The sequence below is a fragment of the Condylura cristata genome, unplaced genomic scaffold, assembly GCF_000260355.1.
Source record: "Condylura cristata isolate star-nosed mole 26May11 unplaced genomic scaffold, ConCri1.0 scaffold00008, whole genome shotgun sequence".
Classification (NCBI taxonomy): domain Eukaryota; kingdom Metazoa; phylum Chordata; class Mammalia; order Eulipotyphla; family Talpidae; genus Condylura; species Condylura cristata.
This window is the reverse complement of record NW_004567109.1, coordinates 35,887,979-36,032,157: the sequence shown is the minus strand read 5'-3', so window position 1 is coordinate 36,032,157 and position 144,179 is coordinate 35,887,979. Positions and strand designations below refer to the sequence as shown.

The following is a 144,179-nucleotide window of genomic DNA, read 5'->3' as shown; positions in this document are numbered from 1 at the left end:
AAATCCAATTTTGCAAATGTTAAATCTACCTATCAAATGTCAGAGAATAAATTATACTGACCTTTGTTTATAGGTTTAACTTCATTAACATTAACGGGCTTATTAACATTGCCTGGAGATTCAGGTCCACAACCATTAGTTGTGTTATCATTTTCACTGTTAACATTTTCATACTTCCCCAAGTCCTCCTCATCAAGATCATATTCATTTTCTTTAGATTGTCCTTTGATTCCTTGGTTTGTTGTTATTTTCCCCAGACTACAGAACTTAGAAAGAATGCTAGGTTGCTTAGTTGCAGGCTTTAACCAGTTGATTTTAACTCTTGATTTTTTTTGTGAAGATCTTGTGCACTCATTTTCAGAAATGTACTTGGGATTTATCTTAGGAGGAATCTCTAACGTATCACCTGTAGCTTTTCTTTTTGATCTCGTTTGCCTCTGGTTCTCTTCCAATGACTGGAATTCCTTGGCTACTTTAACTTTTTTCTTTGTGTTACCAAATTCAGTGTCACTTTTTCTTTTCCCATTTCCTTTTGGTAGTTTTTTAGAGTCTTCACAATGTCTCAGACTGTCCATCTCTATACCGTTCACACCACCCATTTCCTCTTTCTGATGATGCTTTTCTTCTACCTTGGTAGATATTTCTGCCACATTTTTTACTTCTTCTTTTTTTAGGAGTTGGCATGTTTCTTGAATGTTTCCCAAAATACACTGTAATACTTCCTGTGCATCATGCTGTAGATATCCTTCATACATAGGGTTGAGTTCCCTATAAATAAAAATTTCCCTTTCATCAATTCTAGTTTTAAATATTAAAAAAGACTTTCTATATAGAAATCATTTATGGGGTAGTATATGAATAACTATTTTAAATTTCTAAAAACATTTACTCAGCTAATGTGAACTCATCTAGACTTATAGCTAAAAATAAAATTTTACCTCATTTTCATTATCACAATACTTTGATCCTCTTCTAAATATATTATTAATAGTAACTAAGACATATAGTGTTTCACATGTTCCATGTTTTATTCAAAATGCTTTTTATATTAAATGCATATAGTAATTCTCATAATAACTGTGAGGTGGGTACTGTTATCACCATGATTTATAGACAGGCTAAGAGGCAAAACCTAACATTTCAAAAACCTGCTCATGACCACATGCTTATATATACTGTCTCTTAGTAAATATACAGCAATGTATTTATTACACCTAATTCTCTATAAAGAGTAAATTTTTTTAAAGACAACTGTTTTTGGATAAAGCCATTTTACACAAGATAGCTTCATTTTAAAAATACTTCAAAGAAATTGAATCCAGTTGAACCTAATGGTTCTAAGCATATACAAAACAGACAATTTGGTTTTTATAGTTCTTATGCGTAAGGTATACAGACCTACAAATCCTAATATTAAATACAATAGATAATCTATATTTTTTATATTTCTTGTCCTTTACTCCCCCCATTTGTTCAAGTATCACTGTTCTCCAAAGAAAGAAGTAGCTAAACTGAAAGTAGCAGCTATACCTGAGTGTGTTAAGCAGTCGTCTTGGCTGAGTAGCAAGTTCATCAGTATATTTCTCTGGATTTAAAAGAAAACTAGCCTGAAGCTGTTCAACTGAAATGATCAAGGACTGTAAACTGCAAATTAGCTCATAATTTGCCAAAGAATCTTCTTTGCAATTTCCCTGTCAAGAAAGAAACACACAACCACTAATTTTATATATGTATATATTAAAGTGTCTTGCCCCTTCCCTATTTGTGTCTTACTGAACAATACAAGCTTTTCTAAATTTCATTATACAATTCTTATGAAGGCATATAAATAAACTTCAAAAATATGGTTTTTTTTTGTTTTCTATTATGCCGATGTTTTTCTCATATAAAATTTAATTCTTCATCTTCAAATTTTAATAGTCGATTTGAAAACAGGTGGCACAAGAATATGACAAACTGTGATATAATATAAAAATATCTGAAACAATAGAGAGCTGGAGAAGACACTGGACACTGTAATCTACTTAGCTACTCTATAGTAATTAAATTCAATTTTCAGTTTACTATAGAGATAATTATATTCCCCAAATTTTCTATGTATTAGCTTATCATTTCTAAATGAGTTTTCATTAATTTAATTTTTAAAATTATATTCTGTTCACTTCTTACCTTATCTTTTTGACTGGCTTCATCTTTTAAAGCTTCTTTCTTTCTTGAAATAATATTAAATAAGTGCTTCACTCCAGACTTAAAACCAGGACAAAAATATAATACCTATAAAAAATAAGATTTTTATTTGCTGACCAATGATATACCTAACTTTTTAAAAACACTATCATACTTTTTTGTAGAAGACCTTTTAATATGCCTTACTTAAAATTCTAAAATGTGTGCCAAAAATTGTTCTCTGCTTCATCATGGTAGCCTGCTATCTTCCCTTGCTGGTGGCAAAGCAGAGCTTGAGCAAGTAAATATCACTAACACTCAGGACTGTAAGAATAAAACATTTAAAAAACAAGTTACCATAGCAGTAGGACTCTAGCAAAAAAAAAAAAAAAAAACCCACAAACTAAAGGCTGTGTACCTTCCACTTAAATAACATCTACTCAATTTGCTATCCTTTATATTCATTTTTTCTTAGATCTGAAGGAAATTTGTTATATGCAACTTGAGTCAAAATAATTTAGCACAAAGACAGTGTGGACAACTAAAACCTTCCAATAATCTCACAAACATTAATGTTACATCATTCTTTGCCTACTAAAGTTTTATTAAATAGCAAAATTACGAATTTACCTGAAGTATACTATTAAGATAGCAAGTATTGCCGAGATTATTCAGCCCAACAAATGGTAACAAGTTTTCTCTCTTCTCACAGTTCATAGGTGAAGACTGTGCTGCAGGAACAACTTGATCACTATTAAGTATAGAGGAAAGAAAGGTATAATGAATGTGTCTTATAAAAAAATGTAAATTTTTAAAAGATTCATTTATTTATGTATGTAACAACTGGGGTACAGACTAGAGATGTGGAGAGTGAAAGGATTCTCCAGAGACAGTGGGGAGCAGAAGAGGCAGATCTACTGAAATACACTATTAAGGGGAGCAACAGGTGAGACAGGAGAGGTCTGCTGTGCCATGTGGGTCAGCTCCTTGGCCAGGCAGCAAACTTGTACTGTGGTGGCTCTGGAGAGCTTCATAGTGCTGTGCCTTAACCTGTTGCCAGGGAGGGCAACATAAAATGTAAATATTACTTCCCTAGTTGCTTTTCGCTAAAGCTGTATGATCTTTGACTTTGATTTGGATTTCATTCAGATTATTTTAAGATTATCTGTACAGGCTCAAAAACTGCTTACAGAGGATTCCCTGGTAGTGCAAGGGCTTAAGTCTCAGCATTATGAAGGTGTGGAGGGTGTGGGGGAGGGGAGAGAGTCACATGGTGTGGCAGACCTCTCCTGAACCACCAGCTGCTCCTCTCAGCAGTGTATTTCAGTAGATCCACCTCTTCTGCTCCCCACTCTGTCTCTGGTGAATCCTCTCACCCCCCTACACCTCTGGCTTACACTCCAGCTCTTGTATGCATAATAAATCTTTTTTTTTAAAAAAACTACTTACAGATGCAGAATAATTTTAGACACTTTATAAACATTAACTCAGTTAAGTCTCAACGATTCCTTCAAGAGGATGTTAATTCCATTTAAATATAAAGCACAAAATTAGGAACTAGTAGGCCAATGTGGCATCAAGTAATCTAACTGCAGAGAAACCTAGGAATACCTGTTGTACTTGGGAAAGGCAATACTAAGAACCCAGATTCTGTTAGCAAATGATTAAGAATATATTAAGAGAATTACACAACTGTATGTTCATTTAAATAATAATTGTTCAATTTTATAATTCTCTTATTGCACTTAACAAATGGTATGTCCTCAAAGCATTCTCATTTTTACAGCTGCCAGTTATACATTACTCTAGCACTCGCAATGTTTATAAGACTGAATACTGATAAAAGGTTCACACACAATCTCTTAAACTGAGTGTTAGTACTAGGAAATTAACATGGGACCAAAGTCATACAGCATAGCACTTATTTGTTGAATAGATTACAGATTCCAAATGGAGCAATTATTGGTGAAACAAAGTATTCCATTTTATTCTGATTTCTTTTTGGTTACTGAATGACTTATTACATTAAAAGCACTTATTTTTAAGTTCAAATTGAATTTGTAGTTGTAAATCCCTGACAAGCCTGATAATTCATATTATTAAGTATGATTACAAAGTTTAAATATTTCAGGTAACTAAGTCTTTTCAACTCCCCCCTCCCACACACCAAATCCCTCTACCTTTCCACACAAGGTACTGCCCTACAAATAGTTTAAATTGAAAAATCATTTTCGCCACTGAATATTTCTCTAAGTCAAATTAGTACAGCAAAATGTAATGAGCTGATTATAGATGTGAGCCCTGTAGGGAGCCACAAATTTTGTGCTGTACTTACTGGACAATGCAAAGTCTTAGTAATTTCTTTCCCCTCTATGAACCAAGCATGTCAAAGGTGTGGAGATATGTCAACCCAAGTTAACTGCTCCCTCACTGATGCAGAATTTTAAAAGAACACAAATATTTGTAAGATACATACATTTCAGATCCACTATATTCAGAAGCTTTTTCTTCATTTTCATGAGAATCTGTGAAATCCAAGGCTCTCTTAGTTTCCTTTTTCTGAAAAAACTTCAAGGAAAGTCTATTTTTCTTTGAGGGACTACCTCTTGAAAGCCCATTATTTTCACTAGGTATGACACCAGGCATTTTCTCTTCCAATCCCGAAGAGTTGACAAGAATTAATTTATACAGGGATGTTTTAATCAACAATCATATCTGTTAATCAAATAGAAAAAGGTTTATTTTAGTTTTCAGTTACCAGCTGTAGATGACAAAATCAATTTTGAAAGGAATGTACTATTACAAAGGAACAGCACTAATCAGAACTTCTAATTTTAGAATATAATGCCTAGAATAAGCACTTCTTGTTTTTTGTTTAAATGAAGAAGCTTGTCAACTGTCCTTAATGTTCTTGAACAATGAAAAATATGATACCTAATACTCAGGTATTAGCCTGAGAGTCCTATCACAAAACACCCCACTATAAGAAACCTATGGAATAATGAATAAAATGTATTTTATAATTTTTGAACCCATTGAGAAAGTATTGACTGAGCAAACATGAAGTGGCAAACTGGAATCAATGAGAAATCAAAGAGTACTGGAAGTGAGAGTCCTTCCAAGGTCTTTTCTAGTTACTTGTAAGTACATGAAGTGGTTTTTAAGACATTTATTTGAAATATAATTTGCATATAAGACAAAGCACAGACCAAATGTCATATCCCAAAATTTGGTGATTAGCAAATCATATGCAAAAAGTGGTATGAAAAATTGCTACACTTTGTGTGTGTCAAGAAACCATAACATACTGAATTCCCAATAATTTTTCAAAGCGCAAGTTTTAAAAAAATATTGCTTAAAAATTATTTAGGCTTGCCCTTGGCAACCTTCATCTTTATTAAAACTTGTGGATGAAAAGGGGTAATATTTGTGGTAGTCATTTCATACATCAGTGTTATTTTTCATTATATCTGGAGAAAAATGACCAGAACATTACTGAGTCCTCATTAATGTCTTTCAAATATACACGATGATCAACGAATAAAATTCATCAAATCCCATCCTTACTAAGCATTTCACTGACTGACTCTGATCTAAGAATTCACAACACTGAATTCAGCAATGAAAACACAATTCTGAAAGTCAACTCAAAGTGAAAAGCTCAATTTACACATTGCTTCTTCAACGCAAAGTTAACTCTCCGGGCCACTTAAACCCTACAGATGAAATGTCATGAATGTGAAACGAGCCTGCGTCAAATTTTCAGATGTCCAAGCATTACTCTCCTAAAAGGTCTTTTTGGGAAAAGTCAATTCTAATAAATGGTGCAAAGTGGCTTCTCTAAGAGTAACTGCACTTAAGCAAATAAAAGGGGAGAAACGATCAAGCCGCTGAAATAACGGGTTATCAATTCTAATCAATTAACCTCCCAGGCTCCCGCGCAAAGGAATGATTAAACATTTACTATGATCAGATGCCGTATCTTAAGCTACGCCACTTCTTGCTCCTGGCTTTCCTTACAGCCGGGGGTTGTGTGTACAGTAAAACGTTTTTCTTGTTAAGTCTGAAGTTTCGCAGAAAACACAATGACAAGAACCTGTATTCCTGAGCAAACTGACAGTGTTAACACTCCCGTCAGTCTTAAGTGCTTTCCTTCATGACATTCAATTTCCATTCCGACAAAGGTTTAAGACACGTGGCGTCCTAAAATAATTCCAGGAAAATTAAAAGTTAAGTGCGCGGTAAATCTTAACATTTACCGACCGCGATCGATGAGTGAAAACATTTCTTCTCCCAGCCTCGCACCTCCCTAGGAACTGAAAAAGCGGCTGCAAAGATGACGAGACCGAGGATGCCCCAGGTCGTCAGACTCCGCGCTGGCGCGGCGGGAGGCGGCCCCGCGGGGTCTCCGGCCCACAGCAACTCCAGGGGCCCCCCGGCCCGCGGAGTGGCCTATTTACAGCCAGCCCGCACCTGCCTCGTCGGCTCCCCGGCGGCGGCGAGGGAGCGCCTCGCCCGTGCACAGAAGGTTCCGCAAGCAGCCCCGCAGGGCGCAGCACCAAAATAGTCCGGGGGTCCTCCCCGCGGCGCCGAAGCCAGGGTTCCAGAGCCGCCCCCACCGGGCGCAGCCGAACTTGCCTCGGCGCCCAGGCAGCGGCCCCTCCTCTCAGGCCCTCCTTACCTGGTCATGGCCCAAAGCGAGTCCGCGGCGCTGACGCCAGCGAGTCCAACCGGGAAGAGTATGGGTGCGACAGGTGAGTCCCAGTCCCGCGCCCCCAGGGGCCCCGACCCGAGGAAAAGCTGGTCGGAGAGCCCTCCCCACGGGGGAGTGACCATTCGCCTCGAGAGCGGGAATCCGGGCCGCCGCTCGGTCCTGCCTTGCACCGGCAAGAGCTACATCCCCGGAGCGGCGGCCGCCCGCGCCCGCACCGGGATGGCGAGAAGCTTAGAAGTAGTCCCGTCCGCAAAGCGCTTGAACCGCTAGGGTCTCCCCTACTCCACCACCGAGGGGAACTTGGCGCGTTTTCCTCAGTCTCAGGACCCCCGTGTTTTAGCCTCCGCCCGCGCCAGCGCTGCGATTGGAAGTGGCGTCCTTCGAAAATGCCGGTTCTAGTCTCCACGCTGCAGAGACGCGAAAGCTAAGAGCCGCCTCGTGACAGCCACTGGCCCGCCTGACAGGAACCGGCTCCGAAACCAGCTGGAACGGTAGTTTTCCCAAGATCCTAACGGGTTCTGCAGTTTCAAACAGCGCAGGCACCGCCGGGGACAGCTCGCGCGGGTCCTCGCTGAGGGCGCGCGCTAGGTGCTAGAGGCCTGGCTGGCGGGCTCGAGCCTCACACCCTTTTTTTTTTTTTTTTTTAACCATTCGTGCGCGCGAGTTCAGGGACCAGCGTACGGGTCGGGAGACGGGACAGAGGAGAGATGGGACGGACCCTTTCCTAGAGAAGGAGCCGCCAGGTACTCAAATCCACCAATCCGTGAGGAACTATCCCCGAAATCTTGCCCCCACCACTTCCCAGGAAGAGCCAATCAGAAGTACCTAGATAGAAGTCCATTGGGTGGGCGGGGGAATGAAGTCCAGCCAATACCAAGAAGAAGAGAGGAGGACTCTGACCAATCATTGTTGTGCATACAACTGTCCTTTGAAGCGGTTCTTCTCCTTCCGCTCTTATTGGTGGCCGAGTGCGCGCTTTCGCGGCCGACTGTTAAATCTTGCCCAGCGTTTTGTTAATCCTCGACGGTGGGACACCACCCACCGAGGGTGCGGTTTCCGGAATGAGGCCCCCACTATAAGCTCCGCCCCCCTTTCTTGCGTACACGCTCGGGCGGGGTTACCACAGAGACTGGTTTCGGAAAATGGCTCCCGCGTTCTGGTCGTGCTTCGCTCGGTGCTTACTCGGGCTCGGAGCACCAGCTTCAGGGCCAGTCAACAAGCGCTGCCATGAACTACTGTGAATTTACAACCGAATACTGTACAGCTGAAGCTCCTTCCGTAGCAACTCCATGCTCATTTTCTCCTGTTTACCTCATTTCCCTTCGTACCCGGCCAAGGACAAGAAACAGCGTTTAAGCTCTAGTTAGGGGAGCAGCTAAGAGTTCTGTGCGAGCGCACACGAAAGGGCGAGGCATGGCGCTCCTGATTTTTGCTCTGTGTTTATATTGCTGTGTCTTAAGGAGACTTAAACATGTGCTGCAGTAAATCTTGAGATGGATAAGTTCGGTTCAAATTCATTTCATCAAGTTTGGTTTTAGGCGTCCACATATATCAGGCATTTTCCAAGGCGCTAGGAGTCAGGCGTACATTAATTACCCCCTGCTCCAGAGGAGCTGCTCATGCTATAGAGAAACAGTAGTTAAACTAGATTAATAAGAAATGATACGAATAATAGGGAAAGGAGGTTGGGAGTGTGTTCTCTGAGCTGGCTTTTGAGCAAATAGCTGAAAAAGCTGAGGGAGCCTTGGAACCCTACAGCATCTTTCAAAAGCCCTAAAGCCCTAAAGCTTAATGTGCTTGACCTTTCGAAAGAAGAAAGAAGAAGAAAAGAAGAAAGAAGAAGAAAGGTGATGACCCGTGAGCCTAGGTGAGAAGATTCTGGGGAAAGAGATTAATTTGTCAGGGTACTGATGAAGCTGGGTAAGGATGTGGGGAGTGGCATGATTTGTAAAGTGACTGTTGTTGACCTTCAAACGTGCAAGTGGGAAATTCAACTAGGAGGCCTTTTCAGTTTTCCAGGGAATAGAGTATGGTGGCTTGGGATAAGGTGGCAGCAGTGGCAATGCTGAGAACTGGTGGGATTCAGCATTTATTTTGATGTTGAGCAAACAGACAAAAAGAATTTTTTCTTAAACCAAAACAGGTGGAATAGTGACTAATTTTACTAAATTGGGATACTGGTGAGTTTAGTGGAAGGGACCGTTATTCTTAGATTTTTAAGGTTGACGTGTCTATTTTCACCTACAAAAAGAGATGTTAGGCCAACAGATACTAAGTTTGGGAAGGGTGGAGAATTAGATCAGGAGATATATATTTGGAGTCACCAAAGGGTATTTAGAACCTCCAGACTGGAAGATATCAACTGGGATGATAATATAGATGGTAAAATTCTGCAGGGCATTGATGACCTCTTTCGCTGCTAACCCAGGAATGCTAAATCTAGCTAACTTACCCTTAATTTACCCACCCTGGAATCAGTATTCATCCTAAATAATAATTTTATTTATAATTATTTTACATTCTTCATTTTGTGCATTTTTTTCATATCGGTTATAATCCCCAGGGACTTCCCACCTCCAGTTCACCATAGTCCCCTGTACTCTTCCCACCTCATCCCAGTTTTGATCCTATCCCCTTCTCTACCCCCATACAATGTCTCTGGTTTATAGTTGTTCATTGTTTTTCATTTTTTCTTTATTGCTTTTTTTTTTTCCTGGTCTGTTAGGTGAAACCATCTGGTATTTTTCTTTTTCTTTCTAGCTTATTTCATTAAGCAGATCCCTTCCAACTCCATCCATGTTGCTGCAAAAGGTATGAGTTTATTTTTTTGATTGCTGAGTAATATTCCATTGGGTATATGTACCACATCTTTTTTTTTTTAAATAATATAATAGTTTATTTTTACATCGTTTTGTGCATTTTTCCATCTCAGTTGTAATCCCTGTGGGCTTCTCATCACCAAATCACCCATGGGCCATAACCATAATCCAGTGCATTTCCCTCCCCCCACTGTTTTTGATCCCATCCCCCACTCCACCCCCCCATAAAATGTCTCTGGTAGATAGCTGTTCATTATTATTATTATTATTTTCTCAACTGGTCTGTTATACTCCTGCTATGAGTAAAACCGAGTAAAACCATCTGATATTTTCCTTTTTTTTCTGGCTTATTTCACTAAGCATGATCCCTTCCAGTTCCAGCCATGTTGCTGCAAAAGTCATGTGCTTATTTTTTTGGGTTGCTGAGTAATATTCCATTGTATATATGTACCACATCTTTTTAATCCAATCATTTATTTTTGGGTATTTGGGTTGATTCCACATCTTCCCTGTCTACTCATTTTAAATGTGAGACTTATAAAACTTTTAATCATTGTGTGTATAAATAGAATGCTATAACATGCACAGTGATTAAACTATGGTGCTATTACATAGTAAAATAGGCTCAAAGCTAGTTTAAAAAAAAAAAAGCAGGGCCCTCCCTTGTGGCACAGCAGGTTAAAGCACAGCACTACAAAGATAAAGCCACTTCAGCATGAGTTTGATCCCCGCCCCAGAGGTGACCCACATGGCGTGGCAGACCTCTCCTCTCACTGCTCCACTCAGCAGTGTATTTCAGTTAATCTGCCTGTTTTGCTCCTAACTCTGTCTCTGGTGAATCATCTCAACCATCCCTGCACCTCTGCTCTGTAACCCTGTTCTGTATGTATAAATAAGTATATCTTACCAAAACCAAAAACCCATAATGAAGGGATTGACAGTTCCTATATAAGAGCAGAAAACTGTTCTTAGTTCTAAGGCCATTAAAATGTTGGTACCCAAAATGGACAAGGTAGGAAATAGGAAATGTAATTATAGGTCAATCAACTATACACCATTGTATATCATGAGTTCAAGTGTTTCATTCTGTAATACTAGCAAAATCATTGCTACTTTCAAGCACTATCAGGGTAGATAAACAATTCAAGTGTCCTATTTTAATTTCCCAAGTTCTAGTTTTCCTATCTAAACTGAGAGCCTGTTGTCTGCAGCAATTCTTTCAGTACAATTAATCCTGTCAAGGTTCAGTTGCACAGATTAGAATCCATCCTGCCTGGTATAAGCAGAAAAAATAGTGAGTATTTGGAAGTATTGATAGGCTTTTAAGATAATTTTTTCATGAATGAGGCCTGAAGTCTTAACAGAACCAGAACACATGGGAGTAAATGACTCTACTATGATTAGGAAATTAATTACATTGCTACCACAATTCCTGGAAACCACCACAGTGAAAAAGCTGCTTCTATTGCCACTTTCAGCACTACCCTGTATCCACTACAACAGCATAATACATGTCCTAAATCCTGCTGTCAAGGCCATAGAACTAGGGGCTGGACATTGACACTTCCAGTAATGCTTTTTAAGAAATACCAATACCTCCGTAATTGTGCTTGTCAATAGCAACAGCAGAAACCCATGCATACATACTAAACTTAGTGTATTTCAGCAATATAATTAATGCAAAAATGTGTTTCTTACCCATTTACTTTCAATCAGTTAGTTCCATGTGGGAGAAATTACAGCCACAGATTTTCCTAGATACAGTTTTTAAGCTCGGGCTCTTTATCTTCTATTTCCTGGTTTCTCTTAATGACAGCTAACTTGGCGACTTCTTAAACAATGGGATTTAACAGTTGACAGCATTCTTAATACCCTGTTAGCCTTACATGGTTGAGTGGCAGGCCTATTTCCTTGCAAGGTTTGTATTCATAGGTACTTTTTCAATGTACTTTGAATTGAAGGTAAAGAAGTAGTTGTGTTGTTTTTTTTTTTCCCCCCAGCCTTTCAGATCTCTAAATTAAGGGATTTAGCCCATTTAGATTATAGTCAGCATTCCTCTTTTAGCAAAACTGTGTTCCTTTCCCATCTTTACTTGCAGATTGAGTGCAGGTCTGGCTTTCGTCTCTTATGGAACTTTGCTAAAAGGGGCAAGAGAGAGTCAACAAATACCATGTTTATAAATTTGTCCAATTATTTCTCTTCTTGGAACTGGATGTGGGTCACCAGTTTTCCATCTTTCAATATCTGAGTCTTTGCCACCTACTGCCCAGATGTTTTCACTAAACAAATAGTGGAAAAATCTATCCTTATTACAATCCATAAAAACTTAAAATTAAGCAACAGAAGAACATGTCACTAGTGCTAGAGGGGGGAAAAAAACAACCCCTGAAAGAAGTCTCAGTTCAGCAGAGCTGCAAAATATATCTGAAAGGTGGAGTTCAAGATAACAGTGATAACAATACCATAGAACTCAACATAAAAACATGATATAAAACAACAACGGAATAAACATTAAGAAAATAGTAGAACTAATGGATTTTAAACATACAATAGAGGGCTTCAACAGCAGACAAACAGGTGGTGAAGAGAATTAATGAGCTTGAAAAACACAATGTTAGATAATGCACAAATAGAATAAAAAGAAAAAGGAATAGAAAAAAGAAAAATAGTGAAGAGCCTTTAGGGATAATCTGAACAGAAATAACATACATATTGTGGGGATCCCAGAAGAAAAAGAGAAAGAGGAAAGTGTAGAAAGTTTATTTAAATAAATATTTCCAAGAGCCATCATTATCTGAGAAACAAACCAGACATCATGGTCCAAAGAGTTCCACACAAAGCAAGGCCAGACTGACACACAGCAAGGCACATTATACTAAAACTGTTGAAAATCAGTGCTGGGACAGAATGCTAAAGACATTAAAATGTAAAAGAGAGTGACCTCTAAGTAGCACCAATTAGACTGTCAGCTGACTTTTCAGTAAAAACACTAAAGCAAGATGGGGATGATAGGAAATACGTAAACTATTTAAAGAAAAAGATTCCCAGTCTAGATTTCTTTACCCTGCAATGGAAAGGTAAGGAGATTTATAAAAAGCACAAAACTAAAAGACTTGATCAACACCAAGATGCACATGAGAAACGTGTGAAAGGGGTTATTATAAAGCAATAGAACAGCAAATATAGTGGTAACAGATACCTGAGTTATGGAACATGTTGAAGAGAGTAATAATGTGGTCCATCAGAATGGGTTTTGACAGGAAACTTTGCGAGCAGTCCATCATATACTAACCTAGGTAGATGCTTCAAATAAAAAATCAGTAGAGGGCCCTCCCTGGTGGCGCAGCGGGTTAAAGCACAGCACTGAGAATCTAAAGCCACTTCCGCATGAGTTCGATTCCCGCCTGCCCCGGAGGTGACCACATAGTGTGGCAGACCTCTCCTGACCCGCCCGCTGCTCCCCTCAGCATTGTACTTTGTAGATCTGCCTGTTCTGCTCCCCGCTCTGTCTCTGGTGAAGCCTCTCGCCGCCCCTGAGCCTCTGGCCTGTACCCCAGTTCTGTATGCACAAATAAATAAATCTTTAAAAAAAAAAAAAATCAGTAGAAATAACAGAGAAGACAACAGAAATGGAACCTACATAAAATATAAAAGAAGGACCACAAAAAAATAAGGCAAACTAAAACAAAATGAATGGCAATGAGCACTTATGTCTATAATCTCCTTAAATATGAATTGCCTGAACACCAATCAAAAAGTGTAGAGTTTCTGAACAGATTTAAAAACAAAGTCCAACTTCCTGTTGTTTACAGGAAATCCATCTAGCCAACAATGACAAGCACAAACCTAGAATTAAAAACTAAGACAATCTACAACCAAATGTGAAAATAAGTGAGGAGCAGTGATACTTATATCAGATAAAATAAGACTTCTAACTTAAAAAGTTAATTAGCAATAGAGATGGACATTATATTATGATAAAGGGTAAATTCAATGAGGATAAAACTTTAAATATATTTGTAGTGAATGATGGCACACTAAGATACGTAAGACAATTACTAACAAAAGAAAGAGAGATTTACAACAGCATAATCTAGGGAATTTTGATACTTGATTTACAACTGTGGACATATCAACAAGACAGAGAATAAGTAGGGAAAATAGCCTTACATGAGGAATTAGAACAAATAAATTTAATACATAGTTACATAACACTCCACCCCAAAACTGTTACATACAAACTTTTCTCAAGTGTACCTGGAACATTTTCAAGAATAGACCATATATTGGAACAAAAGTCAACTGTAAACAAAACTACAAAAATCAAAATTATTCCAACTACTCTTTCTGACTGTAAAGCCAGGAAGCTAGAAACCAACACCAAAGGGGGAAAAGGATATTATAAAAATATGGAGACTAAATAATGTATTGCTTAATAACGAATGGATAAAATAGTAAATTTAAAAAAAAAACAAAACCTTGAGATTAACAGAGATGAGGATATAAGCTACCAGAATCTACAGAATATTGCAAAAAGGGAAGATAATAGCAATACAGATACATATTAAGAAGCAAGAAAACCCCCCAAAATAGTCTAATACTACACCTAAAACAACTTTAAAAACAGGACCCAAGAGTCCTGTTTATAGAATACGATAGTAAAAATAAGGAATATGATAGTAAAAATAAGAGCAGAAATAAATGGAAATCAAAGACTACAAAAAAATCAATGCACCTAAGAGTTCTTTGAGATGACACAGAAACCTTTCACTAAGCTAACAAAGAATATAACAAAACCATTAAGTAATCAGAAACGAAGGAGGAAAATTTGTCACAGCACAAAAATACAAAGGATCAAAAGAGATTACAGTGACAACTATATGCCAACTATATGCCAGTATATTTGAGAAGTTTAAAGAAATGTACTACTTTCTACAAGAACAATTTACCAATCCTAAACCAGGAAGAAACAGGAGAATTGAACAACCCAATCACAGCAGGGAAATTGATGCAATAAAAATTCTTCCCCTGGGCCCTCCCTGGTGGCGCAGCAGGTTAAAGCACAGCACTAAGAAGCTAAAGCCACTTCAGCATGAATTCGATCCCTCCCCAACCCAGAGGTGATCCACATGGAGGCTGTCCACATGGCACCACAGAGCTCTCCTGGCCCAACCACTGCTCCCCTCTGCAGTGTACATTATCAGTCTTTCTGTCCTGCTCACAGCTCTGTCTTTGGTGAATCCACTCACCACTCCTGCACCTCTGGTCTGTATCCCAGTTCTGTATGCATAAATAAATCAATCTTTAAAAAAAAAATTCTTCCCCACAGCAAAAGTCCCTGGGCTACATGATTGTATAAAAGAATTTTATCAAACCCCCAAAGAAGAACCAATACCTGTCTTGCTCAAATTATTTTTACAAAATACAAGAATATTCCCCAGTGCATTTTATGATGCCAGCATTACATTTATGCTGAAACCAGATAAAGACTTCAACAAAATACTAGCAAATCTAATCCCACTATATATCATGAACAAGTGAGCTTTATCTCAAGATGCAAGTCAACAAAATACATCATATTAACAAAAGTAAAGATAAAAATTATAGACTGTCAATGCAGAAAAAGCACCTGTTTATGATAAAAAGCTTAAAGAGATGGGCACTATAAGGAATCTATGTCGATATAACAAAAACCATGTGATATGAACCTATAGCCAATATAATACTAAATGGTGAAAAACTCCAAGATTTCTCCTTAAGATCAGGAACAAGACAAGGATTCCTCTATCACCCCTTTTGTTTAACTTACTACCAGACATCTGGTCAGATATCAGCCAAATATTGGAAACAAATATAAATTCAAGTTGGGAACAAAGTGAAGCTGTCATTATTCATAGAGGATGTAACACTCCCATGGTCATACTGTTCCAGACTGGGAAGCCAATGGCTAACTGAAATAATGAGTAGAAGCTGAACATGTTATGTAGAAATGTGGAGATAAATATCAAAGAAAAAACTTGGAGCAAATGGACTTAACTTAAATCTAGATATGTACATCTGTAATGTTTTTACAAAAAGCACTGTAAATGAACAAATAGGCCTAACAGGAGTAGGATGATTTGGGACTGGTCGATAATTCCCATGCTTGCCTTCTGGGTACAAGTTAAAGGAAGTCTCTGTAAGCCCAGCATCTTTAATAACCACAAATGGCAACCAATCTCAAAACAGCTGGTAAACCCTCTACCTCATAATTAAATTTAAATTGAAAAGATTATTTCCACAAAAAAAGTCCTCTTTTAAAAAGTAAAATCTACTTGCCTTCAGGATTTTCAATTCTTTTTCACAGTCTCAAGTGCCAGGTCAGGTGGGAGGGCCTCCCTTGCCTATGAATGGAATGCCTTGCTCATTTCTTTAATACTTGGTAATAATTTAGTAGATGAATGTCCGGCAGGTGGGTGGGTACTGAGAGGGTGGCAGGAAATCTCAGGAGCCTATTTATATTTCAGAGGAAGAGAGTCTTGTCTTTCTCATACCATTAAGATTATTTTATTTGTATATTTAACCCATCCTGAAAAGCAACCTACAATTACAATATTTTGTCTTCATGAATGAAATTCACTTTAGTAAAGTACTTAGTTATTTGAAGGGAAAGTAAATTAATTTATTTTGAGTATGTTATAAACTCATGGCTTTTTACGATCTTGTTTTAAGTTTTATTTCCTCTTTGAAGCCAAAAACTGTCACAGTTTAACCTGTAGAAACTCCTTTTAAATTGGTTTCCAGGTCCTCTCAACATTTAAGAGGTATCCTTGTCTGTGGCAAATTCCAGGTCCAACTTTAAAAATATTTTCTTACTAACTTGAACACACCCATATAATATGTTGTTGTACCTATATATATATTAAACATTAAGTCTTAGTTAAAAAGTATCTTATGGCCCTCCCTGGTGGCACAGCAGGTTAAAACACAGCACTGAAAAGCTAAAGCCACTTCAGCATGAGTTTGATCCCCGCCCCGGAGGTGACCCACATGGCACGGCAGGCCTCTCCTGACCCCTTGCTGCTCCCCGCAGCAGTATATTTTGTTGATCTGCCTGCTCTGCTCCCCACTCTGTCTCTGGTGAATCTTCTCACTTCCTCTGCACCTCTGGCCTATGCCCTAGTTCTGTATGAATAAATAAATCAATCTTAAAACAAAATTTTATTAAGTATGCCATACAATAGTATTCACTGCATATATCACTTTACCACTTCATTTTGGGTTTTCAAAAGAGCCCATGTATTTTTTCATTCAGGCAATAATACAGTTGGCTCTAGCATGGGAATTGTGTGATGATCATTGATGATTCTTTTTTCCTTTCAGTCCAAATATCTTGGAATGAGATCTTGTTCAGACTTTGGTACTGAACCTCTTCCTCTCCCTCAAAAAGACAAAAACAAAAATAAAATAAAATTTGGTGGCCTAAAATGTCTGTTCGTTAGTTTTTTTTTTTTTAAGGTTTATTTATTTATACATACAGAACTGGGGTACAGGCCAGAGGTACACGGAGGACCCTCGTTTTCATTGTTGTTTGGTTTTTTAAGATTTACTTTATTTATGCGTACAAGAATTGGGGTACAGGCCAGAAGGGCAGGGGGTGAGAGGATTCACCAGAGACAATGTGGAAAGCAGAACAGACAGGTTGACTGAAATACATCGCTCAAGGGAACAGCGGGCAAGACAAGGGAGGTCTGCTGTGCCATATGGGTCACCTTCCAGGCTGGGGATCAAACTCCTGCCACAGTGGCTGTGGACAGCTTCATAGTGCAGCGCTCTAACTGGTTGCTTTTTATTCCTAAAACTCCGTGGTCTGGCTGCATGGTGAGACCTGGTCTCACTCAGGTCCCCTACGTGGTGAGTAGGTCTCCACAGGACTAGGCTGCACGCTCACCTTCCAGGTGGTGGCATTCTCCGCTGGGTCATGAAAGCGACATTCCTAGCGGGCAAGAACACTGCGGAAGCGCAACCTGTGTTCAGATAGTCACGTTCTCTTGGTCAATGCAAATTGTACGGCCAGGGCCTAAGTCACCTTCATAATGGCAAAAGGATGTAGATGCGGGGACCTGAGTCTGTGAGGGTCATTAATGTCCAATATAATCTAGCTTTGTCCACATAATATCTTAAACAAGTATCAGCCCTACCAGTTAGGGATATATCAGATGGATAACTTAATATTAATATACAATTTTACATAAAATTTGATCTAAATAACCTCTTAATTGTAGTTAGTCTTTGTACAAATATGTATTTCCTAATGTTATTTTTAACCTTTTATCTAAGGCATTTTGATGTCGAATTATAATTTTTTACCTTTAAAATGTTTTCCAATAAATACAGATACTTATTTCATCTATAGACTTCAGTAAATAATTTTAAAGCCACTTATTATTAAAATACAATAAAAGTAATTCTCTAGGAATTAATAAAAATAGCACAGCTTAAAAATAAAACATGTTTGTATTCCCAATTCTGTATTTTGTAGTATTTACACTTTCCTTTCATCTGGGAACCATGAAAACTATATTAAAAAAATTAAAATTCATCTAAGAAAAGTAAGTTTACCATTTGATTTTCATTTAAATTTTTATTAATATTAAATCCAGAAGAACACATGTGTTTCTTTCTGCCCTACCAGAAAGGAAAAGTGTCATAGGTACTCCTTTATAGGTCCAGAAACCATGGTCTTTGGCATCAGAATTCAGTGACACCTTTTCTTCTTACTTTAGACTTAACTATTTTATTATATTATTACAGCATAGTATAATTTTTTTTATCTGTATGATTTTTTTTTTTTGGAGTTTGGAAGTTAATGATTTTCTCCTGTAAGTTTATCTAACAAAGTTATTAGTTAATTTAATTCATAATACCTTAGTTTTACTGACTTATCACAAGTTACACAATACCAATAAAAATTATGTATTTAGGTTTGCACACCAAACATGCTTATGCAAATTCATTCTTGCAGACAGACACTTTAAAATAATTTGATTTTACACCTTTTACCAGTACAAGATTTATGTTTTCAATTAAGGATTTTATTTGGCTGCTGTAAGGACTGCATAAGACAGCCACTCCTGCCAAGTTGAGATATTCAGATATCTTTAAAACTCAGTTGCAAAACATTTGCACAAATTACGTGACTTTAGGTCATACTCTTTCAATTATTTGCCTTTTAAACAGTTTATTAATTTATGTTAAAAGTTTATCATAAGATAATTTCCCCCTGATTTGCAGATTAGAAGATCTATATTAATTTCTACCATCCCTTGGTCACTCTTAATGGAATGTAAGAAGCCAATTGCACTGACCTTGACTTACCTACTTTTGCTGAAAAACTTTGACCTTGTCTCTAACTTCTTGGCCTCTTCACAACTCATATTTCTGCCAGCACTTTGTTGTTTCCTCATACATTCAAAATTTCAGTCCACTGGGTTTTCTGAGAGTGTCAAGTGTATCTTTAAGAGAGTAACAGCTTGTCCCAAGGTATCCATGATACACCAATTTCCAACATTGTTAAATTAACAACATTTATAAATACATTTAATCCATTAATAGACATGTCCTTTGAACTACCCTCTAAATTTCAGATTTCGTGAGAAAAATCACATCCGGGGACTTCTCAGCCTTGGTTTACCCAAGGTATTTCTGCAATTTATGTTAGGTCAAAATACTCAATTTTAAATAAGGCAAAACATTCAGTCTATTTTTTGCTCAAGATTTTTTCAATGTAAAAGCTAAAACTAGGGCCCTCCCTGGTGGCGCAGCAGGTTAAAGCACTGCACTAAGAAGCTAAAGCCACTTCCACATGAGTTCGATTCCCGCATGCCCCGGAGGTGACCACACGGCGTGGCAGACCTCTCCTGACCCGTCCGCTGCTCCCCTCAGCAGTGTACTTCGTAGATCTGCCTGTTCTTCTCCCCACTCTCTCTGGTGAAACCTCTCGCCGCCCCTGAGCCTCTGGCCTGTACCCCAGTTCTGTATGTACAAATAAATAAATCTTTAAAAAAAAAAAAAGCTAAAACTAGATTCTCATCCCTACAATCCCTTGGAGAAGGGGAGCCAGGAGGACCTGGCAGTACCTCTAAGAGCGTACAGGAACACTGCCTTGTGGAGTTTTCAGTTTTGAACCTATTGCTTCAATATCTTCACATACTCAAAGTGGTTATATCCAATTCACACAGATACAGTCACTCACTGATACTGCATTTTTCCTTCAGTGTAAACAGTATTTTAATACTTTTCTTAACCTACGAGTTAGGCTGTCAAACTACTTCCATGAAGGATCCCAAGAGCAATTTCAAAGGGCCTGTAGGGTTGTATGCCAGCATTGTATATTCCATCCAGCTATCCATCTATTAAACTAAACAACTCCAAATTAGGGAGCCACAAATTGTTGAAATAAACCAGGTTTCATGCTGTTTGTTAAGATCTGCTGGAAAGTATTTTAATTTGACCAACATTTCAACAATTGCTAGAAGGGAATGGAAAAAATAAGAACTGAAAACATCTGCAGGATCAAAATTGTCTCATTCCTAGAAGCAAGGCAGACACATTTTTATGTGAAAAGACACACTAAAGGGATAGTTTTAGCATTTTTCCAATCAGTCTTTTAAAGCCAGCTTGAGATAATCTGATACAAGAATCATAAGTATTATCATCAAGCAGCTGTATTAGAAATCCCCTCCTCATACAGTACTCTAAAAAAAAAAAGGCTTATTTATTTATGCATACAGAACATACCTCTGGTACAGGCCAGAGGTGTAGGGCAGTGAGAGGATTCACCAGAGACACAGTGGAGAGCAGAACAGGGAGATGGACAAAAGTACATTGCTAAGGGGAGCAGGCAGTGAGACAGGAGAGTTCTGCAGCACTATGTGGATCACCTCAGACCTGGGACTGGACTTGTACTGAAGTGCTCTTAAACAGATCTAGCACAAACTCAGCTAACAGAAATTTAGCTAGTGTGCCTGAAAAATCAGGATTCCACATTGTGGGGGTGGGGGGTGAGGTTGGTAGAGAAAGAGAAAGTTGCAAGAATTTTTGAAAACTTAAATATAGTAGATTTCTACCCACCATAGTAACTTATATGACATCTTAGGCTACTTTCCTCATCCTGTAGTCAATTTTTCAAATATTTTTATTCATTGTGAACTATTTGAATGATATGGAAAAGTATACAGGGCATAGTAGTAAGATGTGAACCATTAACGACTTAAACTTAATATCAACCAACTTAAACCAACTTAATTGAGTATTAAGTACCTCAGGTGGCCCTGGAGGTAGCCGGTTGAGTTTGAAGCGCAGCACTGCAAAGCTGTTGAAGCTATAGGCAGCCATTTCAGTGTCCGTTCTATACTGTCCTGCTCCCCAGGTGACCCACATGTCACAGCAGACCTCTCCTGACCCACCCACTGCTCCCCTCAGCAGTGTACTTCCTCAATCTGCTTGTTCTGCTCCCCTCAATGTCTCTGAAGAATTCTCTCACACCTCTGCACCCCACCCAGTTCTATATGCATAAATAAATAAGTAAAAAAACAAAACAAAACCAAAGCTGAGCATCAATAACATTGAAGTCTCTAGTTGGGTCCCTTCCCTCTCTCATCCTCCTGACTTTCTCCTTTCAGTAACTGCTATTTTGAGTGGGTTGTTTTCATTCTGTTATCTTTATAATGCTATCTGATACATAAATAGGTTGGGATAAGCTGTTACACCATCTTGTTTGTTTATATTGTTCATGTAAATAGTAACGTTTTGTAATGAATTTTATATTCAGGTTTGTGTTTGAGAAACATAACAATATTATTGTATGTGACTGTACTTGATTTATTTTTCATTAGTGTAGATAATTCTATTTTGTGACTCTGCCAAGGACCTGTCAATTGGCATTTTTTTATTTTAATTTTTAAGTTTAAGTTTAATTTAAATTTCTTTATTTTAATTTTTCCTAAAATAGAAAGTCTAAAAAAGTGTAAAAACAGTAATTTACTGTGGTTTTCTTATTTCTCTAATGACTAATAATCTTTCCCAAATGATTTATGATGCTGAACTTTCATGTGTTAATTTGACATTTGTTCAAGTCTTATGCTTACTTTTTGAAAACTTTTTTCCCTTCCTACTGATGATTAGAGTTCTTATATTCTGTACACAAAACATTCATCAGATATATTTTTTCAGATATTTGCTCATTTTGTGACTTCTCGTTTTATTTTCTTAACAATGTCTTTTGGAAAACAATTTTTTTTAAAAGATTTATTTATTTATTCATACAGAGCAGAGATGCGGAGGGTGAGAGGATTCACCAGGGCCAAGAGTGGGGAGCAGAACAGGCAGATCAATGAAGTACACTGCTGAGGGGAGCAGCGGGTCAGGAGAGGTCTGCCACGCCATGTGGTCACCTCCAGGGCAGGCAGGGATTGAACTCATGCTGAAGTGGCTTAAACTTCTTAGTGCAGTGCTTTAACTGGCTGTGTCACCAGGGAGGGCCCCAATTTTTTTTTTAAAGATTTATTTATTCATACAGAATTGGGGTACAGGCCAGAGATGCGCAGGGTGAGAGGATTCACCAGAGACAGAGCAGGGTGCACAATAGGCAGACAGACAAAGCACACTGCTGAGGGGAGCAGCGGGAGGGTCAGGAGAGGTCTGCCATGCCATGTGGTCACCTCCGGGGCAGGCAGGGATCGAACTCATGTGGAAGTGGTCTAAGCTTCTTTGTGCTGTGGTTTAACCCACTGCGCCACCAGGGAGGGCCTGGAAAACAAATTTTTAAAAATTTCATGAGTACCATATTAAAACATCATATGGTAAAACCATTTATTAAAACATAATTAGTATTGTATATAAGATCTTTGCTGGGAAGATTATTCTGGATTGTCAAGTGGAGCCAATATAATCACATGAGTCCCTTGGTGCCTATATTCAGCTGGTGGATCAGTAGGGGTTAGCCTAGTGGGGTTATCCTCAAGGGGTTCATATTCTAGCAGAAGAACTTGTCATCAAGGAATGGGGTAATCATGCTGTCTGCATCTCACCATTACACATGTTCTATCCCCAGCCAGGGAGGTGACTCACATGGCGCATCACACCTCTCCTATCTCCCCCACTGCTCCCCTCAGCAGTATATTTTAGTCAACCCTCCTGTTCTGCTTCCCACTTTGTTTCTGGTGAAGCCTCTCATCCTCTGCCCCCCGCACCTCTGGCTTATACCCCAATTCTTGTATGCATAAGTAAATAAAGACTTAAAAAAATTCCAGCTACTTAAATTACTAAAAGTGAAAGATAAAGTAACTTAAAATGTACACTTAAAACTGAAAATTTAGGCCCTCCCTGGTGGCACAGCGGGTTGAAGCACAGCACTGAGAATCTGAAGCCGCTTCCGCATGAGTTCGATTCCCGCCTGCCCCGGAGGTAACCACATGGCGTGGCAGACCTCTCCTGACCTGCCCGCTGCTCCCCTCAGCAGTGTACTTCGTTGATCTGCCTGTTCTGCTCCCCACTCTGTCCCTGGTGAATCCTCTCACCCTTCACATCTCTGGCCTGTATCCCAGTTCTGTATGAATAAATAAATAAATCTTTAAAAAAAAAAAAAGTTAAGGGACTCAAACTTCAAGCTTTATGACAAAGCAATAATAATCAAAACTGCATGGTAATGGAACAATAATAGACATACAGACCAGTGGATTTGAATAGAACACCCAGATATAAACCCACAGGTTTATGGACAGCTAATTTTTGACAATGAACAAAGAAGATACAATGGAACAAAGAAAGTTTGTTCAGCAAATGGTGCTGGGAAAACTGGGAGCTACATGCAAAAAAATGAAACTAGATCACTACCTCACCACACAATACACAAAAATCAACTCAAGGTAAATTAAAGGCCTAGACATAAGAACGGAAACCATAAAATACCTGGAAGCAAAGATGGGCCAAACACTACATGACATACACTTTAGCTGCATCTTTAAAGATATAGCACCCAGTGCAACATAGTGAAGGCAAAGATAAATAGATGGGACTACATCAAGTTAAAGAGCTTCTGTACAGCAAAAGAGACGGTACAAAAGACAGACATCCCACTGATTGGGAAAAAATTTTCTCACACAAAACTAGTGATAAAGGATTGATCACAAAGATATACGAAGAACTGATGAAACTTAGCAGAAATAAAGTAAACAACCCCATCAAAAAATGGGCAGAAGAACTAAAAAGACACTTCTCCAAAGAGGAAATGCAGATGGCCAACAAGCATATGAAAAAATGTTCAACATCACTCGTAATAAGGGAGATGAAAATTAAAACCACAATGAGATACCTCCTCACCCCAGTGAGAATGGCAGGCACATCTTCAAACAACTAGCAACAACAAATGTTGGCGAGGATGTGGAGAAAAAGGAACTCTCCTGCACTGCTGGTGGGAATACAAAATACTACAATTACTATGGAAAACTGGAGGTTCCTCAAACTGCTAAACATGGAGCTTCCCTACGACCCAGCAATCTTACTCCTAGGTATCTACCCAAAAGACACAAAAACACTGATTCAGAAAGATACCTGCACCCCCCATGGTTATTGCTGCTGCTCTATTTACAATTGGAAAGACATGCCCAAAAGTAGATGACTGGAGTAAAAAGATGTGGTACATATACACAATGGAATATTACTCAGAAAAAAAAAAAAAAAGCAACATGGAGGGAGCTAGAAAAGAATACCAGATGGTTTCGCTCATAGCAGGAGTATAATTGACCAGGCAAGAACATAATAATAATGAACAGTCATATACCACAGACATTTTATGGGGGTGGAGTGGGGAATGGGGGAGGGTTGGACTATGGTGATGGCACATGGGTGACTTGGTGATGGGAAACCCACGGGGATTACAATTAAGATGAAAAAGTGTACAAAATTATGTAAAAATAGGCTATTATAATAAATTAAAAAAAATTAACAGACTTTTCAACACTTAAGTTTTTATTTATTTCCTATTTAAGATTTATTTTATTTATTTTTGCATATAAGAGCTGTGGTGCAGGCCAGAGTAGTGGGTAAGAGTATTCACCAGTATAGAGTGGGGAGCAAAACAGGCAGATCTACTGAGATACACTGCTGAGGGGAGCAGCAGGGGAGGCAGGAGAGGTTTGCTGGGCCATGTGTGTCAGCTCCCTTGCCAGGGATGAAACTCTTGCTGCAGTGGCTGTCCATAGTTTCATAGTGCTGAAACTTAACCCCTGCCGCCACTAGGGAGACCCTCTTAAGTATTTAAATATTTAACTGTTACAAGTATCATCTAAGTTTCATGTACCATCTATGTAACAACCTATGAGTAATCTGAAACCAAGTCTATATGTTAGGACTGTGTGAAATGAATGTGCTTTTACATTTCTCAGCAGCAGGTGGCGCTCATATCATAGCGTTGTCTGGTTTTTAAACCAACAGAGGAAAAAGGGTGGATACCTTTGACTATGTAGGCTGAGGCCATAATATATAAGTATTATTTAAAAATAATTATTATGAAGATAAAAAATAAATTTTGTGTCAAAAATCAGTATCGTTACATCTTTATCCATCTTCTGTTGGTTAATATGCTAAACACTGCAAATTTCTTTGAATGGTTTCAATAACCTGGTAGGAAATGTGAGAATTAGAAAGATGTGAAGTTGATTAATGGAAAGTTTGAAATTAGGTTGCCCTGCAGTTATGAAAAAATGGGGTACTACTTGACCCTATTCTTTAAGGCTAATGTTTTTGAATGCTTATTATGTCCCAGGCACAAGGCTTAACCCTTTGTGTGGATTACATGACATAATCATCTCAGCAATTCTATGAGGTAGAACTTGCCAGTTTAAAAGCAAATCCTTCCTCAAAATCCTATCCTCCTCTCCATGGTGGTTTTCCCTTTCAAAACCCAACCCCTTGTTAATATTTACTGTCCCTACTTCTTTACCTCCTACTTATAATCCTGTTCTCTTTAATGCGCTTCCACCCCCACTATTCCATTAAAATAGTTTTCTGTAGGGTAACTAGTAATCTCCATGTTTGTTTTTTTCTTACTGTGAACCTCCTCAAAATCCGAGACTTCCTGGTTTCCTTCTGTTGCTGGGTATCATCTCTTCAGTTCTTGTGATTGTTTGCTTGTTTTTCTGTTTGGCTAACAAATGTTCTTCAAGGCTTAGTCTGAGACCTTCTGTTCATCTTCCATTCTTTTTTTTTTTTTTTAAGATTTATTTATTTATTCATATGGATCCGGGGTACAGGCCAGAAATGTGGAGGGTGAGAGGATTCACCAGAGACAGAGAGGGGAGCAGAACAGGCAGATCAATGAAGTAAACTGCTGAGGGGAGCAGTGGGCGGGTCAGGAGAGGTCTGCCACACCGTGTGGTCACCTCCGGGGCATGCGGGAATCGAACTCATGCGAAAGTGGCTTTAGCTTCTCAGTGCTGTGCTTTAACCCACTGCGCCACCAGGGAGGGCCCCCATCTTCCATTCTTTACAGAGCTCATCCACCCCCGACAGTGTCAATTACCACCTCTACGCTTATGACACACATGTTCACACCAGAATTCCTATCATTCCTGTGGGTTCCAGGGCCATCTAAACAAACACGTACTTGGCCCTCCCTGGTGGTGCAGCCGGTTAAAGCACTGCACTGAGAAGCTAAAGCCACTTCCACATGAGTTCGATTCCCGCATGCCCCGTAGGTGACCACATGGCATGGCAGACCTCTCCTGACCCTCCCGCTGTTCCCCCCAGCAGTGTACTTGGTAGATCTGCCTGTTCTGCTCCCCACTCTGTCTCTGGTGAAGGCTCTCACCGACCCTGAGCCTCTGGCCTGTACCCCAGTTCTGTATGTACAAATAAATAAATCTTTTAAAAAAAAAACAAAACATGTACCTACTAAGACATCCACCTGACATCTATTGGAATTTGTCAAATTCAAAGTCACCTCCAGTTGCCTAGAACTAAGCTCTGAATCCTCAATACCTCCATCACTGCTAATTTCTTCCTAACTTCTTTCATCAGTGAATGGCACCACCATCCAACCAGTTATAGAAGCTAGAAATTTAGATTGGTTAATCTCCATATTCCTCTTTTTCACAATTCTCACATCTAATCTGTTGCCCTCATTGGTCAATTTTACCTCCTAAATATCTTTTCAATCCATTTACCTATCTGTAGCTGTCCTGTCATCACTCATGTCCAAATTGTCATCATTTCTTGCTTTTTAACTAGCACAAAAACCTCTTGCATGTCATAAAATACCCCACAGGAAGTACTCCAGGTGTCTGTCAGACAGACATCAAGGTCAGTGGGGCAATACAGAAGGAATACTCAGTGTCAGCAATACTAAGTTATATTATGACAGCAGAGTCAGAGCTGAGTGAGAGTCACAGACAGCATCTAACTGGACAACTGATGAGTTCCTTAGCCCTCAAAAGTTTGAGAGCATTCTTTTCTCTCTTTGGACCTCAAGTCTCCTCATCTGCACAATAAGAGGTTCTTTGAGTTCTGACATACTGTAATTCTGTTGTTCTAATAAGAGCAGTACAAGCTCATCAGATGGATGAGTCTTTAGGGCAGGAGCTACCTTTCTGTGATGATTCTTAGACCCTAGATAACCTTACAAAAGGAACATTTCCAAAAAGGAAAATTCCATCCTTGTGCCAAACCCCTTTGTTTAGGAAATTTACTGCCCCTGTTAAGACGCAACCCGTCTATCCATGTGTGGAGGTGTGAGTTTCACAACCAGCCTGTGTGACTTTATGGTGTGTGACTTTTATTGCCCCGGGCTACCTTGTACTCATACTTTGTTTATTGTTCAGTTGTCACTATCTTGAGTGTCTTAAAGTTCTTCATAATTTTATCTTCAACCTGTGTTTTAAAGTGAAACCCAGTAATATCATCTATAGCACCGTAAAACAAGTGTGTGCAGAGGAGATATTTACACGTTTTTTTCCCTTCCCTGACCACCTCATCTGCATGGATCATTTGTACCCATACCCCCCTCACCATGAACACAGTTCTGATAGGCCCAAGACTCATGGATCTTTAGCCAGCCTCCAGGTGAGTACATGGTGTAGTCTATGGTTGTAGAGGAAAAGGCAAAATCAGGCAATCCATAGTAACTTTTCCTCCAGTCCTTCCATACCCATTAAAAAGGCAAAGGCAGGCCCTCCCTGGTGGCGCAGCGGGTTAAAGCACAGCACTGAGAATCTAAAGCCGCTTCCACATGAGTTCGATTCCCGCCTGCCCCGGAGGTGACCACATGGTGTGGCAGACCTCTCCTGACCCGCCCGCTGCTCCCCTCAGCAGTGTACTAAGTCGATCTGCCGTGTACTTCGTCGATCTGCCTGTTCTGCTCCCCACTCTGTCTCTGGTGAACTCTCTCACCCTCCGCATCTCTGGCCTGTACCCCAGTTCTGTATGAATAAATAAATCTTTAAAAAAAAAAAAAAAGGCAAAGGCAGAGTGTTGCTAAAATGAGTATGTCATGAACCTGAGTTAATTTTGGATAGTTTTTCCTCTGTTCTAGTAATAAAAGTGTTCATATTGATATATGAACTATGAAATATGAATTGGGTAATATCAGTGACTCCACAGATGAATTAGCTTTTGTTAAATTTGCTTTAAAAACTGCCAGTGTACTATGTAAAGATGAATTGTAAAATCGTGCTCATAACTTCAACTTTTAATTTTTCTTTACTTAAAATGACATTAAGTAGCAAATTAAAAGAGACCTTGAAAGAAAGGAAAATACATTATATTTTAGTACCTTTAATAGCACAGTATTGCTGATTTTTAAACAAGGGGTTTGTATTTTCATTTTGCACTAGACCCTGAAAATTATGTAGCTGACCTTATTCACAGACCTGACTCAGGTGTGCTAAATGCAACTATATTCTAAACTCAATTTGATTTCAGTGTTTGACTCTAACCCAACTTATACAAATGCTTGACTGTTCCCAATTTAGGGAAATTCAGTGTGATTTGGTGATTTCTTAGTCCCCTTAGATTAAAAAACCAGTTAATTCTAGGTTCTCCCCATCCCAGAGTGGCACCCTTTCTTTGTCCACAGGTTGGCATCCAGACACCGACAGAAGATTTCTGGTGTGTTGTGTTCCTTGGCCATCAACTGCTGCTAATGTCACACTTGTGCCTTGTTCTTTGTTGATCCTGTATTCACTGTATTTGATAAGACAGTGACAGGTAATTGAACCTCTTTTCTAAGTTCATTTTCATTTCCCTCATTTAATCTTCACAATAATCCTGGAAGGTAGGAACTATCGTTTATTTTATAGGTAAGAAAACCAAGTCACAATGGCCAGCAGATGGTCCAAGATCACATAGTGCGGAAGTAGCAGACACTGGCTCCAGACCTGCTTTCTAAACTATATTCTAAACAAACCTGGCTCCCGCATTCTCTAGTATCTTACTAGTTCTTTTCTGGTCAAACAAGCTGGAGCAGATTCTGTTGTCTGCAACTAAGAATAAACTTTTAGGACATAGTACATGTGTTAATACATAGGAGGGTATTAACACACAACATACACAATAGTGACAGAGAACAAAGCTGGAGAACTGACACTTCTGGGCTTCAAGTCTTTGAAGTTGTAGTAAGTAACGTCAGTGTGGTGCTGGCAGGAAAAAAAGAAAAGAACCATATGACCCAGCAATCCCTTTGGGCAACTAACCAAGTAAGATGAAACTATCAACTCAAGAAAATTATTATATGCTTACACTATTTATTACAGAGCTGTTTACAGTAGCAAGGACATGGAAATGAATGAAGTGCCCATTGATAGAGACTGAATCAAGAAGATGTGGTATAGCCACACCATGGAAGATCATTCACCATTTGGAAGGATGAAATGTTGCCATTTATGACAAAATGGAAGGAACTCAAAGGGGATTATTTGTAGCGAAAATAAATCACATAACAAAAACATACTGAAACTTTACATAGTAGATGATTCCACCAAGCAAAATACTTCTAAAAACTAGCAGGCACTAAAATAAATGAAGTGAAGTTTGAAGGTTAAGAGAGACTGGAGGTTAGAAAGGGTAGGTCTGGGATTCATGTATCGAATCTCCACATTTACAAAATAATTTTTGTAAATAATTTTTACAAAATAATTTTTTTCTTAACTATAGTCAATAGCTTACATATGAACCATTCTAGCTCCGTGCTGTCATAGTTCATGGCTGCACAATTATATCTAATTACTCTTTGACCCCACACTGTGTTTCTCAGGACTCTATGAAGCATGTGGCATGGAGTGAGGTGGTCTTTTCCTTTGTTCATTCAGGAGCCAACACCCTCCAGAAGGCAGTGAGTTCCAGTCAGTACAGAGTCTTGTCTTTTTTTTTTTTTTTTTTGCATACAAGAACTGGGGTATAGGCCAGAGGTATAGGGGTGTAAGATGATCCACCAGAGACAAGAGTGGGAAGCAGAACAGGCAGATTCACTGGAATATGCTGCAGAGGGGAGCAGCGGGTAAGACAGGAGCAATCTGCTGTGCCATGTGGATCAGCTCCCTGGCCAGGGGATCGAACTCCCACTCGTGCCTCAGTGGCTGGCAATAGCTTGATAGTGCAAACTTTAACCCCTGCACCACCAGGGAGGCCTCACATCACAGATTCTTTTCCTGCACTTTAGACCCTGCTGCCAAGTAGGGTTACTAGGTGCAAGGTGGACCTCTGTTACCACTGTCACATTTTCTCTGACTCTGACGTGCCGCCCTCCTTCTTACAAGGACCCATGGGTAACATTACGTCCACCCGCTGGGTAATTCGGGATAGTCTCCCTACCTCATCATCAGGCACCACTGATGAGTCATTATTCTGTGGACCATACTAGGGTCTCCAACCAGTGGGTCTAGAGGTAGGGAGGGGAACTAAAAAGTGTGGCATCAAATGGAGGGTCTGTGACTACTGTCCTCTCCGCCTAGACACACCCACCCCGGCCAACACAAAACAAAACCCCAAGTACTCAAGGGTCTCCTTCACAGCCTGCCCTCTCAAGTAGCTTCAGCCCAGTTGCTTGAATGCCATTCATAATCCACCTGTGTCCTCACTTGACCTGGAAGATTTGCTGAGACTTGCTTTCTCACCATTCTTTCAGGTCTGCAGTTCTATATAAACTTGGAGCTCTGCCTCAGTCAGTTATATAGCATGATATAGAGAGTGGCCTAGAGAATTGAGACATTGAATTTGGTGACTATCATGTGATACCCTCTATTTCACCTTCCACCTCTAAGCTTGCATTTACACTACGCTGTAGAGAGTAAAAACCCATTCTCCTATTGGTGGGCTGCACGAAGTCAGAACATCCTATGCTATTCAAGTCATTTCTCCTCATCCCTAGATAGCCTGGGTATGCCCAAGACCCCATGACATTGGCAGACCACTTACCATCTACTCTATTATAAGCCCATTCAAACTTAGTTTTGCTGTGTCCCATTTCTGCAGGTGTTCACTCTTTCTTTCTTTCTTTCTTTCTTTCTCTTTTTCTTTCTTTCTTCCTTTCTTTCTTTCTTTTTTAAGATTTATTTACTTACACATACAGAACTGGGGTACAGGCCAGAGGGTGCAGGGGTGGTGAGAGGATTCATCAGAGATAGAGTGGGGAGCATAATAGGCCGATAGACAAGTTACACTGATGAGGGGAGTTAAAGACATTTTTAAAAGTCCCTACATTTTCAGGAGACATGGAGAGAACTACTGAATCCTTCTGAAGGTGTAGTGTACAAACTAAACTCAAATTACAGAAAAATAAATGTATTTCCTTCCCCCTGCCTGCCCCCCCCAGCCAAGGGGCGGTAAAAAGCAAAATGAAATTGCATTCTGATTACATTCCACAAGGGGAAGCTTGTCTTATTTAATACATCCAATACACTAATCTCTTTTATAAGCTCACAGTGAGCAAATTTCAAGTGATTATCAATGATTACCGACCTACAGATTCACTAAATATTCTCTTAACATATTTCTCCACTCCCTCAGATAGATCAATTAGCACCTTTTTTACATGTTCACAACTTATACCTGTTAAAAAATATGCTGGTAACCTGGTTCAAGTGACTTCCTCTAACAAATAGCTACACCCCCTTTTCTGCCCCCCTCCCGCGGAGCTTCATTCCAAGCTAGTTGATCACTGTAATATGCAAGCAACGAATGGATTTGGAACTGGAAGGATTTCCTCCTTGGGGAACAATCAGCCAGTGTGGGGGCACAGACCATCTGGATCCAGTACAGAGCCAGCTTTCTTCCAAGAGGAATGCTGCGCACATGGCCGCCCTGACCTTGCTGTTCCAGTCCTTGTTAGGGCCCTCTGTTCCAGGGTCCTGTAATGGGACCTGAGGGTCAGCCCCCTTGTGTGGCAGATCACTGGAGCCTGTGCTCGTGGCAGCTTTGTATCCTCAGACTGGGGTCTGGCATTAATTTTCTCTTCCCACCTCCACCTGGGTCCCTGGCAAAGGAGCAGTAAGATCCCTGAGTAGGTGACTTGTTGGAGGCAAAAAGGAGCAGCTTGAAGGACGTCACCTCTTAATTAGTGAGCACTGCTGTGCTTCAGGCTCTGCTCTTGGTGCTTTTATGCTCATGTGCTTTCATTGATGCTCTCAACAGCCCCTTGAGGGAGGTGTTACTATCCCCATTTCATAAAGAGAGCAAAATTCTGTATTGTCAGGGATCCAGCGGGAAACAGATGGCATACACAGGGGATTTAATGGAAGACAAATTAAGAAATGGATTATTTACAGAGGTGTGAATAGAGTTGAAGGAACTAACAAGTGATGGTGAAACCTCCAGGGATTTGCAGCAGCTGGAAGCCATTGTCTAAGGGGACAGGAGGGTTAACCAGAACACGAACTGGAGCCAGGAGAGGATCTGCACAGTGAAGTGCAGAGCATGGGAGGATGGACACCCTGCCCTCTCTTCTGCTCTCACCACTGGCCTCCACTCCTTTCCACTGTCCAAGCCCAATGTGAAGGCAGAGAATAGGGCACCGAGATGATACAGTCCTTTCAGGTCAGCCTCCTGAGGGGTAAATGGAGAGCACCCAGAATATCTTCTGAGAGATTATATCACTTGACCAGGAGTCTTGTGCTGAGAATTTAACCTCAGTTTTCCTGAGCCCAGAGGTCCACCTGCTGCTGGTCTACATGATCAAGACTAGTAGCCGGAAATGGGGTAGAGAGAGAAGTGGACAAGAAAGCCAACTATATTCCACGGGGTCTTTGCTACAAAGTTTGACAAAGGGCCTCATGACTTAACCTATAGTTGGAGAGTATGTGGAAAAACTTTGAGGAGCAGCTAAACCTGACTCATTTTTACTCTTTTCTCCAACTTCATTGATCACAAAAATGTTTCTGTTCATGTAACACTGATTACATGACATACTTTGAGGAAGTGCCACTGTCAACCAATGGAGAGATCAGTAAGGATAAATGGAGCTGCAGGGGGAAGATGGGGTTGAAGGGGGGTATGGGAGACAGGCAGACCACAAAGAAGACCCCTCCAATAATCTGATGTGATGAGAAAGACTGGAGCCTGGGAAGCCCCAAGTGGTGGAAAAGGAAGAGCAGGTTCCCCTTTTATGAATGAGATGAATGGAAATATCCTTCACCTGGAGGAGAAATCAGACAGGGATTGTGAGATAGTCCTATCAGTTTGGGACTGGCATAAGGTATTTTGGTATTAACAGCGATTGGAAATTGGGGTATTAGATTAGGGCTCTGGAGAATGGCTGCTGTTCAAGTCACACATTTGAATATCATCAACATATGGGTGATACCGGAAGCCTGCAAGGAGGTTGGCCCCCAGGTTGAGAAAGCAGAAGAGAGACCTTAATTTAGAGTCAGAGTGAAATTACTTAAAATTACTTACCACTTAAAGCCATGTGTGTTCAAGAATATAGCCTCCACCTCTCCCCCCTCTTTGGAGAAGAGTGCCCAATAGATTCTTGAGGGGAAAAAAAGAACCATGGATGTAGAATGAAAAGAGGACTTAGGGTGGAGTCTGCAAGGGGAGCAGCCAAAGAAGTCTGATGCCTTTCATCCCCAGGAGTGGGGGTAAAGCAGGGAGCAGAGGCTGCAGGACCCACCAGGGCAGGAATGATTTAATAATTTCCAATGAGCAGAGAGCTCCTGTATGATTCGGTATAGAGTGAATCCCTTAGATTCAGCAGTTAGGAGTTATCGCCAGCCTTATCAAGAGCCACCAGCCAAGTAGGATATTGGGTGGGTGAGAATACAGAGCGTGGAATATTGAGTTGTGTAGGAGGAAGTAGACGGTAGGCAAGGAGACAAACTCCTTCCCACTGCCTATGGTCAAGGCAGGACTCAAGTGTAAGTGTTTCTGTTGGTTTCAGACTAACGACAATGAAAGGAGTTAGGTTCTCAGGGCTTGACTCTGAACACATTGTTTTTAAAGGAAAACTGGGATTCACATGCTGAATAGCAAAACAGTTTCTTTGAGTGAAAAACAAACACAATGTATGAAACCCATCCATGCACATATACACACCTGCAAAAGCAGCAAGTGGAAGTGAGACTAAGTGATGATAACAATAAATGTTAAAGGACAACTTGCTTTTGACTTGAACAGCTAGGTGAATGGTAGTGTCTTTGATGGTGTTGGAAAAGTAAACATAGAGGGGAAGATATCTCTGGAGATTTTATTTCCTTTGGATATAGGTACATACTTAGAAGTGGGCTTGCTGCATTTCAAGTCAATACTAAATTTAATTTTTTGGGCAATGTCTATACTATTTCCCATAGTGGATAAACCAATTTATATTTCTACTAATGGTGTACAGGAATTCCCTTTACTCTACATTCTCCCAGTCTTGTTATAGCCTGTCATTTTAACCATTCTAATAGGTGTGAGGTGATATCTGATTGTGGTTTTGATTTGCATTTCCCTGTTGATTAGTCATGATGAATGCCTTTTCATGTACCTGTTGGCCATCTGTATGTCTTATTTAGTGAAATGTCTAGGCCCTTTGATTATTTTAAAATCAGTTGATAATAATGATTAGTATTGAGTTATATGAGTTCTGGATACTAACCCCTGGTCAGATATATGGTTTGCAAATATTTTCTGCCTTTCTGAAGATTACCTATTCATTTTGTTGTGCAGCTCTTTAGTTTGATACACTCTCACTTGCTTATTTTTGCATTTGTTGTTTGTATGGATACTTTAATTTGTTAAATTTCAGGGGTCTGTTAGATGCCCATGTTGGAATGTCTAGAGATACAGAGTCTGGAGCTTTAGGAGAGACTAGAACTGGAGATAAAATTTCAGAATTATTGTATTTGATAGCAGTTGAACTCCAGGCCTACATTCTGTCATTTTGAAGGTGAGTGTAGGTAGAGAAGATACCCAAAGATATCTCTTGGTTCAGAAGGAGACATAGCATTGCCATTGAACAACCCAATTTTCAGCACTCCATTCCCAAGAAGAGCCCTTTGTAGAAGTTGTTTCTGGACACAACGCTTGTGAACTTCGTATTAATAACCACTATAACTGGGTTCTGGCCGCTCGCCGTCCCCACACCTGGGCAGAAAAAAAAAAAAAATAACCACTATAACTGCCATGGGATGGCAGTCATCTTAGTGATATCGCCGAAGTCTCTGTTTATTTGCAGCCCCAGTTTGCTTGTAATGAGTTTGACATCTAGTAAAATGAAGTAATTTACCCAAAGTCAAAGATCATAAAAGCTATTTAAACTTCAAATGGTCATGGGCCCATTCCGGTCAGGTAGTACTCAGCAGAAGGTCAAAGTGCCATTCCCATAAACTATGATTGTATGGAGCCCCCTGGAATTGTGTAGTGCATGACACAATTACTGTTTCTTGATGCCTTGGACCTTCCCTACAAAGTTCTGCTGCTTTCAACACAAATACCTCGGTTTTTCCAAAGCTTACTGATAAAAAGTTTTATCATGGTAATTATGGCCATGAGCTGTGGCATAAAACAGAAATTTGTTCAAGTCATAGCTCAGCCTCTTCATAGTTGTAACCCCTGAAGCTTTGGTTTCTTCATCTGTGAAACAAAGTAACTAACACCAGCACCTTAAAGGGACTTGTAAGCATTAAAAAAAAAAAAAAAAAAAAGGAAAGGAAGAAGGCATGAAGAAGGTTTAGCATGTTTTTCTCAATAAATTTTGCTTGATAATAACTCAGCTTTGTTTCTAATAGCAATTTTTTCGGTCTAGCCCTTGGTGCACAGGAGAGACTGAAGGTCTTATGAAAAGATAGGAGTTGGTTTCAGTTCAAAACTACCAGTATATTAGTGAAAAAGACACCATGGATCTGGAGTCAGTGTGCTGAACAAAGACGTGCAGTTTAGTAAAATAGGAAAACAATTTGGGTGACTTTGTTTGGGTCTATTACTCTTCTGTTCAGGAAAATACTTGTTTTACTTCAGGGCTTAAAACAATGTCATTTGTCTTGAATTTGGTTTTGTTTTTATTTAGTCTATGCACATAAGGAATTTCAGGGCTTCACATAAGAAGGAGATTTTGAAAACCTCTGAGACCCTAGCTATTGGCCCTGTCATTCCACTGTGGGGCAGGGCATTAAAAGTGAAAGGCAGGGTGACCCAAGGGATGGATATCCACTTCCAACCTAGTTATGTATATCCTGTTTTCTCCCAGAGGTCCTGGGCTGAACTCTAACAAAAGAGTCTTCCACATATCTGAAAATAAAATAAGATCTGGCTATAGTGTCTATGAGAAATTGACACTGTTGGTATTTCATTTTTGTCAAAGGTGCATAAGTTTTCCATGTTTTTATTCTTTAAAGAAGTGAGAAGAGGCCCTCCCCAGTGGCGCAGCGGGTTAAAGCACAGCACTGAGAATCTAAAGCCGCTTCCGCATGAGTTCGATTCCTGCCTGCCCCGGAGGTGACCACATGGTGTGGCAGACCTCTCCTGACCTGCCCACTGCTCCCCTCAGCAGTGTACTTCATCGATCTGCCTGTTCTGCTCCCCGCTCTGTCTCTGGTGAAGCCTCTTGCCGCCCCTGTGCCTCTGGCCTGTACCCCTGTTCTGTATGCACAAATAAATAAATCTTTATAAAAAAAAAAAAAAAAGAAGTGAGAAGAAAGAGGCCAATCCTGAAAAAGGGAAGATGCTGGCCAATAGCCCAAGATTTTCTTTCTGGTCTTAGAAGGACATGCGAAGATGGTTTCAGTTTCAGTGGAACTCAAGGGGAAATGATTTATTTCTGGATTCTGACATCACTGTCCTCTGTGGCTTTTCCATTCCCATCTCAAAGAATTATGCTATAACTTGATGTGGGAAATAGTTGCTAAATGTTTATTTGATTCAGTTATTTTTAAAACCTTAACTTTTAAAAGATTAATATAGTGTGAGATGTAGAACAGGGTCTTCCTACTTCTGCCACCTCTGTATGTATTTCATCCTGTAAGATCAGGAACAAAAGAGACTTCCTTGGTCTCCTTCAAATTCGCCATTGCTACATAATTGTTTGTTATTTTTATTTAGAGTCAGAATTAAAATAGAATCCATGTATTGTACACTTTATGTTTAAATAAACTTTAATGTAAAGGTCATTTTGTTTTCTGTTCCTTGCACTTTCTTAATTGAAGAGTCTTATAGAGATTTCCACACAGTTGTATTTTGAAAATTTCCTTGTAAATTTGTAGTTCGATCTAGAGACTTGATCTGTTTCTAATTTGGATTTTTTGTATTTTTTTTGCAAGAATACTTCCTAGATGTTGTGTATGTTTATCATGAGATGCATAATGTCTGATTGTCCCTTTTGTGTGATTGTAATAGCTATTTAGGAGCATTTTTTTTTAAGATTTATTTATTTGTGCATACAGAAATGGGGTGCAGGTCAGAGGCTCAGGGGCGGTGAGAGGCTTCGCCAGAGACACAGTGGGGAACAGAACAGGCAGATCGACAAAATACACTGCTGAGGGGAGCAGTGGGCGGGTCAGGAGAGGTCTACCACGCCATGTGGTCACCTCCGGGGCAGGCGGGAATCGAACTCATGCAGAAGCGGCTCTAGATTCTCAGTGTTATGCTTTAACCCGCTGCGCTACCAGGGAAGGCCATTTTAGGAGCATTTTTTTAAAAAAGATTTATTTATTTGTGCATACAAGAACTGGGGTATAGGCCAGAGGTATGTGGGGGATGATGACTCACTAGGGACAGAGTGGGGAGCAGAACAGGCAGATTGACTAAAGTACACTGCTGAGGGGTGCAGCAGGTGAGACAGGAGAGGTCTGCTACGCCATGTGGGTCACCTCCAGAGCTGAAGGTCAAATTCCTGCTGCAGTGGCTGCTAATAGCTTCACAGTCTGTGCTTCACCCCTTGCACCACCAGGAACATTTTATAGATCTGTTCGAACATATAAGTTGGTGATAGTCAAAGTGTATCACTACTTTATAATTAATATATTTAGTTGAAATATATTCTCATAAAGAGAAACGTTTCCTTATGCAAAGCATTTTAAAAAAATACAGAACCTTTATTGGTGACTAATTTCTGAAATTCTCAAAATAAACTGGATGCTGCAGCATCCAGCTGGCAAGTCTCTGTGGCTGCAGCTCCGCTCGTCCTCTCGGGTTTCAGGTGTTGTTCCTTCACGAATCCACGCCTGACTTTGGGCGTGCAATCTCGGTGCCTCTTAACTTTTAACCTTGGCGTTCCAGTTAGACTTCCTCTTCCGCCTGGTCAGTGTTTGAAGATGGTGGGCTCAGAGCGTCCTAGTGCAGTTAAGGGGCCCAACTCTGCCCCCTGACATCCGGACACCTGAGGCGGGAGGCGAAGATACCGGTGCTGTGGCCTGAAGTCTGCTGCTGACCCTAGAGTGGGGGCTGCTGTGAAGGTGAGCTGGGCGGCCATTTGGGGGAAGTTTAAAGTAGGGAGTGATGCACCAGCACTCGCTCCCTATTTTTCCTGAGAGCTGCTGTGGAAGGCAGTCACCCCACTGAGTGGACAGGCCCTAGTACCCTGCCATTGCTGACTCTCTGATAGAAATACTGTTCCTTTCATCATCTAGCATCTGAAGTTAAGACCAAAGCTCTTTACCCGTTTTCAAAATAATTTAGTTCCCTAGTAGCCTCTAAATATAACCAATGCATTGAGGGCTCCCTGAAGCATTTCCTTATTCTATCCTTCAAAAAATCTCAGCTTCAAAATCAGCTGCCCCAGTTAGAGTCCTCATTTCATTCTTGAGTGAGGAAATCAAGAACCTCTGCTCCTGGTGGTTAATAGTTTCTCGCACCATGCTCCAATAATTTCTTTAAGGAGCCCTGGGTTGTCCTTTTTTTTTTTTTTTTGTGGGGGTGGGAGGGCTCGCAGCCGGGAGGAAATAGTTTTAGATATCACAATCTAAGTGCTAAAGGTGCACATTCACTTCGTTGGTTACTCACGTCTAGTCCTTTTCCACTGGTTGAATGTCAGTTCCTTTCTCTTACACTGCTCAATGCTATTTTTAAAAGATGCTCAAACACAGAAATTCCAAAGAACCTCATGCTATGTTTCTCTCCTTATGAATCACTGATTTGGGCAGGGGTAAATGCAACTTAAATTTTAAAATGGAAATGGAAATGACTGTGTTTGGGAGTTATCCTCTAAGGTTTTCCTTCAAGCTAAACTCACCGGAACTCTTAGCTTTTTATCTTCTGTTTATATCAAATAATAGCTTGGAACACCTGTCTTCATTCTTCCAACCAGTTTCCGGAATGGCTTAGATCAGTCTCAAAAAGACTTGAGCTTCCTGAGAAGCAACAGTGAGTGACCAGCATTGGTGTTCATAGAAGTTTGAGGTTTGACCACAGCTCCACCCTCCTTAGCTCTGAAACCATTTATGAAACTGTTTCTGGAATTGAAAGCTTTTCATCTGAGGTTTAGAAAGAAGGGCAGACACTATGACCCTGAGTGGGACACTTATTTAGGAGAATGTGTCAAAAGAATAATGAGGAATAGTGTTCATAGTTATAACAAGCACAAAACAAAAACAACTCGGGTTTTTTTTTTCTTTTTAAAGATTTATTTTACTTATTTGTGTATACAAGAGCTGGGGTGTAGGCCAGAGGTGCAGGAGGATGAGAAGATTCACCAGAGAACAGCGTGAGGAACAGGACAGGTGGATCTACTGAAATACACTGCTGAGGGGAGCAGCAGAGTGGACGAAACAGGAGAGGTCTGTTGTGTCATGTGGGTCACATCCATGGACAGGGATTGAAATCTGGGTGCAGATAGATGTAACTCTTGGTGCTACCAGGTATTGTTTCTTATGTGAGCTGATCATCTTCTTGACTTATGAGAAAGAAGTAGATACCCCTGTCATAGAAAAGTATCCCCATTCCATCATGGGGAAGAGTCTAAGAAAGAGAAATATCCCAAATCTTAATTATAGTAGCCTCTCACTAGGAGATGGTGAGTCTTCCACTTCACTGAATCATAAAAATAATAGCAGAGTTGGAAATTTATTTTACTTATTTATACAGACAAGAGCTGGGGGATAGGCAAGAGGTGCTGGGGCAGGGGGAGGGTGAGAGAATTCACTAGAGACAGGGTGGGAGCAGACAGGTGGATTGACTGAAGTATGCTGCTGAGGGGAGCAGCGGGGGCGACACAGGAGAGGTCTGCTTCAGCTCCCTAGACACTTGTGCTACAGTGGCTACAGATAGTTTCATAGTGCTGAGAATTAACCCCTTGTGCCACTAGGGAGGCCCTTCCCTGTGTCATTTAACCAAGTTTTTGACTTCCTTGAAAATAAGAACAGAGAACTTTTATTTAAAAACAAACAAATGAACAAGAATCTAAGCAACAAACAAATGACCCAGATTCACTTAATTAGAATTTCAATGAAGGATCTAGTGATCTCAATATTTAATCACCACCACAAAGATTTTTATCTTCAGAGAAGCATTTAGACACACTGCAATCCAACACTCTCATCTTTCAAATGATGAGATTAAGATACAGATGGGGAAATGGTTTGGCAACATCTCCCAGGTAAAGAATGTATTTCTGAAGTACAGGTAATCTATAATCTGTGAGCATCCCTACATATGGATAATCATATGTATTTCTTTATTATGTTGGTAAGTCTTTGCCCAATACATTAATAGACAAAGAAGATTGTATAAACAAGTACGTTTGTCTCTCATGGCTAATTCCTTGGTAAGGAACACCTTTTTAGTCATTGTACCTTTATAATCTTAGAAAGGTGTTTATCATAGTCAGAGGTATTTTCAGAATTTGGCTTGATTGGGAAACATAAGACTTTGAAATGCAAACACAACTTGCACAAAGACCCTTGGTGAGTCAGAAGGTCTTGTTTAAATAAAACTAACATTTAAAGTTGAAAGCAAGATGAAAGCACAATACAAGAATTAGTTCCTTTATCTTGGACATTGGCCAGAGTTTATTCACCTATGTATACTCATCTCACGAGGAACATTGTTCTGGAGATATTAATAGATGTTTTGTCAACAAAGATTTTTTCCATTCAAAGTTTGGGAAATGTTGCATCCATTAAGCTACACTATCTTGGAAATTAATCTACTGCTGCTGGGTCCAATAGCAGAGTAAGAAATAGAACCCCTACATGCACAGCAAAAAAATCCCTTTGGAAGGAGGCTGATGTTTGAGTGCTTATGGTTTTTCTCTCCCGTTCTAAAGCTTAGAAAGGCTGCATGTCTCTAGCTCTGGTCTTCTCTGCCTTGGCCAGCTCCTCACTTCCCATTCTGATGCCCACTGTCCTGTCAGTAACAAGGGAGGTATCGAAGAACTGTGTTCCTACTTGTAGCATTATTTCATGATCACTGTATTTCTGTGAATTGTGCCAACATGTTCTACTAAAATATAGTATTTCTTTGTTTCCCAAAAAATTTAGGAAAGTACATTAAGGAAATGGATAACACAGAACATTCAAAAATTTTTAATTCCCTCTGTAATTTCTTCTTAAATCTTTGGACACACTTTTACTGTTTGTTAGTATTTGAGTATGAGGAACTAACTGCCTGTGAATAGTGTCCTGAATGGACTCCACCCCCATGTCCACATGATAAGATTTCAAACCCCATGAATTACAACTCCCAGCATGCCATGATCCTTATTTCCTGTGTGGGAGATGTCCCTGGGACATAGGGGTGGAGTTAAGTGGCTCTGTGCTAGACTAAAAACTGAACACATGTGTTCTGACTCTCTCTTGCTCTTCCAGCTTTGCACCTAGTATCTGAATTCAGACAGTGTTGCTGATAGATATGTGGGCCAATTAATCTCTTTCCGTTTTCTCTCTTTTCATTCCCTTTCTCAATAAACCTTTTAAAATTTTTATTGTTTGTTTTTTAGTTCTCTTTGTGTCTCTGCTTTTGGGCCTTTTCGTAAGTTTTTAAGCATGTGGGTGAGGACTCACAACCCTGGCCACCCTCATTTCCCTGGGGTTGCCCAGGAACAAGTAGTATAAGCAATGCATGATTTTTTTGCACACTTTTTAAAAGATTTATTTAATTATGAATACAAGAACTAGGGTACAGGCCAGAGACATGGGGGGTGAGAGGATTCACCACAGACAGAGTAGAGAGCAGAACAGATTAACTGAAGTACACTGCTGAGGGAAACATTGGGTGAGACAGGAGAAGTCTGCTGCACCATGTGGGTCAGCTCCCAGGCTGGGGATTGAACTCTCACCTCAGTGGCTGCAGATAGCTTCATAGTGCTGTACTTTAACCTTTAACCCCAAGCAATGCATGATTTTACATACAGTAGTGTTAGGTTGTTTTCTGTCACAGTAGGTCATGGTCATGCACAGAGCCTGTGTACTTGACCCCAGCAGGGCCACAAAAGGAATAATCTACTAGCTGCCTTTATTAAGAGCTGACACCAAAAGTAGTCAGTTACACCATGTCATGCAGCTTCTGTACCAGCTCTGACAGTCTTTGTTTGACAGGTCACCACTTTTTTATCCTTAGAGAAATCATACCTGTAAACATTGCACCAGAAATGCGTGTCTTTTGAAAGACTGAAAAGTGTCTGGGAAAGGTAGATATTTACCCGATTTTACTGATGAATAAATGTGTAGGATTGTTCAGGAAGGGAAAGAAAGACTTGTTTTTAAAGATCAGGTACCCTATGACACATTGTTTTCCCTTTTGCCTTGGTTGCTGTGAAGCTTAGCTCTAAACTAATGCTTGTTACAATGACTTCTATCCAAGCTGTTTTGTTAGCAACAACATCAGACTATCCTAAGAGGTAAAATGGTCTCATGTAAGAATTCTGGAGTTGCACACTTTGAGGTTCAGGTCAGTCTATCCTTTATTTGCTATGTGCAAACCACTTACCAACTCTGTATCTTAGTTTCTTCTTCGGTATGTTGAAAGGATTAAATAAGGCAATGTTTAGAAAGTGCTTAATAGAGAGCCTAGGACATGGTAAACATCAGTAAGTGTTAACTATGCATAGAAACAACAATAAAAATTAAACAGTACAATACAAATAAATACCTTGTGTGTATAGTCTGATAAAAGTACTTTATCATTGTAATCCATTAACCCGGAATTGTTCTGAATATTAAAAGTAAATACGTAAATAATACTTAGAGTGTGCTAAGATCTGTTTCTTTTTCTTTTGTGCTTCATATAGTAACTTTTGCAAATATTATGTTCCTAATGTTCATTAATAGAAATGAACCCTCTGAGGTGGGACTACCATCTTCTCTGTTTTATAGATGACATAATCAAGACCCAGAAAGTTCAAATAATTTGCCCAAGGTCATAAAGCAGGTGGGTGTCCAGGTGGGATTCACCTACCAGCACCACATCCACAGTGGTTTAGCCTCATCATGTTCTGCTGCCTATCTGCTGAGGGCCTCCCTGGAAGGGCCTCGCCTTGGGGGTGGTCACCTCTCCACAACTGCCGTAGCCCACAGAAAAGTGCTCTACTGAGAGTTCTTCCATGGCACTGGCAAACCTCCTCCGAGGAGAACTGAGGGACTCATGTTCCCAGCCACCAGAGTTACTTTCTTTTCTCTCATTTTTGTTAGTACTGGTGTGCAGCTGGGCAAGGCCTCCTTACCAGGACAGAGAAAGACTTCTCATATCTATTCTTACCAAATGCCTTCTGCTTAGCAGCCCTTTCCAAGATCCCTGGGTTGGGAATCTCTCAAATCTCTTGGCTGGCTTAGTAGGGAAATTAGGTCACATTTTAGTTGGAATGAGGGCAATTCATGAACCAAAGTGGACAGGGGGGAGAAAAGTTACTACAAGTTGTGAGGAATGATCTGGATCTATTCCACTGATAGTTTGTTTTTCAAATCTGGAAGGAAATTAACTGAGCTATCTTTGTGGAATGATAGAATGTGGGTGATAGTGGGACCAGTTTTAGTGTTTAAAAGAATATGTCTTTTTTTTTTTTAAAGATTTATTTATTTGTGCATACAGAACTGGGGTGCAGGCCAGAGGCTTAGGAGCAGCAAGAGGCTTCACCAGAGAGAGTGGGGAGCAGAACAGGCAGATCGACGAAGTACACTGCTGAGGGGAGCAGTGGGCGGGTCAGGAGAGGTCTGCCACGCCATGTGGATCTCCTCCCGGGCAGGCGGGAATCGAACTCATGTGGAAGTGGCTTTAGCTTCTTAGTGCTGTGCTTTAACCCGCTGCGCCAACAGGGAGGGCCAAGAATATGTGTCTTTTAAATTTTTTAAATTTCTTGTTGTATGGTGACTTTCAAGCATATAGAGAAGTAGGGAGAATAGCATAATAAGCTCTCATGTACTCATCTTTTGGAATCAATAATTATCAATACAAAATCAATTGTGTTTCATCTGTTTTGTAGCCGCCCCCTTCTCCCTTCCACTCCAAATTATTTTGGAGCAAATCCAAAACACTACAACATTTCATCTATAAATTTTTTTCAGAATGTGTCTAAATTATTTTTTTAAAGGACCACATTATTATTAATAAATCTGAAAATTAGCATTTTAAAAATGTTAATAAAAAATCCATTCATTAATTGCTATGAGTTCTCTTATAGCCATAAAAACAATTGTTGACCATCTGCTTATTAAAATCAGAATGCAAATAACACTGACTGTATCATTTAAACTTCCTTTAATTTTGGGATTCTCTGTTACATCTTTTCTGTTCCTTGACATTTATTTGTCCAGGAAAACAGGTTGTTTTTCCTATGGAATACGTAACAGTTTGGGGTTTGCTGACTGTATTTCCATCATCTCCTTTAACATGTTTCCATTCCCTTGTTTTTGTGGCTGAGAGTTCACTAAAGAGGCTTCATTGAAATCAGGCTTGATTTTTTTTTTTTTTGCAAGACTATTTTATATGTGGTGATGGGTATTTCTATTGTGATGCTTAAAATGTCTAGTTGTTTCCTTTTTTGTAATGTTAGTAGCTGTTGACGATCATTGCCTACATAGAGTAATTCATTAGGGGTTGCAACCTGATTCTGTCATTCTTTTTAAAGATTTACCCATGTACACAAGAGCTGAGGTGAAGGTCAGAGGTGCAGGGGTGTGGATAGTGGTGAGAGGATTCACCAGAGACAGAGTGGGGAGCAGAACAGGTGGAGCTACTGAAATACACTGCTGAGGGGAACAGCAGGCAGGTCAGGAGAGGTCTGCTGCACCTTGTGGGTCAGTTCCCTGGTTGGTGATCAAACTCATCCTGCAGTGACTGAAGCTAGCTTCATAGTGCTGAGACTTAACCCCTTGTGTCACTAGGGAGGCCCTGATTCTATCATTCCTCTTTATAGTATTTGACATATCTTTATAAGGAGAAACTTCTCATCAGTAGTTCAACTAAAGCAAACAAGCAAACTCTCTTCCATATATATATATATACATATAGATATATACTTATATTTGCACAAAATCTCTCCATACATAATTTATATATGTAAGTATATATTCTTTTAGGAATGATAGAATAACTTATGAGTCTTTAATTTATGATTTTTCAAAATAATATGATAGTTGGTTCTCTAATATTTTTCAAAGTAGTTAAAGTATTCAAATAGTTTTTAAAATCACTTTGAATGAGTCTGTCTTTATCTGGTCATGCCTTCAACTCTACACTGTTTGGTTTAAGTATATCATTTGGTTTTATTTTCTTTAAGTTCAGCAAGATTGAGAAAAGCATGTATTTACTGAAGTACTTAGTAAAAAAAAATTGTATGAATCACTTAAAAAAAAAGGTTACTTATAGGGGAAGGATGAAATAGCCTTGAGGAAAAAAATGGAGGCTGTATTTTTATATATTTGACCTTAGAACCAGTCCACATTTTACAATAGAACACAATTAAGCTAAATTAAGTATAATCCTTCAAACTTAAAAGAATGTAACTTGGAAAGGTTGCTTTTACTACCTTAGGACTGAGAAACCTTCAGCAAATTTATTAGCCTCCATTGACACTCTAGAATTGGAATAATGATAGTGACCTCTCTGGTGGATTAATGTGAAGATTAAGTAATGCACATTAAACATACTCCCAAAGTATGTTAGCTATCATTTGTAACCCTAGAACTTGAACCACAGTAATTTAAAACAAGTATCCATTTTATATAAATATTCTCCCTGAGGTCCTCCTTAACATTGAGATCATCCAAGAGAATAAAATGTTTCTTTTACAAAATTTTAGGTTTTCAGAAACAGGTTTACTTAAGTCTTAGGAGGAGGAGTATTGGTCTCCATCAGGTAAGCACAGAGAACCTACTGAGTCCCCACTTGGGACTCAAAGGTGGCATTAATTCCACCCTACTCTGATGAGTGCACAAAGGATTTCCCACTTTCATGAGCAGAAAGAAGCTTCTAGAACTTCACAAACACAAAGAAGAGTAAAGCTTTTTTTGATAAAGGAGAAACATGCCTGAGCCAAGGCCCTTGGTGTGAGGACACTCCTCTTGCAGACCTTTCTTCTAACGCTTCTCCTCCATTACTCACATACTTAGGAAAATTGTCCCTCTGGTCAAGAGTGTGAATGGGTCAGTATGAATTGCAGGGACACTTGTGAGAGCCGTCTCTATATCTGGCTGTCTACCAGTAAATTAATTTGAGCCACAGAATTGCTCTCAGACACCTTCAAACCACCCACACAAGAGAAAGTGGTAGGGGGCAGAAAAGAAAGTTGCAGCCAAAAGACATAAAAATATTAATCAATAACAGTTAGAATATCATGCTTTTGCAAATTTATATAAAACATATGGCATCTAAACACATTGTCAGGAGTGTCCCCAAAGCCTTGGAAGAGCTTCTGCAAATGAGGGACCTAATAGCTTGAAATTTGTCACCTTCGTGGTAAATTTTTCATATCAGGAAAGCTTAGTTTTCAGAAAGATTTTCTGGGAAATCCTTTTATAGAACAAAGCCTCATTTCTTAATTTATTAGCATGTGGGCTGAGGTATTTCCGTGTCCAGTTTTCTAAAAATGGAGAGACCTGCACTTAAAAGCTAAACACTGTGTGGTGGTTAATAGAGGCATGGGGGTGGCAATATTGGTTGCTTCCAGAATAGCTTTAGGATGCAATCCTCACAGAAGAGGGCCACATCTAAGCAGGGAGACAGCACCCTGGGGAGTAGATACAGAGTGGGGCACTACTTTTGACTTGCTGCCATCCTACTGGGCTCAGCAGTCAATAAGGTTAATAATAGCAGAATGGAAAGTTCTTGAACAACCTCTTCTTCCCAAACCACTGCCCCATCCGGGTCTCCCTTCCACCAAGGAGCAGTGAATACACCAGTGATTACACTGGTTGAGCTGGGGAATTTTGGATGTTTTTCCCATAAGGGTTTTATTGAATCCCCTTTTACACTTTGTGGCCCCACGACCTGGCCTAATTCTATTTATAACTAGATCCTTATTATTTCCAGGGAGTGTCAACCTACTCCTTTTAAAAACTGGGTGAACAGAGTATTACTTTAAATTACTCATCTCAGACCTGAGCCCAAACTTTTGTTTTTCATTTCTATAAATGACTGAAAGGTTAGCTGAGGCTGGGTAGCTAAAAATCATAGCATTTTAAATTTCTTCTAATGTAGAGGTAGCTGCTTTCAAAACTCATGACTTCAGAAAATCAGGAAGTGACTAATGAATTAATTGGAACTTATTATTAGAATTAATGAAGCTTTCAAAACTGCCCTTGTGTGCTCTGTAACAAACTCCTTTTTGTTCAAATTTCAAAAAAAGCCACCCAGAACATAGCTTGAAGTTCCTTAGATGCATATCTCTGTAATGAACAGGAGGTTTAAAAATGCACCCTGCTTTCTACAGCAGGCTTTATTGCTTTTCAAGATGGAAAATGTTCTAACTTATAAAAAATAGCCACCACCATTTCCCTCTTTAATTCCAACCCCTCTGTTAGAAACACAGTGAAAGGAGTCAGGTGGGTGTGCTCTTAATGTCTTCCTGTGCTGCTTACTCTATTGTGGGACAGAAAGCTCTTTAAGGAAGAAAAAGTGCAACTATATCTGTATTTTCATAAGAAAGGAATATAACGTAGTGAGACTGTGAAGTATATTGCAGAGCACTCAACTATATTTATGTAATATTTATACAGTAGTGATTTTTTCCTACTAGATTGTAAACTTCAAGTGGGCAACTAAACTTTCTTAGTTCACTTCTGTGTCCTCAGTCTCTAGTACAAAGCAGGTGCCCAAAACAGAAATGGAATAATAAGCACTATCAAGTTGCCAGATTTTTTAAAAATGCTAAGGCTTGGGCCTTCCCTGGTGGTGCAGCAGGTTGAAGCACATCACTAAGAAGCTAAAGTCACTTCAGTAGAGTTCGATTCCCACCCCAGAGATGACCCACATGGCGCGGCAGACCTCTCCTGACTCGCCTGCTGCTTCCCTCTACAGTGTACTTCATTGATTTGCCTTTCTGCTCCCCACTCTGACTCTGGTGAATCTTCTCACTACCCCTGCACCTCTGGCCTGTACCGCTGCATAAATAAATAAATCTTAAAAAAAAAATAGAAGCTTTTGGGAAAAAAATACTAAGGCTCACAATTTTTTAGAAGGCCATAATTTTTAGTGAAGAAAATGTACTGTTTGGATAACTTTATTTTTTTAGTATTTTCAAACTTACAGAAAAGTTTCAAAAGTTTTACAAAGGACTTCTGAATCCCCTTCATCCATATTCTCTAATTATTTTTTAAAGATTTATTTATTTATGCATACAGGACTGGGGTAGAGGCCAGAGGTGTAGGGGGAGTGAGAGGTTTCACCAGAGACAGTGGGGAGCAGAACAGGCAGATAGATGAACACTGCTGAAGGGAGCAGCGGGCAGGTCAGGACAGGTCTGCCACGCCATTGGGTCATCTAGGGGGTGGGGATCGAACTCATGCTGAAGTGGTTTTAGTTTCTTTAGTGCTGCACTTCAACCCACTGTGCCAACAGGGAGGGCTCTTCCCCAGTTTTTAACATTTGTGTGTTAAATGTCTGAGAGAAAACCACAGACATCTGCCCTTCCCCCCCCCAAATCAGCAAGTAATTTCTAAAACCAAGGGCATTCTCATATACAGACCCCATGAAATCATCAAATGCAGGAGATTAGCAGTGAGATAATATTCTTATCTATCGATATTTAATATTTGCATCTATAGACATTTAATATTTGTTAATTATCTTAATATCCTGGATCATAATAGAAGCATAATTTTTAAGGACCCAATCCAGGATTACATATTGCATTACCATGTCTCTTAAAATTTTGAATGGCTTAGGTCAGTTATTTTGGAGGATGTTCTTTATTCAGATTCATATGATATTCCCTCATGATTAAATTCAGATTTTGCATCTTTGGCAGGGTCACCCGAGAAGTGATGTCCTTTTGGGGTGTGTCGTATCAAAAGTCACATGTTAGTTTGTTCTGTTACTGGTGATCCTAACCTAAGTCACTTGAATGAAGGGTGGCTGCCAGGTTTCTCTGCTATAAAGTTACTATTTTTCCCTTTGTAGTTAATAACTATCTTGTGGGGGGATACTTTGAGACCATGTTAATACCCTGTTCCTCATCAAAAACCTGTTAGTTTTATCCTTTGTTGAGCATTCTTGCTTTAATTATTACTATGATGTTTGGCAAAGAGTGATTGTCAAACTCCATCATACCTCCCACTTTTTTTGCTTGGCATTCTACTAATAGAAAACTGTTCTCTTCCATTTACTTTTTAATGTAGTTATATTAGCATGGTTTAGCCATTGAGGTTATAATCTGTTCATATTATTATTTAGTTGGTGTGCATATTTTCTCAAGTAAGTTGGCTTCCATATTCTTTTGACGTGTTCTATTATTTGGAACACTCCCTCTCTAAGATACTAAAATATTCCAGACTCAGCCTGAACATTCTCTGCCGAGTGCTGCAGTCATTCTCCAGGAGTCCTGCCTCTTGAAGTAGGGAATTGTCCCACATTTGCTTTTAAAATAAAAGCAAAGCAAAACAAAGAACACATACCTCTTCAATCAATGTAATAGATATAATATAGTCTGATCAATGCTAGTTAAACAAAAGAGACACAAAGTTAGATTCATTGGAACAGTCTAGTATGGGTTTAGCAATATGCAAATACATAAATAAACATAATAGTTACTCTGAATAGATCTAGATATAGAGCAGGCCTCTGAATATAAAAAATATTTACAATGGACTATTCAATTAATGGTGTTAATATTTTTTAAATATTAAAAGTAATCAATTTAGTTCCTTCTCACAAGTCAAAAAATAAGCTTTCTATATATTAAACTTAATTATAAAAATAAAACATGATTATTATAAGAAAATTTACAAAATGGCTTTATAATATAGAGGTAGTACAAGATTTCCTACCTAGGCACAAAGTACATACTGTTCATATTGTTACAATTTATTTTTATCACACAGCTTTTCCATCAGCTTTTAAAATTATTGTACCAATCTTGTAGAGTTAGTAATTTTATATAAAAAAATATCATTTTCGGTCCTCCCTGGTGGCGCAGCGGGTTAAAGCACTGCACTGAGAAGCTAAAAAGCCACTTCCGCATGAGTTCAATTCCCGCCTGCCCCGGAGGAGACCACATGGCGTGGCAGACCTCTCCTGGCCCGCCCACTGCTCCCCTCAGCAGTGTACTTCATTGATCTACCTGTTCTGCTCCCCACTCTGTCTCTGGTGAAGCCTCTCACCACCCCTGAGCCTCTGGCCTGTACCCCAGTTCTGTATGTACAAATAAATAAGTCTTTTAAAAAAAATATCATTTTCACTTGTCCTTTAATTAATACTCAGCTAAGCTTGACAGATAATATTTACTTTAACAACTAACCCCACTTAACAATCATGGCTAATTAAATTCCCTTAACCATTTAAAATTGTTATCCCAAATTTAATATATTTGCTTCTCAACTGTGTCAGACACCTAGTAAGGATGATTTACTGAGAAGATAAGCAAAATCTTCTTCAGTATGGAAACTTAGTTACAAACAATAAGTTTGAAAAAAAAAAAAAGCCAATACTTCAATCTTTAGGACAATCAAAAACTGTTTACCAAATTAAACAAATCTTTAAGCAGCTTTTAAAATAAAGTTACATTTAATGGTAATGAAATATTTCAAATCAGTCATGATTAATATGTCAGATTTCTTAAATATTCCAAATACCCTTATACATAACTTTTCATGATTGTTGTAGAACATTCTTAAATTCCCATCAAAAGTATTATTCCATGAGGTTTAACTTCTTTTTTTTTTTTTAAAGATTTATTTATTCATACAGAACTGGGGTGCAGGCCAGAGGCTTAGGAGCGGCAAGAGGCTTCACCAGAGAGAGTGGGGAGCAGAACAGGCAGATCGACGAAGTACACTGCTGAGGGGAGCAGCGGGCGGGTCCAGAGAGGTCTGCCACGCCATGTGGTCACCTCCAGGGCAGGCGGGGATCGAACTCATGCGGAAGTGGATTTAGCTTTTCAGTGCTGTGCTTTAACCCACTGTGCCACCAGGGAGGGCCAGGTTTAACTTCTTTATCATCTTCATACCAGATTGTAAACTTTCCTAAATAAGAAAGTTACTTTCCCAAACTTCAGGGAACAGATATACCGTTTCAACTGAGGGCCTTGGCCTAAGAATGGGGTTACAAATTAAAATTCAAAGTCAGAGTTTCTGGACAAGATTTCCAAGCTGATGCTACTCAAGACTCAGGTTTCCCTCCTTCACCCTCAGATCATGTGAATTAAATCCCCAGATTTTCTTATGACTTGGTTTATGAGTCATGAGAAGTCCTTCCACTTAGAATTCAAAATCTTTACTGTCACTTCTTTCACACCTCTCTTGCCCACTAGGGTTCTATGGTTCTCACACATTTTGTTTCCTTATTTGTTTTACTGATCTAATTATCATGAGTTTAGTGACATCCCCACCCCCCCCGCCCCCGTGTGCCCCATCTGAATCTTGTGTAATTTAGCACAATTTCTGAGTGGTTTAAATTTCTTCATTGAAGTAAAATATGTTGAGTCCCTCCTAAGTGCCAGGCACTATTCTGGACTCAAGGATGACACGGGGAACCAAAACAGAAAACAAACACTCTTGCTCTCATGTAACTTACTTTCCAGTGAGACCATTACCTGCTCTTTGTTTTAAACTACCATCTCGAGTCAGAAACGTTGTCCTTGGAAATCCTGACAGGCTCAGGGCCCACCTATCATCTACAGTGTTGCTAGCACTTCTGAGCACTCACTTTGAGTTCAGTGTAATTCTCAGGGCCTTACTTGTCTCTCATGTAATCTGTGCAACAGCCCAATGTGATGAGGTAGGAAATGTACTGATAAGGAGGCAGGTACCCCAACCTCCAGTCATTTGCCTACATCCCCAAATTAGGAGGTAATAAGGTCTGGATTCTAAGCTGTTCACTTTTGGCCTTATATATATGTATATATATTTTTGGCCTTATATTTAATGACTATGCCACAATACCTTCCAGAGTAGGAAATACATATTTGGGAGAAAAAAAAAATCCATAGAAATTCTTGTAGCCCTAATCAGACGGTTACCTTGGTATGTGTGAATAAACTTTACATTCCTCTCCTCTGCCTCCCCCAAACTCATGTCTTTCTTCTATTCTGCCTGACTAAAGTGTCTGTTGATGTTTTATTTATATAATAGCCTTAATTTAAACCAACTGTTCGCCAGGTGCCTGGAGCCAGAATCTGTCAGGAAATGCTTGCCCTACGTTTACAAGCAGGAAAATGGGATTAAATTAAACCAAAAGGGAAAAGCTATGTGGTGCGTGAATTCATCTCCATCTACCCCTCTCATGGCCGATCATGTGCAGAGCAGAGGCAACAGATGTCCTACTGGGAGAGCCGGAGGGCCTGAATGTTTGTGCATCAGCCATGACTTGGAATAGTAGACAGTTTGAGCTTTATTTGGATCCCTGGCCCCAGAGGAATATGACCAAGCACACTGAGTCTCTAATAAAATGTGAAGTTCAGGTGTGCTGGCTCCCAGAGCCCACGCCTGCACCGTCCCCTTCATAGAGACTGTGGGCCTGAAAAGCCACGGTCAGTCTCGCCACCTGGCTCCAGCCATGTCATTTACGTGCCATATTTCAAAACTCACAGTAAGTTGATGACATTGGTAATGCTACAGATGAGGAAACAGGCTCAAAGCAGGGACTCCCTCCTCACGCCATTCTTGAGCACTTTCCATGTAGAGTAATTATATTGTTCCAGATGTTAAAACAAGGCTTCAACTGGGACATGATTCTGAAAGTTACAAACCTCTTCCAATGGGAGTTGGAAAGCCTGCCATTTCAGAACTGAGGAACTGTGAGTGCTTTCCAGCCTTCAGTGACACAGGTTTGACTTTGGCTTTGGAGTAGATTGCCCCTTGTTTTAGGGCTGTTTTAGATGTAAGTCACCAGAACACTTGCTACATGCCAACCGCAGTCTTACAAAAAATGTTGGTGACACCGTTTAGAGATGGTTTGAACTGGGGATGGCATACCATGTCAGGGGAGATAAATGGCTGTGTGCAGTTGCAGTGGAATCGACTGTATCTGAGCTCTTACCTTGCTTTGAAGAGGAGAAGACATATTCTTCACTTGAACTGAGCTGTCACCGTTGCTAAAGAGCTGATGAGCCTGGACCAGTCCTCACTGTGGCAGCAAGAGGGAGTCAGAAGTGTGAAGCTGGAATGGTGAGATTCTGCTGCCTGGGATGTGTGGCAGACAATTCAGGGGCACCTCAGTCACCGCAACAAACCTGCTGATGGAAGGGGACAGTCCTGGCAGGTCAGACTGTAGCAAGGGAGACCTTCCTCCACCCAAAGCCCACACCGCCCTGAGATACCCATCAACTGCCCTGGGGGATACCAGGTGGCAGCCACTGTGATGCCATCTCATAAGGAGCCTTCAGTCAGGCCTCAGACTGCTGCCAGGGTTTAACCGGACGATACAGAACAGGCCCAACAGGGTATGGAAGTGGCATATGGTGGCCCTGGTGCAGAGGCACCCTTTTAGGGCTCCTTGGCTGTAATTATGAAACTGTGAGTGATCGTGAGGCTCTTAATATATTTTTTCTTGTTTTTGATCATTCCCAAAATCATGGCAAAAAATCAGTGACCTTTCATATTTCTTTTAGTATTGCTTTAAGACAGAGCTGTAAGTCTATGCTTCCCCTTCAAGGGGTAAATCTCAGTTACACAGAGATGATTTGATAAGGTGAAAGGATGGTTAAGAGGGTGGAGGTTGAAGTCATTGTGGTTTGGATATAGAAAATATCCTAATGCTTTTCATATTCAGGTGCTGGTGAATGTAAACATAACAGTCTGACTGCTTGATGTTTACCTGTGCACAGATGTCAAGACTCTAAGGTGATAGGAAAAAAAAAAAAAGATACCAGCGGCTTAGACAGTGGAGACCTTTGCAGCAATGGCCTTCAAGGAATCAGTCCTTGCTGAAATTATACCTGTGTGTGACCTGGACTTTAGTATATGTGACACAAAGCAGAGCCTTGAACAGGACTTGCGTATTGGGACTTTCCTTTTGGGGAGGGGAGAATCCCTGAGACTGCTTGTGAAATTTCCACTAATCCATAAGGATAAGAACAAATGGAGCAAAGATGGGTCATCCCAGGTGAACCCCCCAAACAAGACCAACCAGGTATGTAAAACCAGCCTAGAACAACTGCTAATTCAGAAATTGTCTTAAGCCACCAAGTTTAAAGTAGTTTATTATATAGCAAAGGCTAACGGATACATATAACACAAAAACTTCTTTCTCTTATAAATGAGAAATTGGGAGCTCAGCAATGATATAATATTCCATTTTGCTATCAACTGAGGTTTCTTTCATCCATCTTCAGCCCAGAGCTTATACTTCAGGATCGCAGATAGATGCCTCAGCTCCAGTACTTGCAGTTTGATTGCACAGAGGGGGCTCTCGGGAGGTGCTGGGAGAAATAGAGTGTTCCTTTTCTTATACAAACACTTGAAGAAGCTTCACATGCCACTTAACAGTACATGTCCTTGACCAGAACTGAGTCACATGGTCATGGCCAGGTGGAGGGCAGATTGGGGAATACAGTCCCTACTAGGAGCCATCAACACAAGTAAAAATCTAAATTATGGGGTTTTGTTTGTTTTTTACTAAAATGGAAGGGAAATGGAAATCTTGGGAAATAAGCAGTTTCTGCCTAACTTCTCTCTGCTGGGAACAACTTCAGCACAAGGTTTTATTTGTTTTTGAGCTCCGTCACTTAGCACACATCAGTGATATCTTTGTAATGTTACTGGGAAAATTCAGGACTGTCTACTTCTCAGCACTGGTAGGTTACACACAGGGTTGGGAGTTGCAGTGCACCCCCAGTAGTTGGTCACCAGCACCCTGTTATGAGTTTTATCTCTATGACTAAATACAGATCTTACTAAGGAGACCTCAGAATAGAGCAAGAAAACTCTAAGCCCTGCAGTCAGAAAGCCTGTCTCTTTCACTTATTTTCTGTGTGCTGTTGGGCAAAGTGCCCAAATTCAAGGATCCTTGTGAAAGTGAAATTGAAAATTAAATCTCAGTGGGGAGTTATTGCTTCACAATACATAGTTTTTATTTGAAGTGATTTAAAAAAGGTTCAGAAATAGATATTGGTAATGATTGTACAATATTGCAAGAAGAAATGCACACTTCAGTTGGCTTAGAAAATTTCCTATTCACAGTTTTGCCTTATTTCTGTGTGTGCCTCCTGTGAGGAAACATATAGTTAGGGAAACTATAAGAAGTAAAAAGCCAAAAAATAATTGCAAAAGTGTGGTCTAGATGGGCAAGGGGGGTGAAGGCAGTAATTCTACTTTCCAGAACCGTTGAGTCTTATAAACAGAGGCCTTTGTGATCTCTTGGCAACATGCAGAGTGCTCAGAGAAATGCCTGATGTACAGAATCAGTGATGCAGTGCTTGTCCGACAGCACTGTGTGTAGGGCAGGTAGTGCTTATGTTTGCAAACCCTCAAGCAACCTACAAAGTGAGCCTACATAAGACAGAGTTCACTCGCTCTGGTCAGAATGGACGCTGAACTTGTCATCACTAATGGGCACCTGTGTGCAGTCATTGGGGATGTTGATAAATATTCTTAATTTTGTCTCAAGACATGCAGTCAGCTTTCATTTCTTCCTGCCTTGCTTTGGCAAATGAAAGAACAGACGTAATACGCATCATGTTGGGTGGAAAGTATCCCCCTTCCCCTGCCTGAGTGGTTGCAGATGCGCTGGGCAAGATGAAGCCTCCGTCATCCGTGACTGCAGAAAGTCATACCTGCCTCATGCGGCAGACTTCTAGCACAAGGGGGGAATACACGTATGTCTTATACTACTGAGATTTTGGCAGTGTTTGTTACTGCAGCTTTACTTAGACTGGTGTTATGCATCCTTTACTGGGCTAAGTGTGTTAACATAGAGATGAACCCTAGAGTTACGGAGCTTGAGTTCAAATCCCACTTTGCCACTTTCTTATTCTGCAATGTTGAACAGACACATTTCTCTGTGCCTGTTTCCCAGACAGGTGTCCCTCATTTTATTGCACTTCACTTTATTGCATTTTGCAGATAATGCATTTTTTACACATTGAAACCTTGCTTCCAGCAAGTCTGTTGGCACCATTTTTCTCAAAGCCTGTGTTCATTTCCTATGTCACTTTTTTATCAATAAAGTATCTTTTAATAAGGGTATGTGTATGTGTATATATGTGTGTATATATATCATATTTTTAGACATAATACTATTGCACACCATAATCTATAGTATAGTATAAATATGGCTTTTATATATGTGCTGGGAAAGCCAACTTTCATATGATTTACTTTATTGCAATATATTCTTTATTACAGTGGCCTGAAACTGAACCTGCAATATCTCTGAGGTGTGCCTGTATTTAGAAAATAGGGGGAAGTAATGGAAATCATCTCATATGATTTTGATACAAACTAAACTAACTGAGCAACATAACCCAGTGCCATGCTTGAGTAGTAAATCCTCAAAAATGTTGGGTGGTGACGACGATGATAATGGTCTCACTTAATTCTCAGGGCAGCCCTAAGATTGGTTGTGCTGACCATTGATATCGCAGCATTGTTGCTGATCAGAACCTGGCCCCAGCCACACCAGTAATAAGATAGTTTTGAGATTAGGATCTAGCGCTGACCTGCCTCTCCACCTTTGGGGCACCCTTCTCTGTCCCTGGGTACCGTCTACCTCCAGTGTGCAGCCACTTCTCATTCTGTCCTCATAGGGGACACATTCACTTACTCAGCTCCCCCAGAGACCACATCCATGGAAAAGCTCGCCCCGTAGAAGAGACTCCAAGCGATAACCACCCATCCTGGTCCCTCCGTCAGAGTCCAGTCCTGCTCTCCTGTCTGAAAAGTAGGCCAGGAGTCAAACCATTAGACGTGGGAGCCATCTGATTCTCTTCTGCACCAGACTCATCTTTAGTCTCCCAAAGCCAAATGATTTATTTAAACCACTAAGAAAAATTTGGTGCACAAGTTATAAATACCCAGACACAAAAGGGTATGGAGAGAGGTCTCTCTCTGCCCTACCTTGTAGGCCCCGGTTCTTTTCCCCAGAAACAACCATAGCCAGTGTCTTCCAAGTTTCTGTTACTGTCTGTGGCTGTGCAGTCATAAGGAATGACATTGAGGCTAAATCCTTCCTGCCCACAGCCACACCCCTGTGCCTTCCCACCAGCAACAGTAGCCTTCTGGGCTCCTATGCCTGCGCATCCTGCTGTATCTTTTTCAGCCATCTTCTTCGGGAAGAATTTTTTTTTTTTCAGCATTTCGAGCTGTCACTCATGTGTCTTCTTCCTGACCACAGTACTATTTCTGTGACATATTTGGCCATTTTGTCATAGTATATCAGGTGCCAGTTTCGGATTGCTTGGTATGAGCCACCCTCCTGTCCTCAACCAGCCCACAAGCTGATTGTCCATCCCCCCCGGCTTCCAATACCGCCTACACCCACCACTCCCAGACCCACTTGGTTGAGCATCAGACACATATACCCAGTAGAAACTGGGCAGCTGCCCACGAGTCCTGTGGGGACAACCAAACCGAATTCTTCCTTTATGACCTAACTCACTTCACTTTTTGAATTTCCTCACTCAGGGAATTACATCAATATCTATTTAGTTATCCAAACTTGAGTCACCACCTAGATTGCAACATCTGCTTCCTGCAGATGCTCCAGAACCACCTATTTAAGTCAAAAAATTTCAATAGGTGGTTCTGGAGCATCCAGCAGGCAAACGGGCAATCCTGACAAGTTTTGGAACAGGAAAGTGATGTGATCAAAACTGTCTTTTAGAAAGATGACACTGCAGGGGGAAAAGAGATGAACCAGGAGACACGGGAAGGATGGAGACCAACATGGAAGCAAGTTCCATTAACCAGGCAAGATGACAGATGCCTAGACAAGGGTGGAGATAGTAGCAGTGTAGAAAAAGGAATAGAGGCAAGAGAGAGCCAGCTGACAGGCTTACTGTGTTTTCTCCACACCTTTTTCTATGGATGGGGACTGCAGGAAGCAGATGTTGCAATCTAGGCCACCTATGCAAAGCAAATGAGACTTAAGGTAGACCACTGTCTCCAACAGGGGAATCCCCAGCTCAGCGGGACAGAGGCAGAAGATGTGTCAGACTGGGCTGCTGGAAGCACTTCCAGCCCCTTTAGGATCTGGGTCCTTCACAGGAATTTCACCAGTTCCTGTCACTGAGTCAGACATCCTTTCACCAGAGGCAGTGACCCTGTTGGCTTCCTCTGCCCTTGTCTTCTCAGTACCTAGCCCAGGGCTAGTTTCACAGTAAGAGCTCAAAGCATACTTGTTGAATATTCATTATCATGTCTCAGGCACTGTGTTAGGCTTATACATTGACACAGAAATGAGCCATTTGGGAAAATATATCTGAATTCACCATCTAATAAGAATGGTAACATATGCCCAAATAATAAACCATAAAATAGTATCAAGATAATCTTTCCATAGTACTAATTCTGGAGGTCTGTCAGTAACAGACAGTTTGAAAATGTGCCAGATGAAGAACGTTTGGGTGGTGGGACATCAGGGTTCTGGGTGATCTGGAAGTAATTCAGCAGTGTGGTCAGCAGTGGGGACATACAGGAGGTGCCAAGAACCATTGTTTGGTGGTCTCCACTCAGACTGTAGGCTCCATGAGGCCTGGACTATGCTTTATTCAGCTCTGCACTCCAATCTCTCACATGCTCCTGACACAGAGTAGGAAACAACATATACTGAAGAAATGAGGGATAAATGAATGAAGGTTGGGAACTCATAATCATAAAAGAAGCATGTATTGAGCATTTACTATGTACCAAACATTTTATATAATCTTAGTTATAGTAGGGGTAATCAGGAGACAGAAAACATATTAGTTGCCTGAACAGAGATAATTTAATGTAAAGGATTGTTACTGATATAAAATTAACTAGGTAACCAAAAGGGTCAAATGAGATAGCACCTGCATAAAACTCTTATTGCCCTAATGATGAGGGACCACATCGGCTCGAAAGGCAGAATTATTAAAACTTAGACACTTAATGGAGGAAACCTGTCAGTGAAACTCTGGCATCTGAGCAGGGGACATTCCTGAACTGGTACTGATATTTCTGGTTGGAAGTGATGAAGTTAATTCTGCTGGAGTTGGACAAATTGCAGACTGCCTTCAGCGAGACTCTGGGAGGGCTGGCTGCTGCCAGGGTCAGAGAGCTGGGGGATGCCCTCCCCATCCTCCAAGACCTCGTCCAAATGTCTCCTCCTCTAAGAAAACTTGATCTCTTCCTTCAGATCCAAAGTCCATAGAAAGCAGACAGGAAGAAGCAAGTTTCATCTCCCCCCCTCCAGCTGTGTGACTCCCTCAAACCCCACTGGCAGAACTCAAAAGGGAGTCGACTGAGTAGAAATGTGATTTTCTGATATCCAGCCCAAACTCATGGTGAACAGAAAGAAGTCTTGGAGTTGGAACAGCACAGCTCACAACTGGTACAGAAATCTTCCTGTCATTTTCTTATGCAGGTTCTGCTATTCCCAATAGGTAGAAGTCAAGGTGATTTCCTTATAAGTTTATGTGACAGGGTCTTCCCTGGTGGCACAGTGTGTTATAGCACAGCAGTATGAAGCTACCCAGCCAGTAAGAAGCTACCTGGCCAGTGAGGTGACCCACATGGCACACAGACCTCTCCTGACCTACTCGCTGTTCCCCTCAGCAGTGTATTTCAGTAGATCTGCCTATTCTGCTCCCCACTCTGTCTCTGATGAGTCCTCTCACTGCCAGTACCTCTGGCCTATACCCCAGTTCAGTATGCATAAATAAGTAAATCTTTAAAAAAAATAAGTTTATGTGGCAGAGCCCTGATTCGAAGCCAGATCCTTGTGCTCTTAAGGGCAATGCTACACTAAGTTTCCTTTACATTTTCATGTGGTCTAAGGGGACAGAACATATCTGAAGTCTCTGTGTGGTGGGTTGGTAGCTGGGCATGAGAAGGTGGGTGGGATTCAGGCCTCACCTGTGAGAGTAGGCCCAGGGCAATCCTGATAGCTGTCTCCTAACATGCCACTTTAAATCCCTCACTTCATGCTCCTTGAAGAACACTGTGATCTTTATTCCTTGATCACCCAAGAGACTCCTCTCCATCCTTCAAGACCCAGTTCAGATGCCACCTCCACTGGGTTTTCCTGATCTCTGCAGAAGTAGCCATGCCCTATGGTTCTTGCCCAGGACTTGGTGCAGACTTGTCCAAATACCATGCTAGACTGTAGGCTCCCTGAGGGCAGACATCAGGCTATGTGGACACTGCGCAGTGCAGAGTGGAGGCCCAATATCCAACAGTAATCACAACACACTTGTCTGTTCCAGAAGCGTGTTTCTGTGGCAGCAGTGACAGCCTCAGGATGAGATGTTTTGACTTTTTCTCTGCTTTCCAGGACTTCTAGGTCCAATGCTGAAGATGTGTCAAAAAACAAACAAACAAAAAACCAGAAAAACAAAGTCCCTGGTTTATCCCTTTACCTCTTGCCTCTTTATAACCATTCTTCTCCCTCCAGTCAAAACTTAGCACTTTTTATAACCTTCCGAGGCTGGGGCTCTCCCTGGTGGTACAATGGGCTAAAGCACCACATCATGAAGCTCTCGGAAGCCACTGCAACACGAGTTCAATCCCTGGCCAGGGAGGTGACGCACATGGCGCGGCAGACCTCTCCTGACCCGCCCACTGCTCCCCTCAGCAGTGTACTTCGTCAGTTTGCCTGTTCTGCTCCCCACTCTGTCTCTGGTGAATCCTCTCACCCCCCACACCTCTGGCCTGTACTGCAGTTCTGTATGCATAAATAGATCTTTAAAAAAAAAAAATACCTTCCAAGGCTGCCCCTGCTCTTAGGATAAAGACGAATCCTTCAACCTTGTCACCAAGGTCCCTGACATTTGTCCCCAGCCCCTGTCTCCTCCCTCTTCTCCTCTACCCTTAAGCTACTGGACCTCTTTCCATTTACAAACTTACCAAGCTCTTTGCAACTTGGTCTTTGTAGGAGGGGCTTCCTCTCCTGGGGGCCCTCTCTGCTCCCTCCCTGTGCCCAGTCACTCCTTATCTGTTACATCTCAGCTGCTGAGTCATTTTCTCTGGGAGGTTGTTACAGGGTAACTTGATCCTCCCAGAGGGGAGCAGCAGAGTATCCTTGATCAAGCCTCTTATCAGCTGAATTGTTTTTGTTTATTTAATTTTAAATATTTATTATTTATACATACAGAACTGGGGTACAGGCCAGAGATGATCCTCTCGTGAGAGGATCATCAGAGAGGATCATCTGTCTCTCATCAGAGACAGAGTGGGGAGCAGAACAGGCAGGTGTATTGAAATACACTGCTAGAGGGAGCAGCGGGTGGGTCAGGAGAGGTCTGCCGGGCCATGTGGGTCACCTCCCTGGTGGGGATAGAACTCGTTCTGAGGCGGCTGTGATAACTTCATAGTGCTGTGCTTTAACCGGTGGCACCACCAGGGAGGGCCCTTGTTGGAAGGACCAGCAGACTCCTCTGGATCACAAGCAGGTGCATGTGGCAGGTGCTCTGTGACATAGATGTGGATAATTAATTAAAAAATGTAAGTGAGGGATCCTCCCTGGTGGCACAGTGGGTTAAAGCACAGCACTGAGAAACTAAAGCCACTTCAGCATGAGCTTGATCCCCGCCCTGGAGGTGACCCACATGGCACGGCAGACCTCTCCTGACCTGCCCTCTGCTCGCCTCAGTGTACTTCGTCATTCAGCCTGTTCTGCTCCCCACTCTGTCTCTGGCCCTGCACCTCTGGCCTGTACCCCAGTTCTGTATGCACAAGTAAATAAATCTTTAAAAATAAAAATCCTAAGTGAGGTCTCTCCAAGTGATTTTGGAAGTTACAGACCCAAATGAAGTGAAGTAACTGTGTGGAGGGACCACGTGAAGAGACAATTTCTGGAAATGCAGGAAGGATGTGGGCCTGCAGTTAGGAGGGCAGGTTGAAGCCCCTGTGACTTGGCAGCAGGTGGTTTGTCACTGTTGAGTGCTGATTTCTTCATCTCTGTGCTGGGTTTCATTGGGGAGGAAACAAATCTTTTCTTCTATTCTGAGTTCTGCAGGTGGGCCCAGGAAATTACACTCACAGCAGGTAGTAGAACAGGAAAAAAAAAAACAAAACAGAGTTTGTAAATGTGTGCAGTGCACACGGGAGAAACTCAGTGGTGAGGGAATCACAGAGGTGGTGAGAATCCAGGGTGCATATTTTGCAGTTTAACAAAAAGCAATGCATGTGTAAGGCAGTGACAAGATAGAACAAAAAAAGGTGGAAGCTTTTAGGGAAGGGAAGCAGTGGGAAGGGAAACTGAGGCAAAATGAGGGTTATCCCAGTGAGGCATATAATGCGCACCCCATCTCTGGACTGAAAAGAGTTTAGAAGAGTCTCCTCCAATTTAGAGTCTAAAAGTTGTTCTCCTTGGCCTTCTTCCTGGGACTGAAGAGAGAGACACCTTTACAAATGGAAATTTATATTCTGCTTTTAGGCAAATGGGAGAAGGGGGCAGAGAGCTTTTTATGACCATTTGTCTCCAGCTCAAAGTCAGCTTTATGCCAAAGTGGCATAGTTTGGGGGTGGCATGTTCTGATCCTCTGCCTCTGCCATATAAAATGCCTGTCCTTCCCAACATGTAGGGTTGTGAGGGGGTGGGGCAGGTCCCTCTCATCAGCCAAACTGTGAAGTGTTATACAACTGTCCGGCATGACATTTTTTCCACTGTCCTCAGCTCTGGGAGTCCATCAGGCTTCAGGCTTGCCAGCTTTCACAGCAGCCCCAAACTGGCCTTATGCTTTCCATCTCCTTCCATCTCCTCCCTGGGGTCAGACTGGGTTTCCTAATGAGAAGACACTTCAAAGCCCTAATTGCAGATTTTACTGTTCAACATTCCACGAGCCTCCTTCTTGAGAGATAGTGTCTGGAGGAGAAGTGGAGAAGCCAATCTAAACTTCCTGTTCCCCAGCCCCGACCCCTTCAAGCCAGACTCCTTTCAGGAGAAGCCTGCTGACTCCTGACTTTTGTTTAAGCCATTCATCATCTTCCTGCCCATTTCTCTGGGAACTTTCTCACTGTTCTCTGAGGAAGCCAGTGAGACATATCTAATAAAAAAGATCCAGCACACCCCCCACAGCCCCAGACCCAGAACACTAGATCAAAGGACAGAGGTCATTAAACATTTTCTAGCCCCAGGGATAGGACATTGGAAGAATTAAAATCCTTCTGAAATGGACTCTTTAATAAGATAATAGACATGCTTGTGATAAACACTAATGAACCCACTATTTGTCAGGCATTTAACATGTTTTTTATATAACTTAACCTTTATATCAGCTATTTCCATTTTATAGATGAGTAAATTAGGGACCGGAAAGGTTTTATCTGAATGGATGGATGAATGAATGAATGGAGGGATAGGTGGGAGGGAGGGTGGATTAGAGGGTAGGAGGGTGACGAGTGGATGGATGGATAAATGGATGGGTGGGTGGGAAGGAGGATGGGGGCCTGGGTGAGTGGGTAGATGGATGAAGGGGTCAGTAGATGCAGGGTAAGTAGATTGGGGGTAGGTAAGTGAATATGTGGGCAGATGTGTGACTGGACGGGTGAGTAGATGAGGAAGCTTTTCAATCAGCCAGGAGGAAGTTGCCTGATCTCCTCAGAAAGGCAGAGTTGCCAAGTTATACGTGGTTTCATATTGAAGCCCTCCCCAGGAAAGGGGTGTGTGTCACTGCAAGACAAGACTATGCGCTGGTGAAGCTGTGTTCCTAAAATTATTGAGAGGCTCACTTCGTTTTCATTTTTTTTAATTTATTTATGCATACAAGAACTGGGGTACAGGCCAGAGGCATGGGGGAGGAGGGTGCAAGGATTTACTAGAGACAGAGTGGGGAGCAGAACAGGCACTGAAATACAATGAAATACACTGCTGAGGGGAGCAGTGGACGGGTCAGGAGAGGTCTGCCACGCCATGTGGGTCAGCTCCCTGGATGGGAATTGAACTCATGCTATAGTGGCTGCAGCTAGCTTCATAGTGCTGTGCTTTAACCTGTTAAACCATCATGGAGGGCCTCACTTCATTTTCATTTGCAGCTTTGGAGTCAAGAGAATATGAGCCTTGACTCCACCATTTACTTACTGTTTAATCACCAGACAAGTGATTAAACACTTATTTAATCAGATTTGTGCTCAGCTTCTTCATTTGTAAAATGGAGAGCTACCTAACCCCATAGCACTGTGAGGTTTACTTGATGTCACTCAAATATTTGTTAAATATTTACAACACATATTTGTGTAAAATAGAAGTTACTTTTTCCTCTGTCCTGCAGGCCAATAGAAAACCATTGCAGAAATGACTAAGAGTGGTGAGAATCTCCCCTGAGGGGGAACGAATCCAGGTAGAGCCAAATTACCCCAGAGCACCTTTGCTGTGCTCCTCTGGAGTTGAAGAAAAATTGGTTTCTATCTAGGCATCCAAAGAGGAAATGAGTTTTCCGTATCATGAGGAGAGTAAAGGTGACTGGCGCTGGGGACTCTCTAGACTGTGGCTTCATTTCAGTGGCACCTCAGAAATTCTGGGTTTCTTTTCTTTCCACAGAAAGAAACAGGTAGAGGGAAGTGGGGACTGGGGGGACTGAAAGGGCCTCACCCTTTTTGTTTCAGCTGAAAACATAAAGCAACCAGCGGGAAGGTTTTTCTTTCCCAGCTCACCCTAAGGTACAGAAGGAAAAACTATTCCTTAGACTGTGTCAGGCCCGGATTGTGTGCCGTGTGGGCGGTAGTAGATGTACTTGAGGGGTGAGTAGATGTACTTGAGGGGCTTGAGAGGGTGCGGGTAATGTGGAGGGTGTAGGAAGGGCAGTGTGGTTGGGTGTACAGGTGTGAGTGGGTAGATGGAGTCAGGCGGGTGTTAAAGGGAGAAGTGTGTGGAGAGGCAGGTAAGGGTCTGTGTCGTTACAGTGCGGGATGGACTCAGTAAATGCAGAAATCACGCACCTAATCACTGTTAAGAAGATCTTCTTCACTGGAAAGTTGCAAATACAGTTATTTTGCATTCAGTCACTCCTTCATTTTCCCCTTATCAACACTGACCTATAGTGAAAAAAACAGAGTGAAGAACTACAGTCAAGTCGGAGGAGGTGAGACAGTGGAGTGACAATAACAGTAATGAACAGGTTTGTGGGTGTGTTAGCTGGTGGATTGTTCATAGCGTGGTTGGTTCTGTTGGGACTCCCATCTCACAGATAGAGAAACTGAGACTTGGAGCTACTGCTCCCAGGTCACACTGCTTGTAAGCAAGTGGAGCTGGGGTTCTAGAACATGCAGTTTGATTCGTGACATGGCGCTCTGACGTACCGCATCAGGTCTGCACATCTGCTCCAGCTGACGTGTAGGGGCCATGCTTTGTCCTTTATAAAGGATGAGCTGCTCCAGAGAACAACCCACAAGGTGTAGCTGTGGATGCCTGAGCTGTTGCCCTGGGTGTGCTGCTGTCTAGACGCAGTTTCCCTGTTTATTCTTCTCAGGTCATCCCAGGATCCAGCAGAAAGGAGCACAAAGAGGAGACCAGGTTTTGTTTTGTTTTTTTTTTTTAAAGATTTATTTATTTGTGCATACAGAACTGGAGTACAGGTCAGAGGTGCAGGGGGTGAGAGGATTCCACAGAGACAGAGTGGAGAGCAGAACAGGCAGATCAACAAAGCACACTGCTGAGGGGAGCAGCAGGCGAGACAGGAGAGGTCTGCTACGTCATGTGAGTATCATCCCTGGCTGGAGATGGAACTTGTGCTGCAGTGGCTGCTGATAGCTTCATAGTGCTGTGCTTTAACCCACTGTGCCACCAGGGAGGGCCCAAGGAGTTTTAACATAAAGGCCAATCTCCTACCTTGCCCGTTAACTTCCCCGCCACTCACCTCCCACCACCTACCTGAGGGGCACTTGTCCCGTAGTGTTCTTCATCTTGGGAGGCAATGTTAGTGCCAGCCTCTGCCACAGGGTCAATAAACTTCAAGCCCGTGTCGGGATGTGACTGTTTAATATCAGGTTTATAAGATCAGGGTTGTAATGTCACCACGGTGCCTAGTCTTGCCAGGGACTGACATCTTAGATACATTCATTTGGGAGCATTTATTTCACTAAGTTTAGTTTCCGTGACAGCCCCATGAGGCCAGAATTATCAGGCTCTGAGATGCCAACTGCCAGCCCAAGCCGTGCTGCTGAGAGAACCACAAAGCCCGTGTTCTCAGCCACGCTGTTGTGTTTTCTGTCCTCACACTGTGTTCTCAGTAGGATGAAAAATGGGTCCTGTTTCCACTGCCAACTGGAGGAGATTGGGTGGGTGGGAGGTATTGATTCTAAGGTATCTCCAACTCTTGGGATCCAACTCTGGCTCAGTTCTGTCCCATGTCTCCTAGCCTGAGAGACTAAGGGACTTTCTCCCCACAAAACCAAAAGGAGGCCAATGCAGAGTAAAAGCTACTGTCTCCCCTTAACCTTGTTCCACAGTCAGTTCCCCTTGCTCCTGTCCCTGGGTCCTAGGAGAGTGGCCCATGGGCACAGACTGGAAGAGCGGCCCATCTGAGCCCTGGGGCCAACTGCTAGTGCTGACATCAACATCTGCAGGGCTGTGTGTGCAGAGCGGTAAGACGACCGAGCATTCAGAGTGGGGGACTCAGAGATGGTTGTACAACACAGGTGCCAGGGGTGGCGAGGCCAGCAGGGTGTAACAGGAGTGGAAGGGGCCACCTGCAGCTGACTGGACTAGCTACCAGCTCAGTGTCCCTGTCTGGGAGCGCTGCAGGACAGAGACATTCTGGTGGAAGGAGCTGTTTGCAAGAGAATAGATTATGTGGCAGTTAGTATATGCTTATTATAAGTTATCATTTCTAGCGGCTAAAACCCCTATTTATAAGGGCTCCAAAGGGCTGTGATCATGCCTCAGGGCTAGGGAGGGTTTAGAAGTACAGTACAAATATGGGCCATTGTCCCTTCTAAAAGAAACAATTCAACTCGTTGAATTGTTGCATTGCTGAAAGGGGGAAGCACATTCCTCAGATGCATTTGTCCCACTCCTTGCTGTCCAGTACAGCAGGGGATGACAACAGAGCCAGCTCGCTGGCCACTGACGTGTGACCTCTGGCCCAGCACAAAGAGGGACCCTTGCCAATCAGATTCCCACCCCAGGAATGTGAACTAAGAAATGCTGAGACACGCAGGCAGTTAGCCTCAGGGCTGGAGGCTGCAGGAATGCCTTACAAGATTCTCTGCAGTGGGGCCAGAAGTCCAGGGCCCTGGAGGAGGAGGGACCAGAGTCTGCAGAGGACTGGAGCAGGTGGGCCCATGGACGCACCTGCTTACATGGCCCATGGCACACAGAGGCACCCAGCGTGCCTCGTTCTCTTTCTCCTGAAGTAGTAATGGGGGTGGTGCTGTGGTCCTCACAACCAGAGCACTGATGGAACAGGAGATGACTCCCCTGCAGGACAGTGGGGGAGTTTCTGGGCTGAAGGAAACCAGTCTGCAGGGCATGTTGGCTTTGCAGATTTCAGCAAGGTCACTGAAGAATCGTGAGCGAGGCGGAGAATTGGGACTTGTTAATCAGCTTCCAGCCACATTCGAGGCCAGAGAGGAAGTGGACATCGATGCCCTTCACACATCTAGATGCTGCTGCAGGAAGGAGACAAAGCAGTGGTGTGACTGTGTTCATGCACTCAGGATCCTGCTGCCCTCTCTAACAGGGAACTTGGATTGGGTGTGATGGTGGGTGGGTTTGAGTTAGATTCCACATCTTTAAATTGGGGGTGGAATAGGACCTCCTCCCTCAGGGTTGTAGGAGTCCTATGGGGGCTGTGATTATGTATGGAAGCTCCTGCTTGAAGGGCCGGATAAGTGGTAGAAGAATCAGTAGTTTCTTCTACCTGAGATGACCGGTGTAAGTCTGTCAGATGATAGGCGCACACCCCTTCTCTTTGTTACCTTGGGAGTCTGTGGGGAAGGAGATTCTCAGAGTCACTCTGGCCGCAGACAGGACTTGCTCACCCAGAATTATTAATAGGTGCAGGTCCATTTCTGTCTTAAAATAGCCATGGAAGTTATTTAAAATGAGCTTCCAGGTGGGTGGTCAGATCAATTTTGATTGTCTTCCTCTCAAGATAATACAAGAATGATCATATTTTCCTGTTTGATTTACTGTGAAACAGTCAAAACAGGAAGATTATTGGTCTGTGTAACTTCCCTAGTCAAGAATATCCAGACTGTTTGAGGCATTTCAGCCAAGAACACTATGAGCCACCACCACCGCATCCTCTCTACAGTGGTCTTGGCAGACAGTCATCCAGCCTGCACCTAATCCTGCTGGCCATGTAGGCCTCCTGGCTCCAATGGGGATCACTTGAATAGGGGAGGGATACCAGGCCTGGGATCCTCAGGCCTGCCTAACTTGGGCTTTTGCTTTTGCTCTGATACTTTAAAGGAGTATCCATACTGCATCCCCCCCTCCCCAAACGTGGGTTTCGCATCACAAAAGGCCCTTCCCCAACCTCAATTCTCACCTGCCTCCCACCCCTACCATTACTTCCCCTGCTTGTATTTCTTACTCAGTCTCCCCTGAAACCCTCACTGGCGCTTACTCCCTGGAAACCCTCCATAATGGCAAGCACATTCCTCTTCCTTCTGGGTCCTCACAGATGGTTTTTATCAGCCTTCATCTTATCAGAAGCTTTCACTTCCTGTGCAGTTCTTCAGGAGAAAGTTGTTCTGCCTCTCAGTCCTATACTCCATCCTTCTGGAGCAGAAATAGTGCTTGGATTGCCCTGGCTCTCCTGTTAGTTCCACACCCCTCCGTGTCCACATTCCTATCTTTCTTTGAGCTCTCTTCCAGACCACTCAATCCTCTCCAGCTCAAGTCCTACATCACCCTAAGAGACTTCAATGTTCAGGCAGAAAAGAGATTAAGAGATTAGATCTTAACTCCAAGGGACTTGCCTCCGCCCCACTTTTATCACCACTCTTTGACCCCACCCTGGATCTTATCATGTGTCTAGGACGGGATCATCTAAATTCCAGAAAATTCTATGTGACTCATAACCATGTTATCTGCAGTTGATGGCCAAGAAGCCCTGAGCCTGATACTTCTACTTTCTTCACTTTATCAGTCTTCTTGGTAGGACCCTGTAGGTGATCATATGAACTTCCCTGACACCAGTGCCACCTTGTCCCTTGCAATGACATCCTACAATGCCTTCATTCCCCAACACATTGCAGTTATTTTCTTTCAGCCTGTCTGGAAACTGCCCAAGTCCAGCTCTTCAACGTGTGTCCTGCACCTCCTCTGCTGACACCCATGTGGCCTCTCTTCTCTGCTTCAACTCGCCCCTTCAGATTTTTTTTTTCCAGTTTTAGTCAATGTGCTGCCTAAGCGAACACCCTCCTCTGAAATTTTCCTCTTGTCTCTCATAGATCTGTCCAATTTTCATCTGATAAGAACCCTCTAGTTTGACCTCCACCCACAATTGTCTATTCACGTGTCCCGTATCCCCCCTTCCTCACTTTTTCCACATTCCTCGGCCCACCACACTCTGGCCTTTGTCCTAACCACTCCATAAAAAAACTGCTTTCTTTAAAGTCATTGTTCTAGACACTATGTGTGACAAATTACAAACTACTCCAAAACTCCATGGCATAAAACAACCACGTTATTGTGCAAGTGCTTTCCGAGGGTCAGGTAGTCAGCTTGGTCTGTTTATGAGGAGTGAACACTAGCCCCTGTCCTGTCCACATCACAGGGTGTGTATCACTCAGCATCTATCTAGAATGAGATTCGGGAGTTTGCTAGGTGAAGAGCTACGTACCTCTGTCCTCTGGAGGGAATGCACCTATGAAATAAGCTGAAAGGAGGAGAGAGAGGCTGAGGTGGGCAGAATTGTAAGTGCAGGAATGTAGGCAGGCAAGCTGCTTCTGTGTGGTCTTTAGAATGCAAGTTGATGTTGCTTAGATCCTTTTGAAGGTGCTTTCTGCCATCCAGTGTATTACCTGTGACTCTCAAATGTATGTCAGATTTCTTGCTTTATCTTTTACTGTCCAGTCTATGATTTAATTAAGCTTCATATAGTCAATCTAAATCAATATATTTTGCATACACAATAAAGTTCCATTATTTAAAATGTTAAAGAAATTGAACTTACACTCTTTCCTATTTACAAAAACCTCAAAAATGCTCAAAATGATTTTTCAGTGGAGAACATTTATAAATCATTACAAATGTGAAAAGCATATCTAGAATTTCCAGTTATCAGTGACTGGCAATCACCTGATACTGTGGAATGTATTTCTTTAGTTTTTTAAATAAAAATTTACATTGAAATATATATGGAAAAGTGCACAAATAATAAAATACAAGTCAATGAGATTTCATGAATTCAATGATCTTATTAAATATCACCCAGATTTAAAAAAAAAAATATTGTCCACCCCCAATTGTGCTACTGCCCAACTGTTAAACTGCTTCTTTCCAAAGATACCCATTATCCTGATTTTGATCACCACAGTTTTATGTATGTTTGAGTTTTATATAAATGGAATCATACTATCTATGCTGTTTGTGATTGTTATTCATCATTCATTTTTGTGAAACTCTTCTGTGTTGCTTCATGTAACAATAATTGGTTCATTTTTACTGCTGTATAGTATTCCCATATGGACTAAAACACTGCTTATTCATTTAATAGGGACAGACATTTGAAACATTTGCAGTTTAGAGAAGTGAATAGTACTGCTATGGCCATTCATTATTGTGGCCTGTGGTGCTCATATGTACACATTTCTATAGGGTCTAAGCATAGGAGTGTAATTACTGGGTAAAAAAAGTACACATACTCAGCCTTTATAGATACAGTTTTCCAAGATGGTTGCACCAATTTACACTGCTAGAAGTAATTTTTATGAGTTCCATTATTTTATATCTTTGATCAATGCTTCAAATCATCAGTATTTTTTACTATGTTATGCTGAAGAGTGTGTGCTGACAACTTACTGACAATTGAATTAATTTCTCTTTTTTAATTAAAAAATATTCTATATATTTTTGCATAGAACTGGGGTGTAGGCCAGAGATGTGCGGGGGCAGGGTATGAGAAGATTCATTCGAAGCATCGTGGGGAGCAGAAAAAGGTGATTGAATGAAATACACGACGTTGAGGGGCAGCTGGAGAGACAGGAGAGGACTGCTGTGCCATGTGGGTCAGCTCCCTGGCCACTGGGAGGTCTGGATTCATTTCTTATAACTGATATTGAACACTTTTTCAAATGAAGTATCATCTTTTGTGACATGTTTGCTTAAACTTTGGCTCATTTGTCTGAGTCATCTTTTCTTCGTTGTTTTGCAGTGTTCTTTACATAATGTATTAGTTCCCTAGGGAAGCCATAACAAAGTATCACAGACCAGGTGAATTAAACAATAGAAATGTATTGTCCCACAGTTCTGGAGACTAGAACTCTGAGATCAGTGTCAGCAGGGTTGGTTCCTTGTAAGGATATGAAAGAAAAAAATCTGTTCCATGCTACTCCTAGCTTCTGGGGACTTGCTGCAATCTTTGACATTCTTTGGCCTATAGATTTCTGCCTCCATCTTCACAAGGTATTCTCCCTGTGTGTATCTCTGTACCCGCATTTCCTCATTTATAAAGACACCAGTCATACTGGATTAGGGCCCACTCTACCAGCTGTAATGACTATTTCCAAATAAGGTCCTATTCTAAGGTGCCAGACAGTGGTTAGAACTACAACTTAAGATGGGAGTGGGGAGAGGCTACAATTCAACCTACAACATATCTGTCTTGAAAGCATCTTCTCTCAACCTGTGATTTGCTGTTGCGTTCTCTTACTGGTGTTGTGGTAGATTAAAGTGACCATACATTCTTTTTCACTCTCTATTGACATTTGGTACTTACTACTCTCTTCCCTTGAGTCTAGGGTGATCCTGTGACTGCTGAACCAATGAAATATGTTGAAGGGGTTGTTGTACCAGTTCTGGGCCTAATAGTTGAGTGAACAGGCAGCTTCTTTTTCCCTCTGGTAAGACTTGCTCTTGGGATGTCCATCTATGTGTAGCCCATGACATGTGGGGTGGCCAGGTATAGGTACTCCTGAGTCAGTAGCTTGAGCTGTGCTCAAGTAACCAGCACTGACCAACCAGCCAGGTGATGAGCCATTATTCCCCAACATTGTTCTGAGACAATGGAGACTCAGTTTTTTATACTTTTACATAACATTTATCGAGTCAGAAATTACACTTATATATGTCAGATTCTGAGTAGGTACTGAGATATATCAAATGAGATATGGGATTCATTTCATGTGATTACAATCTTGCAAGAGAAATGGGCAGTAAGCACATACTTTAAATTGTTCTGAGAATTTTGAAAGAAAAGCAGAGATTCTATAAGTGCAGGCCAGGGGCTTCTAACTTGGTTTGGGGGTTAGACTGCATCAGAGAGATTCTTTGCAGAAGTGACTTTTTTTTTTTAAAGATTTATTTATTTGTGCATGCAGAACTGGGGTACAGGCCAGAGGTGCAGGAACAGTGAGAGGATTCACTAGAAACAGAGTGGGGAACAGAACAGGCACATCGACAAAGTACATTACTGAGGGGAGCAGTGGGCAGGTCAGGAGAGGTCTGCCGTGCCATGTGGATCACCTCTGGGGTTCGAACTCATGCTGAAATGGCTTTAGCTTCTTCGTGCTGAGCTTTAACCCACTATGCCACTAGGGAGGGCCTGCAGAAGTGATTTTTAAGCTGAGACTCTTGAGGTGAGTGTTAATTAGCTAGACAAAGAACTGGAAGGAGAATAATTCCAGGCAGAAGAAAATATGGCATGTGCAGAGAAATTTATGTAGGAAAGAACCCAGTTTGTCAGAGAATTAAGAGGATTCTCCTGTGGCTAGAAGAGATAGCATTAGGGTCCACAAAGTAAGACTGGAGAATCAAGACTTGTAAACCTTATTCAAGGAATCCAAACTTTATCTCATGATGAATGGGATGCCTTTGATTAAGAGTTTTAAGCAGGGGAGTGGCATGATCAGATTTGTGTTTTCTTGAAGACAGTCAGGGCTTGGAATATAAACTAGAACACGAGCAGTGTCTGACATTAACTTCAAAATGCTATAATGGACAGCTTTTCTGCCTACCTGTGACTATGCAGGTGCCTGCCTTTTATTTCTCCTTTTCCTAATAAACCTGCCATTTCAAAATGTAAAAAACAAAATAAAGAAGCTGTATGGACCTGTGAGTGCACCAAATTGCATTGACTGGGGCATCAGGAAGACCTTCGTGTACAGTTGCACAGCAGAATCATTTGGACATAGAAATACAGGGTGTGCGCACATGTTGAGGGCAGAGAAGACAGAGCCACAGGGAGCCAAACCTAGAAAAAGGAGTTTGGAAACAGTGAGCTGTCCAGTCTGGCTGGGGATGATGAGAAATAAACCTGAAAAGGTGGATCATGGATGATGAAGGGTGGGGAAGGCACACGCGGGTCCATATATACATACTGCTCAGCCATTCAATTTGTGAGTTCTGTAGTTACACTCACTCACTTGCCAACATTTCTTTATGAAACCCAAATCAATACTGTAGCACCTTTTCAGCATTCAGGAACATGTGCAAAGCAGTGAACATTTTGAGCTGTCTGACCTGCACATCCCCAGCTGAAGCTGAGCAAAAAGACCCTCTGCTTTCTTGTTTCAGCTTTCATGTTGTAAATATCCCTTTTGTGGTCTACTTAGTGGTACTTTTTTGCATTTTTGTGCTTTCTGTAGGTGGTTTCATTGTTTAAAATAGCCCAAGGCAGAAGTGCTGAAGTGCTGTCTAATGTCCCTACACACAAGGCTGTGATGTGTCTTACAAAGAATATAGATGTTAAAAAATGTTTATTCAAATGTGAGTTGTAGCATTGTTGGCTATTAGTTTAATGTTAACAAATCTCTCTCTCTCTCTCTCTCTCTCTATATATATATATATATAGTATATATAGTGCATATGCATATGGTATATAATATATGTAAAATATTTACACAGCTGTTGAATTTAGATTGCATAGGTCTAATTTTACATGAATATTTTTCAATTAACATATAGTTTTGAATTCCATGGTCAGAAATACTGTCAATGTGTTTTCCTTTTGATTTTCTCAGTAACATTTTCTGTAGCTTACTTTATTGTAATAATGCAAATGGTAATAATACAGTAAATAATACACAGGGAAGACACTGACTGCTATTGATACGGCTGCTGCTCAACAGCAGGCTATTAGTAGTTAAGTTTGGGGGAAATCAAAAATTACATGTAGATTTTCAAGTGGGAATTAATAGTCCTAACCCCTGTATTATTTAAGGGTCAGCTACATATATATTTTTCTTTAAACAGAAACAAAAATAAGATTATATATTGATCAGTTGATGAAAATGCTGTGCCCAGAGCTTTGTAAGAACCTCTAACCCTGTATTTCCTTTGGGAGCAATTGTTCAATAGTAGTTATCTCAGTGTTTGCAGCCACTTTATAGAAGTAGCAGTAAAAATGAGCATTGATGGTATCTGTACACACATTCTTCCCCTCCCCCCAAGCCCCTTCCCACACCCCATCTCCACCCCCAGGGGTTGCTAAACATTACCAGCCCACAGCTGACTGAGGCAGACCCTGCAGGAGCTCACCACAGAGTGTTTAGGGGGCTGGGGGTGGGGAGCAGCTAACCATGCTGCTTACAGCTGGACAGTATTTCTTGAAGCTAAATCTGAGTGCAATTTCCAGACCTTCAGTTGAAGAGGGTTTAGTCTTTGAAGTCCCAAATTTGATTTCTACCTCCCCAATTTACTAGTTGTGTGTTAGGGTAGTAACTCCGTACCGAGTTATCCTTGAGAGGAAAATGATGACCACTTTACAGATTTGTTGTAAGTTCTCATGAGATCATGTATGTGAAATGCTCCGTGCAGTGCCTAGTTCATACCTGGTAAATGGTGAATACTTGATAATCTGCCAACCACCACCTCAACCTCCAGCAAAGAGGCAAGAAGTTGCTTCTATTCTCTGCCTGCTGCTCAGTCCTTTGATTACAATGTTTTAGGCTACAGCAGTGATGTTCTTAGCAACTTTACAGACCCAATCTGCTGCTCCTGCAGTAGAGATACCCATACTTGAGATTCTAGAGGACCTGAAGCCTGAAATTTTTCCATCGTCACAGAACTACATCATGGGTCCACTTTCCAGTCTAACTCTTGCAGCTTTCCCATTTTGACAGGAAAAATAGGTCATGTTCAGGTAGGTTCTGTGGTTTCTGTATTTTGGGGTATATCTGTGGGATCTATTTGATTACTAACTTCTCCCCCCTGTTTCTTGATACCCTAGTCTGGGATTCAGAAATCCCAGCCATCCCAATTGTGACCTTGCTTCCAGTGACTCAGCCTTGCCCTCAAGACACAACTTCAGCTCTGAGTCATAAGCTGAGCTTTCGAGGACAGCGGTCTGGCACTCCTGCTCCATCTTCCCAGGAAAGGTGCTATGTCTCTACACCTCAGTGCCAGCCCAGGCTTAACTTGGCTCACAATGCTCAAAATCCAAGAAAGAAACTTAATGAGATCAGAGAATGCTCGTGCACCAGGGGACAGAACACCTGGGTTTCAGTTCCAGCTCTACCAACCAGCCCTTGCAGCCTAGCAAGTCATGGGACTCCCCCAAACCGGCTTTTCCTCTTTCCTAAAATGGCAATAGTAGTCCATGCAAGGTCTACCCTACAGGTCCTAGTATAATAGGTTGTACCCCAAACTCCAGGGTACCACCCCCTGCTCCATGCACTGGTTCATAAATTTACTTCATTTGGTTTGATCAACACTGACCTGTGGGTAATGTGGTGACCATGTTCTAAATGAATTGTCAACAAACCAGGAAACTTCATTTGAATTTATGACTTCCTTGAAAAACAGGGAGAAATGGTCATATTCACTCCTTATTTTGACAGGCAGAAATGGACCAGAGCTGAGTAACAGTAGCCCCTTCACTTGGCAGGCGCCTGCAGCTGTCTCCAAACTCACCACAGTCCCCACCACTCCTTATTACCCTCAGTACTGAGCCAAGCCTCTGTTGCCATTAATTACTGCGCTGAGGCTATGGATTTGCTTTCCTGGAGCGCCTGTGGAAGTGAAATCATTACATTAACCATATTTCCATCAAAATGGGGAAAGTAAAGTCCCAGAAATATCCTCTGTCTGAAATTCTCTCTCCTTCCAGGGTCACAATGTAAAACATGAGATCCCTTTGGTTAAGTCTTACTCAGGGCCAAAGGGCCTTTGAGAGGCGCTCTGGATAGTGCTGAGTTTGGTCCTAGACCTGAGACTTCTACTCCCTTGGGACTCTCCCAAGCCTGTTTGTCTTCACCTGTAAAATGCACAGTTTATCTGTCACATTTGAGGCTAGAGACTGAAATGCAAACATTTTGAACTGGTAAGAAGTCCAGAGTGGGGTGGGTGGGAAGTGAAAGTCTTAGGGACTAAAAGCAGTGGCTGGGAAGAAACAAAGCAAATGGGAAAAGAAATGACTTGAGAGAGATACAAGTTGTCACATTCATCCTCCCCTCATCATCCCTGTAATGAGACGATCCCGCCAGCAGTGTGCACAGCCGGCTGCATGCCGCTATGGGTCTGAGTCCTGACTTTTTCTGAGGGTGGCTACCCATCTGTAAGATAAGGGTAGGGGCCTTCTATGGTCGCGCAGTGGGTTAGGACCCAGCACTGCAAGCCAGCCGCAGCAGCCTCAGTGCGAGTTCCATCCCCGGTGGAAGGTGACCCACAAGGCAGACCTCTCCTGACCTGCCCGCTGCTCCCCTCAGCAGTGCACTTCCTCGATCTGTCTGTTCTGCTCCCCACTCTGTCTCTGGTGAATCCTCTCACCGCCCCAGCAACTCTGGCCTGTACCCCAGTTCTGTGTGCATAAATAAATAAATTTAAAAAAATAAAAAAGATGAGGTAGAACTGTCCCCACCTCCTTGCTGTAGTAAAGGTGAACTGAGATAAATGTATAGGACAGCACTTCATAAATTTGTAAAGCGTTGTATCCCTTAGTTTTCTGGTCTCTTTTTAAAGTTTTTCTTTCAAACTCTGCCCTTGGGTTTTTTGAGTTTCTCAAACCTAAGACCCTCCCCTCGATTTCGCAATGCTGCCCCTTCCTACACACCAAAGCCCGAGTCCTGTCGAGTCTTTTTTTTTTTTCCCCCAGTGAAGGCGGGGACTCGAGCGGTGCTGGCAGCAGGCGACGCGGCGGATTTTCGGCCAGTCTCGGCTGGCCAGACCCGCATCCGCGGCGGTGGGTGTACCCCTCAGGACGTGAGCCCCTGACCCACGCCAACCCCGCCTGCGAGAGGGCGCCCGAGGGCGCGCGCGCCCCGGACTACTCGTGTGCGCCAGCCTGGGGGTGGGCACCCGGGAACCGCTGTGTGTGCCCGGCACCTGGGCTGTGCACCCGGAGACTGCTTGCTCCCCGAAACCGGGTGTGCGCGGACCCCAGACATCGCCGGCAGCAGGCAGCCGGACTTCCGCTGCTCGCCAAGGTAAGGCGCTCTGCGACTCCAGCCTGGGGAGTGCGTCGGCTGCCTTGTCGGGCACCCCCTCTGTGCCGCTCAGGTCTCGGCCCCGGCGTGCGGCCCCCCGCTCTGCTTCCGCTGACCGCGGCCCCCTCCCCGCAACGCGTCCCCGACTCTCCTCTGGCGCAGGCTGTGGCTGCCTGGGCGCCCCCGCCTGGGTCGGCGACAGCGCAGGGATGGGGTCTTCGGGGTCTACCCAAGGACAAGCGCCACTTCCCTTCCTGCCCCTACCGGTTCCCGACGCCCCGAAGCTGAGGAGGGAGGAAACTGATGGGAGGGGGAAGGCCGCCTTGTCCTTGCGGCTAAAGTGGTGCAGCCCCTGCCGGGCGAGTTCCCGAGGGCGCTGCAGTCCGGGATGCAGCTGCGGGACTGGGGCGCCCCGCCGCCGGCTCCTAGGACTACCACGAATCAAGCCGTTAAGTCTCTCTCCTTTCGCAAAAGCTGGCCTCGGGATCCTGCCTTGGTATCGCTGGCCCCTGGCTGAACTTTCCAGCCCTGCGGCTGGGCCACGATCTTGCTTGGAGGTAATGGGGCCACTCTCGCGGTGCGGTGCGCCGAACACCGAGGGCGCTTTGCCCAGCGTGTGCCTGCCACACTTGGTGAGATTCCCGGTCTTTCGCCTTTCCCTTAAGGCCAAACCTTTGACTCCTGATACTTTGGCCATTTACTTAGTGTGGGAGTTAGAAGTGAGCCCCATGGCCTCTACAGTAGGTTGAAATCTGTTCTTGCCTTGGGCTGCAGTGTGCCAGGGCTGCAGAAACCTACAGTCTTAGTTTGTAGGCTCCGGAGGGTGCGCCTGGAGAGCAAGGAGAAGGCATTTTCCTGGAGAGAAAAAGAGGATTCTCCCCTTGAGAAGACTCCCTGGGTGAATTCTTACTGACTAGACAGGTCAGGGGAAGGTCAGATGTGGCCAGATTAAGAAGCCATCTTAACTAATTTAAACACAATTCCCAAGGACCTGCCTTAGACCCTCTCAAGCCATGCCACAGGATAGCACAGAGCTTCACTTGAAATATAAGCAGAGTCCACTCTGGTATCGCCTTTTCAAGCCCAATCTTCTTGTCCTTGTCTAAAATTCCTCACTGAACTATAAGGTATCCCCAGAAGCAGTGGATTTAGGGTAATGGTTCAGGGTCCAGCATAGGCTTTCAGTCAATCAACAAACAATTGTTCTGTGCCAGGCACTGGGTAAGGTAGCTGGATACAGAAAATGAACAAAACTGACATTGTCTACCTTCATGATGTTTGCAGTTCAGTAGCCAAGAAGGATGTGGTCCAATAGTTCATGAAAATACAGTATTATGAGCAGTGCTGGATTCTTTGAAAGGAAAGACTGATAGGAGCCAACTAGTTGAAAAGGACTAAAAGAGTCTTTTAGGCAGGAGAAATAGCATGTGTGAAGCCTGAGGAAGGTGGCAGAGTCCACTAGAGGAATGGAAAGATCTGTTTATAAGTGATGGCCAGGGGCCCAAATGGGCCTCCCCTTAGCTCTACATCCCATAACCCCCCACTCAGCACCTTCCTTTCTCAGCTATAATAACAGGCGGTTGAATTCCCGCAGCCCTCATTGGGTCAGGTAATAGGGAGAGAAAGTGGGAGAGACCGACAAACAGTGCCAGATTCACCCCCAAGCATACACTATCCCGTGCCCTCTGGCAGCCGTGCTTTTCTCCGTCATTCTCCAGTGCAAATTTGCTCAGTTTCAGCTTGCGAAACTGCTCAGGGCTTGACCCAACATTTAGGAAAAATCTGGCTGGGAGTGATAGCTCATCCTAGATGTTTAAAACTAGAATGAACTCATTGTACAATGTCAAATTCCTTGGGGGACCTTACAGGCATTTCCTTAACTCCGCCCACCCAGTGCGCTTTCCCGGCCCCATCTCTGACTTCTCCGCTCCACCCCCTTAGTAAGCATGCTCCATATTTACTCACAATTAAACGTCAGACAGCTCTGGAGCCCACATTGTCTTTGCATGCACTGCCCTTTGTCTAAAATACTCTTCCTATTTGTTATCAGTGACTATACGCTCAGTTTAACATACACTTAGGCAACTCCCCCCCCCCCACGCCTCCTGCCAGTCAAATGCTGCCTTTTCTTTGTTTCTGAACCTTTTTGGACTTACAACCGGCATCATATTTGTAGCTAAAGTGCCTGCCACAAAGACACATAGGAAATGTGTCTAGATGAAAACCATTGAGTCTAGTATTTCTTCTTTTTTATTTTTATTTTTTGAGTCTAGTATTTCTTAACTCTTTTGGGGGAGGGGAAAATATAACATATACAGTTGAGACTTTGATGAAAATTAAGGATACTCTTCTCCAAATGCGTATAGTCTAAAATAGCTTGCGTAAAATATCATGGGATTCACAGCATTCTTCTCCTGCTTTGATCCCATTTCTAGAACTCTGAACTCATAGGAAACAGAGGCCCACAGAGGTAGGATGACTCTTTAAGCTGGGTAAGAGCACGTCCTCTCCCCACGCCCCTCCAGCTCCTGTAAGGGTCCCTGCCATCTCTCAGTTGCCCTTAGGGTGCCTATGTTTGTCCTGGTGCCTTATGAAGGCCACTGCTCATGGCTGGGAGATGGATATCTTGGTTTTGCTTCAGTTCAGTAGCAGCCTAAGGTGTGACAGGGAGAAAAATCGTATTATGAGCCAAGTTGACAGCTAGGAAGACAGATGACTATCTCCCTGGTCTGTTCGCTGCCCCTTGCCTGCAATGTTATTACATCTGTTTTAGCTGGAAGAGGGTCACACGTGTTTCCCTGTTATCTTCTGGCCCCTGGACTGTTCTCAATGGGACCACTGAGAGCAGGGACTCAGCTTGCCGAAGGCTTCTTTCCCACAGGGTAGATTGTGGGGAATGAATGAGGAAAAAATGGAGTTCTTGCTGGCGGCCTCTAGATCTGTCGCATGCCTACTTGTGACTGTCTGCAATGGAACACCTACTCCAGGCTGTTGGGCTGGCAGTGTCTTCTTATCTCCTGATCAGGATCTTCATTCATTCAGTAATTCACTCATTCATCAAAGCTGCCTGGAGTCTGGCCTGTGCCAGGGAAGGGCCATGGAGGGTGCTACAATGGTAGATACAGGGCTCTGTTTTTTGGGACAGGAGGGAGGAGATGGGAGGGAAGCAGTAACTTTTACTCCTTCAACTCCTCCCTCTGGAAGGGTGGTTGGGAGGACAGGGAGGACTTCCTATTGTTGAGAATGTGCTTGCTTTTAAAACTCTGATCTCATGCACGGTATGTTGTCTCTGGAGGGGACTTGTTCTCTTAACTGTACAGTGGGCTTGGTAATGATCATTCCTTGCTGTCTCTGGGCAGCTGTGCAATCCACTTGTCTCATTTTACATGGCAATTCTACTTTCTTCAGTATGTGAAACAGGAACATACAGTAGAATATTGGATACATGTGTGTGCAACTCTGGACCACTTAATCTTTGCATAATCCATGGATGAAGAAAGTGGGGCTCAGAGAGCTAAGTGACTTGCCTAGGGTTATAGTACTAGGGAGTTAGACCCCTCTCTCCCAAAAGGGTCAGATAGTCTTTTTCAGTAGCCTTTTTGGTATAGAAACTTGGTATGGGAACTAGCGGTCAGACAAGGCCCAGGGAACCTGGGAGGTCTGTTACTGTAACCAGTTGTTATGCATTGCGAGCAATAAGGGCTGTGATGGCTACAAGTAGTTTCTGTTCTTTTTTTCTTTAGTTTTTTTTTTTTAACGATTTATTTATTTATTTATGTGTACAAGAACTGTGGCACAGGCCAGAGGCATGGTGGGGAGGGGTGAGAGGATTCATCAGAGACAGAATGGGGAGCAGAACAGGCAGGCAGATTGATTGAAATTCACTGCTGAGGGGAGCAGCAGGCAAGACAGGAGAGGTCTGCTGTGCCAGGTGGGTCACCTCCCTGGCTGGGGATAGAATTCAAGCTGCAGTGGCTGTGGATAGCTTCATAGTTCTGCGCTTTAACCAGTTGTGCTACCAGAGCTGCTGCAAACCAGCTGTGTGATTTACACCCAGACACTTAACCTCCCAGACCTACAGTTCACACTGAGACTCCTAGTTGGCTTTTCTGTGAACAGTTTCCAGTATACATGGCTAGTATTTCAAAGGAACATTAAAAGAACAGGGCCCCTGGTCCTTCCTGGTGGCGCAACAGGTTTGGACTGCAAGTTCGATCCCCGCCCCAGAGGTGACTCACATGACTCGGCAGACCTCTCCTGACCTGCCTGCTGCTCCCCTCAGCAGTGTACTTTGTCAGTCGGCCTGTTCTGCTCCCCACTCTGACTCTGGTGAAGCCTCACTCTGCCCCTGCACCTCTGACTTGTACCTCAGATCTGTATGAATAAGTATATAAATCTTTAAAAAAAAAAAGAAGAAGAAGAAAGAAAGAAAGAAAGAAAAGGGGCCCGCTCACAAAATATAGGGCTGTCACAATTTCTGGGTTAAAATAAATGCTGCCCCAAGATTTCAAGTAGAAGGTTAATGTGATGTACCGGCAGTTACATATTTATTGGTGGTGTCTTCAGAAGCTGGCCGACATTCCTTCTCCAAGGGAAAGAAATTTTATTTGTAAAAGAAAAGCCCCACTGTGTTTCAGGGGCTCAATGGACTTTCCCACCTCTCACATAACTTTGGGGAGATGGGGGGTGGGTAGGAAGTAGAGAGACACAGGCACTGTCCCAACCCCTATTTACTTTTTCCCCCAAAGCAATGAAAAATGTATGTATATATGTTTTAATGCAGCCGTGGCTTTTCCCCCTTTATAAGGAAGAATCCTTTGTGTTTGCAGCTTCCTTTGGTGTGCATTTCTAGTTTGAGACTCTGAAGGCAAGTGACAAGGAGGCAGAGAATTATGGAATTGGGGTGAATTTGCTCCATGCAAAGATGAAAGAACAACCTTCTGTGCTGATTCCCTGCCACGGCATGGTATCTACCCAGCTACCAGAGGCGCAGCTCTCAGTGAAATCGATTATGATTTTCATAGTGGGGCTCCCGGAGCAGAGAGGGCGAGCAGAGGCTGGGCTCATCCGCTGCCCCACCTGGTCCCTGTAGCCACCTTGGGGAAAAGGGTTAGAAGAGAAGTTGGTCCGGGCTCCATTTATTTGGTACAATATTGGTGTGGGAGGGCATCTTATCAGGCATGTTTGAAGTTTTTTTTTTAAGATTTATTTATATATACATACAGAACTAGGGTACAGGCCAGATGTGCAGGGGATGTGCAGGGCGCCAAAGGCAGAGTGGGGAGCAGAACAGGCAGATCGGCAAAGTACACTGCTGAGGGGAGCAGCGGGCGGGTCAGGAGAGGTCTGCCACGCCATGTGGGTCACCCCCCCAGCTGGAGATTGAACTTGTGTTGCAATGGTTTTGATAGCTTCTTAGTGCTGTGCTTTAACCAGCTGCACCACTAGGGAGGGCCCTGCAGTTTTTTTTTAAGGGATTGTTTTCGTGTATAGTTTGTGTGACTTGAAATAAAGAATAAAGGCCATCACCCTTTGCTCCTCAAAAAAAATGGCTTCAGTATTTCCTAGCCCTGTAAGTGCCTCCAGTTTTTTGAACTTCCTCACCTGCAAAGTAACCTGGTAACACCGGTAACCTGGCAACACTGACTAGGGCTATTTTGAAAACAGGAAAAGAAAGACCCATAAGCTTACCTAATGAGGAGCCCCAAAGATACATCTGGGTGGGGGGAAGTCAGGCACCCTGGAGGCAGGGTTGGGGGCTGGCCAACGACCTCTTCATGTAGCCACACAGTCTTCAACTGAGCAGCTGCTCTTCTTGGCCCCTCTCCCCCCAACTGTCACAGGAACCCCTCCTGTGTCTGAACTTTTCTCTGAAAGCTGAGAACTTCTTTCCAGGCTTGTCTCTGTCAGCCTGGGCTTGGGGTGCTGCTGAGCAGGGGTCCCTGCTGGGCCAGGCAGATGGGAGGAGGGTCTTCTATACCGAACTTGACCTCTGGGGTCAGGAAAGGTTGTGGGTTGGGATTCTTCAAGAAGGAATGAAGGTGAGCAGGAATTCAGGAATATGCTGAGCACAAAGACTTTTGAGCTGGAAAGGACCTAATGGAAATGCCTAACATGGTGGTAACAGCCCAAGGGGCTCATGTGGAGAGTTTAGAAATTTCGTGAACTTGGGTGGGGAAAAAAATAACATCATGGCTTAGCATTTTCTTTCATTATGAATTAGGCAATGACCGCAGTGGCTTGGCAGTATCTCTGACATTGTCACCATTAGAAGTCACAGATATTTTTGTGTTGCCTTTCAGCTGCTGCAGATGTCTGGCAATATGATTTACACCCATCCCAACTTTGAAATTCCAGCAGTTCTTACACGCACAGTAAGAGCTTATTATTTAATATGTTAATAAAGAACATGTATTACTGTATTATAGACTCATTTAAAATGTTTAATATAAAATGTTTCTATTTCAAAGTAATTGGTTTTTTTGCAGCCAAGCTATGCATTTTATTTTATATACTTTAATACACTCTGTGAAAGGGCACATAGCCTTCATCAGTCTGCTAAAAGATACCACAGCGCAGACGGGTCAAGACACCCTGAAAGGAAGTCACTAAGCTTTAGTTTCCAATTTCCCACCCTCCTTCACCCTAATCATTCTAATTAGTGCAAGTCATTCTTGAGCAGTAGTAAATTCCATTGAGAGCTTAGCAAGTTTGTAAGAGCACATAATTTGTGGTTTGGCTAGTAGGTTTTGATGGATATCCAGAGGTCAATTTATAAATTGCAGGATATCTGGGTAACTTGTTAGGTAAATCCCATCAACCCACAAACCCACCCTTCCTTTCATTGTTTGAAAGGATGCCAGGCCCTTGAAACAACCTCCACTGGGCAGTTACTCGCTGGGAGGTGAAGAAGCTTGTGTAGACTAATTGGTGGATCACTTGATCAAATGCATCACAGAATCCTAGAATGCAGCTTTCAAGTGGTTCTGAAATGGAGGGAACACACAGGAAGATGGGGCGCTGGGGGGAGTCAGTGAGGATGTGGGAGGACTGGCCAGATGTTGATTTTGTGAAGGAAGCCAGGAGAGAAGGAAGCCCACTGGGACAACGTTAGAATAGTGGTTGCTTTTTCCTTTTATTGAAGCTTAACATGTGCTGACCGCTTTTAAATATGGCGACTTTTTAATCTTTACCCATCACCCAATAAGGGATGACTGTTATTATTCCCATTGTACTGGTAAGTTAAGTGATTAAATATTTCTCTACATACTTGCTCTAATACAAAGAGGTTAAACACTTGCTCTAGGTTGCAGGGATATTAAATGATGATGCCAGCAGCTCAGCCTACATCTGGCTTAATCTAGGACCTTGTGCTTCTAAAAACTGCTACAGGCAAACACATAAGAGTCTGGACAAACTATGATCACCATTTAGTTTCCTTAAAAAAAGATGTACTGGGCCTCCCTGGCCGCACAATTAGTTGAAATGCACAGCACTATGAAGCTGTCCGCAGCCACTGCAGCATGAGTTCGATCCCCAGCCAGGGAGGTGACCACATGACAACAGCAGACTTCTCCTAACTCTCCCACTGTTCCCCTCAGCAGCATATTTCAGTCAATCTGCCTGTTCTGCTCCCTGCTGTGTCTCTGGAGAATCCTCTCACCCCACCCCGCATATCTGGCCTGTACCCCAGTTCTTATATGTATAAATAAATCAATCCTTAAAGAAAAGGATTTACTGTCCATCCCTCTGTTCCCCATTATTCTCTCCAGCTCTTTACCTATCATCACTAGCCTTATCCGCCCCCCACAACCCCCTAGCATCTCCAGACACCTATTCTAGGTCTCATCTAGAAATTGGCTCTCACCTTTCTGGGCCTTTGATTTCTTTCTCAGTTCCCCACTTCCCCCATTTAGACCTTCAATGCTTCTGCAGCTGCTGGACTCCCGTGTGGAAGGTGGAGGAACCCCCTCCACCACCACCATACCCCCACCCCCACCCCGGGTTGCCTAGAACATCAGGGGACACTGCTCAATGAGGGTGGGTGGCACTAGGCGTGAATAACCAACCTCCTGCCCCCTACACAGCCCTGCCCTTAACCCTGAAAGTGTGTCCTCCCCACTGTTAGGCAGGCTGATATTTTGGCACACGTGATCACAAGTTGCTTACTTTCCCCCCTTGGACCTCTCAGGACTGGCTTTTCCCGACCCAGCCTCTCTCTCATTCTGCCCCAAGCCCTTCGCTTTGCCAGCTGCTGAGTGGAGCCCGTGTTCTACAGGCTGGTGAGTTTAGGTGATGCCCGGTGGTACAGAAAGGCTCCTGTCTTGAGAATCCCACCCAGTGGCAGAGCTGAGGACTGGAATTCCAGGCTTTGGAATCACTCCTTTGGGCCACTGTGTGGTCTCCAGAAAGCTATTGTTAAGATGCAAATATGTTTCTGGAAGGGAACTGGTTAACTCCCTACTGTGGCCCATTGGGAAAGCAGCTGCCCTGGACTGGGGTTAAATCACAGTTCTTTTCTGTAAGATGAGGATAATAAAAGATGGCACAATAGGGTTCACTCCAAGGATGTTTGCATCATAATATGAAGCATAAAATATTGGCACATAGTAAGGAGGCAGTAAAAGTAGCTTTCTGTTTTTCTTTCTTAAGGCAGTAAGTCCTAGTTCTTCTCATTTATTTTTTTCTTAATGTATTTTGTTTATTTAATGTGGTCCTTTCATTAACATTTTTTTCTTTCTGATTCTAAAGTGGCTTTGAACTTCATTTTCTTGCCTTTAAAACTAGTTAAAAGTGCCCACCTCTGGCTTTTGGAGAATTTACTGAGCTCAGCTCAAGGCCTGCGTGTTCTCTGAGGTGCTGGGCTCCCTGGCGTGATGATGTCCTTGGCCTTCATCTCTGACTTAAGGTAGTGGAACAGCAGTGGGCAGACCAGGACACAGTGGGTGTTCGTGAGTGTTAAAGTGACTCTGGGCTTTTGAGAACATCAACCCAGGCTAGAGTCTGCATTCTCCTGAGGCCAGGCTGGTTCTCTTCAGCCAGGGTCTGGAAGAGGCAAAAGCAGCCTGACCCAGCCCCCTGGCCTGTGAATGAGGAGGAAAGAGTTTAGAGGGAAATCTTAGAAGTTTCAGCGACCCACAGAACAAAGAGCTTCACTTCCAGGCTTCCCTAAAAGAGGAAACCCAGCCCCCTTCCTCGCCTGGCTTGGGCGATGATAACCATAGTCATCTTTCTCCAAGCAAGAAGCTTGCTGTGAGCTGCTTATGTTCACTTTTCTGGCAGACTCTGGGGAAGCTCTTCCCCCTCCCCCCACCCCCAACATCCATTGTAATTAAAGTTATCCTTCCAAAGCAGAGCTTGATGCAGAAAATCACCTTCCCTAGGGCTGAAGATCTAGAGCAAAGAGAAGAGGTAAATAGAGGTTCCTAGGACCCTGAAACTGACTGCAGCCTGCACCTGTCTGCCCCACCCTGGGTGGCGGGTGTAGCTGGAGCCATCCAGTGAGCTGTTTTCAGCCTAGAGCACAGAGGAGCCTGTGTCAATCCCAGCCCGAAAATAGGGCTTGGAGTTGTGCTGCTCATTCTACCTCCCATTTATTTCTTGCTTATGGGTTGTTACTGTCCTCTCTTCCCTCTCTCCCTCTCTTGCCCCTCCCTTTCTACCATCTAGTAAATACTAAGTGTTCATCCACTCTGGGCAGGTACTGTATTTACAAGGTGTGGAGATTACAACCCAATGGAAGAGACAAAGAATCAACTGACCACAGGACCCTTTCAGGAGGGCACCTCAGGGTGCCATTGGAGCCCAGAACTGGGGAGATGGGGACAGATCCTGTATGGAGATGAGAAGCTGGTCTTGAGTGGTGGGCAGGCATTACCAGATGGAGAAGGAAAGAGGAGGATTCAGGGGAGAGGGAGCAGAAGGTAGTCTAGAGATGCAAAGCTCCAGATGATCCCTCATTCGGACTCAGGGAGAGAAAACGAAAAGGGCGTCTTCGAGGGGCTGGTCCCGCGCCAGCAAAGACAGACAGAGAGTGGTGGAAGCACAGGGTGAGAGCCAGTGGGGTAGGGATGAGGCTAGAAAGAGGGCTGAGACCGTTTCTACCATGGTGCCTGACTGGTGGGCACACAGGCAACATTTGATTTGCATGTGGGTTTTGTTTGACTTGCACAGTGTTTAAAAAAGGAAAGAAAGAAGTCAACATTTAAAAATCAGGTTTTACATAAATCCACATTCCTGGCTTCTTTTGAAGAAAAAAAAAATCGGGTTGGTCTGGCAGCACTAGCCTTGAATTAATCTTCACTTGGGGGCATCTGGCCAGCAGATGGGCCGTGGGTGCTCTGGGGTGGCTGTAGTCATAGTCGCAGGCGACATCTCTCAAGCACCACTTAGCCCGCCTGATTTCTCCACCACGCAGGTCCCTTTGGACTAATCTCAGGTGCTTTTAAAGCTTCCGATAAAATGCTAACATGTGACAGGTGTGGAGAAAGAAAATTCTCAGCCATTGGCTCTGTAATCCTTTGTCAGGTCAGGGAATAAATTCTACTACTCCTGGGGAAAAGGCTAATTTTGAAGAAGCAGTTATTGGAGGAGTGTGCAATGGTTGGTGCATGATGGCTTGGGCAGGAAGGTCTAGTGGGAGTGAACGACTGGACAGATGGGGCCCTGCGGGGCCGCACGCCCTCTGTCATGGCACCTGGCACCTGCCAGGAAGGACAGCCAAACCCTGCCCTTGGCAAATATTTGTTGTATTATAGGATGTTTCCTACCTCACTATATTAACTGCTTAAGATTAAAAATTAGGCTCTTTGAAGGAGAAGGTGATATTTGTGGTTTTCTTTAAACTGCAAGGACTCTAATGGAAAAGAGAAACCTCAACCATATTTTCAAAATAAGTCTTAGTTTTGTGTCCTTTGCAAGTGGACAAGCTCAATGAACTCTTGGGTATTTTTTAAAAATTATTATTTAAAAAAGGCCTTTAAGAATTATACCAGTTCATAGCAAACATTTAAGTTGATGTTGAAACATGTGCATGGGGAAACTCCAAGTTGCCGTGGCTTATGGAACAGCTGGTAGTGTGCTGCTCTAGACGGTGCTGAACCCACGTGATGTGTGTCAGCTTCTTCTAGAGACGTGGCTCTGTATCCAGCTATATCAGGAGAGGCATTTTTTTAAATCAAATGGAAGTTTTCCAGACTGTTCTGTTACAGCTTACTCCCGATGTTCCGTGGTGAACATATTCCAGGTCTCTGTTTCACCTGCAAGCCTCTTTGAAGAGTCTGTAATGGAAAGAGCTAGTTTTGAGTCCCTGCTGGGCTCCTTCCGGTTACATCGTCTCCTCTACAAAATATGGATAATAATTCCTTCCTCCAAAGGTTAGAATACTGGTTAAATAAAATGCAAATGTGCTCAGCACAACATGAGGGGTAGTGATCAGAGCCCAGTGACCCCCCCCCCCTGCATCTTACATCTTCCATTCTGTGAATTCCTCATTCTCCACCCTTTACCATGTTGGAAGAAGGGAGAGGGGGAGCGAATCTGGGATCAATTATAAATTTTCACAATGGAACTGAGTTCTTTTAAAATACTAAGTAACATTAAATATCAAGCAGTTCATTAATAGATGAATTGCTTTTGGAATTTTCCCTGGACTCACTTTATTTATTCAGCTGTAAGAAAATTCCTACAGCCAGGTATGTCTAGGAAGTTTTGTCTGATAGAAGGCTGTGACCTACACCTACCCTTGTGGGTGAAGGGATTTTTTTTTTTCTTTATTTGCCCCTGGGGCAAGACAGTCCCTATCAGTGTCTTTGCAAATGGCCTCCCCTCCTGGTTATCCTCATTTTCTCTTTCACTCTCTCCTCCTGGCTCTAGATCACATTATTTTTTTTCCTGTACGTAACACCTGCCTAACAAAGACTTCGCTTGTGATCTCACTGAACCTTGCCACAAGTGTGTAGATTAGGTCTGTCTCATGATAAGGAGATGAAAGAGCTGAGGCCCAGAGGAGTTGTTATGTGCCTTAAACTCACACAGCAAAAACTGGACAAATCTGGATTTCTGGCTTGCAAGTCACACTGGTCACGCTGTATCCTATTGCTTCCTTTTCTAATTGTTGGCAGGAAGCTCCTGAAAGGGAGGGCTGCATGAGGGGCCCTGCTTCTGCCCAATTGGGAAAGACTTTCTGGAATGAATGAGGTTTTGGGGCTTAGTGTGCCAGAGAGAGATGGACGCCAGTGGGAGCACATGAAGGGTTTGGATTTGGAGGTCACCCCAATGTCAGCAGAGGGCAGAGACAGGGAGGTAGGGAGGTTGAGAATGAGCTGGTGTAGCGCTAAGACACCAGGGGAGGCCACCTATCTGGTCACTCTAAGTTTGTGGACTTTTCAGCATTTGGCTCATTTTATGTCATGCCCCAAGTCAGGGGCATGACATAAAATCTTTTTCTGATTCTCCATGTGAACCCTTTCCTAAACCAGGTCACATCCCCTCACCCTCTGTCCCACATCCAACAAATCAAAACTTATCAGTTCTAGTCTTATTCTTTTAGAGGAGAGCCAGGAGTGTTTTTCATATAAACACAATAGTTGAAATGGGCATTCTGGCCTAAAATATTTATTTAGCCCTGTCACAGTTCTTGCCAATAGAAATATTATGTGAGTCACATTTGAAATTTTCTAGCAATTCAATAAAACATAAAACTGGTGAAATGAATTCTAATAGTATGTATTTTATTTAATCCAAATGGTCACTTCAACACGTAATCAACAATACTTTACATGTAATATTACAAAATATTAATGAGATATTTTACACTTGTTGTTTTCATACTCAGTCTTTGAAATCTAGTGTACAGGTTATATCACAGCACATTGTAATGCTGATAAACCTCATTTCGGGTGCTCATCCATCACATGTAATTGTGGCTGTGGTTTGGTTGACTTACAAGTCTTTGCTGTTAAACCAAGAAGACTTGTTCTGGAGTGGGTAGCAGGGCACTTTGGGGTGCCTTTGTAATCAGGGTGTCTTTAAGTCAGTAGGCCTCAGATTTAGCACTTTGTGGCTTCCTGTCCTGACTTTTGCGCTTGTTACCATGGGTACTGATTGTGAAGATATCCCCTAACCCATTATGCCAGCATCCCCATGATTTGGATCCTCCCTGGCCCTCTACAGCCCACCACATCTGAATACCACCTATTTATTAGCCTCCATCTTTTTTTCTTTTAAAGATTTGTTTATTTATGCATACAGGGGTGCAGGTCAGAGGTGCAGCTTCTCTCGTGAGAAGCTTCACCAGAGACAGAGTGGGGAGCAGAACAGGCAGATCAACCAAGTACACTGCTGAGGGGAGCAGCGGGCGGGTCAGGAGAGGTTTGCTGCGCCATGTGGGTCAGCTCCAGGGCAGGGGATCAAACTAGCACTGAAGCAGCTGTGGCTCACTTGCAGTGCTGTGCTTTAACCCGTTGCGCCGCCAGGGAGAGCCTGTCAGCCACCATCTTATTGCTTCGTTTCTTTGAATCTGCCTAGGGACTGTTGGATTCTTTTAAAATTCATGCCCTTGGACTGCAGTTGCTACCCAGCATTTCTCAGTTGTCTCTCAACCCTGTTTCCTCACTGACTACTGCAAACCATCTGTCCTCCTTGAGTTTCCAAATCCATTCACGCATGCTCACTCTGCAGTTCCTTCCTCATGAAGCAAGTGGGGGTCATGAGGCTTGAACTCCCCTGTCTCTACCTCACCATCTCTTTGAAACATCTTTTCTCTCCTCTGCCTTGTCAGGGCCAACCTGTAAAACATTTCCCACTGCCAGAAACCCTCCTTCAAACTGACCCTTAGCCTCTGGCCTCCAGTCTCCCTTTCCCCATCTGGTTTGGTTAAGTTATTCAAGCTATCACCACCTACTTTCCTCACTGCTCAATATGAGTAATAAAAGCTTGCAGCTGCCACGGTTGTGGGGAAGTTTAGGTCCGTGTTTGCTGGTGTGTCAGCACAGTGCCTGGTGTAAATGGTGGCTCCCTGGCCACCCTCTCGGTCCATTTGCAGGCCAATGTTGCCTGCAAACAAGTCCACCTTCCTCACTGAACACCTCATCTCTCCCTTGACCTGCTGTTCATTTCTCTCCTGAATTCCCCCAGAAAAGTAGCAAAATAGCCCCACTGCCTGCTTCTCCCATTTTGTCAACTCTTGGTCTGCCCTATTCTATTGAAATAGCTCAGGCAGGCCTCACCTGTTTCCTCAAGACTTACCTGCTTTGAATTTCTGGGCTGCAAGATCCCCTGCGTCTTCTTCCTCATTGGTGTTCCACTGGTCTTTTTCCAGCAGAGTCCTGCTCGCTCTTGTTCCTCTGCCCCCATCACCTCTGCAGTGATCACACAGAGATGGACAACCAATGATTCTAGAATACACACCTCTCATTGCTGGGTTTCCTCTATGCCCAGGTCCATCTTTCAACTGTCTGGGGGTGCTGCGCTCTCTGGATGGCCCCCTCTCTGTGAGTGAACCCCCTCATCAGGCGTAGTCAGCCTGCCGACGGTCGAACTCTCCATCTTCCTGCTCCAAGTCTCTCCCCTAAATCTACTGCATTGGTGTCCTCTCCACCGCTACTTCCCCACACTTGAAGCCCCTGGGTTTTCAACTCTCTCTCTCCTCCCTCATCTAGTACCTATCGGAAGTTCTTAGTGACCAGAGGTTGGAGAAAAACACACTGCTGAGGGGAACAGTGGGAGAGCCAGGAGAGCCTGCCACGCCATGTGGGTCACCTCTCTCGTCAGGGATCGAATTCGTGCTGCAGTGCCTGTGGCTAGCTTCATAGTGCTGTTCTTTAACCCATTGCGCCACCAGGTAGGGCCCAGAGAATGAATAAATTTCATTAGTTTCTAGGTCCTATTGTCTTCTTTCTTCTTCTTCTTTTTTTTTTTCCCTAGTTCACCTTCCAGTTCCTACTCCAGGCATTGTAATGAACATTTAAATTTCTCTTTCCACTTAACCCTGTAAGGGGGAAATTACGTCTTCCCTGTTTTCCATATGTGAGCTGGGGAACTTGCTAACCACATACTGGTTTAGTGGGAGAACTGGGGTTCAAAGCCCACACTCTTAACTTTTATGTCCCCAGCCCCAGGTGCTGCTCTTCTCAGACCTGAGTAAGTAGGAAATGCTGAAGAGCACGTATGGACAGGAATCCCCGCCTGTGCCCTTATGCTTGTGTGCTGGTGTTCTCTTGATTCTGCTCACCTCTGGAATACCTAAGTCTGTGTCTTGTCCCTCAGTGTTAGCACTCAAAACTCTTGACTGATCCCAAATCCCTGCTGTGAAATTTCAGATCTTACAAGAAGGAACATGAACACATCTTTGGACAGAACATGTTTCCCTGTCTCTGGATTTCTGTCTTTCCACCAGTAAAATAAGAGAGTCGGGCCACTTCGTTGTCGAAGCTCGTCCAGCTGTTCTATGAATGTGTTTCTCAGTTCCACCTAGCTGGGCCTATGGTGTGTTCACTCAGCATGTAAAAAATGTGCTGGACTCTGCAGAGAACACCAGAAGCATTGCCCTGGCTGTCAAGTTGCTGATAGAGCCAACAATCGCTGCGTCCTCAAAATCATTTAATCATCCTGTGATTATATCTTATCTACTAATGGGTCTGGCTCACTGGTTATTCCTCAGTCCCACCACGCATGTTTCCTTCAATCTCTCATCTACAGGGCTGATTCTCCCATCTGCCTGGGACACTTTTATTCATCCTTCAAAGCTCAAACTCCATGACTGTTCTCCTCCCATAGCCCTTTGCCAGCCTCCATAACACCGATTATCCTGTGGGGCTCTGCCTTTCACATCAGACTGTGAGTTCCTTAAAGGAACTGCCATGTTACTGATCCATGAACCCATATTTCTGGTGAATGGCCAATGGACGGAGCCACAGAGTCTGCTCTTTGAACAGAAAGGAGCCGTCTTGCTTTCCTCAAGCTGCCAAACTGTTTGGCTTCATGCCTCATGATCAGTGAACGTGACCCATGATTGAGAAAGCACTCCTGTCTCTTGTCTCTGAGCAGTGGTAGGGGGTAGGGAAACCCACCCCCTAGAGTCTCATGGTGGACTGGAGGGGCCTTTCGGGAGCCATGATGACTGACATCTCACACAACAGAGGGTTACAGAGAAGAGGCATTTGCGGTGGCTTTGGCTGGTGGGGGGCTCTGTGCCCCAGAGCACTGGGGGTGAGTTTGTCAGGCAGCCTCGTGGACCGCACTTGCCCTCCCATGGATGGGCTGGGTCCCAAATACCTTCTGCCCTGGGAAGAAAAGGAGGCATTGTGTGCGCTGGCTGTGCTCCAAGGGAAATATTCCTGTTGTTCTTCTATTTTGAGCCGCTCCCTTTTTAAGGAAGAAAAATCCAGGAGTCAAAATCTCAGCCCCACTCTGGCACCCCTGGCCCATCAATTCCAAATCAGTTTCTGCCTTTAAACTATAGTCTCTCAGAGAACAACAACAACAAATACACACACACACACACACACACACACACATATAGTCTTTGAATCCAGCAGTTCATTCATAGTACCAGTGAGAAGCACGGCTATGGTCAGCTCTGCCCTGGGCACCAAGTAGACAGTCCTCAGGCGTCCTTTGCTCTATTTTTGACATGAACCTGGATTTCAGGTATCCAACTCCTTACTTATAGAGCCTTGCTCTCCTCCTCTTGGGCCAAATTTCTCCCTGCAGCTCAGAAGATCTGCTCAAGGCTTCTATCTGCCCTCTCTGTTCTCCACCTGTAGGACCCTGGTCTTGTGTTGTAGTCCCTGGAAGAGTTATGTATAATCAGCCCACCAACCTTCTAAATCTAGGCCTTGCAGATGAGGGTAGACAGAACCGTGTCTCAATGTGGGCAGTTAAAGGCTTAGGCAGGAAGACCTGAACTCAACCCTGCCTATACAACCCTTTGTGACTTGGACCATGTTATTAAAGTTCTCGGGGCTTTGGCTTCCTAATATGCAAACCAGAACAATAATATCTGATGTAGCATGCAGAGCCACGGGGAGGAGGAAGTGACTTGAGGATACAACCTGCCACAGTGCCTACGTCCCACATGGCCACTCTCTGCGAGGAGAACAAAATAAATAATTATTGAGCCCTTCCCACAGCTTCTGTTAGCGGGTTTTCTAAACCCGAGTGCTGTGTTAAGTACAGGCACGTTCCCATCTGAACAGTCTAGAAAGCGGTTGATACTTTCCTTTTCACAGCTGAGGAAACTGGCTCAGAGAGGTAGAGTGACGGGACCAGGGCCCTACAGTTGTGCAGAAGTCTGCCGGCCCCTCCCCTTTTCTTCCCAGCCAGACACATGCCCTGACCACCAGTCTGATGCTTGATACTGAAACTAGCAGCATCAGCGTCTCCTGGAGCCTATTGGAAATGTAGATTCTTAGGCCCCACCCGAACCTACTGAGTTGGCACCTGCCCTTTGACACCCGCTGTGCTCTGTACAGCTTGAGAAACACTGACTTAGTTTACAGAATGCTTCTCAATGGAGGCTAGAGATGGACTCCTCAAACTGTAGCGTGCTGAAAAATCTCCTAGAGGACTTGCTGAAATACAGATGCCTACTGCAGAGTTTCTGACGTTCTCCCCATTGCTTGGAACAATTGCATCTATCGCTGTCAGTTTGTGTGGACCTCAGTGCAGATGCAACCACTGTGAATGGAACTCAAGCAAAACCCTGACTCAAGTCTTGGCCCCAGGAGGCTCATGGTTGTAAATGCTGGAGTTATTGGGGTAGATCTGGACCAGAATTTGGTCCAGCATTCCTTTGTTTTGGGGGAATCTCTCCCACTGCAGGGAGGTACTGCTCTCCCCTGATTTAAACAAGACAGGAGCCAGGAATTCATGCATCATACATCCAAGACCAATACTTGGCCCAATCCTGGTTAACAGCAGAGAAAGGAAATTAATTTGTAACCTAAAACCCTTGTATCTAGCCTGAAAATATATCTTTCTAATGGAAATTTTGACAGAGTGCTAGATCTGCAAAGTACATTTTCTCTAAAATTGATACCTGTGTAATTCCACCGCTGCTATCTGGTTAAATAGCAATTAAACACCTTAAGACTCCTTGGAACTTGCAAAGATTATTTGAAAAGTAATTGTGTTATATTGATTAAATAATTTTAAGTTAATTAGAAAGTCACTGCATTTCTTAATCTATTCCTTTGCAGATACATTTACCTTATTTATAGACTTATTGCAAGCCCCAGAAATGTTGTTTATATTTTAATAATCTGATGCTTAATGAGCATGGGGGTGGACTTTAGACTCATTCTTTTGCTAAATCCTCCTATAGGGTTCCTTTCTTTCTATTTAGATGCTACTGGCAACTTGTTTCACGGACTGTTACAGAACTAGGACCTGAAAGTTGAGAACAAAACACTATGGTTAAAAGTTGGTCTCTAGCAACAGACACATCTCTTTGAACTCTGACCCTCCCACTTGCTAATTTAATGCCCCGAACCTGTCAGCTGTGAAAGGATGCTGTTAGCATCTACCTGATATGATAATTATAAAATTAAATGTTATCATTTGCACAGTTTTAGATAGTGTCTGGTTAATAATTATTATTGGCATATTAATATAAAATTTCTCTGTGATGATCAGTATGCCTCAGTTTTCTTTCTTTCTTTTTTTTTTTAAAGATTGATTTATTTATACATACAGAACTGGGATACAGGCCAGAGGTGCAGGGTGGTGAGAGGATTCACCAGAGACAGAGTGGGGAGCAGAACAGGCAGATCAACGAAGTACACTGCTGAGGGGAGCAGCGGGCGGGTCAGGAGAGGTCTGCTGCGCCATGTGGTCACCTCCGGGGCAGGTGGGGATCGAACTCATGCTGCAGTGGCTTTAGCTTCTTAGTGCTGTGCTTTAACCTGCTGTGCCACCAGGGAGGGCCCAAGCCTGTTTTCTAATCTGTAAAATAGGTGTGAAGGAATTTAAAACATTAAGAGGGGAATGTTCAAAACTTCCTTGCCTGTGGAGCCTTCAAGTAATTTCCTTCCAAGACAAATTCTGGCAGTTTGCTTGGCTATGGCCCCTCCATTTTTATGCAGACTGGGGTCACCCAGTATTGGGAAAGTACAATCCAAAGGGAGTCAATATTGTGATTCCTGCTGAAGAGGATAGACATTGGCAAGTACATGTAAATAGATGCCAGAGGGGAGGGAGGCAAAGACATAGTCAGGTGATGTGTTTGTGTAAGGGATGCTGGGAAACGGAGAACGCGCTTCTGGCTGCTTCTGGGGCTTTTGCTTTGCTGGAAATAGATACGGAAAATAGCAAAGATTAGAAAGAAAAATTTAAGACGTTTGCTTCATGCTAAGAATGCCCTTCCCCTTTGGTGTTTTCTCTAGAGACTGCAGTGGAGGTTTGGATTGCTTCCAGTTCCTTTACTTCCCTACTTAACTGCCGTTTAGTTAGACATAACACTGAGTTCACGCTGGGTCCGGAGACACTCTCTCTTTACCTAGTGTGCCGGGGCCTTGACAGTGCTGTCTCGGGTTAAGCGCGGATGGGCGGGGCCTCGGCACAGAGTAAGTGCCTGAGTGCTGTTGGCATGCTTCCCCTCCAGCTGGACACTGCAAGTGAAGGTCATCAATGGGATTCCGAGCCATTCTCTGGCTCTCTTCCCTACAAAAACAACTCCATTATTCCACATCTAAACTAGGGGTACCAGCCACATTGTTGGTTGTTAAAGTGTTGTGTCCTCTAATACTACACTGCAGATCTGTGCTATCTGCCTAAAGTTTTTAAGGGGAAACCCTGAAGAGGGAGTCTAGAAAGCAGTACCTGCCCTTGACCCTGCTGTTTGGTCTAGGCAAGTCCTGGAGCCTCAGTTTACCATAACAGTAAGTTTAGGATGATGTGCAAAGTTCTGGTTATCATTTCCCTGCTCCTGACAGCACATAGCCAGCAGCACTGACTGGCGCTAACTGAGGACCTTCTGCTGTATTGCTTCTCTCATTACCTCCCGCTGGTCCCTCTCTGAGGTCTCCCAGCCTTCCTGTGCCACGTGCTCATCATCCTTTCTGCAGCCGCATCACGTGCGCCCACTCCTCTTTCAGCTGGTCTTGCTAGAGGGTCAGGCGGGGTCTTGTGAAATAATAATGAAAAGCCTTTCAGCTTGCCTGAGAAATCTGGAAACGTCGTTGGTCCCACCCAGGTGCCTGGAGATCAAGCTCAGTTGGCTTGAACTGACGTTCCTAAATAGACAGGTTGTGCCAAGAAAAACCTTCCTCCTAACCCAGAAGGCAGATGCCACAGCCCACGCAAGCCCCGAACTGTTTGCACCTGCACCGCTGCGCTGACTCCGAGCTGATGCCTGCGAAGGTTTCTGCTGGGTTCTGATTAGTGCAATTGATGCTGAGAGTGGGGGCAGCTCAGGCGGGATGGATGCGGAGGACGTGTCTACCATGTGTCTGCGCTGGAGAGGTTTTCACTGAAATGACCCAGGAGGGAGCAGGTAAAGCTGAATTTCTTGGTTGGCTCCAAATTATGGTACCCAAGCTCTTTTGACCAAGGCCCCATCAGGCTGAGCACGGACCTTGTGGCCCACTGAGCACACAGATTTTCACTTTCCGGTGGGAACGAATTTGGTCATTACAAAGGGTGAACGGGGAAGGGAAAATAATCAAAATGGTAAGCAGCAGACATTCAATGACAAAACAATCAAGCTCCAAAAAATATTTCTTGTTTTAAAAAAGCTTTATGGATTTATGCATACAAGAACTGGGGTACAGGCCAGAGGTGTGAGGAATTCACCAGGGTCAGAGTGGGGAGCAGAACAGGCAGATCATCAAAGTACACTGCTAAGGGGAGCAGTGAGCAGGTCAGGAGAGGTCTGCTGTGCCATGGGGGTCAGCTCCCTGACTGGGGATCAAACTTGAGCTGCAGTGGCTGTGGCTGCAGATATCTTCACAGTGCTGCTCTTCAACCTGTTGTGCCAACAGGAGGGGCCCTCCAAAAAATATTTGTACCAGTAACATAAATTAGTAGAAGAAATTTAAATCAATTTAAAACCAAACTGATGCTGTTGCTGCATCCTCACAGTCAAGGGTCAAGGTTGCACGCAACAGCACCCACTGCTTACACATGGGAGTTTATCAAATGATATCAGGTCTCCACCACCCTCCACACAATCACTTGCCTGCAGGCCTTCCCTTTTCAGGGTAGTTTCTTCCAGTTTGAGGTCTGGCCGGGGTGCTTCTACCTTGCCTGAATTTAAAGGAGACTGGCAGTGTACAAATTAGGAATATTAACCATAAAAGAATGAAAATTTGATATGTTTTACAACTTGGGTGGACCTTGAAAACTTGCTAAATGAAATAAGTCAGACACAGAAGGACAAATATTGTATGATTTTACTTATGTGAGGTTCCCAGTTATAGGCATCTTCACAGAGTCAGAAAGTACAATGATGTTCCCAGAGCTGAGGAATGCAGAGTTATTGTTTGATTGATTCAGAGTTTATGCTGGAGATGATGAACGTTGATGGTTACACCATATTGTGAATGTATTTAATGCCACTTATTTTTATACTTGCAAAAGGGAAATGGTAAATTTTATGTTCTATGTGTTTTACCACAATTTTAAAAATTAGATATAATAATTTTGCACAATTCTGAGTATACTACCACTATTGAATTACACAATCTTCATGGGTAAATTATGTGATATGCAGATTACATCTAAATTAAACCTTTCTAGCTCTCACTCTCCCTGCTATTCATTCATTCATCCATTTGCTTATTCATAGAGTCAGCACATTTTTTTTTTTTTTTTAGTTCCTACCATACCATCTGTTAGGGATTCAACATGAGCTCGTCCTCTCCTTGTTTAAAACACTATCAGTTTTAAAATGTAATCACAGTTCACATTTATTGTGTATGTGTTACTCAGGCAACATCAGTACAAGCACTTACACAGCTTATCTCACCGTACTCCCAATGTTGCGCTGGGCTGGGCTCTTCTTATAAAGACATTTGCTTGAGCTCACACAACCAGGACTTGAGCCTGGCCTGTCTTACCTCAAAGCCTGTACTCATAACCAACCATTCATCATCAGATGTGGCAGCTGGATTCCAGCACCTGGAATTGGGGTCCTTTCTGGAGACCTGCCCTGAGGCCCATCTGTCAGGTAGCATTGAAGAGAGAATTAAACACAAGGGAGAATGACATCCAGGAGGGTGTGGGTCTGAGAAATAAGGCCCAAGTTAGGGCAGTCTTGCAGGCTTTTACAGAGATCCTTGTAAAGCAAAGATAACTATATTTTTAAACTGTTATGAATTCTTTTAAAAAAAGATTTATTTATGCATACAAGAACTGGGGTACAGGCTAGAGGTGCAGGGGATGAGAGTGCTCATCAGAGACAGGGTGGGGAGCAGAACAAGTAGATGTACTGAAATACACTGCTGAGGGGAGCAAGAGGCAGGTCAGGAGAGATCTGCTGTGCCATGCAGGTCATCTCCCTGCCTGGGGATCGAACTCATGCTGCAGTGACTATGGATAGCTTCATAGTGCTACACTTCAACCTGCTGCACCATCAGGGAGGGCCGTAAGGATTTTTTTTAGAAAAAGATATCACATCACTATGACCTTCTTCATCCTATTACTACCCCATTTTATTCTGTTGTGGTTGAGTTTGAAGTCACCTCTGCACAAATACCAACTATGCCAGGGCCCTGAACACAGGCAGGGACCTGAACACATAGGCGGGGACAAGACCTTTGGGGGGAGTGTGTGTCCCCTTCTCATCACACTCATCAACACTGAGGGTCTTTACTAATTTTCCCCTCTAACTCTAAGAGAGTCTGTGTTGTACCGTGCATGGTTAAGAACAGCACGTTAACAGGATTCAAATTTTGGTGCTGATAGTCTCTGTATTGGACAATTGTTCTAAGTCCTGGCTTTGTGCTTGGATAATGAAAATAACTATATTGTTTTACTGGAAATATACTTGTAAGTAGGTATAAAATTGAGTAATGTTGGGAATGGCCCTCGAGTGCCTGGCACAGTAAAGGGTAAACACAGCATTTGGCATTTCTCTGTTTACTTATGTCTTTTTGGTTTTTGATTCTTCAAACATCTTCAACCATCCCAGTCATTTCTTCTATGAATTGCCTACTTGTGCCCTTTCTTCATGTGTATACTGGCATCTAATTTTACACTGTGTTTGAGTGAGGACTGAGAGTGTTCTAGAAGGCTTTAAATGAAGGGAGAGATGAGGATTGGAGGATCTTCCAGGGAGCATTTTCCACTGGTTAGGTCAGCCTCCTCTCTCCCAAAAGCTGGCCCTGTCTTCCCTCAGAAAGTTTCATCAGCTTTAATAAGTCCATCTTCCGGGTGGCTGGTTCCCCTGTCCTGCTGCACCCACAGCCTCACAGGTGTGTTTTCTTTCTCTAGTCATTTAAGTGGCATCCATCAGATAAGTGTGGCTGTCTCGGGCCTATGCTGAGAGGCTGTTTCTGCACTGTGTGGACCTAAGACCTGCTCCCCCTCAGCTGTGTGAGCATATAGCCTGCCAAATACCTGACCTTCCTGGAGAAAACGCAAAAGCCTGAGGGACAGTTTAGATAAAAGGCACATTCTTAAGATTGCTCCCTCTCTTTTTTCTCTTGCTTGGCCCTCATCTTGCCTGACCTGGACAGCCACATTTTTTTCCCACACAGGGTAGAGGGACTCAGGTCGTACAAGTGTGTGTGTGTGTGTATGTGTGTAGGGTGGGGGGAGGGCATATTTCTAAGTTGCAAAAGGAACCAAGCTTTTTCCTCTGCTAAATGGATTTTTTTATAACAGTTTATTTTTACATCATTTTGTACATTTTTTTTCCATCTCAATTGTAATTCCCGCAGGTTTGCTAAATGGATTTTTTTAAAAGTTATTTATTTATTTATTTATGCACACAAAAACTGGGGTACAGGCCAGAGGTGTGGGGAGTGAGAGGATATACAAGAGACAGAGTGGGGAGCAGAACAGCAGATCAATGAAGCACACTGCAGTGGGTGTGTCAGGAGAGGCCTGCCACTCCATGTGGGTCACTTGCCTGGCTGGGGAGCAAACTTGTGCTGCAGTGACTGTGGTAGCTTCACAGTGCTGCGCTTTAACCTGTTGAGCCACAGAAAGGACCCCAAATGGCTCTTGGCAGAAGAGTTCTTATGGATGAATGTCTCTGGGAGATTTGATGGTAATATGAAGTTGGTGACTAGTCTTAAAACATGTGTTTGAGGACTCTCCCTGGTGGTTCAGTGGGCTAAAGCTCAGCACTGTAAGCTAACTGCAGCCACTTCAATGTGAGTTTGATCCTCCACCCAAGAGGTGACCCACATGGCCCAGCAGACCTCTCCTGACCCGCCTGCTGCTCCCCTCAGCAGTGTACTTCCTCAATCTCCCCACTCTGTCTCTGGTGAATCCTCTCACTGCACCGGCACCTCTGGCCTATATACATAAATAAATAAATCTTTAAAAACAAAAACATGTGTTTGAGTGAGGAATGTATGTATTTTGGGTGGTGAGGTGGGGAGGATTGTGTGTCATTCTGGAACATCAGATATGGCAAGGGCCAGAAGCCATGGCAGGAATTTCCCCATGTGGGGTTTCCCATGAAGACCCTCCCTCAGAGCGAGGTCATCTTCTGCCTGGATAGCTCCAACACTGAAGTTTATATCCTGGTCCTGGTGACACCCCTTCATTCAGGCCCCATTCACCTGTGTTTCATGGAGTAGATATTAGACTGGGAGACGGAAAATCTGGGTTGGAGCTGATATTTTGCCTCTTTTTTGACTTTGTATGGTTGCAAACAGACTTTGTTCCTCATCTGGAAAATTCCCTGTTCTGCTCTTCTTCCTGTTTGACCATGGAGTTCAAATAAGTGTACTGGCTAAGGTATAAAGGCTCCAAAGACAGGAGAATCTCTTCTCTTAGAAACAAAGGCAGTTGGCACAGCCCCTGTCCCAGCATCTCCTGTAGCGTTTGAACAACTCAAAGTGCTATTTCTCCCCTGAAAGAGGCCTGGAGTCTGAAGTCATCTTAGCACTGATAGGCTGTTTCCTCCCTGCATTCTACTGTCTCTTTAATCTAAAGAGAGGTCTGGAGCCTGCTGGAAAACAGGTGTTTCCCTGGCACTTAGAGGGTCTGGAGAGGTCACCCATTTTGTTTTAGTTATTGTGGATTGTTCACAAGTTTGCTGGAACATCTCCCTGTGAGGCTGATCCTGGAGACAGACAGGCAGCAGTTAGAACTGGGTGGTCCCTGCAGCAGAAGACAGCAGACAGGAGCAGGGGAGGCAGGAAGGATGATTCCTGTACTTGGACAGGGTGCTGAATGGAAGTTTGGAGGACTGGCCGGAAGTGGAAAGGGAGAAAGTGGAATAGTGTTCCTGAGGAATGTCGGGTCTTGCAAGAAAAACACAGCTCTGGGAGAGAGCTTATCACCTCTTTATTTTGCCTAGTGAAGAATTTATCTTAGGAGGCGGGTGGAAATGTTTATCATAGCTACACAAATAAACCAGAAGGGAAGACTGCGTGGCTGGACCTCATGGGACCTGGTAAAATGGAGAATTTTTTTCACTCCATTTCCTGGTGAAATGTCTTAAGCTGCTAGCCATTCTCCAGCCAATTTGGGAGTAATGATTATTTAAACATCTATCAGAAAGGCAGTTTAATTCTCTGCATATCTTTTATATAATCAGAGTTCAAGATACATATATATATATACACATATATATTTACTCTCATGATTTGATCTGTGTACTCAGTTGACCCAGAAAATTATTTCTAGCATTTGAGAGAAATTTTGGTATTCCATGGTCTCGTTTATCACATCATTCAGTGTCCTTCAGTAAGACTTTTAACCTCCCTCTTGAGCAAAATGCACTAGACTCTTGAAGGAGAATAAGAAATATGAGCCAGTGCGGTGGGAAGAGCGCTAAATTCTATCCCAGGAATCTTTATTTTAATCCAGATAAAACCTAGCTGAGCCATGGGAAGTCACGTAGAATGTCTTTCATTTCTTGTACAACGAGGATCCTGGCTGCCTTAAGCTGGTCTGAGGCTAATTGGGCCCTGGATGTGAAGAGCTTTCCGAGTGTCCTGGGCTGGATGCAGGCAGCATTTGAAGGGTGATACCGTGCTGGCATCAAGTTCAGCACCGGGCAGACAGGAATCTGCCCCAGCCTTTGAAAGCACCTCTTGATGTCTGTGAAGGTCAGAGCTGCTTCGGCCTGTCTGACTGTCTTATTGACAAGGCTTCTTTCCCAAGGCGGCTTCACTTGGCTAGAGGTCCCTCTCATCTGTTTGCTGAGCTTGCTTAGGCCCCTTCTGGTCAGCAGTTACACCCCATAGCTCCTTCAGGTTCCATGCTGGGTTTGGGGATCCTGGAGCCTCGTACTCCACACCTGTCTCTCCTCCAAAAAGCAGTGGCTGCAGTGGGTGGGCAGCTTCTGCCTGGGCCACAGAGACCTTCCTCCTCTTCTGTCGCCTTCTCCCTGGCGCTTACATCTGACCCTCTGAAGTCACTCATCTGTGTTGCAGTTAGAAAACCTGCCCGGAGCTGGATCCTTATGGAAGGTACTTTCTTGCTTTTCTTTTTCTGCCAGAACTGGGTGCACTCCGGGACTTGGACAGCAAATTGGTAGTGCAGCAGGAAGGGGGGAGGTGCCAGTCTGGCTCCGGGAATTCACTGGTCATTGTTTTTGTCTCAGGCTGTGCCCAGTATACTCCGGGTCACTGAATGAGCAACGCAGCTAAAATTCTGGGTTCACAGGCAGCTTCTCACAGTTGTGGGCCCCCAGGAGGCAGGTGATGGCAAAGTTTCTGAAAGCAATGCCAGGGAGCAAGAGATGTGCACTGGAGGGTTTCAGTACCTCAGGCAGCTGTGCCTCCACTAGTGATACCGTATCAATGAGTCACTGCGTGCTGGGAGCTGGGTGGAGGAGGAAAAGCATAATTAATGATAACACCCCCATGCTTCTTTCTACCCACCCCAACCCACAGAGGAGTACGCAGATTTGGGGGAGTGGGAGGATGAAGGTATGTGCTGTTTGTTTTTTGAAGTGTCCCTCCCATGTGGTAACAGCCCGGGGAACTAACTTTGCATTTGAAAGATCTGAGCTGTCTTCCTCGCTGCTGGGTCCAGTATCAGCTCCTTGAGCACCCGAATCCCTCCCCAACCCCAATCCCCTTTTCCTGGGAACCAAAAGGAAGTCATCGGTATTTGCTTTCCCAGCAAGGTCACAGATCACCTGACCAAATCCTTTAACAGCAGGGAAGCCGATGCTGATGTGCTGAACTCCCGTGCAGTCAGCTTTTCGGTCCAGTAGCCCGAACCTTGCTTCCTGGAAGGCAGACTGCTCTGGCTCCGGGCTGTGGCTGCAGGAGGATGCCAAGGGAAGGTAATGTGGGCACAGCTTTCTTCCTGACAGTTTTCTCTTCTGGAAGCTTCAGTTTCAGCTGCTGCATTGCAGGCAGAAATGACAGGCACTTGCAGAAAAATGTGATAACGAGTTGATGCGATTGTGTTAATGCACCTTTATTGAGCACGAGTTCTCTTTTTGTTTCCTGGGTGGGCAGAGACTTGGGTCAGCAGAATCTTTTCCAGGACTACGCCTCACGCCCTCGGTGTCTAGGTTTCTGGGTTTTGCCCTCTCAATGTTAAGTACCAGCTCTCAGATGCCCCCTGCTTCTCAGCACAGGGGAAATGTACACTCGCTGAAGCAGGGGGCCTGGAATGAGGAGACCGGGATGCTCTCATCATCTTGGCAGGTTTGGCTCATGGTATGGGTCATTTTTTTCCCCTCCTTGGACAGAGTGCTTTGTCCTTGCAAGTGCTCTTGGAGGGACTGACAGATCTGCTGTTGGGAGTGCCACCTTGCTAAACATTTGACTTTGTGAGTTTGGATTCTTCAAGAGTTCTTGTGGCAATAAGGCTGTGCTGTGAGCCAAGCTTTCTTTTCAAGGAAGTCCAAGGTGCTATTTATTTTGGCATGTGGCCTATTGTGGGATGAAATATGGCATTATTATTACTGCAAAATAAAGAGAGGTTTGAAAAAAAAAACAAAAGTACAGAACTAGGTTTCATTTTCAAGATGAAGGGAAATTTGTTTCTTTGTATTTGGAGCTGAGGTTAGACATGCAATTGAAAAATGGCATCATCAAAGGAATCCCTATGGGGAGGCAGCTGGGCACTGCTGCCCCCAGGCAAATCCATGCCCTGGGGCTTGGGCCCTGCTGGAACCTTCTAATGTGGCCTGGTAGAGTTAGTTGGGCTATCCCTGCTGGCTACCTGAGATTGTACTTTGGTAGATTGTGAATAGGCATCCTCGGCTCCCTCCTCTTCGCTGCCTGCTTTCAGAGGCTGTGGGGTGATTGATCATGGAGTGACAGGAACTGTTCTGCCCCTGGTTAGTTAACTTTGATTGGCTGCGTAGTCACTTTGTACTTTGGAGATGACACCTATTTCCCAGGGTTATCTGTGTAACAATAAGTGAGACACTCCACCCCATAGCAGACCACCCTTAACCCCACCCCGACCCCCCCATGAAAGCCAAGTCATTTTGTTCCTGTGAGTGCTGAGTATCAAGTGTTAGGATACAGGGCTATTGAGGGTGGAGACAGGCATGAGTCCTGCAGGAATTGTGACCTTCATAAGTTTGTAGTTTGGCAAGGAAGAAGAACGAGAAAGAGATAAAGCTATATATACACAAAACACATGTAATTTGATGAGCTAGTGAGAGGAACTTGGATCTAATTGGGCCTCTTTGATCCCCGATAGGATGTAAACAAACACATCTTTACAGAACAACACCAGGTATTACAGGCTCTGAGCACTAGAGATACGACTTAACAAAATGAGTAATAAATTGCTTATGTCAAATTTTAAATGCTCCAGGTCACAGATTTCATTTTAAAGGGGATTTCTGTCAAAATGTAATGATTTACATATTCCATTGTGTTGCAAACAAAGGAGCATTTGTTGATGAGGCAATTACTCTCCAGTTCCACTCACCTAGCCACATCAAACACCCAGCCACTCGAAGAAAACCCCTTTAGCCAAACTGCAAAATATCCCCTATAAACTACCCTGAGCAAAAAGCTCAGAAGCTGGGTTGGAGGAGGTGAAATGTTGTGGTGGGCTCATGACCCCCCTTCTTCCCATTTAGAACCCTTTATAGAGCTCTCTCCTTCAGAGAGTTGAAGTGTCAGCTCCATTTAATTTCTGTAGCCTTGGAATGATTGATGTTAGCTAAGTTGAAGTAGAAAATAAGAAAATTATTAGCGGTCTCTCTAGAGTTCTTTTTAATGAATTTTGACCTAATGTGTGCTGCATAATTATTTGAAGCCCCGTGCCCTGATCTATGAAAGCTGAATGCCTAACTAACTAAAGGCTCTGGGTGTGATTGAGCCCCCAAAAGGTCTATGACAGCGTGCAGGAAAAGGTGCATCTGCCGGGGGTGGGGGTACTTCTTCCTTGGAAGAAGCCTACTGCTTGCAGTCCAGTCTTGGAAAAATACCTGTTTCCTTTGTGAGGTCTCATGAGAGAGCCGGTGGGAGAAAGAGGGAAGCCTTATTTCCCAGGGTGAAGAGCACTAGGGCTCAAGCATACTGTTGGGCAGGTATGTGGGGGAGGACGAGGGTGGACAAATCACTTCTCCCAGCATAGGCTTGGGGTCACCACGTCCTGCTGCAACACTTGCATGTCTGTGGACTTTCTCAGTCTCAGTCTCCTGATCTGAAAAATGGGAACAGTAGTAACAGGCTTTGGGTTCTGGTGAGAATCCCATGAGATTATTGAGTTATGTCAAGGGCCCCGTCCTCTGGCTTTCCAAGGAAAGTTATGGGGTGCAAGGGAGAGGGGAACAGGGAAGCAGGTGAGGGACAAACTTGGGGTTTGTGACCTCATCCTTCTCTTCTCAGGCCTAATCTTGACACTGCTGAGCCTCTTTGCCTGCCAGCCTCCAGGAGGCCCACAGGCCACCTCCAGACTGCAGACTGTAGTGAACTGGGGAGCAGTGTCTTCCCGGGACCCTTCTCTTATCTTGGCGGCACCAGCGGGTCCTCACTGCGCCCCACTAAGCCGGTCCCCACCGTGGCTCCCCACTCCCCTCTTGGAGCCTCAGCCCCACACTCAGATTTCGTTGGTTTGGTTTTGGCTGGCTGTTTGTTTTATTTCTCTATATTTCCACATGTAAGTGAAACTATCTGGTCTTTGTCCTTATGGCTTAATTTGCTTAGCATTATATGATGAAAACTTATCATTGTTCATTTCTTTGCAGTGTATGCTCTCTCCTGTTAGGTATAGTCCCTATAAAATTCCCTCCATCAATTCACCTGTGAACCATGTAATGAGATCTTTTTTATTTTTTTTTAAGATATGGAACTGGGGTACAAGCCAGAGATGTAGAGGGTGAGAGGATTCACCAGAGATAGAGAGGGGAGCAGAACAGGCAGATGGATGAAGTACACTGCTGAGGGGAGCAGCGGGCGGGTCAGGAGAGGTCTGCCGCGCCATGTGGTCACCTCCGGGGCAGGCGGGGATGGAACTCATGCAGAAGTGGCTTTAGCTTCTTAGTGTTGTGCTTTAACCCGCTGCGCCACAGAGAGGGCCCATGTGATGAGATCTTTTAAGTTTATACTCAGCAATTTCAAATACACAGTACGTATTATTAACTATAATCACTGTGCTATAGGTTACATCCTCAGGACTTATTAATCTCATATCTGACAGTTTTACTTTTACCTACCTTCACCCATTTTGCCCACCCCTCCCATCCTCTGGCAACCATCAACCTGTGAACCAAGTCTATGAGGTCTGTTGTTTAGTTTCCACATGTAAGCGATAGTGTACAATATTTTCTCTCTCTGTCTGGCTTATTTCACTGAGCATAATGCTTTCAAGGTTCTACCATATTCTAAATGTCACAATTTCCTTCTTTACGACTGAATAATTTTCCATTGTGTGTGCCACAACTTTTTTTTTTTTTTAAGATCTATTTATTTATGCACACAGAGCTGGGGTACAGGCCTGAGGTGCAGAGGCAGTAAGAGGATTCACCAGAGACAGAGTGGGGAGCAGAACAGGCCCACTGATGAAGTACACTGCTGAGGAGAGCAGCAGGCAGGTCAGGAGAGTTCTTCTGGGCCATGTGGGTCACCTCTAGGGCAGGGATCGAACTCATGCTGAAGTGGCTTTAGCTTCTTAGTGCTGTGCTTTAACCCACTGTGCCACCCGGGAGGGCCCACCACAACTTCTTTATTGATTCATTCACCACTGGACAAAACCTCTTTACAACAAGGGTGACTCTCCCTTGACTCAGTAAGAACCCTCTAGTCCTTTCCAATGTTACCTCCATGACAACCACGCTCTGCCTCCAGGACCATCCACTCTCACCCTCCTTTGCTACTTCCTCACCTCCACCTCTGTGCCACCCCAGACTCAAATCCTCATCACCTCAGGGGTACTTGTCCCCTCAGAGAGGTACTTATAGTGTCATTGTTCCTTCTACAAGTGTCGCTGTGTACAGACCCTGCATGCTGTTCAAGGCTCAGCCGTACCTGCACAGGGAAGGCCCATCTGAGGTATGTGGAATAAGGTTCAGAGGAACCAAGGCAGGAAACAGGAAACAGCATTGATCCTGGAGCACGAGCAGTGCTCAGCGCAAGAGGAGACACTAAACTTTCTATTGGCAAACTTCAGTCTTCCTCTTATTTGAGTCCTGATGTTTCTCTAGTGAGTTCACTTGTCTGATCCCCCTTTTCCATCCTGGGATGCTGGGACCACCCCTCACTTTTCTCTCATGCTGTGTCCTTCCCTCCTCACTGTCCAGATTTTTGGTCTGGAGTTCATTATTAAACACATTGGAATTCTTAAAACAGTCCTGCTTCCACTCCTGGGATGTAACAGATAATTCATTATTCTGATGTGTGCAGTTACAATCATAAAAAGTCAATTTCCTAGGTGATTTATTGTCACAGAGGCAGCAGCTAGGTTGTTTATCATTTGAAGAAAGAGTTATGGGAATGGATTAAGACTTTGGGGAGAATTTATGATCAAACCTCAAGTACCCTACCTAATTCAGAGTCAGGACAGTATTCTGCTTGAATAGTCACCGATGTTGTCTCGTCACTTAGATTTAACTTCCCCTTGTTCTGCGGTGGTTAGAAATCACCTGTAAGTATCAGCTCCTTGTCAGACTTGCAGTTATATCATCTTTGTCTTGGATTGGATTGGGATGTCACCGGCCATATAGCTGTAGACTAATTACAGCTATTTCACAAAATGGATTATATTTCTTTTACAGGCATGGGGGTAAGTAGATTTCAGCGCTTGATATCATGAAAGACTACAGGCTGGTGGTCAGAGCCCTGGGTCTGGATCCACCTCCTTCTTTGATACGCTGAGAGGCCTTGCACAGAGCAATTAACTTCTGAGCCTGCTTTCCCTCTCCTGCTAAGTGAGGGTCTTGGATGAAACTCTCTCTTTGGTATTAACCACTGCCAAGTTTCCATGAAGGCATACCTACAACTAAAAACTCTGGGAATGTTTATCGGTTTTTAACCTCCCTCCTTGGAGGCCCTGGGAACCCCAGGGAGAAAGGTGGGATGGATGTTGCTTTCTTTGGTCTCCATACTTATTCCAATTCTAATGAGATTCCTCTCTTCTATCCTCCTTCCTTTCAGAGCTCTCCAACAAATTTTACAGACGGACTGGATGAAGAGTAGCTGAGAAGCTGACAGTCAGCATTTCCTAAGATGGAAAAGACAGATGGTAGGTGAACTGCTTTGTATTCTCTGGTCTAAAATGAGCACTTGGGTTGGCAGGTATGGTTACTACAAATCCTGCTAAAAAACCTAGGGGAGGCCCTCCCTGGTGGTGCAGCGGGTTAAAACACAGCACTAAGAAGCTAAAGCTACTTCAGTATGAGTTCGATCCCTGCCCTGGGAGGTGACCACATGGTGCAGCAGACCTCTTCTGACCTGCCCGCTGCTTCCCTCAGCAGTGTACTTCATCAGTTCTGCCTGTTCTGCTCCCTGCTCTGTCTCTGGTGAATCCTCTCATCCCCACACCTCTGACCTGTACCCCAGTTCTGTATGCATAAATAAATAAATCTTTAAGAAGCAAACAAACAAAAAAACCTAGGGGAGCCCACAGAAGACAGCCCCCAACACCTGGTGTTGGATGCCCATGCACGATACGCCTGAAGAGTAGCAGGTGGTAGGGGATGAGAACGAAGCTTTCTGTCTCTGTTGTATTTGGATCATTTTCAGAGTGCTTTCTCATCTCTTCCAGGTACCAAGTCGAGAGTAGGGTGCTCTCACCCATTATCCTCATTTTAGAGATCAGGAACTCAAAGTCGAGGCAGACGGCATAGTAGAAAGGGCCTCCATTCACCCCTGTGTGATTCTGTTACTTCAATTCTCAGCCTCAACTCCATCATGTATCGGTTAACGTTGCTGTGTAACAAACAACTCAAAAGATGTATTGACTTAAAGATCTTTTTTGAAAAATGGTGTGGCTGAGCTAGTATTCTTGCTTGGGTGATCTCTACAAAACTTGTTCACAGCTCTGTGGTCTTCCGGGTGACTTGACTGGCGCCACATGGTTGAGGATGGTCACCCTCACCTGTGGTGTTTGACTGCATGTGCCCTGGCGTGTCGGTGATGATTTGGCCATGTGTCTCTCATCATCCCGCAGGCTGGCTGGGGGGTATTCACATGGTGAAAGGAGGGTTCCTAACGTAGCAAGAACAGACATATTCTGACTACAAGCAGTTTTTAAGTCTGTGCATAGATTACATTTGCTGTTGAGCCCCACTGACCCAAGCAAGTCACAAGGCCAGGTCCAGGGTCGGTGTGAGAGGGGAGTATCCAAGGGTGGAAGATGACCGGCTATTTTTGCAGACAGTCTATCACTCTTCTCTAATAGCAGGCTTTGGTGCCTACTTTATAGGGCTGGCAAATGACTAAATGAGACAATACATGTGAAGTTGTCGGGTTAATAACTATTGAGCACAATCAGTGCCTCCATGAGTGCCCCCATCTACATCTTCCTGGGAAACTTGTTGAAGATCACAGACTGGAAGTAGATCACCTTACTTCTAAAAAAATGCATTTTCCAGATCACCAAATGTCAGGAAACTGGAAAGCCTGCATTCCCTTTTTGAATCACATGGCTTCTCACTGGCACAGGATGTAGGGACCAGGCATCGGCTGCAGTCGTGCCTCTTCCTTCTTTCCAAATGCAGTCACCATATATCTCAACAGTCTGCCTTTCTCCCCAGAGATCTGCCTTTTCAGTGCTCCCTGGAAGTGATCCCACAGAACCCAGCTCATTCGTTTGTGTCCCAGGGGCCTGTAATCGGCTGCCTGTCGCTGCTCAGCTTCTTCCACCCTGGGCCTCTGCTTGCCCACAAGAAGCTCAACAAAGTCACCCCTCCTGTCAGGCACCCATATCTCACAAAATAAAGGCAGAAAGGGGAAAGCTTCTGTCCTCATTGTCTGGACCTCTTGAAGTGGCTCACTTAATTCCCCTTCTTTCTGGCTTTATTTTTAGCCACTTTCTAGTTTCTGTTTTTCACATTTCCTTCAGAAACTGAACACAGCCTTTGAGCTTTATCCCCCACTTTACGCACCTCCAATTGGTTTGCTCACCTGCCACCACATTTCCTCAAGCTACTTACTGAGGTGCCTCCTTCCTTTCCTGTCCCCATCTAACCCCTTCCTCATGTCTCTGTGTTACCTGAAGCCGAGGTCTGTGTTTCTAGGCTCTTCCAAGGGTCCAGTGAGGTAGCATGTTTTCAGAACAACTCTACAGACAATTGTAGGTAACGCTGAGCCTCATGTATCTAGTTTTATTCTTCCCTAACTCATTTTCTCAGAACTATTTTGGGGGACTCTTCAGTCCCTCCCTCTTGAGACTGTACTAACAGGAGTAAATATTCCAGGGAACAGGAACATCGTCTGTGACTCCTCCCCTACCCCATTCAGAACCTAGTCCTCCTTGCCTTTCAGTTCCTTGGTCAAGTACCGTGTTTTGTTTGTTCTGTACTGCATTAGTGCCAACAGTCACAACTCGAAGTTAGGCTTTACTATTGTCACTTAACAGAGAAATTGAGACCTAGGGAAATTAAATAATTTGCCCAGAATCACTTCGGTAGATGACAGAGCCACAACTCAAATCCAGCCAGTTGGCCACATACTGGCTTATCCCATGTGAAGTCCATTTTGAACAGAGTCTTCCAAAAGTAGTTATTGCCCTGGCTCGATGCCCAGAATTCTGAGTTCCTGCATCCCTGTCACCAGGTAAACTTAACAGGAGCAGAGCTAGTGTGAGTGTAGGTTTCCCAGCCAATCAGCACAAGCTCCTTTGTTCAAGCTCCAGTGTTTCTTGCACTGGGATAAAAAGAAGGAACACAGAGCAGCAGATGGCAGGCAGGGCAGTGCAGTGCAGTGGTGGTTGTATGTGAGAGAGAGGTCATGAGCCAGAGACGTTCCAGCCCAAGCTATAATACCCATCCCCCTGGTGTGCAGACTCACAGACTTCTTCGGGTCTTTTATCCCCTGTGGAAGATTTACCCTTTGAATCTGCTGTTTCTTATTTAATGCTATTATTGTATTTGCACTCTGGCCCTGCTCCCAGATGCCACTGGGTAAATCAGTGCATTTCTACTGAGCCGAGTCAATAAGCAGATAAATAATACCTTAAGGAGAGTTCTTTGGCTTCTGTTTTATAACTTTGGACAAAGTTTGTTCTCTCAGATTTGACCTGTCCCTCTAATGCAAGAGGCGCCTGAGTGGAGCAATCAGCCCACAAGTATTGCTTAGCGCAGCTTAGAAAGCCAACGAGAGCAAGCATTCTCATCTACTGAACTGCCATTGTGCCTCTATAGGTCAGCAAAAAAAAAAAAAAAAAAATGAGCAAATGTGAAATTATCTGTAACTTTCTGGGTGCTGGAGCATTTACTTGTTAGTGGTATGAAGTCCAGGTACCTGCCAGCACAGAAGCTCTGGAACCAATGAGTTTCATCGTATGACTCAGGGCCAAAACTCCCTCTGTTCCTTGCTTCTGCTGGGATGTGATTACCCACAGACCCTGCCATGTTTTGCATTGAGGCTGGGGGTTCCATTGTGTCAGTATTTGTGAGCTCAGCCTTTGTGTCTAGTCTGCTTCACTTAGTGTATTTAGTTCTCTGAGATAACTACTTCCCCAAGCACAAAAGCCACCTGACAAGCATATGGCATCAGATGGAAGATGGAGGGGTCAGGAGCAAGTGAGAAGAGCTCAGTCCTGTTATGTCAACACCCATTAGAAGGAAACCAGCCCCAGGTGCACCTCATTTTTATCTTCTCTTCACCTATCCCTGTCCTTCCGTGGCCTTTAGCTTCTCTCACCTTGACCTTGTCAGTAGTCTGATTCATCATAGCTGATTCATCTCTGTCTGAAGGATCTAGATTGGCAAACAACACATAGGTGATCAAGTAATAGTGGATCAGGTAAGTGAACTGAATTACTCTTCTCTTGTCATTTTGCCCCTAAGATTTCTTATCCTTAGAACTAGGCAGTTGACTGATCATAAATTTGTGTTTAGCCTCAAAGCTAAACATGGCAGGGTCTGTGGGTAATCACATCCCAGCAGAAGCAAGGAACAGAGGGGGTTTTGGTCCTGAGCCACAGAACAGAACTCATTGGCTCCAGAGTTTCCACTGAGATTTCTTACCCTCAGAACTAAGAAGTTGACCGATCATAAATTAGTGTGCACCCAGAAAATCAGCTTCCATTAAGGGGCTTCTGGCCTCTGTGTTTTGGGCTTCTCCAAAGATGGTAATTGTGATACTGTATATATTGGATGTTTGTCAGATGATAGGCATCGTTCTAAGCACTTTATATTATTAATTAATCCGTCCTTACAAGATGTCATCTTGCCACATTATTCCCATTTTACAGATCATGAAATACAGGGAGGCTCTGTCATTCCCTGAGCTATGACATACCAATCGCCTGTGGTTTCCACTCTTGTCCTTTCTTGATCTCAACAGTTTCAAAGCATGTTGAAATGTCAGAGAGATAGACAATAAGGGCTCTTACCTGAAGAACATCAAAGGAACAAAGATTATTTAACTTGAAGAAAAAGCTACTTGGAAACAAGTCCCTCTGGACTTGAAATATTCAAAGGCCTCACTTGTTCTTGGCATCCTCTGTTGAAGACAAGAAGATGGTAGCTTGATGTGATGGGGAATTTTCCCATCATCACATTTTCTCATCGTGTCCAGTAATTGGCCGGGCCACACGGAAAAGTCTTCAAGGATGTATGCCAATGTCTCTTTTGATGTTAAAAGGCCCTTTTTTCTCATCACCTTTTCCCCCCGTCTATGAAAAATGTGGTATTTCCTCACTTGGCATGGGTTTTTCAAAATGACATTCACATTTGTTAAGCACTAAGCAGCTTTCAGGTGGAAAAGATCATGGGCAAGACATGAATATATGTTCCAATTTTCTCTGATCTTCCTGCACCTGGAGGCGCAGGCCTCTGAGAATGTCTAAATAATGCAGAAGGCCCAGCTCCTTGATGTCCCTGGCTTTAGCAAGACCCTGTTTGAATAATTCAAGATTTTTTTTTTTATCCCCAGATTCTTTTTTTTTTTTTAAAGATTTATTTATTTATGTATACAGAACTGGGGTACAGGCCAGAGGTGTGGGGAGTGAGAGGCTTCACCAGAGACAGAGTAGGGAGCAGAACAGGCAGATCGATGAAGTACACTGCTGAGGCGAGCAGCGGGCAGGTTAGGGGAGGTCTGCCACGCCATGTGGGTCAGCTCCCTGGCCGGGGATTGAACTTGTGCTGCAATGGCTGCGATAGATTCATAGTGCTGTGTTTTTACCCTTTGTGCCACCAGGGAGGGCTTCTAGATTCTTTTTTAAATGCTAAGACAGTTGTATATCTCAACCTTTGGGGTCTTCTAAGTCTATAATTGTTGATGAGTACCCGGATGTGGCAAATTCCTTGCCACTTCAGTTCAGTGATGACATGACTCCAGCCCAGGACAATAGTATAATATAATTTTATTTTGCTGATCTGCAGATAGATTCCACAGAAGTAACTGGAATGACTTTCTGCAAAGTGGGAACTATTGCCTCTGCCTTTTTCTTGCAGACATTGGCTAAGTACACATTGATATCATTACTTTTTAGCACAGCTGAAAACATTGTGAACATCTCATCCTCCACATAATTTAGAAGCTGCAATGCTTAGGAGAAGCCTCATGTGAAAGCATGAAGTCAAAATCACAGATATTAAACCTCACTGGCCTGTAATTCTTATTCACATTATACTTTTGTTTAACATGTCTTGTCTTATAGCCAAAGACCAGTCTTCCCAAAGGGATGATGAGAAAGATCTTCCAAAGTACTCTGTGGAGACCCCATATGGCTTTCATTTAGACCTGGACTTCCTCAAGTATGTGGATGACATTGAGAAAGGAAACACCATCAGAAGGATCCCTATTCACAGACGGGCCAAGCAGGCCAAGTTTAGCACTTTGCCCCGAAACTTCAGCCTTCCTGACAGCGGGGCTCGTCCCCATGCTGCTTTTCCCCACCCAAACTGGTCACCACTGGCCCCAAGAAAGGTGTTCCTCAGGACAGAGGAGAGGGCTCAGTCACTGCCTCTTGGGGATGCCCCCCACACCTGTGCTGGTGGAAGTGAGCTGAGCTACCACAGGAAGGCCTTGCTGGCGGAGACTGCCCGACAGTTAGAGGCTGTCGTTCTTGGGGACACTGAACTCACCTCCGGGAGTGGACGGCCCCAACTCTTAAGAGCATCTAGCATGCCAGCCACACTGCTGCAAAACAGGGCCTCAGAGGACACCAGCCTCAACTCAGATCCCCCCACATTCCCTCTTCTTCAGGGTGAAAGCAGTGTCTGCGATGGTGCATTTGGCCCTGCGGAAGGGTTTGTAGGTCTTCACGGCCCTGCCTCACGAGTATTGGCCCAGCCCAAAGTCAGAGAGTTTGGAGACCTTGTGCCAGGGATTCCGGAGCTGGTTCGGGAGATGGCTGAGCCTCCCGAGGTTTCAAATCACCTCTCTCCCCCAGTTCCTCATTTTTCATCTCAGGCTGCACCACATGTAGTTCTGGAGGATGCAAAAGACAAATTCAATATTAGAGATGCAGAAGTTGTGGTCACTCCTGGCTCCCCATCACCAAGCCCCCCACCTCTGCCATCACCCATCCCTGAAAATGAGCTGGAAGAAATTGAGCTCAACATCAGCGAGATCCCACCCCCACCACCTGTCGAGGTAGATGTGAGGAGCATTGACACCCAGGTCACAGAGGAAAACCTGGGCCTTCCCAGGATGGACCCCAGAAACATCTCCAGTCTGAAACAGCAGCTCATGGACCTCGAGGGCAAATTGTCTGGAAGAACTGAGGAACTGGCCCAGGTCAGATCTGCTCTCCAGCAGCAGCAGGAGGAAATCAAGTCTAGAGAGCAGAGGATTCGAGAGCTGGAGTGTACCATTTCTCAACTGGCAGCAAAGCTCGGCCATGAGAACACCAAAGATGCGCAAGGCCAAACAGATGCCACGGTCAACACTGACCCTCTCCACGGCATCTTGGCCAGGGAGTCATGTGACAAGAGCATTGGGGTTGATCTTCTGGGAAGCACGGGATTGAGAAGCTGGGGGGCCAGAGGAGAGGAGAATGGCCTCCTGTGGGGGCAGGACGGTCACAAAGGAGGGCATCAGAGCCCTACAGAACTCATGCCAACACCCCAGTTGTCACTGCCGGGGGGACCCGACTCGGTCCTCACCTCCTCATTGCACAGCTGCTTCTGCACTGAGCTCAGGATTGAAGAAACAGGCTCTGAGCAGGAGGAAGGCCCTCCGGGGGGGATTGGAGCTCTGGTCAGTGAAGCAGGGGACTCTTTATGGAGGGACAAGGCCTCTCCCACAGGGAAGCAGGAGGCCGGTTCAGAGATCCCGGAGAAGGAGGGCCCAGGAAAGCCACCGAGCTCACCCTCCGACGCCACTATTGGGCAGTATGTTAAAAAGATCCAGGAGCTCCTGCAGGAGCAGTGGACCTGCCTGGAGCATGGGTACCCCGAGCTGGCCAGCGCCATCAAGCAGCCTGCCTCCAAGCTCAGCAGCATCCAGAGCCAGCTGCTCAGCTCCCTCAACCTGCTGCTGTCTGCTTATTCCGCCCAAGCGACACCCCAGAAGGAGACCCCAGGCCCCTCTTCCTCCCCCCCGATGGGTAAATACCAGTGTCCAGGGCAGGAAATCTTTTCTCCTTCACCGGTCATGTCTAAGGGTAAAGGAGTTTAAGTTGCATGAGAATTTTTTTTTTCTTAAATATATGTAGTTCCAGGAACCCAGTGGAATAAAAACTGATTTATGTCACCACGGAGGCTTAGCACCCCTACTCTGGTGCTTGTTCTAAGGTTGGAACTCAGTTAGGGACTTGTGTACAGCTGCTGAGATAGCAAAGGGCACAAAGATGCCAACCAGGGAAGGTAAGTGGGAGCTGAATCCAGCCCCCCACTTTACTTGCCAAGCCTGCTGCCCTGGGTCCACCCAGAGGGAAGGGTGCCTAGTTCTCATTTGCATTGAACAAAGGCAGTATCTAGGGCCAAGAATAGCCCCCGGAAAATGTGTTCTAAGTCAGCTGCTGCTGTCTGTCTCCTGGGTTCTTGTGTTCCCGTGATCCTCTCTGGTTCATGCACATGAGAGGTTTCCTCGCGTGTAGTTTTGGAGGAATGTTTTAATGAGACCTGAAATATTTCTTGAGTATTTTCTCCCTCCTCCTCCCTCTGTCTCTTCCTCACATACACACAGAGCACACGCGGTTGCGTGGCCTTCCTGGTGAAGCCCACCCTTAGGCTTAGCTGCTCCTCCTCATCTAGCAGATCATACACTCCTGTGTGGAGTAAAGTAGAATCACATTTTGCTTTGCTCACTGAGCAGCCTGTGGGTCAGCTTCCTGCCGCTGATCACAAATTAGCTGCTTTCTCGTTATTTGGGGGCTAGTTCTGGTCCCGCCTGCTGGGAAATGCCTCCAAGCCCTTGGAGCACAGCAAAAGACTTGTCCTCCTGCTCGTGTGTCTGCCGTGCTGACCCACATTACAGGTGTCAGGGGCCTGTGAGCCAGGAGGGATCACTGAGGTGTCCCCAGCAGGGACGACCAAGGTCAGGGGACTTAAGTCCTGCCCCTTGCTGAGCAAGTCTGAGCCTCTGATTTCCAGTCACAAGACAGGGGTACAAGGGCACCCCACCACAGCTGTTGGGAGAATGTCCGATGCTGCCTTTTCCACGTAGGACTCTGTGAACAGAAACTGTTCGACTGACATTGATCAGAAAGCGGGGCACCTTCAAAGACCCTCAAAATATTTGATTGACATTATCTAGTTCCCTGTCCCTTTTTACTTTTCACACACCTTCAATCTGTACCCCCTGCCCAAAGCACAAGCCCCGTTTTTGTTCCACTCTGGGGCTTCCCCAACATCATTCTAACCTGTGATATTGTGTCTGCCTAGAGATCTCCCCGTCGACCAGCCTTAAGTCCATAATGAAAAAGAAAGACTATGGCTTCCGTGCAGGAGGTAATGGGACCAAAAAGAACCTTCAGTTTGTTGGGGTTAACGGTGGGTAAGCATCGCTCGTGAAGTCCAGCTTGTCCTCCACGCCACCTCGGCCACTCTTGTCCTTAGCACTCTCTTTTCCTCGGGGGGACATCTGGTTTTCATTCTTCAAGGGAATTAATCTCAATGGCTCTTTAAAACTCCATTTTGGCTTTGCATGTGTTTGGCTCCTTGCCAGCTGTGGTGGTCTGTTGGATCCTGTGCTTTTATTATGTCCTGGCTTTGGTATTCCCTGGGGCCAGGAGTCCAGGTAGCTTCTGGGATATTGCGGGGGGTGGGGGGGTGTGGGCCCCTTAAGGAAGATATTTAATCTGAACCACAATGCTGAAAGCAGGACAAACCCCTAATTTGTTGAACTTCAAACTATCCTTTTCAGTTTTTTTCTTTTTTAACTCACTTAGTGCAAACCATACTGGTGGTTTTTTTTTTTTTTTTTTTTTTTTTTTTTTCAGATGAAGCAAAACAACCAATGTCTGTTGACTCAGAACACAAACCAAACCTTACATATTCTAGAGAGCGGCTCACTGGATTTAGAATGCTTTCTAAATCAGTCATTCAACAAACATTTATTAAATACCCACATTGTGTCAGGTGGTGGAAATGAAACAAATCAACAACACATAGTCCCAGTCTTTAGCTCACAGTTTGGGAAGAGAAAAGACAAGAAGTACAGATCCATGCGATATGGGAGAGGGTTCTCTTAGAGAAAAAGCTATGGGATGCTGTGGAAGTTCAAAGGAGAAGCACTTAGCCCTGAGCTTCTGTGATACATGTGTCATCCATGATGAAATGGAATGTCCTAGAATTGCTGCTCTCACTTCTTTTAACATCGGACACTGGGCCCCCATAGTAGCCATTGTATTTTGAGCTCTTACGCCTCGTTTGCAGAAATGGCCAGCCTAATCTCAAAGCCTAAAACAAGGCCTGTTTCTCCTCTGTTTATATAATTTTTTTTTAAAGATTTATTTATTTGTGCATACAGAACTGGGGTACAGGCCAGAGGCTCTGAGTCGATGAGAGGCTTCACCAGAGACAGAGTGGGGAGCAGAACAGACAGATCAACGAAGTACACTGCTGAGGGAGCAGCGGGCGGGCCAGGAGAGGTCTGCCACGCCATGTGGTCACCTCCGGGGCAGGCGACAGGCGGGAATCGAACTCATGCGGAAGTGGCTTTAGCGCCTCAATGCTCTAACCCGCTGCACCACCAGGGAGGGCCAACTGTTTCTCCTCTGTTTAAATGCCCCAACCATCCCCTCTACCCAATAGCAGTCCATGTCACGACTCTAGCCTGCTTCAACCCTATTGTTCACATACATTTGTCCCTTCAAATGTGCTGGGAGCAGGCCCACTTGGGGCTTAGCATTTGCTCTTCTCCCACCTTATAGTCCTCTTCTGCTCGTCCTCAGCCTTTGTTACGCTGCTGTGGTGGGTCTCAGCTTTGACTGCACATTGGAAACCCTAGGGGAGCCTTAAGAAGAATAGTGCTGTGTCCCTTCCCTGAAGACTCCAGTCTGGGTTTAGGAATTTTACCAGCCCCAAGTGATTCTAATGTGCTGCCATGGTTAGGCATTTTGGTCTGATTAAAGTAGCCCTCCTTGCAGCTCTGTATGCCATGGCATGCCTTCATTTTACTTCCAGTTCTTATCACTATCTGAATATAATGTCTACATGTTGATTTGCTGCCTTTCCTGACCAGATTATAATCTCAATACAAGGGCTTTGGTAGAACTTTTAAAATAGAGCCTGACACATAGCCTAATAAATTTCTGTTGCATGAATGGAAATGTGCTTGCAGGTGACTTTTTTTTTTAAGGTTTATTTATTTATGCATATAAACTAGAGTGTAGACCAGAGGTGCAGAGGCAGTGAGAGGATTCACCAGAGACAGAGTGGGGAGCAGAACAGCCAGACTGAGAAAGTACACTGCTGAGGGGAGCAGCAGGTGAGACAGGAGAGGTCTGCTGCACCATGTGGGTCACCCTCTGTGCATGGATCAAACTCACACTGAAGCGGCTGTGGCTAGCTTGCAGTGCTGTGTTTTAACCCACTGTGCCACCAGGAAGGGCCCACAGGTAATGTTTTTATGGAAGTAATTTTAAGATGAGAACTCCTTGGGAAATGTCTCTCACTCTTAATCCCAAAAGGACAACTGAGGAAGAAATATGTGCGATTAACACAAAACAGAATGTGTGCTGACTCCAGTGACAGTGAATGCAGGGCCTTACAGAGGAGCCACTATTCAGGGAAGAAATTAGAGGCATTAGTGGCAGTCACGGCCACTGCCCCTCCCCCACCTCAGTCTCTGTGTGGGGCTGTGTGCAGTGGCCCAGACCCTGAAGTCTTCATCTGAACTGTAGCATTCTTCACCAGGGCTCCTGTTGACGTTGGTATAGAGGGGCTAATAAACGTTCTAGGACTTTCCTCCACAGTTTTTGGGTTGCCATCTCAATGGAGTCGCATCTGATTAAACATGAGGATCATGGCCAGGGAGTGCCAAATATTTAGCCCATACCCTTGCATTTTAATGGGGAATAGGATTTGTACTATTTCTATCAGTGGTTTAAATAGGCTGCAGGCAAGAAAGGCAGTTGTGTTTCCTGCCAGTTCACATATTCTGGGGAGTCCTGCTGCAGCAGACATAGATGATCCACCTCACAATCACCCAGATTTTCCAGGCAACTTTTCAGAGAACTTAGGGTGGGAATGGAGGGGTGTTTGACAAATCTGGTTCCCTCTTTGAACTGTCATCAGAATTTCAGAAAGAAATGCATTTGTGAGCACCTGGGATTGCTTGTCTGGATCATCTACGCCTAGTGAGGGCACAGGCTGTTTGTGCATTTGTTGCAAAGAGCTTGATAACTGTCTCTTCTCCTCAGTAGCCTCTGATATTCTTGCTCCATGTTTCTCTGACTCCAGCATTCCTAGGAGTCCCCTCTTCCAGTCCTGTGGGTGCAGAGGATGGAGAATGTGGTCAGCAAGCTGAAAGTGTCAGCTAAAGCCCACTTAGTTCTCATTCATGTTGACATGGGCTTTGGGCAGGAAGCACTGAACAAATGACCTCTGTTTCCTTCCCCAGCTACGAGACCACCTCCAGTGAGGAGACCAGTGGTGAGGACAGCTCCCCTGAAGACTTGTCTGACAGTGAGGCTGAGAAGAAGTGTGATGGCCCAGAACACAGGCTGGGCAAGGATGGCCATGCCAGCTGCCAGGAGGAGAAGGGCCTCCCCAAGGGCACTGGAAGTGTGGGCCAGGAAAGGGGATCTAGAGAAGAACTCGCCCTTCCCAAAGCTGAGAGGTGAGCCAGATGGGTGCAAATGGGACAAATGGCCCTTGAGAAAGGGCAAGAATGCCCATTCACCCTTTCGTGCAATCCACTGTTCATTCATTTATCCATCCATTCACCGATGTGTGGCCAGTGAATAGTCTATGCCAGGTGCTGGGCACAGGTTGAACTAAACAGTTGTAATTGCTGCCTTCATTGGCCAAGCTGTCACATACTGAGCTCCCACGTAAATTTAACATCAACCCGCACTGGACATGTGAAGTTCACATGTGTATCTCACCTAATCCTTTTAACAGTCCCGCAAGGTCAAAGTTATTTTCATTTCCACTTTACAGACATGGAAATGGAGATTTAGCAAAGTTGAGTGACACCAGAAGCCAAGAGCAGGGATTCATTTTTTTTTAACTTACAACTTCACAATTCTTTTTTTTTTTAAGATTTATTTATTTATGTATACAGAACTAGAGTACAGGGGTGATGAGAGGATACACCAGAGACAGAGTGGGGAGCAGAACAGGCAGATCGACGAAGTACACTGCTGAGGGGAGCCGCGGGTGAGGCAGGAGAGGTCTGCCATGCCATGTGGGTCACTTCTGGGACTGGGGATCGATCTCACCCTGAAGTGGCTATGGCTAGCTTGCAGTGCTATGTCCTAACCCGTTGTACCACCAAGGAGGGATTGAGAGTAGGGATTCTAACCCAAGCCTTTTCTGGTTCCTGCCCATGCGTGATTCATGCAGACACAATCCTGGACTGTTTTGTGAGGGAGGTGATTTGGCATGATAAGAAAGTACTATCCAAGAGCTGGACATCCCTGAATTCAAATCCTACGTCTGCCACTCTGTAACTTGAATCAAGCTATTTAAGTTGTTGCTGCCTCAGTTTCCTCATCTGTGAGTAAACCTGATTGGTTTAATCTGAGTACTGATGGAAAAATACTGAGTGCAGTGCCTTCTACATAGTAGGCTCTCCATACATGGTAGAAATAAGAATAATAATGGTACCTGGGTCAGGTGGATTGGTAGGGCTGCCCCAACATGGAAATACTGTAACGACACAGCAGGTGAGTGGCGCTTCCCAGTGACCATTTCAATAAAAGCCACAATTTAGGCATCTCAAACAATTGATTAACTATCCCTTCTCCCCAGTGGTCTCCGGTGTGAGGGCCCACATTCTTGCTCCATGAGTCTGTCCTAACACTGGAAGAGTGCTTATCAGTATAAGCATCTCAGCTGAACTGATTCTCCTTTGGATTTTATTAGCATAGGTGGTGTTCTCTATAGAAGGATAATGTGAAAAACTTTGCTGGTATGGATTGGGTTCTTTGAATTTTTCAAGCCATTCAGGCAGAAAATATTTGGTCCCAAGTCAGAAAGACAATGCTTCCTTCCCCAGCACATCAGGAATCACAGGTGAACCTGTGGCCCCCCCCAAATGCTTTGGTGATCTGCCACTATACCCTGAAAACAGCAGGATAACAAGGCAGTGGATTTGACATACTCTTGAGAAGAGTTCAGAAACCAGGCCTCCACTCAGAGTGCCATATTTACCCCATAGTTCCGAGGAGTGCCTCTTGTTCTGGAAAGTTACCCAACTTGAATGTTTGAGCTGCTGAGAAATAAAAGAAGAGTATGAAAATCAAGATGTGGAATAACCTTCCTTTATCAACATGAAGACTGATATATATGTTTATCTTTTTTTTCTTTTAGATATAAACCCTCTGAAGAATTTCTTCATGCGTGCCAGGCCCTGAGCCAACAGCTACCAGACATCGGGAGCACAACTGACCAACTCTTGGTACTCTGTGTTTTCATTGTCCTATAAAGATTTCCCAACTGGTGAACTGTTAGTTCCAACTGGGTGACTGGTCCCTTGCCTGGGGCAGCAGAGTGAGCATGCGTGTATGAGTCTCTTTCCTCTGGTGCTCAAACTCTACCTGAGGCAGTAAGTGAGGGGGAGGCTGTGGAACTCACAGCCATGCACAGGCAAGCAGGCTGGGCTCAGAGGCATTTTCCATGTCTTATGAGGCTTTGCACCCCATTGTTATCAGACTGACTTAGGTTCAAAATTACATCATGATTTGGGGAACTGTGGAGAGAGTGGGAAGAGCACTTGGAGTAGAGACTGTCCATCTGTGAGAAATTGGGGAAGTCAGTTCAACCCTCAGGGTTTTGTTAATATGGTGAGGGTGGTGGACAGCAGGTCTCCATTACCTTCAAGCCCTCACATTGAATTCTGTAGCCTTTACTATTTTTCTGGAAGTGTACATCTGGGTCAAGAGACCAAAACCCAGAAAATACATCTGCTTGTTCCTTAATTCCTTCATGGTGCACAGAGATTTAAACATATAACAATTGGATTCTGCTTTTCATCAAGAGATACTGGCACCAACACATTTCCTCGAATTCTCAGAGCAGCTGGTAAGGCTGTATGTGGAACAACTTGCAGGCATATAAAAAAGAAAACATTTTGTTCTCCTTCTTAGAAGAATCTTAGAAGTTAAAACAATCAATTCATCCCAGCCCAGTTTCATTACTTTATCTTAGCTGATTTGGCAAATAACCAAATTGTCAAAGAACGAATATGTAATATGGATGCTGATCAAAAGTCCTATCTCTTAAACTACAGAAACTAAGTTATTTCTGAGTTATTCTTTTAAAACCCACGACTGTTCCTTTAACATTAGCATCATATGCCTGCTTCTCCTAAAGATTCTGTAGGAAAAGGCAATAGCATATAAAAAGTATTTTAGCCAGAAAGAGTCTACTGATTCTGCCCAGAAGAGCTATCAGAGGATGTGAAAAACCTGACAGAACCCCTGTGTCAGAATAAAAGCTCAGGAACCCCCAACCTCACCTTAAAGAAGCACCATATACAAGGAACTCATCTGTAGAACCAGGGGCGTTTATGAAGCCAGCCTTTTTCTCAACCCCATTTTGTAGACACGTAAGGTTCAAGATGGCATATGACTTCCAAGGTCACACAGCTGAGCCAGGACTTCACCTGGGGACATTGCTTTAGTTCGTCCAGCTCCAGTATCCATTCCAGAGTGCATGTAAAATAATGTCTGATCATCACATCCTCATAGTTTCTCATTATGAACCCAAATAATCGAAACGTGTTCCATCTTACACACTTAGGTCATCACACACCGAGCTGATGCATTGACTCGGGGAGCTCTCCTTGTCCATGGCTCCAAGGAAGCTGAACTCCGAACACAGAGAGCAGGGCCTGCCATAGGTTGTTAATCCATTTTCTCTGAAGGTCCTTGCAAGCTGAAAAGTGGAAGATATTTCAAGCACAGCTTTTGGGCTTTATTTCAAGCATAAATTGAGTGTGTTGTTTATCTTAACTTCCAGCATGCGCTTCTCATTAGCGAAGTGTTGTCACTCTCCAGTTAAGCCTTTTAAAAACACTCTGGGGTTCTGAAAAAGATACTTGTACCCCCATGTTTATTGCTGCTTTATTTACAATTGGAAAAACATGGAAGCAGCCCAGATGCCCAAAAGTAGATGACTGGATTAGAAAGATGTGGTACATATATACAATGGAATATTACTCAGCAACCAAAAAAGAGAAACACATGTCTTTTGCAGCAACTTGGATGGAGCTGGAAAAGATCATGCTTAGTGAGATAAGCCAGAAAGAGAAAGAAAAATACCGGATGGTTTCACTCATAGCAGGAGTATAATGGACCAGGCGAGAAAATAACAAAAATAATGAACAACCATAGACCAGAGACATTCTGTGGGGGTGGAGTGGGGAATGGGATCAAAAATGGGGGGGGGAAGGGAGGGAAATGCACGGGACTATGGTGGTGGCACAGGGGTGATTTGGTGATGGGAAGCCTGTGGGGATTACAATTGAGATGAAAAAAAAATGTGAAAAATGATGTAAAAATAAACTTTTTAATATAAAAAAAACACTCTGGGGTTCTGGGAGAGCTGGGTAAGCTCAGTGTAGGCTGTGCATGTGTGTAAGAGAGGGTCTCGTGATTGTGTGTGCATAGGGGATGTGAATCTTGCATACAGTGGGTTCAGATGTTACCTAGTAAGGTTACTGGTAATTGCATTGCTCTTGCAACCCTCCTTGCTCCTTATTTGGGGGCTGATCCCACTAGTACCGAGTAGTTGCCACATTCCCGGTCTCACCAACTCTGAGACCTCCAACAGGAAATCATATGGGAGTTGAAGGGAGCTGGAAGGGGAAAGGTGGCAGCACCCACATCTGGCTTTTCCCAGAAAAGGCACCCACCCCAGATTAGGGAACCTTCTAGAACTGAATCTTTGCATGTTTCAGAGGCAAAGCTTGAATACCATCAGCCAAGAGTGGTTCCGAGTCTCTAGCCGGAAATCATCCAGCCCTGCCGTGGTGGCCACCTACCTCCGTGGGGTCCAGCCTTACTCCCCACACTTCCTAAAGCTGCTCGTCAACTTGGCTGATGGCAATGGGAACACAGCCCTTCACTACAGTGTGTCCCACTCCAACTTCTCCATCGTGAAGCTGCTGCTGGAGACAGGTGAGGCGTAGTTACCTCTGCGGGCTGGGCCACTCCTTGAAGGGTGATTCTTGTCTACACTTCTTTTCTAGCAAGGAGCTTCTTTACTATTCTTCCTGTATCCTAGGAACTGACCTAAACCATTTTGCCTTTGTTGATCATTAATTACTCACAACACTCTGGCAGTGTGAAAGTTATTATTCTCATGTTGAAGTCGGTGAAACTGAGGCTTAGAGAATTACACAGCCTCTCAGGTCACAGTGCTGGTAAGTGGTAGAGTCAGACTTTGTATTCAGTCTGTCTAGAGCTCTATCAGTTACCCTTGGGAATAGTCACATTTTATGCTCTTCGTAAGTATTTTTCAACAAAGGTCATGGCTCCTTTTGACCAATTTTACTCAATTTGATTCATGTATCTCGCATCAGATATTTGGGGGTTCATTATGAGATCCATGCTGGCTACAACCAGGGACTTGAAGGTGAGCCAAGTAGGAGGCCTCTCTGCTCCCAAAGTTTACTGGCTGGTAATCAGCAGGGTAGTGGCTCATAAGGGAGAGAGGTATAGAAGATGATTTCAGGACTCATAGGAAGGGAGATTATGTCCAATTCTGAGAACAGGAAAGGGGTACTGAAGGAGATAGGGTTCTAGCAAGCAGAGAAACGTCCCAAGTAAGAGCACTGTAGGACTGAAAAAGGAAAATTGGATAGCAGAAGGCTTTGGGTCTGGGCTGGTGGGTGAGTTGAAACCCCAGCTCGGTGGACCTTGCATGCAGGCAGAATATTGTGAAACGTATACAGAAGGCACCAGGAAGTCTCTGAGGGCCTCAGTTAAGGGGGCATGGTAAGCGGGGGCATTCTGTGTGAAGGTTCATTTGATGTAGGAGTGGGTTAGTGGCAGGATCAAGGATGGGGGAGGCAGGTTAGTGGGAGCGCTGGGTAGGGGTCCACAGGGAGGTGGTGACAGCTGCAGTGGGTGAGCTTGGTAGGGAAGAGACAAGCACAGCGCCATTGGGAGTTCATGACCGCTGGCTGTGAGGGGCAGGGGAACTGGAGTGCTGTGATGTGTCAAGTTTGGATGACTGAGGAGACAAAGTAGAACAGGTGTGGGAAAAGCAGGAAGGATAATCCCATTTGGGGTAGATTTGTAAGCCTTGTTTTAGGAAGCCAGAGGATGGAGTTTAAATGGGCATCAGAAAGTTTGAATTCCCAGACCAACCACTTTTCTCCCACTTGGATCTTGGTTTTCCTGGCTTAAATCCCACTGTGGCTTGCTCTTAGAATGAAAGGAGGCTTCCTTAACCTGGCCTTCAAGAACAGCGAATGCCCTAACTCTGCCCACCTGTGCCATTTGTGCCACCACCATCCTCGCTTCCTGCCCTCCACTCCTGCCACATGGCTTCAAGCCCCTGCCCTTCTTGGGGTCCTTGGAACTCTTGTCATGACTGGCTCCTTCTTGCCATTCACATCATAACTCAATGTCACCTCCCCAGAAGTCTTCTTGGGCTCTCCCTTACAGTGACTCTCTTGGGGAACACTTTCTGTAGCTCACCTCTACCTGTCCTTTCTGCCCTGCAGAACTCAAGCGACTCTGTCAAAGGGGATTCTTAGCTGTGTCATTCCTTCCAGTATCCCCAGTGTTTAGGCCATTTCCTGGTTCATAAGAGGTTTTGAGTGGATATGCATGTTATATGAGCAAATGGATGAATGACTTCTGGGTGCTAGATTAAATTCTGGTAAACATACAGGTCTCCAAAATTCTATCAAGCAGGCATGAGGCTCTTCACCTGAATGGAACTTACATAACAATAGCTAAAAGTTCTTCCATCTCCCCACATCATCAAAGGAAGGTGAAGTTATGGTGCTAACATTGAGCAGGTTCTATTGGGTTTCAGTTTTTTTTTTAAAGTTTTATTTATTTATGCATACAAGAACTGGGGTGGTCAGAGGTGTAGGGGTGTGAAGATTCACCAGAGACAGAGTGGGGAGCAGAACAAGCAGATCTACTGAAATACACTGCTGAAGGGAGCAGAGGGTGGGTTAGGAGAGGACTGTCACACCATGTGGGTTACCTCTCTGCCTGGGGATTGAACTCATACTGCAGTGGCTGTGGACAGGTTCATAGTGCTGCACTTTAACCCGTTGCACCAGCAGGAAGGGCTGGGTTTCAGTTCTTTATGGATTTGTGGTTCCACTTCCTTTGGGCAGTCGATGGAACTTCCTTGTGGCCTTACCTGTAATATGGAATGATGTCTTGTGTTCCATCTGAGGAATCAAATCATGGTCATTGACTCTCTTGGCCATCTGTGACTCCACTGTGGACCTTCCTTGCTGGATGTCCTATTGCACTTGTAAAAAGTAGCCAGTTTTAAAGGCCACTGAAAATTTAAAGTGCTGATTACATCATGGTAGAGAGGATTGCTCTGTTCCATGGCCTGTACCCAGCAGAGAGCTCCCTGTTGAGCTGGCAAAAGCACAATCTCGCTCTGGCCTTGGGAGTTGCTTCAGCCCTCACTGCTCCTCTTGCAGGTGTCTGTGGTGTGGACCATCAAAACAAAGCTGGCTACACCCCCGTGATGATCACACCCTTGGCTTCTGCAGAGACTGATGAAGACATGGCTGTTGTCTGGAGGCTCTTACGAGAAGGAAACGTGAACATTCAAGCTACTCAGGTAGGAGGTGTGAATACAGATTCCCCTTAATCAATGAAGGGCTGCCAAGTTTTATTCTACCAGGAGGGTGAGAATGCACATCAGATTCATGTAGAGTGTTTAACCTAATAAGGTTGGGAGCTCCCAACCTTATCTGTCCAAAGCCTGAACATTTGTTTTCCTCAAAGATTTCTGAGACCCAGACGGAATGGGAGTGAAGTCAGGGAGCTTGTAATCCATGTGTCAGTCAGAACCAGCCAGATTCTGCCTGAACACTAATCAGTGTTTCCATTTTTAGCTCCTTCAGAAGACCCCTGTTGGTTGACAGTGTTGGGGGCCCCTACAGGTGATTCATCCTAATCGTGAGCAGAGCAGGTCAGAATTTGGAGTATCTCCTGAGAAAACAGAGAGATTCCCTTGTCTGGGTTCACATAGGTAATTGCAGAGCTGAGATTTTTGTGACTACAAACCCCCTCTCTTTCCTCTATACCCCAGCATTCTGGGCAGGGAGCATAATCCATCAGTGACTGGAGGTATAATCAGGAAACACATCAGCAAACATGTCCTCAGTACTTTTTCCTTGTAAGACACTGTGCTCAGTGCACAGGGGATCTGAAAGAAGAGGAAACAGTCTTTGCCTCATTTTCACAAACTTTCAATGCCTGACACCCAGAGAGTTAAGCTTGCCCCATCTGGAACCCAAATGATCCATGAGAGCAAAATATAATCAAGACCTATGAGGGGACTGTGTGTTTCTATAGGAAAGCTGAGCTATGAGAAGTGATGACCACTTTGTAATTAAAAACTGACCATCATAAATTATAAACTTATATACTACATCTCATTTGATTCCCCAAAAGCCCTGTGAGGTAGATAACATAAATTGTTATATTAATTTTTATATAAAAACAAAAACCAATAAAACCAGTAAGATTCAGGGGAGACAGGTGACAAGGCCAAGTTCACACCCTGGGAAACAGGGGCGCTAGAGCTTTGTCTCACTTGTTGACTAACCCATTGCCTGGTCCACCAGTAATCACAGAACTGTAAAATCATTGTCAGTGGCTGTGGGTTAGAAATGACCTCAGAAGGAGGCAAAAGGGTCTTGATGAGACAAGAAGACCCTGAAAATATCAGCAGTGTTCAGAGTAGACCAAGGCTTCCTGGAGGAAGTTAGGTTGGGGCAGGCAGGAAGGAACCAAGGTCTTGATATGATTAACCCTTCACTTAAGTCTTTATTATCATTTCTCAGCACTCAGGTACTAGGTTTCAGGGAGAGAGACATGAAAAAGACTTAGTCCTTGCCATCAAACATTTCACAGTCTATGAAGAAGACAGAGATTGACAAGCTGACACCTAGGTGCTAAGCACTGGGTTATTAATTCTATGCCTGGGGAGTTGGAAGAAGGTGCTAGAGAGGATGCGGCATTTGACTAAGTATCTTGGAGGAGGAGTAGAAGTTTGCTGGATGGAGAAGGATATGTCTCATACCCTGAGTAGATCAGGGGTCACTTTCTGGGGAAGCCTTCCCTGAGCAGACTCAAGCAGTGGGGACCCTATTTGTCAGTAACAACCTCACAGCACCCCTGTGCCCTGCGTGCAGGGAGGCCAGACCGCGCTGATGCTGGGAGTTGGCCACGACCGGGAAGACATGGTCCAGGCACTACTGAACTGCCAGGCAGATGTCAACCTGCAGGACCATGATGGATCTTCGGCCCTCATGCTGGCCTGTCACCATGGCAACGCTGACATGGTGAGGCTGCTCCTGGCACACCCGGCTTGCGACAGCAGCCTAACTGACAAGGTGAGATTGATAGTTGGTTAACAAGTGGATGCTTCCCTTCCCTTCCTGAAAAAGGCCCCACCAGCCAGAAGACTTTAAGGAGTTATATGGCAGTAGCAATGGAATCGACCTCACAGGGATGTTACGGGATTTTAATGAGATGGTCCATGCTAAATGCTTGGAGCCTTGGAGCTCAAGAACCCCAAACCCCAAGCCTTTTGCAGCCTCCTGAGGGAGTGTACCCAGGCCTAGCGTTGGCCCTGAGCCTCATCTGGTCAAGGCAATAACAACATGTGGGCTTGAGGCAGCATCTTAGACCTAAAAGTATGTTGGGGACTCCTAAAAGCCTGCATGAAGGAGCCAAAGGCAAATTTTGTCCACCCTCTGACAGTGACCCATGTTAGAAAGTGGCCCACTTCCTCAATTCAGCCTGTTTCAAGTTGCCGTGCTGGCTAGCTGCTGTAGAGAAGGTATTGAGGGTGCGGGACAAACTGCTAAGCCCAAACTCTCCACATCCATCACTGTCGCCACCCTTAGGTCCACACCTCTGGCTCCCTGAATTCCTAATAGCTGGTAGAGGGTCTGCCATGTATCAGGGGCATGAATCCTGAGGAGTTCACTGAATGAACCCCTCAACTCCAGAGACACATTGTCAGAACCAGATCCTATTACTGATAATTACAGTAAGTGCTCTTTCTAGGGTACTCCTAGAAACATTACCTCGCTAATACCCTCTATAATCCAGCCAGGTAAAGACTCCATCCCCATTTTTTACCAATAAGGAAAGAGGCCTGGAGCATTTATATGGCTGTTGTAAGGTCGTAGCTACTGACTCTCAGCAGGGATTCTAACTCAGCCTGGCATTTGGTTCTAGATAGCTCGAAGTACACCTTTCTATGTATTCTTTTTAAAAATTGAGCTACAGTTGACATGTAGTGTCATGTTAGTTTCAGGTGTGCCACGTAATGATTTGGTATTTGTACATGTTGGAAAATGATCATATAGTAAGTCCAGTTAATATCCACCCCCATACTGAGTTACAATTTTTTTCCTTGTGATCTGAACCTTTTAGATCCACTTTCTTAGCAACTTTCAAATGTGTGATCCAGTATTATTAATTGAATATGCTGTCCACTACATTCCTGGAATTTATTTTATAACTGAAAGTGTACTTTGATCCGCTTCACAAGTTTCTCTCACCATCTATTGCACCTGTCTGTACCTTCTGAATGTCCACAGTTCAAAGGGAACAGAGGCCTGAAATGCAGAAGAAAGTGCCCTCCCTAGAAAGGGAGACCTCTGTGCCACATCTTACCAGCTACATCTGCACCCACCAGTGATGTACCGCCTGGAGTAATTTCTAAGCTAGAGAGCACAAACCCTCTTGCAATACTTGTGGGGTCAGGTGGTGGGCTGCTAGAACTAGAGCCTCCTTTTCCAGACTCTGTACTGTCCGGCAAAGGGATGTATGCTTATGAGCTCCTGTGGGGTCACCATGGGGCAGAAGTCGGAACCCAGGGCTTTCTTGGCAGTGACCACAGCTGTTGCCTAAGGAAGCCTGAGAGGCAGGTGCATGGACAGGCAGGACGTTGCTTTGTCTGTCCCTGGATCGCTGGGATAACAGGCTGTGAGGCAGAGGTCAGTCACAGAGAAGAGGGGCTCAGTGGCTTCTTTCAAGAGGCAGAGAATCAGCTGTAGCAGAAGGCTCTGCTGTGCTCAGACAGGTAGATTGTTGGAAGCATGGGCTTTAAATTCTCACGTGTCTAAAACTGGGTTCACCTAACCATGCTATATGCTCATTTGTTAAACGGGGTGACTATGGGCCCTACCTAAAATATGCTAATGTTCATGAAGGTACTCAGTTGATGGTAACTATAATGGTTATGAACAGGGAACACAGGCAGGTAACTAGGAGACAGCCATCACCGAACGAGCAAGAATCTGAGCATTTGGGGGTCGTGTGTGTGAAGGCAGTAGGTAGGATCTAAGTCTGGAATTCGGGGGGCAATCAGAGGATACTGGCCCCCTAAGCAAGAAACTGACTGATTAGGATATTTGTTCTAATCCAGTGATTCTCATCCGAGGGTGATTTTGCCCTTCAGGGGAGATTCAGCTATGTTTGGAGATGTTTTCACTTGTTACAAATGTGGGGAGGGGCGGTGGGGTGTGGGGGGTACCCTTGGCATCTCTTGGATACAGGCCAAGGATGACACAAAATATTTCTACAACACACAGGGGCAATGAAGAATTACAAGTTTTCTGACCCAGACTCTCATTAGAGTACCCCTGGGGTGTAGGCAAGTGCTGAAATCCGGGTGGGATTAGACAGACAGCTCAGGTGAGAGCTGGACCAGGAAAAGTCAGGTTGGGGTCCGGGACTGAGTCAGCAGTTCTGGGGTGATCGAAGCCTGGGAGGGCAGAACTGGGCTGCTAAGTGGAGATGGCACGAAGCTGTTGAGGGAGCAGGGACAGCTGGTGAGCACAGAGGCAGCCAGGTGGTGTGGGTTGGAGGCCCATGGGGGGGCTCTAAACCCCAGTGTAGCCCAGCCATCTGCTGCCTTCTTGGGTCATGGGTGACTAGGAATTCACACCCAAGTTTCCTGAGGGTGACTTGGGTGAGAAATTCTAGCTGGAGAATTTCTGGTGGAGACCCACCAGACAACAAATCTTGTGCCCTGACTTTACATTGAAATTTGGGGTTCTTCCATCATCACCCTCTGATTTCAGTGTTCAGAGGCGATCCTACCACCCAATAAAGTTGATATAAATACAGAACAGCCAGCAGGCATATTTCCCAAGTTTAGCAGATAACTTTAGAAATCTACCACTCAGACTTTTGGGGGCTGCTGGGGTGACTGGGTGGGGAGGTGGTGGTAAGGAGAGGTGGTCAGGACCCCAGAGGCTCACGTGTTATAGCTGCCTCTCCAAAGGCCCCATCAAGTGGAAATCTTCTTGAGGCAGACTACCCTGCTCATCTTTGCCAGATACATCGTGTTCCCTGTGAGTCCTAGTGAAAGTCGACACCCTACAGACACACACATGAAGCCTCGCTGGCTGCCTGGCTCCTTCCTCGATGTAGGCCTGTGGGGTGGCTGAGCAGGAACCCGCCACATCTGCTTCCCACTCCAGCAACCTGGAGTTCCTGGAGTTCTGGTAGTCTCTCCCCAGGTCTTTGAAGCCGTGCTTTCTGAGCCGAATGGAGTCCCTCTCTCTCCATAGACGTAGGCTGGGCCACAGACATAGGGCCTCCAGATGGCCCTGCTGGACTGTGCTCGTGTCCCCAGGACAGGCCCGGAGCATCTCTCCCATAAGAAAGATAATCATAGTCTTCTTGTTTACATACAGTCCCAGGAAGACAAAGCAGCAGTGGAATCCAGCATGCAGGAGGAAAGGCAGAAATAAACCCAGGACACTCCCTAGGGGACTTCTGACAAGATGACTGTTGCAAATCTTTGCTTTGTTGCAGATTTGCCTGATCTAAGAAAATACTCAGTAGGACTTAGGTTGCTCAGGTTCTTCATCAGCTTGAGACAAATCCCTCTCTGTTACCATCCCCAGACCCTCTCTGCGGTGTTTCCTGAGTGCTGACCAGACAGGAATCACAGGGCCGGGGCCTGGGATGTCCATGCTGGGCCCAGGGAAAAGGTGTTTAAAAAAAAAAAGAAACCCACAAATTTAGAGCTCTGATTGCTTTTATTCAGTGACTCACGAATCAGGCAGCAAGATATCATAGGACTGGAAGAGAGGGTGAAACAAGGGGAAGACAGGGGTGGGGTTTTCTTATCAGGTAGGTGACCTCGTGGGACCTGTAGGGAAACTACAGAATTATGTTTTTGGGAGAGGTTGAAACTGTAACAGATGTTAAGTCTGGGTGGAAGCTGGTATAAAGGACTTTATTTGGGGCTGTTTTTCTATTAACACAGACTAGACCCAGTGCCTTGACCTAGTGGAGACAGATTAAATAACCCCACAAATACCAATTTATATAAAGGGTGGTCAGAGGGAAGTACAGAGGTCATGAGGCCTTTTCAGGGAAATAATTACATGTTCTGTGAGGTCCCTGTGCTGCTTTTTGAGGTCACCCCTAAAATGCCTTTCCTCCCTCTGCTCCCCCTGTACATGCACACACACACACACACAGAGTCATCTTCTCCCTTAAACTCACTGCTCTCTTTTCCAGCTCCTTAGGCTTTTTGCTCTGCACTGTAGTTCTTTACATGGGCATGGAGTCCCAAAGGCAGCTGAACTCCATCATGCACAGAGAAAAGATTAGAGAGTTCAAAATTGAGTGTGACCACTTCCGACCTGGTTGTGTAGATTTTTCTCATCCTAGGAAATAGCTCTCCTATGAACAGGAGAGACAATCTAGTGGAGACGCGGGTGTCCCCCCATGTTACCAAACCATCAATATCTATGCAGCAAAATGTAAAATATTCACATCCACACTAAGTAGGCTAAGTAAAGATCATTGAGTTTTTCTTCCAAATGAATTAACAAAAAAGCAGCTTTCGGTGCTTTTCACGTATCACAATTCTGGCTACAGAATTGTGCCCACTCACAAGTCCTCTCCAAGTCCAACATCCTCTGAATCACCTTTCTCCTCAGCTCTCTGTCAGACAGGCAGAGACGCGGTAGGTCTGCCCAGCCTGTTGGGTTGCAGCTTCCTGAGACAGTGGGCCTGGAAGTGTCTTGCTATAGTTTGTCCTCCCATGCTATGTGCCTACAGCTACATGTTGGCTCTTAAGCAACAATTAGAAATGGGAAAATGCTTTCTGCATGAAGTTTCTGATGGTGAAGACTTGCAAACAACAGAAATCTCCAATAGAAGAGAAATAGTTCTATAAGATATGGAATATGATACAACCGATGAGAGAAATTTCATAACATGGCTGTAAGAACCGTAAAAATATCTCAAGGGATGCCATGGTAAGTTATAAATTAAAGAAAATTCAAAATTGGCACATACTCTCATTCTCATTTAAAAGCCGATCACAAATTTTACGGAAGACTGGAGGGAAATATACTGAAATGCTAACTTTGATTTGGAACCATTTACTTTCATGTGTCGCTTAAGGACCTTCTGGTCAACATCTGACCACAGGTGAAGGTGGCCCCAGTAGGTGTGACTCCAGAACCTGGTGTCCAGTGGGTTGTACTCTCTGGACCTGTGTGACATTCTCACAAGGACAAGATCCCCTCAGACCAGTTTCTGAGAACATTAAGTGTCACACCACTGTCATTAACTCACACATTACTTTAAGCAAATAATGAGTTCTTTTCTCTGTTTTCCAATTAAAAAATGAAAGTACTAAAACCAAGTGACATTGTTTTATGTCCATTGGTACAGATTTCCCAGAGGGAATGCGGTTTCTGTGCAAATGACTCCATCTCTCTTGGTCCTCATGTGCCTCAAATCTCCTCTCTTAGGGTCTCTGGGTACTTGAAATTGACTTTACACCCTATGGGTACCCCTTGCTCTCAACTCACCCTTCCTCTCTGGGGTGGGAGATAGGATAAAACTGGTTTCTCCTTCTCTCCCCTGTAGGCTGGTCAAACAGCTTTGTCCATCGTTCTGAAATCACCCGCCCATGTGGAAATTGCTGGGCTTCTGCGGGCCCACGCGGATCAGGGCAGGTCCCTGGAGCCATAGAGGTGGCGGAAGAACTGGCAGCTTGGAACAAAAGGCTCCTTCTCTGGACTCCTCCTCGCCCTTGGAGAGGGCATGGGTCATACGCAGAAGGCCACCCCTCCAGAGAAGAAACTATGTCAAATATGCACATACATTCCTGTTGTAGAATTCTGCTCATTAGGAAGCTTTGTAGTTTTCGCCTTAGGCCAAGCCCCCAAACTACTGGCGCTACAGAACAGGGTGCAAGGTAGAGGGTGCATTAGCGTTGTCAAAAAATCCCAAGCATCTTCAGCCTTGAATTCCTTGTGACTGGCCTTTGTAGCACCATAGAGCCAGCAGGCAAGCAGGAGCACATTAGCAGAGCAATACTTTACAAGAAATTTTAAAGCGCGCCATCTTTTTGTTGTGTAATCCATTATCCATGAATATGTTTTGTTAACTATGCATGTCTAGAAGATGAGGGAAATTTCAAGCAGCTACCTTGGCAATCATCTTCCAGAGAACCCTAGGAGAATCATCATGCAGAGTGGTGAAACTGAACAGACCCCAAGTGGGACCTTTGTTTAGCTGAGGTTGACACAGAGTTCTGAAGTTCAGACAAGGGAGGCAGGAGCAGACCAGCATCAGAGGCCAAATGCAGTCTCGGCTGTTTCCCAGTCATTGTGTGGCTCCAATTTGCACCAGGGAAATTAGGAAATTCAATCTAGTGAAGCACACCACATGTTCAGGCAGAGCCGTGAGATGTTCCGAATCTGTAGAAGGAACAAATGGAGAGCGTCTTCCTGAGACCAGTGATTGTCATCCAGCGGTCACACCTTCCCCCCTCACAGTATCAGAGGCTTCGTGACTAAGACTGTTCTGTTCCCACATTGCCTTTATGAGCAAACGATGAGCCCCCATGAAGCTTGGCAATTTCTGGGGTTCCAGATTGCAGGACCTGCCAGTCTGGGCTGTTAGCGAGCGTCGTGGGAGCCAGACTGGACCAGCCCACTCTGGGCTGACAGCTCATTGGACAACTTTGTTCTAAGCTTCATAACCCCACCTGGGCATGGCTCATAATCAGTAACTCACTCAGGTGATCTATGAATTTGTTCTTAAAGTCTCATGTGAAAAAAAATCCCCCTCATGTAAAAAGAAAAGGCATCAAAGTTCAGGAGCCTCACACTGGAAATGCAGAAGTTGGAGTTCTCATTTTGACCTAGGTGCCAATTTGCTCATGCCCTTTAAATGAATCACAGACTCCCTTTGGGTCTCAGTTTAATCATCTCTAAAAATGGCAATTATCGTACAGCCTATCTCCTGGGGGGGTTTCTACAAGGAACAGCTAGTAGAAGTTGAGGAATCCAATTTGTGATCCATAAAGACTGCTGAAATGGCTCAGCAAATTTCTGTATGATGTTGTGATTCACAAGAGAGGCTCAAAATCCCAGAGCACGATGGCTAAGGTGTGATGGTGTAGTCCAGAGGTGGACAGAATGGAGCAAACAATGAGCTAAGAATGCTTTGGAAGAGTTTATTTGACCTCAAAGCACATTTTAAAAGCAAAATCCTACAGTAAAAAATGTTCTACCCCAGGGCTTTTCAAACTTTGTGTGCATACAAATTGACTAGAGATCGTGTTAGAATGCAGAATGGGAAGGCCAAGGGCCTCGGATGCTGCATTTCTAACCAGTTCCCAGAGGAGAACGACAGTGTGGGGCCAGCAGAGCTCTGGCCTGTCCTGACTGTTGATATTAAAATGCAGCCTGTCAATATTTTGCCTCAAAGTTTCTTTGTTTTTCTCTGCTCTTGGCTCTTGGTAATTTATATTCTGGTTCTTACTTGCTTTGTGCCTTTGCAGACTGTGACAGGGAGTCTATGTCCTATGTGACCAGTTTGGGGCGACTGCCACTTCTCATATTAGAGTGGCGCTTTACAAATCACTGGTCACTTTACAAATCATCTCACTTGAGTGCAGCTATTAAAAACCAGCTCATTGACCAGAGAAAGCGAGCTACTTTCCTTAGAAAAATTGAGACCACTGAGTCATAAAAATTGATTGTCCACCCTTTGGGGATTTTTTTTTAAGATTTATTTATTTATGCATACAGAACTGGGGTACAGGCCAGAGGTGCAGGGGTGGTGAGAGGATTCACTAGAGACAGAGTGGGGAGCAGAATAGGCTGACTGAGGAAGTACACTGCTGAGAATTAACAGCGGGTGGGTCAGGAGAGGTCTGCTGCACCATGTGGATCACCTCTGGGGTGGGGATTGAACTCATGCCGAAGTGGCTTTAGCTTCTTAGTGCTGTGCTTTAACCCACTGCGCCACCAGGAAGGGCCCCCTTGGGGGGGGGGGGTTAATAATTTTCTTTTAATCTTCAGCACAGAGCGTGTACATATGACCTCATCCCTTATAACCACTCATTCTGTTGAAAATTCATTCTACAAACATCTTTTGAAATCAGCCAGGTACTGGACACTGTTCTGGCTTTTAGAAAGCAACTCTGGCCCCTCTACAAAAGCAGTGTCACGGATTACCATGACCCCCAAACCAGGCTTTTTAAGACCCTAAGCCAGCGTTCCATTGATTAACACTGTTTTATCAAGTGCCTGGCAGCTCAGCCTCCAAGCAACATAAATCAGTTTGGAGACAGATATGACATTTGGTCCTGTGGAGAGACCCACAGATATTTCATCCTCCCTTACTGTCTTCATAGAGGCAGTCTGATTTGGAAGACAGGACACATAGCACAGTAGTAGAGAAATAAAATGAAGCAACACCGTTCATTCCACAAACACTTCTAGAGTGCCCACTGTGTGGGCACTGGGCTTGCAATGAGCCAGCATAGTGACAGCACAGCCTGTCACCTTGCCACTTACTTGTGGAAAAGAACAGCCAAAGGGACACTTCAGGGACACCATCAGGGCATCAGAGCTGGTCTTAGAGACTCCAGGGAGGCTTCCTAGGGGAAGAGGTCTCTGAACTGAAAACTTAAATGGACATTAGCTCCAAGAGGGAGAGGAATAAGAGATGACGTTAGCGTATCTGGCACTGCCAGTGCTGAAAGATGGGAGAGCAGGCATTCAGAGACATCATTCAGTTCAGCGGCGCTGGTATGTAGAAGTTGAGTGAGATGCTGAGATCAGAGCATGGTTTTGAAAGAGATGGGCCCTCGAGCCATGACCAGACTTTGCTCTAAAGGCAATGGAAAGCTAGTAAAACCAGATTTATGAATGAGAAATTCAGTCATTTAACTCCTTTAACAGACAGACCAGGTACTCACTACCTTCTGAGTAGTGTTTGAACTTGGGGACATACTGCTGGGTAAGGTAGACACAGGGCATACAGTTTAGTGGGGAATAAGGCAAACATGTCATCTGGCTCAGTGAGACCATGTTGTGACTGGGGAAGTACCAAGTCCGTGGGGATACATAGGTCAGACCCTCCACTGGGGGTGGGGGAAGGGGTTCCAGAAAGGCTTCCTGAGGGATCCTGTGTGTATAGGAGAAAACATAGTATGTTTAGCGTTTGGAACTATCCACAATTCAGTTGTACACTGGGTGTCTTGGACTATCTCCCCACAGATAAGGGGAAACCACTGTAATTTAATACAATAGCCACAGAGTGCTTGGCCTCTATGATGTAGTTCATTCAATATGTGCTAGTACATTTTCCCTGCCTCCTGGTCATAGATTATCTTCCCTAGACTTGACTCCATATAATAGATTGTCTTCACTGAGTACTTTGTTCTACAAAAACATGAGTCAGGGTGAGCTACAAAATCATTTACTCCTCACAATCACCCTACAAATTAGGTTTAATATCTCTATTCTGCCGAGAATAAACAGAGGCACAGAGAAGTTAAGTCACTCACCCAAGGCCACAAAGTAAACAGCAAGTCAGGTGAGGTGCTTTGGCCCTGTGAGGATATTCCGCTGTCTGCCATGCACCTGGGCATTTATTACTCCCTTGCCAGTGATTCAGGCTGGCTAGGTGTGCCCAGCAGGAGGGGTGGACTCTGAGGGAACAGAGCTGCTCTGAGGCCAATCATTAAGATAGCAGTTGACCTGTAGGTGCTGTGGGCGCCACCTTGTGGTGATCTAGGGAATGATCACCTTTTGGTATATTCAGGGAATTGTCATTCACCGCTAACACAAGGGCAGCCCCTGGAGTTGCCCACAAAGTGCCCCGTGTCCCATGTGATGTTGGACAGGGTCTCTAAGGAGGCTTGGACATCTAGGACTCGTATTTCAGAAGTCTGCTTAGGCAGGCAGGTGGATGGAGAGAGAGAGACAGATAGTGAGACAGAGAGAGAGACATTGTATGCTGAGGGTATGGGGGGGGGGCAGAGGAAGGGGGACAATATTCCTCTGCCCATACAGGAATCAGAATCAGAGGGAGACAAGGGACCAAGGTGGGGCCCTCGCCACATGCTAAACTTCTAGTGACCCCATGCATATCTGAGCTCCAATCTCAGCCCCCACCTGTTTTGGCAGTCTTCTTCCCGAGAGTCTTCTCATGGGTCTCCCTCTGCGTGCGTGTGCCTAACTTTCCCATTTTTGTCGAGGACAATAGTTATGTTGGATTATGGCCCACTCTAATGACTTTGACTTGATGATCTCCATTAAAACCCTATTTCCGAGGTTCTGCAAGTTGGGACTTCGACATCTCTCTTCTTTCTTCTTAAAATTCCCTCTCCTCTCCCTCTTCCTTGCAGAAAATGCCAAATTTCTCTATTATTGTTTTTCAAAGTTTTAAAGATAATTTCAATGAAAATACAGCATCCTTGGGGCAAAGGCCAGGAGGCTTTGTCTAGGAAGGCACACGAGGCCCCAAAAGTTTCCTGCCCTCCTGTGGACACAGCCAACAGCTACCAACATTTTAAAAATCCTCCTGGAAGGGCGGCCTGGGGCCACAGACAGCTGCCAGCCCTGCTGGGCTCAGGGAAACCCAGGCACCCTTGCCCAGGAGGGACTCCAGGCACCTAGGGGAGAGGGAGGCTGTCCCAAGCCCAGAACCCCTTAGTCCACCCGGCGGGGGGTGATGTCCAGCCGCCTGGGAAGCCAGGACAGATTCTGCCTGGCAGAACCCAGGGAGCCGAGGGACATCGCCAGGCGGCGCTCTGCTGGCGGAGCTGTGCTCTGGGCCTGTGGCCCCGCCTGGCCTCCCGCGAGAACTCCAGGCACTCCAGGTCCACATCCAGACGTTGTGGCCTGAGTCAAAGCACCCCCTGTAACACCAGGGGCCGCTCCAGCTGCTCCCGCAGACCCGGCCACTCTCTCGGCCTCCCCTCTGCTGCTCCTGCTCTGGATGCGCATCCGGCCTGGAGGAGGTTCGGCTGGGTGCACAGACTGCCCCCTGCACTAGGCAGAGCTGCCCACCCCTGGAGTCAGTGGGGGCCCTAGTGACTGCCTCAGCAGTGCCTCACAGAGGGTTGGGAACTTCCCGGGAAGTGGACATGACACCAAAGGAGGCTTCTACTGGGTCTGCTTTGCATTTCTTTTCCTAGTTCATTTATAAAGCTATTGTGAGTTGGATGGTTACCCTAAAATAATGTCCCTGTGGAACCCGTGAAGTGACCTCATTTGGATAAAGGTCTTTGAAGATAAAATTAAGGGCTGCAAACGAGATCCTGGACTTTCAGGTGAGCAGCAAATCCAAAACCAAGAGTCGTAGACGGGACACAGACACTTTGTGACGACAGAGGCAGGTTTTGGGTGATGGAACCACAAGCCATGGACCACCTGGAGCCCTGTGAGCTGAGAGGCAAAGAACAGACCCTTCCTTGGTGCCAGAAGGAGCCCAGCCCGGTGAAGAAGTCATTTTGGCTGCTGTCAGCTACAGTGAGGTAAACATACCGCAAGGCTTTTACCCTGCGGGGCTAGAGTTCCTCTTCCTGAATCCCTGTTGCACCGAATTAGGAGGGTTCTAGGACTCGGGGGAGCCCGAGATGGCAGGTGACACTAGAGCTGCCTCCCCCACATCCACCCGACATCCCAGACAAGCTCATTTCTTTCTGTTCTTAGTAACACCAAGTCTTAGCAGGGTCTTGCAGAGAGCAGAGCAAGGTTGGGGTATCTGTGAAGTTTGGAGTCAGGCTGAGGGCAGCTTTTTTTGTGTGCATAGGCTGGAGAATTATGATGGAATAGCTCAGGATCGGTGGCCACTGGAAGGGAGCATTTTTTAAAATGCTTTTTTTGATTTTTACATCAATTTGTGACTTTTTCCTACTCAGTTGTAATCCCCGTGGGCTTCCCATCACCAAATCACCCATGTGCCATCACCGCAGGAAAGGGATGTGTGTGCAGGGTCTTGGAGAGGGCA

At 44.1% G+C, this 144,179-nt stretch overlaps 2 protein-coding genes and 1 long non-coding RNA gene across 8 annotated transcripts in view; 2 read left to right on the top strand and 1 right to left on the bottom strand.

Moving 5' to 3' along the window:
• Window positions 1-7,710, bottom strand: part of USP1 (ubiquitin specific peptidase 1) — an 11,590-nt gene extending 3,880 nt beyond the window's left edge. Inside the window, exons 1-6 of one of the 2 annotated variants that reach the window (XM_004679063.2) lie at window positions 6,848-7,710; window positions 4,643-4,881; window positions 2,797-2,917; window positions 2,170-2,274; window positions 1,531-1,691; window positions 62-768 (exon numbers count right to left, since the gene is read on the bottom strand). In XM_004679063.2, coding sequence (XP_004679120.1) covers window positions 62-768; window positions 1,531-1,691; window positions 2,170-2,274; window positions 2,797-2,917; window positions 4,643-4,812 — 1,264 coding nt within the window. In that variant the 5' untranslated portion in view covers window positions 4,813-4,881; window positions 6,848-7,710. Of the gene's footprint in view, window positions 1-61; window positions 769-1,530; window positions 1,692-2,169; window positions 2,275-2,796; window positions 2,918-4,642; window positions 5,135-6,847 lie in introns of those variants that run through there. The other variant, XM_012722275.1, reaches the window with a different exon arrangement.
• Window positions 7,711-9,661: 1,951 nt separating this feature from the next.
• LOC105853388 lies at window positions 9,662-36,581 on the top strand. 2 transcript variants are annotated; one of them, XR_001145223.1, is made up of 3 exons: window positions 9,662-9,691; window positions 28,811-28,941; window positions 36,543-36,581. It is a non-coding gene; the product is annotated as an uncharacterized LOC105853388 (long non-coding RNA). The 2 variants fall into 2 exon arrangements; XR_001145224.1 differs by lacking the exon at window positions 36,543-36,581 and adding an exon at window positions 29,487-29,550.
• Window positions 36,582-78,082: 41,501 nt separating this feature from the next.
• KANK4 (KN motif and ankyrin repeat domains 4) lies at window positions 78,083-139,627 on the top strand. Of its 4 annotated transcripts, none has more exons than XM_012722351.1 (11): window positions 78,083-78,377; window positions 105,666-105,795; window positions 111,080-111,167; window positions 116,757-118,706; window positions 119,929-120,040; window positions 123,110-123,328; window positions 125,026-125,113; window positions 127,616-127,835; window positions 130,340-130,482; window positions 132,065-132,265; window positions 137,790-139,627. In XM_012722351.1, the coding sequence occupies exons 3-11, from the start codon at window positions 111,152-111,154 to the stop codon at window positions 137,892-137,894; spliced, it is 3,054 nt and encodes a 1,017-aa protein (XP_012577805.1). In that variant the 5' UTR covers window positions 78,083-78,377; window positions 105,666-105,795; window positions 111,080-111,151; the 3' UTR covers window positions 137,895-139,627. The 4 variants fall into 4 exon arrangements, with proteins under 4 accessions (XP_012577805.1, XP_012577804.1, XP_004679564.1 ...); XM_012722352.1 differs by lacking the exon at window positions 78,083-78,377 and adding an exon at window positions 104,741-104,971; XM_012722350.1 differs by lacking the exon at window positions 105,666-105,795.
• The last annotated feature ends 4,552 nt before the right edge of the window (window positions 139,628-144,179 follow it).

Bases quoted from the DNA above. Each gene is read 5' to 3' on its own strand.
- KANK4 (XM_012722350.1), top strand. The intron at 118,707-119,928 runs GTAAAGGAGTTT...GTGTCTGCCTAG, and splicing joins TTCACCGGTCATGTCTAAGG to AGATCTCCCCGTCGACCAGC. The intron at 123,329-125,025 runs GTGAGCCAGATG...TTTTTCTTTTAG, and splicing joins GCCCTTCCCAAAGCTGAGAG to ATATAAACCCTCTGAAGAAT.